We start from the raw sequence: 144,179 nt of genomic DNA, 5'->3' as shown, positions 1-144,179 counted from the left end.
TTCCTGTAATAAACAATAATAAACAACAATACACAGTAGTACTGTACATAAAACAACACACACCACATTTCAGTACAGCACGTGTGCTGCACTATACACCATAATAAATTTCCGTCTTTTTTTATAAAATGTATCTACCAGAAACAACAATAACTCTCATATTTCTCTATTATTTCCTTCTTTATTTCAATAGTGTTGTATTTTGTATGTGTAATTGCACGAAACAAAGAATATCAGCGATTTCCTTCTTCTCTCTTACTCACTGTCCCCTCTGTCTGATACACAGTGACAGCTACTGGCAGGAGTAATTATACAACACAACAAATGTAATAGTAGTTTTACATTTTCTCAACACTGCGCTTCCTCTGCACATTTTTTTTTTTTTTTTTTTACCCCTTTTTCTCCCCTTTTAGCGCATCCAATTGTTCAATTAGCATCGTGCTTCCTCTCTGTCTATGCCGAACCCTGCCCTGACGGAGGTGATTGAAGCTAACCCGTATCCCCTCCGAAACACGAGCAGCAGCCAGATGCATCTTTGCCACCCACACATTGACGAGTTTGGCGCCACCTAGCGTTGCATGAGGAGAGACACACCCTAAGGGCACCCTCTCCCATCTCTGTGTAAGCGCCTCCAATCAGCCGGCAGAGAACGCAATCGCATTCTGACAGAGAGAGACCCACATCCGGTTCTTTGTCCCACCCCCCACATGAGCAACCGGCCAATCGTTGCTCATATAGCCACTCAGCTTCGAACCGGTAAAGCAAGGCTGGATTCGATACCACGCTCTCAGAATTCAGCCCTGGTTGCAGCTCGTTTCTTTTTACCGCTGCGCCACCTGAGCGCAATTTTGTTCATACGTTAAGTTGAAAAAGATCGTTCGTAACCCGAAATGTTTGTATGGTAAACCGTTCATAACTCAAGGGTCTACTGTATACATCTAATTAAATAACAGAAAAAGGAACGCTATATAAACATTAAATATATGTTTTATATAATTTATATAAACATAAAATAAACATTACAGCAGTGACAAAAAACAGTACAGTATCAGACATTTCGGCATTTAGCGGGCGCTTTTATCCAAAGCGACTTACAGTTGTGACAGTATACAATCTAAGCAATTGAGGGTTAAGGGCCTTGCTCAAGGGCCCAACAAGGGCAATCTGGCAGTGGTGGGGCTTGAACCGACAACCTTCTGATTACTGGTCCAGTACCTTAACCACTAGGCTACAACTGACAAAGTGTGCAATGAAGATGTACAGTGCACTGACAGACTTCAAGTAAAAATAAATAGGTAGTAGATAAGGTGCATATGTTCCTTGACTGCATAAGTAAAAAATGTGGGAAGCACATGTGATGTGCAGCATGTATGTTAAAATCCATGTGCATTCTGTTAAAGAGGAGGGATGTGGGAATAGTCCTTGTTTAGTATGGTAATGACTTGGGGAAAGAAGCCTGTGCTGTGAGGTCTGTGCTAGCCAAAAATTATAATGTAATTTAAATTTAAAAATGGACATAAAATTAGTCAATATCCCTTTCATATATTGGTGGTCACTACAGTGGACAGCTGTTTAAAAGTCATTATTTTTATGTGCGCAGATCTTACTGTTAGTGATGCATGATAGCCTTTTAAGGGGACGTTACCAAAAAAGTCTGTATCGCGCCACCATGTGGCCAATAACTGCAAGTGCAACAAATCATATGGTAAACCAAAATGGCTGATGGAAGATCAGAAATTCCATCTGCTTTGGGGATTTCTGTAAAATTCTTCTACAAAAGGGCATTCTTTCTGGTAAATAAAATGTGAGCACAAAAAATAACATCTAAGGAGCAATGTTATTTTCTATAATCAGTAAATTAAATAAATAAAGTACCAAATGTATTTTTCTCTAAATTTATATTTTAGTGAAAATACGCAATCAGGTCAGTGCACTGAGAATGTGTGCAGATGTAGTTTTGTGTCTCTGTGATGACATACAGAATTGACAGTTTTTGTTTGTACTATTCCACTCCTTCAGACACTGCAACATGTATAATTAACAGGCTACTGGGAGCACAGCTGAAACTAAAGAGTGAAAAGCAGCTCAAAGAAGAAGGGAGAGATGCTTTCTCTGTTGTCAGCAACACTGAAAACATTACGGTCAAAAGATGGTTCAGTGATCCACATTGCTACATCCTGTGTTGGTCAGTCCCCACAGGATGTAGCCCAGAGATGGAAGACCATGTACTAGCCAACACTACACTGGTCCCCCTCAGTTCCTTTAGATTAGAAATGTATCTTGTATTTATTGTAGTTATTGTATTTGTTGTACTGTTTTACATCTGCACTGTGTATTTCATTGTTGCACTTGTGTTCTGTGTTGCACCCTGGTCCTGGATGAACGTTTCGTTTCAATATGTACTTGTATATGGCTGAAATGACAATAAAGCCTCCCCTCTCTATTTTTCATTGCCAGTCCAGGACATGTTAAAACATGATAGCATCTGTTGTACATCATTAAAAGTTTCTATTTTATTAACTATTAAAAAAATTGTTTCATTCATTGGGCTGTTAATTAAATAATAATCAGTAAATCTCCTGAATGGATACATGAATAACTCTTAATGGATTACATTTAAAATAAAATAAATTCAATCATTTTAAGTTCAACCATGTAGAAAAAAAATTATAATTAATGCATGAAAGGGTTAATAAAACATTTTTTTTTCTGCCTCAATTAAGCCTCTCTATCTGTATACTCTTACCACTTTTACTGGACTCCTTTTCAGCCTCTATGCCCTAAACTGGTGTATAGACACTTTCCAATGTTGCAAACCAGTTTGTAGAAAAGGCCATAAAGGGCAGATTAGTCAACACACTCCATAATTCCCACAACACATCTGTATATACAACTGATTTAGAAAGCACTTACCCCTTGGCATTTTGCACACTTTATTGAACTGTGGTTTTAATTTATGAATAGATATTACTGACATTTCACCCATTCATTTACCTTTAATTTTATTTGTAATGGCAAAAAGCTCCAGTAAGTAGTCCTATGCAAGATGAAACCTGTTGGACAATTATCTCTGCAGCATCTTCTAAATCAGGCCTTTACGAGGTACTTTTTAGCAGCTGGGACAAAGAAAATAACTTGTAAAAAGACAAAGAGACTAGGTATAAACAAGCATAATAAAAAATTGTGTGCTGATGGTCAACGGTTTCAAATAAAAAAAAAATAGCAGACAGAAAACAGAAAGCGGTGACTCCCCCTTCGAGGTACTTTGTTGAAAACAGCAATCCTATTTTAAATAGAATTTAAATGACGGCTACAAAGCTGAACAGAGTAAATAAAGAAAAACAGACAAACCTCTGCAATACACCCCATTTCAACAAGAAAATGATTTATTATTTTAACAAAATATGAAATTAACACAGGGTGATCATAGTCATTATGTGGCAACACAAATTTACATATACCAATGAAATCAAACCCAAAGGACCCTGCAACAGAGTATTGGCAATTTTTTCCCATGTAAAATATGGGGTGTAGGGAGGGGGTGTTCCAAACCAAAACATTAATGATTATAATAAAGTAAACCAGAAAAAAAATCCAAAACAAACAATAAAAAGACAAACAAGCAGGCCAATCTCTGAGTTTTAGTTTCAAACAATGGAACACTTAAAAGTTAACAAAAAAAAATGAACAGAGGTCAAATGTATTAAATTATAATTTTTGTTTTAAGAATTCCTAACCATTTTTCACAAATGAATTAATCCTTGCGTGCATTAACACTTAATGCATTCTTAGTTATCCCATGTACTATAAACTTTCATCAATATTCCTCCAATTTAAGATCATTCAAATGGGACTTAAGTGTACATCATCTCAGCCATGTGTGACATCTTTTTGGGGATGTATAAATAATACTCCATGTAGCCTGAAAGATCCTCTATAGTGACGTCGTCTACGTAGGCACGAGCCTGTTCAGAACAGGAGCGTGGTGAGTTGGATGTCGATGATGCATTTTCCGTTCTGGATGAATGAGCTACATCTGGATAACTGGGCAGCTTACTTTCACATTCAGAAATGACATCACGAAGGCCTGTAAACGAGTAGACCTCCACACCTCGCCAGCTGGCACAGTGGCACTCGTTACTGCCACACGGGCAGGCATCACTCTCCTTGGATTGCCACAGGGATTTAAAGTCAGCTGCTGGGGTCTCGGTGTTCTCTGAAGAAGTGTCAGACCGTTCGTTCTTTTTCTCCGAGTCATTCTCTCTGCTTAATGGTGCAATGTCTTGTTTTGGAGAAGTGATCTTGCTTTTTAAAGCCAAGCTGGAGTCATAACCACTGGCACCAAAGACAGGTGAATGTGCACTAGAGGACAAAAGCTCCTTCTTAGCAGGGACGAGTGATGAGGCTCCAGCATCCTCTGGCTCTGCAGGGCTTTTGTGTTTGAGTTTTGATTTGGAGCTACAGTAGGTGAATTTAGGGGGGTGCAGGATGGGGGACTTGGACCTCCTTCGTCTCCTTACTACACCCCTGGATGGCTTACGGGTGCACCTGTACAGAACAGTGAAACACAATGAAAGCCTGCACAAAATAAAAGCACAACAAATTTATTTTATCATTTCAAACATCATCAGCCACTGCAGTTTGCTGAGTCAGTAAAATACCACAAAGAGAATCACAAGATTTAGACTTAACATTAAAATTTCATAAAATCCTTATAAAAATTAATGGATGGGTAAAAGCTCTTCCTCTGTAACACCTGCAGCTTTTTGGCAAAGGTGGAAAGAAATAAGATCTCCAGTGGCATACCATTTGGCTTGACACACGGTCCCTTTAAGCATTTACATTTTCTGCATTTAGCAGTCGCTTTTATCCAAAGCGACTTACAGTTTACAGTCTAAGCAATTCAGTGTTAAGGGCCTTGCACAAGGGCCCAACAATGGTAACCTGGCAGTGGTGGAGTTTGAACCAGCAACCTTCTGCTTACTAGTCCAGTACCTTAACCACTAGGCTACAGCTGTCACAATGGCGAAGTAATGGATCAAGAGGTTGCTTAAAATTACTGACCCCAAGTACAAGCTTCCTGGCCATAAATACTTTACAAAGCAGGCTGCCTACACTGTACAATGAGGTTCAAAATAGAAATTCACATTAGTTCATTTCTATTTTGAACCTCATTGTACAGTGTAGGCAGCCTGCTTACACTAACACGCTACTTCAAATTTCCACCACCAAATTTGTAGTCGAGCAGGACATGCCAACCAGACATGAGCCTTTCTGTATATTTAATTGAGGCCAGGAATGTAAACTGTTATTGCCTGCAAGCTTGCTACTTTCCAAATTATCATACAGCTGAGATTATCACACAAGAACTGCGAGATGCTCTAAAATCTTGAAGACTACAGGAACAATAGCAAGTCTGTGTCAAATCAGACAACGCAAATAGAGTTCTTTCAGAGGTGGAGTCCCTTCTGGCTGGCCAGGGCAGCTCAGAGCTTGACATAGCACTGCCTACACTTGAGGAAGCAACAGGACCTCCTTATTCAGCATTAGGAATTCCAACACATCAAAAGGACCATCAGAATCAACAGTGGAGAAAAGGAAAAAGAAGACCAAACCTGGCAGTTTTTTAAAAGTACATCCTACACTACCGAATCACAGAGAGATGCCATTGAAATGGAACTGTCTACCTACTTACAGCTTGCTAAAGTAGATGGGGCAGAAAATACACTGTAATGGTGGAAGCATCATGAAGCAATGTTTCCAAAGCTCAGCCATTTCACAAAAAAATCTCTTTGTGTACCGACCACCCTTTCTGAAAGGGTGTTTCAGCTCTAGTTGTAATATTGTGACATGTCACATGGCATCTTTGAAACCAGACACCGTTGACATGCTCACATTCCTGTCCACCAACATGCGCTAAAGACTAGAGAGACACAATGCACATCTTTTCTTATACTGCACTGTTAATACTGTTTTTGTTCTGCTCGTTTTCATTTATGTACAAAAACTAGTTTTTATTTAGGTAGGACCTACAAAATAGTTTATGTTTGCAGCAATCAACCTTACTTACTTACAAAATGTATGCTGCAATTGTCTAGTGTTTATTATTATTATACAGTTTGATAATTACAATTATAAAACAGCATTTTAGTTTTACAAATAAATACTGATACTTTAACATTATACTGTGATAAGATTTTCATCGTATCGTATTGTATCATATACAGTATCACCATTTATTAAAAGCAGGTTGAGATATGAGGTTTTTTGTTGTTGTTTAACAGTATGGATCAGCAGGTTAGTAACTTGGCTAATTTAGTTTAAACTGCCAGATAAAGTTGCCAAATGTTGCTATAGTACATGATCATTTTATCAATGTTCAGTTACATCTTTGTTTATTAGGATTTTAACGTCATGTTTTACACTTTGGTTACATTCATGACAGGAAAGGTAGTTACTTGTTACACACAAGGTTCTTCAGTTCACAAGGTTATATAGAACACAGTCCAGGACAATTTAGTATCTCCAATTCACCTCACTTGCATGTCTTTGGACTGTGGGAGGAAACCGGAGCTCACGGAGCAAACCCACGCAGACACGGGCAGAACATGCAAACTCCACACAGAAAGGATCCGGACCGCCCCACCTGGGGATCAAACCCAGGACCTTCTTGCTGTGAGGCGACAGTGCTACCCACTGAGCCACCGTGCCGCAGTTACATCTTTGATGATTTCAGTTACAAGCTTTTTAAACAGATTTATTTATGCAATGTCTTTTCTTAGCACATACCAGTTCAATAGGAATACACACACCCACACACAGATCACAGATGAACAATAAAATGCATACTTTTCACTTCATTTTGGTTATTTATGTTGGTTATTTGGTGTAGCAAATTGGATAAAAATTTCTGAAACATTTTTCATTTTGAGTGCAGAGAGCATTTTTGAACATGTGTACCAGGTAAATAATCATAAGGGGGTCGTCAACATATTTGATTTGGCATGGTTTTTATGTCGGATGCCCTTTGACACAACCCTCCGCTTTAACTTGGCTCGGGACCAGCACTAAGGGTGCACTGACAACACACCGCTTTTTCACAAACGCAATGCTAGTGCCTGTGTCTGATTTTAAACTGGGCCTCGTTCTCACAGTGCAGAAGACCAGATTCACAGCCCTAAAACCTGGCTTTGCTCCTGCACCAAAAGGGCGCTGCTCTGGAACTGTAAATCTGTAAAGTTGTGGGCAAGTCAGACACTTAATTTATTATTTTTTTTAATTTTATAGTAGACTCTAACAGTTGTGGGCCCAACAATGGCAAGTTGGTAGTAAAAGGGCTTAAACCGGTGATTAATGGTTCAGTATCAGTACCTTAACCACTGAGCTACCATGGAAAGATGACAGTTTAAGTGGTAAAAGCCATAAGAACACTTTTTCCAGGCACAAACAGCACCATATTACTCAATGTCCAGCTGCATGGGGCTGCAGTGCTAAGTTGTGGTTAATCGTGCTGCAATCTGAAAATTCCAACAATTAATTTTTAATACTAAAGATTGTGTTTAAAAGGAGTACGCTAGCACGCTATGCTACTTTAAAATGCTGCTAAATGCTAATGCTAACACCCTAACTTAGATTTACTGTTCGGGAATCCCATTGTTTGCTGTTTTTTGGATGATTTTATAAACTAGTACTTGTTAATTATTGATCACACAGTCAGACTGTATGCAAATAAATACTGATGCCATATGTATGTATACAGTCAACTGTATGTACTGCTATCTTCTACTAGATAACAGTGACCTCCAAAAAAGTGGCTCACATCCTGTTACCTACAAGTGTGTCTCTCTCGCTTGGTGCCAAAGCCATTGTTGAGTCCAGGAAACCTGCATTTACCTTAAGAATCAGCTTATGTTCACACTAACACCAGCATTTTTTATTGTGGAAAATCACAAACTGTGACTATTACTATTTTGCTTACAAATATGGTGCATAAAATATCTTACCCATGCCAGTTCTCTTTGGGGGAAGTAATTTTGGGTTTGGCTCCTTCTGTGATGACTCGAACTCCCGCTCCGGATGCTAAGGCCTCACACACAGAAACTGCGGCCGCAGAGCTGGAATGACGCATTAAAACAATTAGCTTTCCATATATATTAGCACACTTTCTATTTGTACACACAACCACATGATTGTTCATAACAAATAGTAAACACTAAAAGCACAGCATTTTCTTTAGTTAGAGTTTGTAACTTAGTCTATAGTTATAAGATAAGATTCCTTTATTGATCCCAATGGGGGAAATTCGAGTGTTACAGCAGCTCTAGTACAGTGTAAGTACAGTAAATAGAGTAAATAAAATAGAGTAGAATCAAATAAAAATAATAAAAAATATATTAACAATGACAAAAATAGAGTAGAAAGAAAGAGCAAAAGAGCACAAAAAAGCAAAGTAGGTAAGAGCTGCTGCAACAGGCTGCTGATCACTCCATTTCTGGGACATCACTAGTATTAAAAGACTGTCAACAACAGTATTGAATGTTACCAAGCCTGTTTGTCTACATTCCCCATAAGATAAGCGATCATTGGAATACTTATTGTGACAAGCATGAAAAAATGAAATTTCGGCCACAATGAAATTTCCAATAAAACAAAACACAAATAATAATGAACCTTTCAGCATCCACCCGCAGCTTCTTAAAGGCAGTTTGTAGAGTCTCCTCCTCACACACTTTCTCGCCTGTCTTCACAGTGACCATGGTGGTGCCTTACAGGGCCTCAGAACTGGAAAAAAATTGTTATCGTAAGTTATTACAACCAAAGCTGATAAAATGCAATATAGTTTTCCAAACATAACACACTCATAAGTTGTAGCTTATGGTTTATAGCTTATAGCTCAGCGGTTAAGGTACTTGCCTAGTAATCAGATGGTTGCTGGTTCAAACCCCACTACTGCCAAGCAGCCACTGCTGGGCCCCTAAGCAAGGCCTTCAACCCTCAATTGCTTAAATTGTATTCAATAATAACTGTAAGTCGCATTGGATAAAAGCGTCTGCTAAATGCCAATAATGTAAAATAAGTTTAATAAAACTGATCAAACTGGTCAACAGTCAGTGCATTACAGAGCCATAAAGTGCTGCATTAATAATTAGTTCCCAAAAATAGATGTTGAACATCACATGGTGAACATCACCTAGACTAAAGAATTTTCTGGTGAAGGTGGTAGTTTTTAAAAGTAAAAAAAAATGCATATGAGGAATCAAACAGGAGTCAGAACTGTACTGATACTTGACTGTGACAATTTAGTATTTAAATTTCATCTCAGCATTTGGTTTTTTTTTCCCCAAACATGCATGAAGATCACTGTTCCATACACATACAGTGTACTGAACAATAAATGCTTTAAAAATGAATCCTTAGACCTGAACATGTGTAAAACACTTTAGGTGAATCTATGATCTGCTTTCGAAGATCCATACAGAAATTTTGGACCGTTTGCAATGCCTGTGGCTTAGTCTAATAAGTGCAGACAAACCATCTACACTTACAAGGTTATGAAGGAAAACACAGGACAATAATAAGCTTCTTTCTACAAAAAGTATGTTCAGTCACATAAAAGAACCACTGCAGAACTTGAAATCCAGAGAATCTCATGACATAGATGTGTCTAAATCTTTAAACTGTTTAATAAAAACAAAAAAACAAAACGTCACCTAAATGCATTCTCGTTTAGCATCTAGATTTATTTCAATTATATTTAAGGTAATAAATCAATTAAATACCACTGAAAAAATGCTTGTTTTTTATATTATAAGAAACATAATTAAACAAACTGCAATAATGATGCAAGGACCTGTAACATTGTGACAAACAGAAAAACAATGTCTCCACTCCAAGCAACTGTTGTATTGTTTTATGGTCGGTGTTTCCTGTTTAATATGACTTAAAATATTATCTCACACAACCTAAATCTCAACTCAATAATGTGCAACACTGGCTATTAAATTAAAACTAGTAACGTTAGCTAAATGCTAATCTAGCATGCTAAATGCTAAACTGAGCAGTAGCTCGTTCAGGGTAAGCTTTACGTCCCAAAAATTACTATTTACAATTAGACAGAAGGAAATGGAATAATTAATACTCACAGCTCGAGGACTCCAGGCTTAATGTTTTTAAAGCCTGACATCAAACTGCAGCAGGTTTCACGCTAGCTCGCTAGGCTACTTAAAATGCTAATGCTAACACACTAGCAAACTTGGTCTATTAGATTTACAGTTCGGAATCCCTTATATTACAGTGAAATTAACAAATATGTAAATACGACACTGACTATTGTAATAAGAATCTATTTGGTTCTAAAGTAATTGTATACGGTTACAATTTAGTGAAGAAATAACGCGCTGTAGTTTTAGACTCTTGTAATTGTTTACACTCGAGCTGCGCACAGTGACTCTGCAGCAGCGCATATTACTGTGACGTAGAACACACACAGATTCGTCACTTAAGAATTGCGTATTTGTTTGGTAATATAAGGAATTGTAGTCAATTTTGGAGTCCATGAGTGATACCGCAAGTGCTATTTATAGCAGTGTTTCTCAACCTTTTTTTATTTTGAATGTTTAAAAACATTCAAAATCTCAAGTCACCCCAGTTTAAAATGTATTAAAAAACTTACACTCTGCATCCCTCGGACTGCTAACACACAAAAACACTACAGGGAAGAGCAGGCACGTGCACAGACATTTTTGGGGGCAGGTGCTCAAGCCAAAAAAAAAGGAGGCACACCGCCAAAATTATTATCTAATCAAATAACTCAAACTATCAAATTGCATAAATAAATAAAAAACAGACAAAAACAAGGCCATATTGTGTGCGCTTTTTAATATCCAAACAACTGATACTGATACATCTCCCTAATTTGCTTTACTGGTAGATGGCCTAATCCAGGATAAAAGAGAGCTGCTACCCTGAGCTGCCTGCTGTAGCTCCTTTTCTTTCTGCTTTTGTAACTTTTCTTTTCTTGGCATTATGCTGCAAAATTTGTAAATTAGATGAATCAATGTTGTGCATAATAATCAAGAGTACCTTACTGAATCCCCATAAAGGGTATACATCATTTTACTGTTTTCTGACAGAGTTGAAACATTACACTAATAATATACCATTACTAGTATCAATTTACCTCACCAGACTGTCATGTAGCTCAACTTAAGACCTACCTTTGATTCCAAATCAGAAACCCACTTTGGGTACTTAATGTTAACAATGGGCCTATTATTATGCCAATAAAATCAAATAGACAGCTAAATAACATTTTCCTATTTATTCATCATTTTTTGTACGCTGTTCTATTTTATAGAGCATTATGTTTAGCCTTCTACATATATTAGTTTGTAATGTTAATTACCTAGCAAAATTATTCCTCATTTGTAAACCTCAACTGTTGAAGTATAAATGCTTGCATGAAAATAACTCCTTGACTAAAGGTGACTTTTCCTACACAGCGTTTTGGCCAGAATGCTGTAATTATAAAATATTGTATGTTTGTATCTATTTTCAACACTTTACTGTGAGAGCTACTTGACTTGAAATAAATAACAATTAATATTTATTTAATTACTAAATAAATATTTGTGTGGGACATTAATGAGTGTATATTAAAAATAGTTTGACATTATTATAATAAATTATATTAGAGTTTAATAGATTTATTTGTCTCCAATATAAAAATATTATGGATTTATTGATCTTAACTCTAAATAAAAATAAAATAAAAATAAAGGTATTATCTATAAAACAAGGTTTGTAGGTTGTGTGGAACATTAATATGTGTATATAAAAATAGTTTGGGTTTATTATAATAAATCATATCAGAGTTTAATAGATTATTTTAGTTACAATATACAAGTATTATGGATTTACCGATTTTAACTATAAATTAAAATAAAATTAAAATAAAAGCATTATCTATAAAACAAGGTTTGTAGGTTGTGAGGAATATTAATATGTGTATATTAAAAATAGTTTGACTTTATTATATTAAATTACATCAGAGTTTAATCGATTTATCCCTGATATACACTTGTTATGGATTCATTGATCTTAAGTATAAATTAAAATAAATTAAAAATAAAAGCATTAATTACAAAACAAGCTTTGTTGGTTGTGAGGAACATTAATATGTGTTTATAAAAAATAGTTTGACATGATTCCATTAATATATTAAATGATTTGAATGGATTTATTTCTCTGTAATAAGTGCACAGTAAATGTTTTCTACGTTTTTCTGTTAGTTTGATGGCGCTCCCTAACACGCCGTTAGCTGAAGTTCGCGCTTGATCAGCGGTTTCATTTTAATCTTTCTTTAAATAATTACATATAACCTTAAAATTATTATAAAATAGTTTTTGTAGTATGTAGCCTACTTTAATCTGTGTAAGAATTGTAAAATAAGTAGGTGTTGGGTGTTTTTTCAACCATTTATATAGATCGGAATAGCGAATGTTAAACGAATGTTGAATATTAAACTTAGCATTCTCCTGTAAAATGTTTATGCTTGTCCTTTTTTTTCTTCAGGCTTTCCTATCAAAATAAGTAAGATTTTAAACGAAACAAAACTAGTGAACTTGTCTAATTTGTAAAACAGTTAAGCTGTCTTTAAATTCTCTGCCTATCTGTCTGCTGCACTTTGTTACACTCCACCTTCATTAAATATGACAAACATCAGTAAACAGCTGGACAAGGCTTTGAAATCACGTATTTCATGACTCATGAGTACAGAACGTGTAGGCTGGAGGAGGAGGAGGGGAGGGGATCAGATCGGGGCAGAATTCTCACAAGAACTCCAATAAATGCCCCTCAGATATCAAAACACTTTTTGGGGGGGGGGGGGGGGGGGGGGTGCTTGACCACCACTAGGGGTCTATCTGTGCACGTGCCTGGGGAAGAGACGTACTGTGGTTGCATTGCATTAAGTTTCAGAAAAATCCTCTCTTGTGCAGAGATGTGCCTGTGTTTGTTTCTGCTTTAAAACATACGTGCCATGAACCAATCAGATTTAACATCATTAAACAAGTTCATAGTTTATTTCTCAATTATTTGTCATTATCCCACTAGCACTGCTCATTGTCTGCATGGTTTCTCTGTAGCTCGGTTACGGCTCTCAAACTTAAACTCAAAAGAAGCTTTATTGGCATGACAAATAAGGACATTCGTATTGCCAAAGCAAGTTACAGATAAATAATAAAAATAACAATAAAAAAGAACAAATATATACGAAACAGATACATGTGCAAAAATATAAAATAGAATAAAACATTAATAAAAAAGTGCAAAATTATAACAATAAAAATTATAATATTTACATTAATGAGGTAATTACCTCTCTCTCTCTCTTTCTCTGTGTGTGTGTGTGTGTGTGTGTGTGTGTGTGTCGCTTGCTCTCTCCGCGATACTGAAAGTGATTTGAATTTCGACAAAATAAACAGCTCTTATCATGACTGATTAATTCCCTCTACTGATGGAGGCGGAATGGTTGAATTACAGCCGATATATACTGTATATTATAACGGCTCCCAGGGGCGCGACTCGGTTCCTTTTGTTCATTTTAAAGAGCCGTTCAATAGAATCGGATCGTTTGCGAACGTCTCATCACTATAGGCAACGCACGCAACCCGCGTTGACGTTGTATCATGAAGAAAGGGGCGTGTGAGATGTTTGAGGCGGCTAATGGTCTACATTTTCATGATAAGTTGACTTTTTTGTATTTTAAATTTATTTCATTTTCAATATCAGTAACGTCAGAATATTTTTGACGGCACCCCTGACGAAGCCAGACGGCACCACAGGGTGCCACGGCACCCCGGTTGAGAAAGGCTGATTTATAGTCCCTAGCAAACACAACTATGTGGCTACGATATTTAATTTAATTTGTCTTTTTGGACATTTCAAACATTGTATGGGTTAAAAAGCTGAAATGAAATGAAAATGTAAGTGTTGCAACAGCGTTGTTCTGTAATGTCTTATAGTAACAATTTGAGTGAGAAATAAACTTAATAAAGCCTGTTAATACACTTTATGTACCATGTATGTCTTCTTTTCAATTGCCATTTAACTAATATGCACAAAATAAATAAATACTGAGTCTGTGTATATTTCACACTACACGACTAGATCTCTTGTAATCAGGAGTCGGTGTATATTTCACACTACACGACTGGATCTCTTGTAATCAGGAGTCTGTGTATATTTCACACTACACGACTGGATCTCTTGTAATCAGGAGTCGGTGTATATTTCACACTACACGACTGGATCTCTTGTAATCAGGAGTCTGTGTATATTTCACACTACACGACTGGATCTCTTGTAATCAGGAGTCGGTGTATATTTCACACTACACGACTGGATCTCTTGTAATCAGGAGTCTGTGTATATTTCACACTACACGACTGGATCTCTTGTAATCAGGAGTCGGTGTATATTTCACACTACACAACTGGATCTCTTGTAATCAGGAGTCGGTGTATATTTCACACTACACGACTGGATCTCTTGTAATCAGGAGTCGGTGTATATTTCACACTACACGACTGGATCTCTTGTAATCAGGAGTCGGTGTATATTTCACACTACACGACTGGATCTCTTGTAATCAGGAGTCGGTGTATATTTCACACTACACGACTGGATCTCTTGTAATCAGGAGTCGGTGTATATTTCACACTACACGACTGGATCTCTTGTAATCAGGAGTCGGTGTATATTTCACACTACACGACTGGATCTCTTGTAATCAGGAGTCGGTGTATATTTCACACTATACGACTGATCGGCGATAGGGGGTTTCACACTACACGATCTATCACCAACTGGAATCGCAGGCGAGCTTCTCTGGTCTCCCAAACTACGTTTTGTCACGAAAACAAACGCGAGAAGTGACGAGAGGTTTAATGATACCACGTCCAAAAATGCATGTCAACAAGTAGCGAGCGCTCAAAGTTTGTGCGGTAAAATCAAAGAGGAAAAATAAATGAATCCGAGTGGATTTGGCTTTGAGGTTAATAAATATTTTTTACAATGCAACGTTAGTGTTTTGTAGAGAACGATAAGGTCAGAAACACTGTAAAACTGTATTCCACCTATGTCCAACTTCTCCCATGCGTTTTCCCTCACCCCGTATCTTGCGTTCTCATTGGCTGTTCGTTTCATTCGGTTCAATCAAATATCACTCGTCCTCCGTGCACTCATCTTCTGTAAATAAATCCTTCTCTCTTAAATCTCTTGGCACCTCACACTTCTCTTGTCAGTGACAAGTTGACACTTTTTTCTAAGTGGAATCTTGATCATGCAGGAGAGGGGGTTGGACTCACCTACCAATCAGATGGGGGTAAATTAATGGGTCAAGGGTTTAAAATTACCATGGGGGCTACGATACTCCTTAAGTGGTACAGTACTAAAGTAGCCAGTAAGCATTTGCATTTTAATAATAATATAACTATATTTTGTTGTTGTTTTGCTTACAACAAAATATGCTGCATTACTAATCTATACCACTACTACTTATAATAATAATAGCATGTGCATAAAATCAGCCACATAACGAACACCAGTGTGTTTAACTGCTTGTTTACTGGAATATTTAACTTATTACTTAGATTCACGGACTGAAGTGAAGTCGGTTCAGCTAAATCATCTGAGCCCGTGGTGTTTCGATGAGTCTGCTAACTCGCCTTGTGTATAGTGGTGGGCGGATCGATCCGAATATCGATATTCTCATACCAACGTTGGTATTGGTATCGGATCGATACTAGTGTGATGGGATCGATACTGTAGTTTTACTTTTTCTCCGCTACATTCAGCACGTTTCTCCTGTTTCATTAGAAAGTAAAGACCATGTCTGTACAGACTCCTCCGCTCCTCTCACATCTTACATGCTTACCTCGCTCCTCCCCTCCTGCTCTGCTGTGTTTTGTTGTGGTACCGTCACGTTATGTTGTTAAAATCCAAAACAGACATCAGTACATTGGTAGGCATTGGAAGATTGTAAGTTTTTAAATACATTGCTTTGCAGATACAGAAATAGGGGCGATTTTATGGAAATAATAATGTAAACGAAACGTACGCACTTTGCGCACCCTACGCAAATGAATCGGAGCATGCGTAGTGAGGCTGTTATTCCGTGTTTTGGTTCATGAGAGCTCTTTTCTTTTGATTGTGTGCTTATAAATGTAAACAGAATAGCATTGATTTTTTTTATTTTAAATGAACATGGACACATATATTCGGTCACTATTAAAAATGTACAAATTTATTCACCCAGCAAACACAACTACGTGGTATGAGTTAGCCTCTTGGTGGTGATACGCCATGATGGTAATGTTGTGAGAAAGTAAAGCACCAAAAACAAGAAATCGGAGCACTTTGAACAACTGAATTTATTTACAACCCTACTGAGAGCAGCTACTTACAAAAAATGTATGTATTACAATAATACACTTAAAGGTCACCTTAATTATTAAAAACTATCAGTATCGGATTGATATCGGCGATACTGGCCCTGTATTTACTTGGTATCGGATCGATAGCAAATTTTGCAGTATCGCACACCACTACTTGTGTACTTGGCAGCAGCCAGTCAGAAAACTCATAGGATCCAGATTTCGGACTCGTGATTCCTGATTCAGTACAAAGATCCGAATCATTAACCCGGGTGATTCAGGAACCGCTCCATTCTCAATGGAGTGGCGATAAAAGGATTCACCGCGGATGCGAAGGAAAGTAAGAGTACCGCGTCATATTTTACACCAATACACCTGGAAACATTAATGTTTGCGTATGCAGATTATGAAAATATTTTAGACGTAAAAGTAATCCAGCAGCGTCCGTAAAAAAAGGATCTGAATCTGAATGTCCCTGGATCTTAACCTGATGTGTATGAATACTGTTGTTTGTACTTAAATCACTGGTGCAGGACAATAAAGAAACAATCTCCGCTGCCTCAGAGTAGGATGATTGAGATTCTTTCGGCTCATTCTCGGCTAACAAACATCCAAAAATTAATAAAACTGCACGAACTAATTCTGCAGTAAACAAGGAACAAACTACAATCAAATATGTTTAAAAAGTTTTTCTGTTCATTTTTATTTAACGTTAGTTCGTAAATGCGAGGTTCATCTGCGTTGAAACGCTAAGTAAATGCTAAGGGAGCGTCTAAAAAGTGCATGAAGCCAAGTTGTAGTAATTACCTAGAGGCATGTACCATTCAATACACCTGTATTAAGTCCTAGAGCAGGGATGTCAAACTCAAGGCCCGCCACATCATTTCATGTGGCCCACAAGAGCTTAAAAGACGTGTGATTGTTGTGATGGTTCGAGTAGTTACAGAGACGTACTTATGATTTAATGGGACACCTGTGAATAAAACCGAAATAACTGTATTTTGGAGGAAGCTGTCTGTCTGTCTGTCTGTCTGTCTGTCTGTCTGTCTGTCTGTCTGTCTGTCTGTCTGTCTGTCTGTCTAGCTGAGAAAGGGGGAAAAACTCTTAGCGAGGGCAGAACAATTGTCTTAAAATACAATATGTCGTAAAATCGTACATAAACTGCAATTCCCACAATGCATGCCGGTTTTGTGACCTGCAAAGTTACCACATCCCGCCACGAGATGGCGCTGTTTCTACATCAGTGTTTAACTGAGGCGGTTTTCCAAAAAGTGATGTTGAGAAATATTTACAAATAATCCCAAAATGTACAAGAAGAGAAAATTGAAGCAGAAAGAAGGAAATTTAATGATAGATGGGAAAGTGAAAACAAGTTTGTGCTTCAAGAAGAAAAACCGGTACGTCTCTTGTGTTATGAGGCAGTGTCTGTGGTAAAGGAGTACAATATAAATGTAGATATACAGTGAAGAAAATAATTATTTGATCCCCTGCTGATTTTGTAAGTTTACCCCCTTACAAAAACTTGAACAGTCTATAATTTTTATGGAAGGTTTATTTTAACAGAGAGAGAAAGAATATCAACAAAAAATCCAGAAAAAAAACATTAAATGAAGGTTATAAATTAATTTGTAATTGATTAGGTGAAATAAGTATTTGATCCCCTAGCAAAACGTGACTTAGTACTTGGTGGAGAAACCCTTGTTGGCAAGCACAGAGGTCAGACGTTTCTTGTAGTTGGTCACCAGGTTTGTGCACATCTCAGGGGGGATTTTGGCCCACTACTCTTTACAGAATCTCTCCAAATCCTGAAGGTTTCGAGGCTGTCGCTTGGAAACTCAAAGTTTGAGTTCCCGCCACAGATTTTGTAGGGGATTAAGGTCTGGAGACTTTTGGATCTTAATGTGCTTCTTCTTAAGCCAGTCCTTTGTTGCCTTGGCCGTATGTTTTGGGTCATTGTCAAGCTGGAAGACCCATCCACGACCCATCTTCAGTGTTCTGGCTGAGGCCAAGAGGTTCTCATTCAAGATTCTACGGTACATGGCCCCATTCATCAGCCCCTCAATGCGATGAAGTCTTCCTGTACCCTTAGCAGAGAAACAGCCCCAAAGCAGAATGTTTCCACCTCCATGTTTGACAGTGGGGATGGTGTTCTTGGGGTCATATCCAGCATTTCTCTGCCTCCAAACACGGCTAGTGGAGTTGATGCCAAAGAGCTCAATTTTGTTCTCATCTGACCATATCACATTCTCCCAAGCTTTCTCTGAATCATTCAGGTGTTCATTGGCAAACTTCAGACGGGCCTGTACATGAGCCTTCTTGAGCAAAGGGACTTTGCGGGCACTGCAGGATCTTAATCCATTACGGCGAAGTGTGTTACTAATGGTTTTCTTGGTGACTGTGCTCCCAGTTCCCTTGACATCATTGACAAGCTCCTCCCGTGTAATTCTGGCCTGACCTCACCTTTCTCAGAATCATTCTTACCCCACCAGGTGAGATCTTGCATGGAGCTCCAGAGCGAGGGCGATTGACTGTGATCTTGTATTTCTTCCATTTTCGAATTATCGCACCAACAGTGGTCTCTTTCTCACCAAGCATCTTGCTGATGGTCTTGTAGCCCATTCCAGCCTTGTGCAGGTCTACAATCTTGTCCCTGACGTCCTTTGATAGCTCTTTGGTCTTGCCCATGGTGGTCGAGAGATTTGAATGGAAGAAACTGATTCTGTGACAGGTGTCTTTAATACAGGGACAGGACTAATTTGTGTGCCTCATGGGCACATAACCGCTCTTTGGGGGTCAGAATTCTTGCTGGTTGCTAGGGGATCAAATACTTATTTCCCTTAATTAAATACAAATTAATTTATAACCTTTATTTAATGTTTTTTTTCTGGATTTTTTGTTGATATTCTGTCTCTCTCTGTTAAAATAAACCTTCCATAAAAATTATAGACTGTTCAAGTCTTTGTAAGGGGGTAAACTTACAAAATCAGCAGGGGATCAAATACTTATTTTCCCCACTCTACATTATAAATATACAGTATAAATTGACAATTTGACACCAAACACAGAATTTTGCCTCCAAGAAAAACAACAGATTGTCCAAGACACTGCAATCACAGCAGAGTACGTTACAATCGGCCCTTTGAGTGCCACCATAATACTGATGTGGCCCATGGTAAAAATTTGTTTGACACCCCTGTATGGGTACAGTAAAAATATAGTGTAAAAATATCTAAAAATAATAAAGGAAAATTTTATATAATAAACAATGCAATAGTTAGCTAGTGACATGTACCACCCACTATACTTAAATTACAGAAAAAAGCCCCACAATATGGGTACAGTAATAAAGAATTAAAAGTAAAAAAAAACAAAAATGAAGAAACATAATTTTTTTATATAACCAAGGATGTAGTAGTTAACTAGTCACTTGTACTAGTTTATAAAACATTATAAAAGTCATACAGCATGGGTAACAAATCATAAAATGTACTTTATAAAACGGATAGTTCCGGTCCTAAAATCTGATTGGCTAAGCCGCGTTCGAAAAATGCCCGATAAATGTAAAATCCCCGATATACGCACACCTACGACCACCTCACATCATTCCATATTAATACGCCACTGAAAAGAAAAAGTACAAACTTGGTTGAACACTATTTTAAGTCATGTACTACGCAAATTCTGATATGACGAGGGTTGTAGTACTTAAATAGTCACATGTAGTATTTACTACAACCACAAAGAAATTAAAATTCTCCAGTTGAATTGAAGCCCCGTGGACCTTCCTTCCTCATGAACAACTCAACTGTGCCTGTTCGCAAGCCCCTCCAGGTCAATAGTATCGGCTTGGATTTAAACTCAGCATCTTTGCAGTTGGTGGGCTAGTGCATTAGACCGCTGTGCCACTCAAGCGCCCAGCAACAGTGAATCAGTTTACCCCCTTTTATCAGTGTTCTCCAAAATATTCTACATTCTGACATGAATGACAGGCAAGGTAAATGCCTCTGTTTGCTAAACTATTAAGTTCATTTTATGTTAACTGAGGCTGGGACACATAAAAACCTATGCTATATCTCTATATCTAGCACTTCTCCCTTCTCCCATCAATAACATACTTGTACTCTAGGTGGACTGACTTTTCTAAATTGCCCCTGGGTGTAAGGTAGTGAATAAGTAAACACAAATCAGGATAAATCAGTAGAAAAAAATAATAAAATGAATTAATAATAAAGATACACAGTACATATACTGAGTGTATAGCTTTTGCAACACACTGTTGTACTTGCACCATTTAGGCCAAAGGCGGTGAATGCTAAAAGTAGAATGCCTTGTTTGGCCTCTTTTGTTAAAAACATTGCACTAAAAACATGAGGTTCATGAAAATGGTTTATTGCAATTCACATTATTACAACTTTCCATAAATAATGTAGAGAAACATTAAATGAAACTGGTCACAAAAAGCAGATTTTAGAAGAGCAGGTTCACCATGAGGGCCTTGGGGCAATTGTACAGTGAACCTGTATCTAAACACATTTGTGGCTGTCATGGCGAGGTGTCCAGTCAGGTCCACGGTGCTTTTTCCAGGTAAATTTCTTGCAGGCTCCAGTCTGGCCAGGTTTCTTCCTCTCTCTCACTCTGGGGTCAGACGTCAGCAGGCCAGCTACATGCAAACAAAGTATATATTAAACAGAAATTTAAGTTATATATTACCTCTACAAAAGTGATATGCCAATGTGAAACAGTGTAGGATAAAAGAGAAGAGAAATTAATCATCAACTACAAGTCAAAAGTACAGTGTATCACAAAAGTGAGTACACCCCTCACATTTCTGCAGATATTTAAGTATATCTTTTCATGGGACAACACTGACAAAATGACACTTTGACACAATGAAAAGTAGTCTGTGTGCAGCTTATATAACAGTGTAAATTTATTCTTCCCTCAAAATAACTCAATATACAGCCATTAATGTCTAAACCACCGGCAACAAAAGTGAGTACACCCCTAAGAGACTACACCCCTAAATGTCCAAATTGAACACTGCTTGTCATTTTCCCTCCAAAATGTCATGTGATTTGTTAGTGTTACTAGGTCTCAGGTGTGCATAGGGAGCAGGTGTGTTCAATTTAGTAGTACAGCTCTCACACTCTCTCATACTGGTCACTGAAAGTTCCAACATGGCACCTCATGGCAAAGAACTCTCTGAGGATCTTAAAAGACGAATTGTTGCGCTACATGAAGATGGCAAAGGCTACAAGAAGATTGCCAACACCCTGAAACTGAGCTGCAGCACAGTGGCCAAGATCATCCAGCGTTTTAAAAGAGCAGGGTCCACTCAGAACAGACCTTGCGTTGGTCGTCCAAAGAAGCTGAGTGCACGTGCTCAGCGTCACATCCAACTGCTGTCTTTGAAAGATAGGCGCAGGAGTGCTGTCAGCATTGCTGCAGAGATTGAAAAGGTGGGGGGTCAGCCTGTCAGTGCTCGGACCATACGCCGCACACTACATCAAATTGGTCTGCATGGCTGTCACCCCAGAATGAAGCCTCTTCTGAAGTCTCTACACAAGAAAGCCCGCAAACAGTTTGCTGAAGACATGTCAACAAAGGACATGGATTACTGGAACCATGTCCTATGGTCTGATGAGACCAAGATTAATTTGTTTAGTTCAGATGGTCTCAAGCATGTGTGGCGGCAATCAGGTGAGGAGTACAAAGATAAGTGTGTCATGCCTACAGTCAAGCATGGTGGTGGGAATGCCATGGTCTGGGGCTGCATGGGTGCAGCAGGTGTTGGGGAGTTACATTTCATTGAGGGACACATGAACTCCAATATGTACTGTGAAATACTGAAGCAGAGCATGATCCCCTCCCTCCGGAAACTGGGTCGCAGGGCAGTGTTCCAGCATGATAATGACCCCAAACACACCTCTTAGACGACCACTGCTTTATTGAAGAGGCTGAGGGTAAAGGTGATGGACTGGCCAAGCATGTCTCCAGACCTAAACCCAATAGAACATCTTTGGGGCATCCTCAAGCGGAAGGTGGAGGAGCGCAAAGTCTTGAATATCCGCCAGCTCCGTGATGTCGTCATGGAGGAGTGGAAAAGCATTCCAGTGGCAACCTGTGAAGCTCTGGTAAACTCCATGCCCAGGAGAGTTAAGGCAGTTCTGGGAAATAATGGTGGCCACACAAAATATTGACACTTCAGGAACTTTCACTAAGGGGTGTACTCACTTTTGTTGCCGGTGGTTTAGACATTAATGGCTGTATATTGAGTTATTTTGAGGGAAGAATAAATTTACACTGTTATATAAGCTGCACACAGACTACTTTTCATTGTGTCAAAGTGTCATTTTGTCAGTGTTGTCCCATGAAAAGATATACTTAAATATCTGCAGAAATGTGAGGGGTGTACTCACTTTTGTGATACACTGTATATACACTGATCAGCCATAACATTCTTACCACCTCCTTTTTCCTACACTCACTGTCCATTTTATCAGCTCCACTTACCATATAGAAGCACTTTGTAGTTCTACAATTACTGACTGTAGTCCATCTGTTTCTCTGCATACATTTTTAACCTGATGTCACCCTGTTCCTCATTGGTCAGGACCCCCACAGGACCACCACAGAACAGGTATTATTTAGGTGGTGGATCATGGACTGCAGTGACACTGACATGGTGGCGGTGTGTTAGTGTGTGTTGTGCTGGTATGAGTGGATCAGACACAGCAGCACTGCTGATTTTTAAATACTGTGTCCACTCACTGTCCACTCTATTAGACACTCCTACCTAGTTGGTCCACCTTGTAGACCTTGTCACAGGATGCTGCCCACGGGGCACTGTTGGCTGGATATTTTTGGTTGGTGGACTATTCTCAGTTCAGCAGTGACAGTGAGGTGTTTAAAAACTCCAGCAGTGCTGCTGTGTCTTATCCACTCATACCAGCACAACACACACTAACACACCACCACCATGTCAGTGTCACTGCAGTGCTGAGAATGATTCACTACCCAAATAATACCTACTCTGTAGTGGTCCTGGGAGAGTCCTAACCATTGAATAACAGCATGAAAGCAGGCTAAAAAAAGCATGCAGAGAAACAGATGGACTACAGTCAGTAATTGTAGAACTACAAAGTGCTTCTATATGGTAAGTGGAGCTGATAAAATGGACAGTGTGTGTAGAAACAAGGAGGTGGTTTTAATGTTATGACTGATCGGTGTATATTAGTGGATGCAAAGGCATGTACGTACTACTTATGTCAAACTCTATGCAGTTGCTCCAGTATGGCTGGCACCACGGGCATGGCAAACTTATTGGTGAACAGGGGAGCCAAGTAGTCAACCACCATCTTTATTTCCCCTGAAGAAAAATGTTAGAGACATAGGGGACTTGGAATGACTGATTAACTTCTGTCCAATGGCCTCCTAATAGTAATCATTCATGGCTAAGGTTTCTTTATCTGGAAGGAGGTAGACCTGTAATCAATAAAGAGTATCCCAAGGAAGGAGGTCAATCACACCATCCCAGGGCCAGCAGGCTTTGTGTTTCATGATGAGTCTTAAAGATGTGACTAAGATCAGGACTGTGGTGACTTTCAATGGCTGTGAAGCCACACTGGATCAGGTGACATTTGTCTGTTACTTGGCCATCCCATTGCCTTTTGACCAGATGATTTCAGGGTTGTGTTGCTCAAGCTAAGGAAGACCTAAGGCCACAGAATGTTTCACTATTCTCATCTGGGTATGGGTTTATATGTTGTGGCTCGACAAGAAGGGAATAGTTTGGAGATTTCTTTATTTTTACCCCAATGCTCTTCGATCCAAGGCCTGTATCTTTAGAAATGGAAGACAGGGCTAGCAGATGTGACTTACCAGCCCACTCTATAGTTTGGGTCTCTATATCCTTTACATATATAGGGCATTTTGTATTCTGTGGAATCTTTCCTCAAGTAACAACTGGGTTTGATTTATCTACATGGCTTTGGGTATGGTTACATTGGTACTAGAGACAGGGACCACTTGAGCATTAAAGTTGTGTCAAGCCCTCAGTAGATTATGAAGCCTGATCAAAAGGCCAATGAGACGGTCCAAGGTTTGGGCGTTATCTATCTATCTATCTATCTATCTATCTATCTATCTATCTATCTATCTATCTATCTATCTATCTATCTATCTATCTATCTATCTATCTATCTATCTATCTATCTATCTATCTATCTATCTATCTATCTAACTAATTTGTCATAGTAATAAAATGCTTCTTGAATTTTTAAATTAGTTTTGGAGTTTTGTTTAAGCGGATTGAGTTATTCATTCATTTCAACCCAAAAAGACTAGTCACAAGGTCAAGTCAAGTCAAGTCAACTTTATTTATATAGTCACAAGGTGTAAACACCTCTTAAATAATTTCAATCTATCACAGGGCATCAAACATTCACATATTAAGAAATTTTGAAAAGCCAATCCTGCATGTTTTTGAAAGGTGGGGGAAATGTATTAATGTGGTGACATTTACAGAAAACTGGCTCAGCAATATGAATTAAGGTAAAAAACAATGACTTACTAGAATCAAAGACAAAAGCAGAGAGGAAAGGTAGCCACATCCTCCCTTTGAACCTAATCCCGCTGACTCACATAACCCCGCTGTTAAGATCTCTACACTGGCTTCCTGTGCAGTTTAGGATCCAGTTTAAAATTTTAACTATGTATTACTTACAGAGCATTGCATGGTCAGGCTCCGATGTATATATCAGAGCTACTCCACCCATATGTATCGGGGCGCTCTCTTAGGTCTAGCAGGCTGAACCCACGCTCCCGCTTAAAGACTTGTGGGGATCGTGCGTTTGAGGTCAACGCTCCAAAATTATGGGACGCACTACCCAACTTTTTAAGATCTGCAGATTCAGTAGATATGATGTTGAATGTTTTTTTTTAATGTTTTTTATTATATATTATATATTTTATGTCATGTAATGTTTTTGTAAAGCACTTTGTGATTCTTATCTGTGAAAAGTGCTATATAAATAACTTTTACTTACTTACTTACTTACTAATCCTGTACCTTTCACTACCCAGAGCAGATAGCAACAACAAAAAAACTTTACCTACTCTGGAACAATACCATGTTTAGCAATACAAATGAGAACAGGTGACCAAGTTTAATTGAATGTCTGGAATGACCAGTCCTGAAGGAACATAGTCTTTTTAGTCAAATATCTCTTACAGAATCATCCAGACACCAACAATAATTTCCTTCAGGATAAATAAAGTATCTATCTATCTATCTATCTATCTATCTATCTATCTATCTATCTATCTATCTATCTATCTATCTATCTATCTATCTATCTATCTATCCATCCATCCATCCATCCATCCATCCATCCATCCATCCATCCATCCATCCATCCATCCATCCATCAAAAACTTTTCATTTCGAGAGAATGGTGCACTTTAGAGACTTTATCTTTGATTCATCTTTTTTGGTTACATTGATGGTTTTGTTGCACTATCAAAAAGCTACCAGCAAACGGAGCCATTGAGACTGTGTTAAGTCAACTGTAAGTCTCCACAGTGGATATGTCAGGTACAGAGATGTTACGCTTCACCTGTTGAAAAGCTTTTCTAATTCCCTTTAATAAATAGGTATTATATTCCCTTCCTACCACAGACATTATGCCATTCTTGCACATATTAAATAGACAAGAACAAGACCTGATGTGTTCTGGTGCAATTCAAACATAGGTCCTGCAGTTACTGTAGTTTAAAGAAACAGTTTGGAAATATTGCTTTCTGGAACTCAAATGGAACCACTAAACATGCAACAGCTGGTGCTGAACAGTTTGTTGGTCAGCTCTTGGCTGTTGTGTAGCAGCCCGTCCACTATGGCCATCCTGAACAGTCCTTGTTAAGTTCAGTAATATATATAGAGGGCAACATTTTCTCTAAAATTCGGTTTATAATAGTGCCTTGACATGGTGTAGACAATTGATTAATGTGACTGTGTTGTTACAAATAAATTAATATGTTTTAATTTTTTAATTTTTATAATTTTGTAGCTACTGGCAAAAGGTCACATTATGAATTCAGCCATCAGAAATTAAGAACAGAGCACACTTGTACAGAGTATGCTTGATCATTATATCAATCCAGTCAATCCAGTAATATCTGCATACATCTACATACATACACTAATATCATTGTGGGTATGTATTGTATTGTATGTATTGTTTTATTGTTATCTACAATCACAATGTATTACTTTTGGAATATTTTACTTACTGTTAAGTTTGATGCTAGTAGAGTGGTACCTTGTAACTCAACGTCCCCTAAACTCAAAATCTTTGAAACTCAATGCCATTTGTCGAGAAATTTGTACCCTTAAACTCAACATTTCCCTTAAACTCAACAAGTTCACCTTTAAAAAAAAAAATCATTTAATTTCAAATTAACATTGAACAGCTGCTTTGTTCAGTGCTTGGCTTGAGCGGTGCAGTAAGACGTCACCAAAGTGTGCATATAAGGCGAATCTGCATTTGTGTGGAATAACCTTCAAATCCACTCTAAAAGCTCCACATGTATCTGTGTTTAGCTGGATTTTCCTTCTGTTTTACTTTTAAACTTGTGTTACAGCTCGAGGTTCTGAGAAATTGTAAGAGTCAGCTTTTTTTTTAGAGTCTAAAATGTTTATCGTAAGAAAAAAACCTAACGTGACTTAATGTATTAAAATTATGACATAGAAACACCAAACCTCTTAATTATTACTGCTCATAAGTTCTCTCCACTTTTGAAATTCCTTGCTCGTTCTAGTACAATAAGTCACGTTAAGCTTTGTGCAACGGTTATTTATTTTTTAACTGTTTTCAATTTCAGTGTTTTTTTTTATTATATTTGTGTTATATTTAGTGTATAAGTGTAAAAAAGCAACCTCATTATTTAACATTAGCCTAAAATATATACAGTTCCACAGGACCATGGAACGCATTACAGGGTTTCCCATACATCATAATGGGAAAAAATACCTTGAAACTCAATGCCTTTTAAACGAAATCAATGCCACTTCCAGAACCTATTTACGTTGAGTTTTAAGGTACCACTGTAATCTGTTGAATATTCATGTAACACATCAAAATTCATGTAGGAATAAATGAATGAACATGATAAAATGTGATGCTATATTACAAATATGCAAAAATACATAAAACTGTTACAGTAGAAGCAAGGGTTCTTAATTCATGTTATAATCGAAGTGGTGTATTAGCAGTATGCATATCCATACATGTTGAAAACTAGCATATTGTTGATTTTGCCCTTTGTATATTTTAGTTTCACCTTTCCTTGCAACGTCAATAAACCTGTGGACAAGGATCAACTGTCTTAAGAGTCTTGAGGTTAGGAGAGCATTATCTGTCTGTCAAGTATACAGCACATATACCAAGGACAGAACAGTGACACATTATCCATGGAAATACAGTGGAAATACAGTGACACATTAAGCCATCTGTGGCTTGTAATACATTAAACTGCCTGCATTATAGCCTCTACATTATAACTCTACTATTACTCTGCATTTATGACTGACTGGTGCATGTATGACTAGACCATTGCATTTTGTGCTCTTTACAGAAATTAACAACAGTTTTGAATTTACAGATATTTTGCAGATTATTGTGGGTAATTTGATAGCCTTTAATTTAAAGAAATCATGAGAATGTTTAATCATTATTTGCATTTTTTGTTTGTCACTACCTAAACCAAACTGTGTTTGTCTATATTTGATATTGTCATTTAATGTTCTGAACCATTCACAATTATAGGCACCCCTAATAAAGATGAGTAAAAAAGATGATAAGAAATTCACTTTTTGATGAATTAGCTTATTCTCACACTGAAAATATGAGATGGCCGGTGCATGTATGCAGCCTGTGAGACATGCTTGACCATTCTAACACAGCAGATGAAAAGGTGAAGAACCACTGGTGCAGGTTACACAGCTGACTATTCATGAACACAATAAAAGCCTTTTCATAGCTTCACACAAGTCTACAGGGGCCACAGTTACAGGGTAAATTTCTGGCTTATTACGGAAAACTGACTGTGGAACGTTTATGTGCATAGTCTGTAATTACAGGCGTAGATACTGTATGTCTGCATTTTTCTCTTATTGAAAAACTTGACATACTCTCTTTTTTGTTTTTTAAAAGAATTTTTAGGTGAAGTTTTTTAGTGTTTACTTTTAAATGTCTTTTCAAAATGCATTAAATTTAAAATCACTGTATTGATTCTGTTATAATTTGATGAATAAATAAATAAATAAATAAATAAATAATGGTTGATATTCATAGAAATTTGGCATACAGGAGTCAGGAGACTTGTTTTTTTTTTATTTATTAGGATTTTAATGTCCTTTTAATTTTACACACCTTGGCTACATCCAAGACAGAAACAACAGTTCATCAGTTCACAAGTTTAATGTCAAATACAGTCATGGACAATTTGTATCTCCAATTAACCTGACTGCATGTCTTTTGGAGGCAGTTGTAGCCTAGCAGTTAAGGTACTGGACTAGTAATCAAAAGGTCACTGGTTCAAGACCCGCCACCGCCAGGTTGCCACTGTTGGGCCCATGAGCAAGGCCCTTAACCCACAATTGCTTAGACAATATATTGTCACAGTACTGTAAGTCGCTTTGGATAAAAGCATCTGCCTAAAGCCGAAAATGTAAAATGGACTGTGGGGGTGTTGCCACTGGTCCGCTGGGCACCATCTGGCGGGCATAACTGGCAGTGCCTGCAGCAGATACTAATTGGCCACCGTATCTGCAGGGTGGGGACCGGACTATATGTGGGTGGGTGGGTCTTCATACACTGTGTAAGGACCCTGATTGGCAGAAGAGACGCCCGTGAAGGAAGCATGGACGAGAAGAGGAGGGCTGTACATGTGTAAAGAAGGCGTGCTCTCCTTGGATGCAAAATCTGGTGTCTGTCAGCAGCGGAACACAAATTGGATGCGCTAAATTGGGAGGAAAACTGGGGGAAAAAATGCATAAAAAAAGGACTGTGGGAGGAAACCGGAGCTCCTGGAGGAAACCCACACAGACACGGGGAGAACATGCAAACTCCACACAGAAAGGACCTGGACCGCCCCACCTGAGGAGCGAACGCAGGACCTTCTTGCTGTAAGGCGACAGTGCTACCCACTGAGCCGCCATGCCACCCCAGGAGGCTTGGTGTTCAGCAGTGGAGTTTTATTAACCCTTTGATGCACAAGCTAAGCAAACCCCTTCTAATGCACAACATGGGTCAAAAATGACCCATATTCATCTATTCAAGAATATTTTCATATGCACATTTGTCAGTTATTCATGTATTTGCTGTCTTAGCTAATAAAAGCTATCTATACTAGAATATGTAAACAGCTAGCAAGCAAATAGTATTGGACATATTCAAGATTCAAGAGCCTAATCTTTGGTTGTCTTTCAAAAGATCAGTAAATATGTTTTTGACTACAAACACTTACAAATGTCAGTAGTTTCTGTCAAATTCCATAGTAAATACATAAGCGTCATTTTTGACCCATGTTGTGCATTAGAAGGGTAGTGATACAAAAATGATTTTTATTAAAAAAGCAAAAAATATAAAACTGAAATAAGGATTTGTGATGATCAAAAACAAGTTAATTGAAAAATTCATGGAAGCTTGAATGACGAAATTAATTTATTGCAAAGATATAGAAAATTAAAACTCAGTTGGGTCACTTTTGACCCAGGTTGTGCATAAAAGGGTTAACACAAACAGAAGTATGGGTGCAGCTTGGTTGACCAACAAATCTAAATAGACATGTTTTTGAAGAGGCTTTATCTACCCTAGGAATGAGGGGAGGAGGTAAAAAGAAGTGCATGACATGGGGGGTGTAAATGAAGAGGAGATTACAAAGAAGGTCTGCTGAACAAAAATTGGGAAGAGTGATAGAGACGAAAGGATTGTTGGTGGTTATAGATAGTAATTTTCCTACCCAAATGGTGTGTGGAGACATTGTGAGGGGTAACAGAGAATACAGAATGAAGGGATCAAACAGAATGGGTCATTTCAATACCAAAAAATGTGTAAGGAGACAGGATGAGCGGAACAATTAATTTTTAACATTTCTTGAATGGCCCTTATCCAGACTTACAACTCTTGCTGTTTAAAAGCATCTTTATAACATGGATATGCTTTTTTATGTAAACAGTGTTACATGAATGCTGTGCCTTAAAAGATTAACACTTCATAAGCTCTGGCCACTTCTTTTATTTTGGAAATTACCTTAAAATGTGTTTAGTGCAAAAAATGCTTTCTTTGGATTCAGGTGTTGGTGTACAGTGCATTTTGTCTTGTGATCATTGTGCACTTCTGGCAAAGTGAATTTGTCTCATGTTTTCACAGATCATTGGTCTATAAGAATTGTGGGTTGGTAGTCTTGGTTGCAAACCTGAGACAGCAGCAATGTTTTCTTTTTTTTTTTTTTGGATATTTTCTTTTTCTTCTCTCTCCTTTGGGTTTTTTAGACATGAGCTGCAAGTGCTGGAGTGTAGTGCAGGTACTTGCTGTTACTTTGTTACCAATAAATTTCACCTACTTTAGAATTGCAATGCAGACATTTGTGCAGAGGATAGCAAAAGAGACAAAAAAAATGACCAATGATTATTGTTGAAGAATTACAGACTTGTGTTACCACGTCTGAAAACTATCATTAGACACCACCTCCATGCCAGCAGATTATTTGGAAGGCTTGCCAGGAAAAGCCTTTGCTGTTATCCAACCACAAATGGCCTCAAATCCCATGCTATGTATTTTCCAACCTAGAAGAAAGGGCAAATTGTTCCATGTGGCTTTGCAGTTTTGGTTTGGCAGTTGACTATAGTCACCTTGTTCTGAGTGGGAGGTATTACAGAGGCATTGATAGTGACCACAAGTCAACAGTCTGACGTCTGACAGTAGAAACCAAAGATTGTTAACTATGTAAGTTCAACAAAAAATAATACAACCCCAAATCAGAAAAAGTTGGAACAGCATGGAAAATGCAACAAAAAACAAACAAAACAAAAAAAACATTTTTCTTACATTTACTTTGACTTTTATTTAATTGCAGACAGGATGAACCTGAGATATTTCATGTTTTTTCTGCTCAACTTCATTTCATTTATTAATCAACATCCATTCCTGCATTTCAGGCCTTCAACACATTCCAAAAAAAGTTGGGACAGTAACGCATTTACCACTTTGTAATGTTGTTATTCCTTTTCACCACACTTAAAATACGTTTTGGCATCGCTAATATTAATGATTTAGTGTTTCAGCTTTTATTTTGTCCTATTCTTCCTGCAAACACGTCTTAAGATGTGCAACAGCACGGGGTCATCGTTGTTTTTTTCGTTTCAAAACTCTGCACACATTCTTTATTGGGGACAGGTCAGGACTGCAGGCAGGTCCTGGAAAAGATGACGTCTTGAAGGCAGCACATGTTGCTCTAAGATCTCAATGAACTTTTCTGCATTAATGCTGCCATCACAGAAGTGTAAATTACCTTTGCCAAGGGCACTGACACGACCCCATACCATGACAGACCCTGGCTTTTGGACTTATTGCTGATAACAGTCTGGATGGTCCTTTTCGTCTTTGGTCCGGAGCACACAACGTCCATTTTTTCCAAAAAAGACCTGGAATGCTGATTCATCTGACCACAATACATGTTTTCACTGTGTGATGTTCCACTCTAGATGCCTCTGAGCCCAGAGAAGTTGACGCCGCTTCTGGACATGGATAACATAAAGAGTTTTTTTGCACAGTAAAGTTTTATGTGGTATTTGTGCATGTAACTCTGTATTGTAGTGCTTGACAAAGATTTGCCAAAATAATCCCTTGCCCATGTTCAGCTTAAGCTTGTGCCCTTGGCCTTTATGCACTGAAATTCCTCTCGATTTCTCGAATCGTTTAATGATATTATGAACTGTAGAGGGAGAAATATGCAAATCCCTTCCAATCTTTCTTTGAGGTACATTGTAAACATTTCAATCATTTTCTCACACATTTGTTGACAAACTGGAGATCCTCTGATCGTCTTTGCTCATCAAAGACTCAGCCTTTCCTGGATGCTGCTTTTGTACCAAACCATGATTACAATCACCTGTTGACATCACCTGTTTGGAATCACATCATTATTTAGTTTTTTCACCTCATTACTAGCTCTAAATTGCCCCCATCCCAACTTTTTTTGGAATGTGTTGCAGGCCTGAAATGCAGGAATGGAGGTATTTTAACAAATGAAATAAAGTTGAGCAGACAAAACATTAAATATCTTGGGTTCAAACTGTCTGCAATCAAATAAAAGTCAAAGTAAATGTAAGGAACACAGCATTTGTATTTTATTTGCATTTTCCATACTGTCCCAACTTTTTCAGATTTGGGGTTGTATATTTAAAAATACTTTTTGAAAAGCAGACATTTTGATAACTTAGCCTTAAGGCTTTACTACCTGTACTGTACTGATAATGTTGTTTTTGGACGTTTTTGTTGTCTCTCAAATCCCCCTGTTTGGTCGTTTAAGGATTGACCTAGCTATGTTCTCGGGATTTCTGAAAATGTATTTATACAACAATGGAAATGATGTTTAATAGAAATAACAACCATCATTACTGCACTACTGTTTGGAAGGTTAATGCCCCATCATCAGCAATGTACTAATGTGGGGCCTCTTAAATCTAAGTGCCTTGGGTTGGTATTCTCATTGCCCAAGAGCACATTACTTAGCCTTCATAAGTCCCTGTCTTAAACATGCATACAGCAAGCAGCTCTGACAAAGTAAAGGACATTTTTGTAAATCAGTGTCTGATTCTTCTTTTCATGATGAAATACATTTTCAATAGGAAAAATAAAAAACCAAAACCATGCTGTTGTAGCGCATACATAATCCTGAGTCCTGACATTGTCTTGCTGAAATAACCATGGACTTCAGTTGAAAAGACATCACCTTGATGGCAGCAATCCCAATATACGTCAATGGTACCTTCACACATATGCAAGTTACCCATGCCGCTGGAACTGATGCACCCACATTCCATGACAGCTGTTGGACTTCTGTACATCCTTTGTCCCCAAAGACAACTCCCTCCTGGCAGGTGCTCCCATGTCCACTATTAAACCCCTGCAGCTCATTCAAAATGCAGCTGCCCGTCTGGTTTTTAACCAACCTAAACGCTGCCACATCACCCCACTGCTGCATTCTCTTCACGTAGCTGCACACATTCAGTTTAAAACACTGATGCTCGCCTACAAAGCCAAAAATGGACCAGCTCCAAGCTACCTTCAAGGTCTAATCAAACCCTGCTCTGTACCACACAACCTCCGAGCCACTAGTCTCACTCTACTTGATCCTCACCCAGGACTTGAGGAACTAACTTTGGTTCTAACAGGGTTTCAGCAGATTTGTGTTCTTGGACTGTTGTCTACTTAAACTAGAGTAAGGTAATGCTTACTATGGAAGCACTTCTGTAAGACGCTCTGGATAAGAGCATCTGCTAAAATGTAAATGTAGAAAACCCTGTTGAAATGTCCAGACCTGCTAATGGAAGTACTATCATTCACAGGTATTTTGGTGTTATGATGCCTTTTTACTAATAATGAATCTTGCCTAAATGTATTGTAAAAATATAATAAATCAGGGTTTTATAAACCTATTTTCTTTGGGATGGGCAGAATTTTGGGGTTCACCAAGTCTTCAAATTTTTCCATGTTTACCAAGTGTTACTCGAGCTTAATTCTACTTTTTTCAGGAAAAAAACTACATAAGCTGAGATTCTAGGCTTACCAACAATGTGTCAATTTTGTGGAAAATGCTAGGAAGAAATGTAAAAAAAAGCTGCTATATGTTTTAAAGGGTTGTTTTTTAGACATGCATACAGTGAATATCTTAGTTAAGATAAAGATAAATAGTATTATTACAAACAACAACAAAAGTTCTTCAAATGGTGATCAAACAAGACCAAAAGTGGTGAAGGGCACTCATTTCAGAAGTAAATCCAACAATTGTAACAAAGCAAATATAGCAAATTTGTGATGCAAAAGTGGCAGCGAACATGCACTTTCTTCACTTAAACAGTCATTACCTAGCACAAAAGCTTTAGATGTAGCAGCTTTCTTGCCCTACCCTACAGACATGTACCTCCCAAGAGCTCTTGCATATAGTATAAGTGTGTGTGTGTGTGTGTGTGTGTGTGTGACTGACTCTTTATGCATGTGGGCTCATATGTGCAGCTCAGGAGGCAGCTTATTGACTTTTGACTTGAGGAAGGAGGAAGGGGTTCCTGTAGGAATAATTAAAAATCTGCAGTAAAATGAGAGGAGAGGAGTAGGCAGAAGCACAATCCAGGATTTAAACATTTTCTCTTAGAGTTCTATATACCTTTTTTGTTTTGCCACTGCTTATGCAGTTATGCAGCACACACTGTTATTTTCCTATTTAGTTATTTCCTATTTAGTTATTTGCGATAACCACAATGAATTGCTTGACTGTAATTATCTACAATTGTAAAGACATCTGATAAATGCCATAAATGTGCCGCCTTTCCTGCTTTTTAAATAATAATTGTAATGCTAGCAACCAGTCAGTATGGTGATGCTAATAAACAAGCATCAGTACTCTGCTTGTGTTATTCATTTTATCAATAGAGTTACACTGTTACACGTGGCTCACCTATTCAATGATTGTTTTCAATAAAATGTGGATGTTCATGTCTGTCATACTAAATCTTCAGTTAGGAACATACTATATCAACATTATTTTGCATTGGATATTTCAAAAGTGTTTGAAAAAATTTATTGTGTTTATATATACATATAGACATACAGTTTGTTAATGCATTCCCCCCCTTTTCTCCCTTTTAGCGTGTCCAATTGCCCGATTGCTTCACGCTTCCTCTCCACCAATGCCGAACCTCGCTCTGATTGAGGAGAACAAAACTAACCCACGCCCCCTCCGACACGTGGGCAGCATGTCGTATGCATCTTGTCACCTACACTTTGATGAGTGCAATGCGGATCTCTGTGCAGGTGCATGTATTCAAGATCCCAGCTCTGGTTCCAGCATGTGTTTTTACCGCTGCGCCACCTGAGCGGCTGAAAACATTGATTCTTAATATCAACATCAGAAGAATTTTCAGTGTCTTCCTCTTACTATAAAAGCTGAATTACACAAATTGCTTCCTGCACATATCATGGTCATTTCTACGCACTATTGAATTTAATACTAAATAAAACAATGTTGATTTAAAAACATTAACTGTTACACTTGCTTTTGGTAAAATTTTAATGTTAATATTTGTAAAAAATACATTAATAATAAATTATTATTATTAGTTATTATTATTATTATAGTAACTATTATTATTATTATAAGTTAATTTAAAGACATCAAACAAATTTTTAGAAAATACATTCCTGCCATTAACATCTTGAAGATTTTATACATTAATTCCTTTTAAGTAACATCAAGGTCAAGGTGGCTTTTTAAAACCCTGTGTTGGATTTAAGTCCTGTCCACAGTGTATTCATGCTTTATGCCTACGACCCTACTAAATTCACAGGAAAATTTGCTTAAAACCTTGTTAAAAGAACCCAAAACATTTCACGGCAGTCATTAAATAACATACATAAACTGAATGATAGAATCAAAGGAAGCTACAATGCACAGCCTACCTTAAAAGCTTCCTTTCAAAGATGAAAATACTCTTCCATGTACAAAATCAGTTGGGAGTTTTCCAAACTCAGTTACCTGAGTTGTGTTTTTAGCTGTTTTAGACTTCGACATCTTGGACATTTTGTCTAACCGAGCATCTTTAGAGTTTGCTGAGTTTATAAAGAAATAAATAATCTATACATAGACAAATTATCTGAAGCAAAATACTTTACTGGCTTGTTCTTTTGAGCCCAGACTACAGAGAGATGATCACGTGTGTAGAGAAGCACTCTTTTACAATGACTGAAAAGTCTGTTATACTAACTTAATTGCTGTATGATTGCTAGGACAACTTATATGGCATATTGCGCCTCATATTTCATATATGCGAATAAAAAAAATGTTAAATTGCCAAAAACAAACCTTAAATTTTGAATTTTATAGCAAATTGCATATTACACAGGAAACGGCTCATCTCACAGTCCGTGACTCGGTTTTCACGGCTGTGATTTAGTTCCTTATGCCCAATGATTTCAGATGGAACTGGACCCACCTCGACCCCGACCCGGATTAAGTGTCGATGAACAAAAGACAGCTAAATCTGAATTGTTTTTCCTCAAAAACTTTTGAAAATTTTAAAGGTGATTTGGGTGAAATTTGGTAACAAAGTTTACAATAAAAAAGAAGCACAGGCAGAACATGCTTACAAAATTAAAGTGTGTATACCTAGGAGACATAAGCGGTTTTATTTTTTATAGGAGACATGTAAGCCTTTTATTTTAGAATATTGCAGCAAATCAAAAATAACATGTCTCTACAGTTCAACACTAATTTACTAACTCACTTAAATAATCCAATACCTCCACCATGTTTACATATTACCATGGCAGTCCAGCACAGAAACTTTAACATTTAACACTCCAACTCTTACACAAATGCTTCAAGTGTTTGTCCACATTACCATGGTGTTGCATTTGAACTTGCACAAACTAATTAAGCAGGCTCATTTTGGCTCTTTAGTGACAAGCTCTGGTAAATAATGACTTGCCATTACTTTTCTACAAGCAGAACTTAGTTCAGAATTCTCTCTGACTGCCAGACTTTAGGAGTGCCCCATCAGTCATGAGATTAATTTACTCTTCTGTCAGTGGTTTAGGTACTACGATGGGAGAGTGGTGATGTATTAGAAAAGTACAGGGGTAGATAACGTGAATAAAGGCCCTTTATATGCAAGGTGTTCTAGTTCACAGAGCTGCAGGCTTAGGGGTAGAGATCACAGACATTCCAAGTGTATTCCTCCCCAACACTGCCCACATAAAACTATTCTAATTATGTAACCAAGGCAGTGGTCAGGGAGACTGTAACTTTGTAAAAATAAATGTTTAAAAAGGCTGAAGAAAACTTTTAACCCACTGGAAGTTAACATACAGTGTGTGTGTGTGTGTGTGTGTATTTTATGCATACAGGTACGTTTAATTATTTAACAAAAATACCAATATGTGTGTTCAAAATTCAAAAGCTGTTCACATTGCTAATATTACTAAAGATAATATTCCAGCTAAATGTTTTTGCAGATGAAGCATGAAGGAGCAGATGACTGATGTGTCAGTTGCTCTTAACTGACAGTCACCTACACCTTGTTGAGCATTAATTCATTCAAGAAGCCTGAAACACTGAAACACGGCAGTGATAAAGCACATGTGTTTACAGTAGTGCTGTTTCATGGTAGCAATCAGCCTTTACTAAATTTTATACCTCTCTGGTATTTATTTTATGACAGGTATGTATTTTCACATCGCCTTCACTGTGAAAGGTTGTACCAAATAGCAGTGTGTTTGTGAGTAGTATAGCAATTAAAACAAGAGTGTCTGATGATAATGTTAATTTGCTTGTAGCTTAACGAATGTAATCATTATTGGTTTATGCATAAATGGTTTGATGTACAATGTCATGCATGATATTTTTTTTGTTATGGGGTCTTAGTAATACTTAATTTAAAAAAAAGACAATTATATTATTCTACGCCTAAATTGTCCATTAAGCAAGAATTGTCCATCTGGTCTTCCATGAAAAAAATATATTTATATACAAACATTTATATATATGAAAGACCACATGGACAATCCTTGCTTAATGGACAATTTAGGCATGGAATAATTCCTACAATCTTCCTTTTCATTGAGGAATTTTTTGTTTTACATCAAAAGACACTAACTTCCAAGGACATTTGACACAGTCTATTGTTAAGAACGAGTTTTGGAGTGTTCCACTAATAATTCATTTCATAGTTTTAAGTTAAAAACTAAATAAAAATTATAAACAAAACATATCTGATATTGTTGATAGTTACTTTGTTAATATGTTGATTTCTATATATATACATTTTAACAAACTTTCAACTGTATTTGCTTTGTGAAATGAACTCCAGCTACCAGGTATGCTTTGAAAACAATGTTTTAAATATAATTAGTGAAGGTGAGTTAAACATTTCAAATTTTAACTATAAAACCAAATTTAACTAAATACCAAATAGCATGAAACATTAAAATCCTCGCTCAGCCACACACTCCTTAATCTGTTTGGTTTTATTGGATTGGAAGAAAAGCAACATTGTTCATACACAGGTAATTTTCTATGACCTATGAACACATCTAACTGTACTTAAGATAGAAGCAATTATACTTTTGTAGACATTCTTCTTGGTCTAATTAAACTTAATTTAAACGTTTTTAATTTAAGTCTTAGCTACACTATATGGCAAAATGTGCATTGACGCCTAACTATGAGCTTGGTGGACATTCTATTCTAAAACCAAGAGCGTTCATTTGGAGTTGCCCCCACCTCTTGTAGCTATAACAGTCTTCAGAAATTCAGAATTAGTGCTTACTTAAGTAAGGCATAAATGTTGAACAAAAAATTGTCATTGTTCCAGTTAATCTTAAAGATATTTAACAGGGTTGAGGTTAGGGCTTAGTGCAGGCCACCGGAGTTACTCCACATGTCAAGCCATGTCTTCATGGACCTCACTTTCTGAACAGAGGAACATTATTGCTGGAACAGAAAAAGTTGAAAACATAATTTATTTTATGTAGATTATTTTTTACACTTAAAAATAAGTGTGGACAATACACCTGAACTGAATAATTAGGGGTGATGTCTACATAATTTTAGTCATGTAGTGTATACAGTGGGGGAAATAAGTATTTGATCCCCTGCTGATTTTGTAAGTTTACCCCCTTACAAAGACTTGAACAGTCTATAATTTTTATGGAAGGTTTATTTTAACAGAGAGAGACAGAATATCAACAAAAAATCCAGAAAAAAAACATTAAATAAAAGTTATAAATTAATTTGTATTTAATTAAGGGAAATAAGTATTTGATCCCCTACCAACCAGCAAGAATTCTGACCCCCACAGACCGGTTATGTGCCCATGAGGCACACAAATTAGTCCTGTCCCTGTATAAAAGACTCCTGTCACAGAATCAGTTTCTTCCATTCAAATCTCTCGACCACCATGGGCAAGACCAAAGAGCTATCAAAGGACGTCAGGGACAAGATTGTAGACCTGCACAAGGCTGGAATGGGCTACAAGACCATCAGCAAGAAGCTTGGTGAGAAAGAGACCACTGTTGGTGCGATAATTCGAAAATGGAAGAAATACAAGATCACAGTCGATCGCCCTCGCTCTGGAGCTCCATGCAAGATCTCACCTGCTGGGGTAAGAATGATTCTGAGAAAAGTGAGGTCAGTCCAGAATTACATGGGAGGAGCTTGTCAATGATCTCAAGGGAGCTGGGAGCAGAGAAATGCTGGATATGACCCCAAGAACACCATCCCCACCGGGCATTTCTTTGCCTCCAAACACGGCGAGTGGAGTTGATGCCAAAGAGCTCAATTTTGGTCTCATCTGACCATATCACATTCTCCAAAGCTTTCTCTGAATCATTCAGGTGTTCATTGGCAAACTTCAGACGGGCCTGTACATGAGACTTCTTGAGCAAAAGGAACTTTGTGGGCACTGCAGGATCTCAATCCATTACGGCGAAGTGTGTTACTAATGGTTTTCTTGGTGACTGTGCTCCCAGCTCCCTTGAGATCATTGACAAGCTCCTCCCGTGTAATTCTGGACTGACCTCACCTTTCTCAGAATCATTCTTACCCCACCAGGTGAGATCTTGCATGGAGCTCCAGAGTGAGGGTGATTGTGATCTTGTATTTCTTCCATTTTCGAATTATCGCAGCAACAGTGGTCTCTTTCTCACCAAGCTTCTTGCTGATGGTCTTGTAGCCCATTCCAGCCTTGTGTAGGTCTACAATCTTGTCCCTGACGTCCTTTGATAGCTCTTTGGTCTTGCCCATGGTGGTCGAGAGATTTGAACGGAAGAAACTGATTCTGTGACAGGAGTCTTTTATACAGGGACAGGACTAATTTGTGTGTCTCATGGGCACATAACCGGTCTTTGGGGGTCAGAATTCTTGCTGGTTGGTAGGGGATCAAATACTTATTTCCCTTAATTAAATACAAATTAATTTATAACTTTTATTTAATGTTTTTTTCTGGAGTTTTTGTTGATATTCTGTCTTTCTCTGTTAAAATAAACCTTCCATAAAAATTATAGACTGTTCAAGTCTTTGTAAGGGGGTAAACTTACAAAATCAGCAGGGGATCAAATACTTATTTCCCCCACTGTATGTGTGTCACAACAAGCCATATATGATATGAGCTATATGATTTTAGTCGTTATTATAATAATAATGTGTCAGCTCTGCATGAACAGGTGGAAGTTGGTTCGGGTAAACTCTTGGTGTATGGTGTTGATGAGTGTATCTGAACTGGTGGTTTTCTCATCAGAGACAGGTTGAGTGAATGTGCTGTGCTCTGGGGTGTATGTGAAAGTGAATGAGTTTCGATAGATCATCCCATCCAGGCGGATCAGAGATAGAGGAACTGTGATGGGTTGCCTGAACCATTGCCAGTCACGACTGAACACTGAAATATCAGGGACTACACACAGCAAAGATCTGGGACTCCTAGAAAAACAGAGGAAAAGATGATAAATGTATTTAGCTTTATATATGGATATACATACTGGTGATAAATTATAGGAAAAGCCATAACACAAAGTGTCTTAGTAGGGTGTTGGGCCATTAACATAAAATCTACAGGTCTCTGGAACTATAGTACCGGAATAAAACACCATTTTAAAATGTTCCTGTCGAACTTCATTATGACAGAAAAGGGCCTGTTGCTAAAAAGTTAAACCATCAAATGAATCTAACATCTTTTATTTCATCCTGTTCTGTTAACTATGTGTGACTTTGGGTTGTCCACATACAGTATTTTGATCATATGTTGTATTGGTGTCCTCTAACAGATTTTACATTCTTCCAGTTTCCCCTCCAGCACTAAACCTAATAGATTACTCAGTCAATGTTTGCTGATTTTTCTAGCCATATTATACACCGATCAGGCATAACATTATGACCACCTTCCTAATATGGTGTTGGTCCCCCTTTTGCTGCCAAAACAGCCCTGCAACTGCGATGCACTGTGTTTTCTGACACCTTTCTATCAGAACCAGCATTAACTTCTTCAGCAATTTGAGCTACAGTAGCTCGTCTGTTGGATCGGTCCACACGGGCCAGCCTTCGCTCCTCACATTAATCAATGAGCCTTGGCTGCCCATGACCCTGTTGCCGGTTTACCACTGTTCTTTCCTTGGACCACTTTTAATAGATACTGACCACTGCAGACCGGGAAACACCCCACAAGAGCTGCAGTTTTGGAGATGCTCTGACCCAGTCGTCTAGCCATCACAATTTGGCCCTTGTCAAACTCGCTCAAATCCTTACGCTTGCCCATTCTTCCTGCTTCTAACACATCAACTTTGAGGATAAAATGTTCACTTGCTGCCTAATATATCCCACCTAACAGGTGCCGTGATGAAGAGATAATCAGTGTTATTCACTTCACCTGTCAGTGGTCATAATGTTGTGCCTTGTCGGTGTATATTAGCATACATTTGCATAATGATATCTAAGCCTTTCACATTTTTTGAACAGTTTTGGTAGGATATACAAACTGAGATTTAAAAAAACTAATGTTAATATTTTAAGCATTTTCTTACCTGAACATGGTTTCAGCTTCTATGTTTCCAAACCAGACCTTAAGATGAGGGCTAAAGTTTTCTCCATTAAGCTCTAACATAGCCACATGACCTCCTCCATTTAGCTAAATCACAAAATCAATCAAATAACACTCAGCAAAATATGTTGCAATTAATAGAAATGTTTACGTGCAAGTTATAAACTTGATAGTTTAGGTTATTTTTGTCTCCTAGTCATGAACATTCAAACAAATCTGTGTGCTTGTTTTATTTTACATAATTTGGAAGTGTACGACATCATGTGTTATACATGAATGCACACCTGAAGCTAAAAAAAAAAGATTATAGCAAGAGCATTAAAATCTGGTACAGTATGTTCTTAGCTAATTTATTTAACCTATGAAAAGAAATAGGACATTGTTAAAAAAAAAACATACCATACAAACCTGTCAAGTTCTGGCAATTTGTTTTTAAGTTTAATGTCTTGTAGTTAACATGTTGAGATTAAACATTTTTTAAATTTAAAATAAATAAAAGTGCCTTGGAATAAATGTGCCTGTGAAAAAGTATTAAATTGACACAACTCTGAGTTTGCTACCTTTTATTATAATTGTTTAGTTCATATACTTTACTAGCCTGCCTGTAATCCAGATGTTTCTTCAGTATTGTGAATCATGAAAAGGAGAATCAAACAACTGTGACCACAGACTGATGAAAGGCTAAAGTTTTGTATCAAACCAGAATTTGTTAAAACTAATTTTAAAAAATAAGAATTATGATGTAAACATACACAAAGTTTTACAAAATACAGGTTGTCAGTGGAAACACTGAAATTTTTTTCTGTATTTTTCCAAGTTTGTTTTGTTTGTTTATTAGGATTTTAACATCATGTTTTACACTTTTGGTTACATTCATGACAGGAACAGTAGTTAATCATTACACACAAGGTTCATCAGTTCACAAGGTTATATGGAACACAGCCATGGACAATTTTGTATTTCCAATTCATCTCACTTGCATGTCTTTGGACTGTGGGAGGAAACCGAAGTGGGAGGAAACCGAAGCACACAGAGGAAACCCACGCAGACACGTGGAGAACATGCAAACTCCACACAGAAAGGACCCAGACCACCCCACCTGGGGATCGAACCCAGGATCTTCTTGCTGTGAGGCGACCATGCTACCCACTTAGCCACCGTGCCGCCGTATTTTTCCAAGTTAAATTAATGTTGAAGAAAATTCATGAAGAGCATATATCTCAAACATTCATTTTATTTACTTTTAATTTCAAATTTGCCATTAAGTGTGTGGGTATTCAGAGATTGCTTGCACTTAGCAATACATTACATTTAAAAAATGTTATTTATGATATGACCTAAAATGTATTTAAATTGTTACCTCAAGTCCACTAATGACAGGGATGGGGCTGATGATAGTTGGGCTACACATCAAGCTTTCGCTGAAGGTGTATTCCATAACCTCTGTACCAATAATGGTCCAACATGAGCCATCATTTAGCAGTTCTCGACTGCTGTCCTTTGGACAAGGTGGGGTCTGGGAGAGAAACATGGACATAAATTTACTGTCACCCTTTACTATAGACATACTGTTTACAATAGTCTGGCTAGGTTATTGTGTTCAGTTCTCTGAATAATAATACAGTTGCAATAAAAATTAAAGGAACACTGGCTACAGTTCCTGGACATAGCAGAAAGAGGAAGCTATCACTGGCTGCCACCAGATTTCTAAGTAGGCAGGTGGTTGAAACCTCTCAATGACTGTACAAGACCTACAGTAAGATTTGCTGGCAGCAGGCACTGAGGTTTAAGTTTCCACAGTAAGACACATACTAAACGCTGAAGGTTTCCATACCGGAACTGCAAGACGTACACCTCTTCTGACCCAAAAGCACAAAGAAATCGACTCATATGCTCAAAACCATATAAATAAGCCACAGAATTTTTAAGATTCTGTTCTGTGTAGCAATGAACCAAAACTGGAACTTTCCGGGCCTATGGATCAGCAGTATGTCTGGAGCAGGAAGAACAGCCTACCTACAGTGAAACAGCGTGGCAGTGGCTCAGTGATGCTCTGAAGGCTGCTTTGCTTTCTCTGGCACTAGAAGTCTGCAGCTTGTGGAGGGCAAGATTTATTTAATCAACTATCAGGAAATACTAGGAGTAAAAGAACTTAAGCTTGGGTATTATTGGACCCTTCTACAGGACAGTGATCCCAAGCATACACTAAAGTCCACCAAGACTTGGTTTCAGTAGAATTAAATCTTCACTGGAAGATTCTATAGTGACTGTCACAGTCGCCTGTCTTGAACCCCACAGAAAACCTTTGATGGTATTTGAAAAAGGCAGTTGCAGTATGCAAAACCAAGAATATTAATAAACTTTAGGCTATTGCCCATGAGGAATGGGCAAAGATTCCTTTTGAAACACTGCCATAAGCTGGTGTCTGGCTATGAATCACATTTGCAGCTGGTCATAACAGCAAAAGGGTCACTACTAAGTACTAGAGATGCTTGTCATGAAGGGGTGGAATAATTCTAAGACTGAGGTAGTCATTTAATATGACATTTTGTGTTAAATTTTACTTGTGTTGAGCTATTTAAATTGTTCTTGTTTAATTGTTTTATTGCAAACAGCAGAGGGTTTGTATTTTTTTTTAAATTTAAAACCTAATTTTGATTGCAATTGTAAGAAACAAATGTTTGTGGATTATTTATTTTGAATATTTTATGTTTCCATACATTAAAGTTTACCCAAACCCCTATTTGGTTGTAACCAGCACTTTGTAAGAACTTATTCATTTTATTTTTCATGTTTTACCACCGCTTTATCCTGGTCAGAGTTGTGGTGGCTCTGGTTTCCCTGGAATCACTGGATGCAATGCATTAACACACCTCAGACAAGACACCGATTCATCACTTGGCCTTGGCCATTTCCCCATCATGGACATAGCCCATCATGTATGTTTGTAAATGCCTGACCAGTCAACCCCGAGCACCACTGGGGATTTAAACTCTGGATTCCAACAGTAGTGGACTAGCGTAATTTACAGCTGCACCACTCAAGTGGCCATTAAAAAACTTATATTCAATTTAAAAACATGTGCATGTGTTTGTTCCAGAAAGTATTTCCTACCTGGTACTGTAAGATCTTCTCATTGGAAAGGCAGAGGTACATGTGCTTACTTTCTCTGAACTGAAAGGCACACTTATGAAGCTGGGACACAGGCTCATCCACATCCAGACATGCATGCTGCTTATCCACTTTACGTATTACCTAACAGCAATAAATATATATAAAACAAAAATCTGTGTTAGTCATTTAATTTCAGATTGAAGTCATAGTTGAGAAGTTAGCTTGCTGTTAGTTTAACTTGTCTCACTAAACACAAGTAAACATACTGAACACAGCACACAATGAACACAAGTGTACACAAAACTAAACACAAGTGAACACAAAATAAGTAAAAAAAAAAATGTTTAACACAACTGCAAAGCAATTGAACACAACTGAACTTATGTGAACACCAACTGAACACAAGTGATAACAATATTAACATAAAGCCAGTCTTACCAAGTCATTTCACATGTTTGGCTTTTGGCATTGCTAAACTTCTTGATACTTTATTGCAATTTAATTACATTTTACAAATAAATCTTATTCTAAAAATAGGGAACTCCCCAAAAGCATTTTTATTCATTCATTCATTCATATTTAGTATGTGCTAAATATCCTCTAGGGGCAATTTAGAGTAGTTAATACAAATACTGGAAACTTTTTGCCTGGTATTGGGAATCCAGTGTATTCTAAAAAAGCCAGCTTGAGTCAGTGACCAGTGCTCAGGATCAACTGTTGCATTGCAAACTCCTTGTTAAGAAAACTGATAAACTTAAAATAAGCTGTCAAACTGTTTTTTCTGACAATTCCTGACAAGTAACTACATTAAAACTTAATAATTCCTCAGTTGACTTTGAAGGAAAACATTGTCTTATATCAATGCAGAAAGTGGCAATTCAGTTGGGATAGAACATGCATTATCTCTAGTTCACAAAACCAAAATGTTCTTAACAATCAGAGGATAAAACAATGATGGATTGGCAATCCTATTATGGTTTGACAATTATGGATTGGCAAATCTCCAGCTTTAGCATACCACCTTTTACACTCCAGCATCTAAGCCTGTTAATTCACATCAATACAAGGAATACTTTTCCTACTATTCTGTATCTCTTCTACCTTGCTTTTTCTGCAAGCACTAATATGGCCTAAGCGATTTTTCTCATCTGCTATCATAAGAGATGATTTGTTTTTTGTACTAAACAGTATATAACAGATACTGCATATACAGTATATCTGTTGTGGTCTGTTACTGGTTAATAATTATTAATGCAATCGAAATAGATTGATCAAAATGGATGGATGGATTGATGGCAGCACATAGCAAATGCTTTAGAAAAGAAACAAAGAAAATTATTCTATATAGCTGTGGGGGATTTTTGGGCTCACTCTTTTTTAACAGAATTGCTTTAATTCAGCCACATTAAAGGCTATTTGAGCATGAACTTTCTGTTTAAGGTCCTGCCACAGCATCTCAATATGATTTATGTCATAAATAACTAAGCCTAGTCAAAACCCTAACTTAAACTGCACCTGACTGTCAATTTGCAGGAGTAACAGGTAATCATTGCTATGTTTTTTTTTTCACATTCAAATTTAAAAGTTGTGTAGCAGCTGCATATATTTATAACGAGGTCTGTGGTAGCTGGTGAACGTGCCCCGGGTTCCCAGCGAAACAGACGTTACAGAGCTCAGCAAACAAAGGGTTCTTATACCAGACCTCCCAATTAGTGCTGATCACCCACAGCTGTGGGGCTGGCTATTTAAGCCAGCTCTACACAGCAGTGGGTGTCGCACCTTTGTTTGTTTTGTGGTCTCTTGTGGCAGCTCGTCCACACTGTTGTTTAGCTATAGGTGGTAGCCCTGGTGGCGCTAGGCCATTAGGGTAAGTAAAACCGCAAGGTTTGAGGTATGAGGGTTTTCTTTCGTCCTCTTAGAAATAGTGTGGTGCGACGCCGCGCAGTCCTCGAACTGCTGTTTGTTTCAGCGCTAGCTTTAGCTTAGCGGTCTCACTCAGTGCTCTAGTAGCGCTGGTTATATCCTAGGCATCAGTGCCTTCAGTCAAACAGAACATTGGATTCTCCAACCGCTGGGTGGCGACTCCGGAAAGTACTCGGTAGTCACGCCAACATCCCCGGTTCGAATCCACACTCTCTACAGCTGCCCAGCTCTCGTGCAGTTGCTGGGCAGACTCCTTATCGCTGTCTCTTTAAAACGCTAACGTTAGCATTAGCGGCTTTCACTCCGCGCTGTTTTAGCGTTGGTGGTAATTTCGGCATCAGTGCCTTTAGTTAAACGGAACATTGGATTCTGTAACCGCTGGGTGGCAACTCCGGAAAGTAATCGGCAGTCACGCCAGCATCCCCGGTTCGAATCCACGCCTTACCGTTGTGTAACCTTTCTCTTTTGTTTTTCTCCTTTTCAGATCGGTGTTTGTCAGCTTCCGTCGGAGTTTCCGATTGGGTTTTGTTTTATTTTATGTTAGCTGTTTACCTTTTCTGTTGTCCTTATTAATTAAATAAAATATCTTTTTATAATTTTACTTCTGCATTTGTGTCCCTTTCTTCCCACGTGACAGAAAGGTGCGACCATACCATGGACGCAGCAGAAGTTCCACCCCTTACGGACGTTCTACGTCATCAAGGGGTAGCGTTAGGCAGGCACGAGGTGGCCCTAAACGAGTTGGCGCAGCGGGTAGCTGCGCTCACCCTGCAGTCGCCAATTCTTAGGTCCGGTCCTGAACCCCCTGCCCACTCTCCTACCCACTCCGGAGGGTGCGGAAACCGCGACACCCCTATTTCGCCTCCCGAAAGGTATTCGGGAGAGGCTAAGAGGTGCCGTGGCTTCCTCCTCCAGTGTGCCCTTGCGTTTGAGCTGCAACCCTCTCGCTACCCTACGGAGCGATCGAAGGTTGCATACATAATTTCCCTGCTGACTGGCCGAGCTTTAGAATGGGCTACTGCCCTCTGGGAGCAAAATGCTCCAGAATGCTCTTCGGAAAGCTCCTTTAAGGAAGCTATAAAGGAGACCTTTTTTCACCCTTCGGGTGGCCGTGAGGTAGGCCCTCGTCTACTCGAGCTTACCCAAGGTGCTCGGTCAGTAGCCGATTATGTAATCGAGTTTCGAACGCTCGCGGCTGAGTGTGGTTGGGACGAGGGGGCCCTTACTGCCATATTCCATCGTGGTTTGTCTGGTAAGGTGAAGGACGAGCTAGCCACCAGGGACCCTCCTACCACTCTTAAGGACTTCTATGTCCTGGCCAACGCCATAGACACCCGCCTTCGCCAGCGAGCCCGGGAACGGGGCACCTGTTCCCCGTTCACCCGCTCGCAGGTCTCTCCCAATTCTCCTCCGCCTGTCCTGGATCCTGAGCCCATGCAGTTGGGGTCAGCTCGCGCTGGTGCCCCAACGGCTTCGGGTCCGTCTGCCAGACCCCGGCAGCCGTTAAACTAGCAGGCCGCTCTCGAGCTAGGGACTCGGGAGTGAGCCGAACTACCATCCCTGCCCAAGGACTATTTCTGCAGGCCCGGTTGCTTTGGGGTCTGGGAGACACAGACCTTCGGGTCTGTGTGGATTCAGGCGCGGTGGAGAGTTTCATAGACATCAACCTGGTACACAGGCTGGGGATTGAGGTCCAACCGCTAACAACTCCAGTGTCGGTCCATGCTGTGGATGGCCGACCTGTAGCGGGCAGCCCGATAACCCACCAGACGCGACCTCTCACGTTGCGCCTGGAAAACCACGAGGAACGGATCACCTTTCTTGTGACTCACGTTCCTCACCTCCAGGTGGTTTTGGGGTATTCGTGGCTGCAAAGACACAACCCCCAGATCGACTGGGCCACCGGATCGATCTTTATCTGGGGAACGCAGTGTCGGGACTCGTGCCTACTGCAAGGCGGCGCGAGCCCCGAGCCGTCCGAACCCAAGATGGCGATTCCGGATTTGGCAGCTGTTCCTCCTGTGTACCATGATTTACGGGAGGTTTTTAGCAAGTCCCGGGCGCAGGACTTGCCCCCCCACAGACCGTTCGATTGCGCCATCAACCTTTTGCCCGGCACTACTCCTCCTAGGGGGCGCCTTTTTTCGCTCTCCGGCCTAGAAAAGGTTGCTATGGAGGAGTATGTGCGTGAGGCGCTTAAACAGGGGTTCATCCGTCCTTCTTCCTCCCCAGCTGGGGCAGGGTTCTTTTTTGTGAACAAGAAGGACGGCACCCTGCGCCCCTGTATCGATTATCGCGGTCTGAATGCCATTACGATCAAGGATCGGTACCCGCTGCCGCTGATGGCCACGGCTTTCGAAGCCCTTCAGCGAGCATCGGTTTTTTCAAAGCTCGATCTTCGCAGCGCGTACAATTTGATCCGGATCAGGCAGGGGGATGAGTGGAAGACTGCGTTCATTACGCCCACTGGCCACTATGAGTACTCGGTGATGCCATTTGGGTTAATGAATGCCCCCGCAGTCTTCCAGAGATTTATCAATGAGGTCTTGCGGGAGACTCTTGGTAAATTCGTCTATGTTTACTTAGACGATATTCTTATCTTTAGTCAGTCCATCGACGAGCATATAGGGCATGTCCGACGAGTTCTCCAGCTCTTGCTCGACAACCATCTGTTTGTCAAGCTGGAGAAGTCGGTCTTTCACTCCCCCACGGTCTCGTTTCTGGGGTTTGTAGTGTCCAAGGGCACCCTGCGCATGGACTCGGCTAAAGTATCTGCGGTGGAGAAGTGGCCAACTCCAAGTTCTTTACGCCAACTGCAAAGGTTTTTGGGCTTTGCAAACTTTTTTCGGCGTTTCATTAAGAACTTTAGCTCAGTCGCCGCCCCGTTAACGGACCTCACAGGCAAAGGTCCGTTCCAATGGACGGTGCAGGCCCAGCAAGCTTTCGACAAGCTAAAAACACTCTTGACGACTGCTCCCGTCTTGCAGTTGCCCGACCCAGAGGAACCCTTCGTTGTCGAAGTGGATGCTTCCGAGGTCGGGGCTGGGGCAGTTTTGTCCCAAAGAGTGGGGCCGGGGAAGAAGCTACATCCATGTGCCTTCTTCTCGCACCGCCTGACTCCAGCCGAGCGGAACTACCCGGTTGGAGACAGGGAACTCTTGGCCATTAAGTTGGCGTTAGAGGAGTGGCGACACTGGCTCGAGGGGGCCAAACATCCTTTTCTTGTCTGGACGGATCACAAAAATCTGTCATTCATCCAGCAAGTCAAGAGGATGAACTCCCGTCAGGCCCGGTGGTCCTTATTTTTTGGAAGGTTCAATTTCACACTGTCTTATAGACCGGGGTCCGAAAACGTCAAACCGGACGCTCTGTCTAGACAGTGGGAACCGACCAGGCCGGAGACCGGACCTGATCCCGTGATCCCCTCGACCCAGATAGCGGCCCCAATCACATGGGGCATATCGAAGGTCATTCGGGATGCCCAACGGGCTGAACCCGACCCCGGTGGGGGACCTCCTGACAGACTGTACGTACCTTCATCCGTACGGCGTCAGGTCTTCGAGTGGGCTCATGCTTCCCCATTTGCGGCGCACCCAGGCGTGACTAAGTCCCTGGTCTTGCTGCGCCGAAGATTTTGGTGGCCGGGGATGGAGAATGAGGTACGTGACTTTGTCCGTGCCTGCTCGGTGTGTGCTCTTAACAAGAGTCCCAGAGAGCGCCCCAGGGGCCTTCTTCACCCGTTGCCAATACCGGCTAGACCGTGGTCCCACATTGCCCTGGACTTTGTGACAGGCTTGCCTAAGTCCAGAGGGTTCACGGCGGTATTGGTAATTGTCGACCGGTTTACCAAATCTTGCCTCTTTATCCCACTGCCCAAGCTACCATCCGCCATGGGCACTGCGCAGATCATTCTGAATCATGTGGTGAGAGCACATGGGGTCCCCTCAGACATTGTGTCAGATCGGGGCCCACAGTTTGTGAGCCAGTGCTGGCGGGCCTTTTGCCAAATTATTGGCGCGAAGGCCAGCTTATCCTCCGGTTACCACCCGGAGTCGAATGGGCAGTCGGAGAGGCTTATCCAGGATCTGAGCAAGATGCTCAGGTGCCTGACGGCAGGGAATCCGACCACGTGGTCGGATAAGCTGATGTAGGCAGAGTTTGCTCACAACACCCTGCATCATTCGGCGATCGGCATGTCACCGTTTGAAGCTCAGTTCGGGTACCCTCCTCCGCTCTTTCCTGAGCAAGAGCAGCAGGTAGCGGTCCCGTCTGTACAGCTTCAGGTCCGCCGCTGCCGCGCCGCCTGGCGCAAAGCTAGGCAGGCACTTGTGGCCACCCAGCGCTCTGTGAAGCGCAAAGCTGACCGCAGGCGGCAGCCGGCTCTTACCTTCCGGCCAGGCCAACGAGTACTTGTTTCAACGAGGGATCTCCCCGTTCGAGGTGTTCCACATAAGTTGGCACCCAAGTACATTGGCCCGTTCAAGGTGGTAAGGCGGATTAACCCGGTGACGTATAGGTTGGAGCTTCCTCCCCGCATGAAAGTGCATCCAACCTTCCATGTCTCCCATCTCCGACCATTTATGTGCGGGGGAGTTTTACCCCCTCCCCAACCTCCCGCCCCTCGTATCATCCAGGGTGCCCCTGCCTTCACGGTTCGCCGGTTACTTGACAGCAGGAAGGTTCAGGGTAGTACCCAATACTTGGTGGATTGGGAAGGTTACGGCCCTGAGGAACGTTCATGGGTACCGGCTCGTCAGATCCTGGACCCTGAACTGATCCGCGAGTTCCGACGGAACCGTGCTGCGGGTCTTGGGACCTCAGGAGCTGTCCCTAGAGGAGGGGGTTCTATAACGAGGTCTGTGGTAGCTGGTGAACGTGCCCCGGGTTCCCAGCGAAACAGACGTTACAGAGCTCAGCAAACAAAGGGTTCTTATACCAGACCTCCCAATTAGTGCTGATCACCCACAGCTGTGGGGCTGGCTATTTAAGCCAGCTCTACACAGCAGTGGGTGTCGCACCTTTGTTTGTTTTGTGGTCTCTTGTGGCAGCTCGTCCACACTGTTGTTTAGCTATAGGTGGTAGCCCTGGTGGCGCTAGGCCATTAGGGTAAGTAAAACCGCAAGGTTTGAGGTATGAGGGTTTTCTTTCGTCCTCTTAGAAATAGTGTGGTGCGACGCCGCGCAGTCCTCGAACTGCTGTTTGTTTCAGCGCTAGCTTTAGCTTAGCGGTCTCACTCAGTGCTCTAGTAGCGCTGGTTATATCCTAGGCATCAGTGCCTTCAGTCAAACAGAACATTGGATTCTCCAACCGCTGGGTGGCGACTCCGGAAAGTACTCGGTAGTCACGCCAACATCCCCGGTTCGAATCCACACTCTCTACAGCTGCCCAGCTCTCGTGCAGTTGCTGGGCAGACTCCTTATCGCTGTCTCTTTAAAACGCTAACATTAGCATTAGCGGCTTTCACTCCGCGCTGTTTTAGCGTTGGTGGTAATTTCGGCATCAGTGCCTTTAGTTAAACGGAACATTGGATTCTGTAACCGCTGGGTGGCAACTCCGGAAAGTAATCGGCAGTCACGCCAGCATCCCCGGTTCGAATCCACGCCTTACCGTTGTGTAACCTTTCTCTTTTGTTTTTCTCCTTTTCAGATCGGTGTTTGTCAGCTTCCGTCGGAGTTTCCGATTGGGTTTTGTTTTATTTTATGTTAGCTGTTTACCTTTTCTGTTGTCCTTATTAATTAAATAAAATATCTTTTTATAATTTTACTTCTGCATTTGTGTCCCTTTCTTCCCACGTGACAATATTAGCATTTTATGTTTAAACAAAGGGGAATAACACAAATGGGCAAAGAAATCAGCAAAGATATGTACCATGGGTGGCAGTGTGACCCCTGAGTCAGTGCACACTAGCTGAACCACACAGCCATAACAAATGTAATTCTCACATGCAGAGTAATCACTGTGACCCGACTGCTGCTCGTCCACTGAAAAGACATGGCAAAAGAGAGAGAGGGAAAGAGAGAGCATACATTAGGCTATAGAAATATTTGGGTGGCAGACATCACCTTCAAATGCATGCAGATCGGTCCTTTGCAGTTTTGGATTGGCATTTGAAAAATGAATTACACAGTATATGACTGACAGTTTTTATACCTAGAATAACAGTGAAGGCTGTCCACTGCTTGGCACTGGCCACAAAAGCACCACCTTCTACCGCAAGGTATCGTGTACTGACTGTCTGAGACCGCAGGCGATTAAACAACGACACTTTTGAACCAGATGAAATACATACTGCAAGCACAAAGAAAAAAAATTAAAACGTACTGGCATATAGATACAGCTCTAAAGCAATGACTAAAATGCCTTTGCCAGAATTTTATTGGGTGACAATCTTGGCTAATTGTATCTCTTTCCCACCAGAGAGTGAGGAATTCAACATCATGTCACCATTACTCAGACGTTTAAAGCACTTCTTTGTTTTGATGAGATGCTCTTTCAGGACAGAACTGTCAATGTCAACAGCAATTGCCCTTAACAGGATGGTTTGGGCCTAAATGGCCAAAGGTCAAATACCTTAGTGTTTTGGGTGCTGGATAATAGATAAAGGATCAAACTGTCCTGTACAGAACATGGTTTTATGCCACTGAAAACTATAATTAGCAAACTAAACATTGTGGGTAGTAATAATTATTATTATAGATAATATAATAGAATATATATAGATAATATTCTGTAATGTGTTTAGCAGTGGTGAAATATCAAAATAAAATGAAACAATATCAATAAATTAATTAATATATACACACGTTGACTTACAGTCTGCATTTTTCATCGACTGTCTCTTTTGTGATGGTTTGGAGATGACTTTAATAAGTCCACTTTGGAATGATCCGATCTCCTGGCCTCCAGTGTGGAACAGTTGAAGCAGCAAACGGAAGTGTTTTCGTTTATCTGTATCTGAGATATACAGAGTCTTAGCACAGGCAAACATCTGAAAGTAAGAGTAAAAATAAATAAATAAAAACAAAGTATTAAAAAAATATATAAAAACTGTTAAAAAATATTTAACAATTGGTTGCTCCAACCAGGTATGATTTTTCATTAACAATAAAGTAAATGTTTGGACATTGGCCTACAATTTCAAGTTATTTCTTTCTTTCTTTCTTTCTTTTTTTCAGGTATTGCAAAACAAATTTCTGAAGTGCTACTCTACTAAGTCTATTTGCTCTGGCACTCTTGGCAGGCCATGTCTGAGGGTGGAAAGTTAATAACACTACAACAGCGACTCCTAATGTCGTCCTCCTAATGAATCCGCTTGCCATGATCGACTGAGAAATATTTGGAGCATTGCATAGCATGCTTTTTCATTCAAGGTATGCCTCAATCTTTCAGAAAGAAACTGCGATGAATAGAAACAATTCCCCCCAGAGCAAATTAAAGCTCAATGAAGTGCAGATGACTGTGAGTTAAGAGGAATTGACATGTTAATCACTTGTGCCTCCATGCCCCATCTGTCAGCTGTATTTGGAAAGGCAACAGGACATGATTCTGTATGTACCACCGATCTCAACGGCAGGTGGCCTTGTTACAGATATGCAAAGAGAACGTCATATATCAATTCTATGTGGAAATGGCATCAGGTTCTCTAGGTCCAGGCTAATTTCAGATGGAGTTTTTTAAAAACTGTGATTTGTATGTAGAACTACTGACATTGTTTTTTTATTATTACTTCTATGAACTGTATAAAGTTTATGTCAACAGTTTACATTCACTGGTAGAAAATTTGTATTTTTTGTTTGTTTTTCTTCATGTGACTGAATAAGTAGAACACATACTTCTTTGTCAACAGGAGTCTAAAAACAAGCTCATATGTATATATGAAAATATATACATACAACTTAGATTACTAATTTAATGGTGTATAAAGCTTTATACTGTCACATGTATTATGATATGGCAAAGTCAGCACCTATAAGCTCAACCAAGGTTTAATGCAGGCCTTCATTTTGTGGTAAACCCCCCCTTTTTGTCCTTATTAGCCTCCACTCTTTTGGGATGGCTTCCCACAATATTTTATTTATTACTTTTTTATTTACTGGGATATAAATATGAGGTGATATAGGGCAAATCTACCTAGTTATTTATCAGAAAGAAAACTTTAATCAAGTATGGGGTCTGTCATAAAATGTCTTACCCTTCCTTCTGTTTGTTCCTCAAAGCTTAGCTTAAAGCTCTCTGCTTGTGGCCCAGAGAAGCCATCCAGACCCATATATCCACACACACAACAGTTTGACTCACCAAGACCTAATGCTTGTAGAAAAGAACAGAAGTAATTAACCTTAGGAAAATTATATCTTTATTAGTTTGTATAAATTAAAATCATTTTAACTATTATTTACATAATGCTTTGTACATAGTAAAATACTTTCCCACAAACCTTTGAGATGTTTTTTTCTTAGATTCCATCCTTCCCCACAAAGGTACACACAAGGAGGAGGACAAAAAAATCTGTTCCCATACACATAAACACATGTACATAATGCACCTTATATAAAATGGCAAAATGCATTTTAGGCTAAAACTGCACAATATAACCGAAATATGTGGAAATTGGACTGTAAGATTGTTGGACGCATCATTCCAAAATCATGAGGATGAATATGGAGTTGGCAACTCTTTGTGTTAAAAATAGCCTCCACTCTCTAGCAAAAGGTTTTTCAGTGAGAGTACTCATTCAATCAAAGGGTCATTCATGAGGTGAACATTCCAAATCTACCCAAAGGTTTTTAACAGGGTTGCGGTCTTCCACTCCAAACTCACAAAATTTTGTACACAGGGGCACAGTCATGCTGGAAAAGTAAGAGTCTTCCCAAATGGTTGGCACAAAGTTGGAATGTTATCATTTTATTGTATTTAATTGTGTACACCTAATTATTTTGGTTATATAGTTTATACATGAATTTCATATGTGGTTGTTAAACATCTCATTTAAAAACATGGGCATTAATATGCAATTGGTCACCTTCATTATTCTAATAAGCCTTATGAAGTGGATTTTAGAACACACCTGTGATGAAATTGGTGCTACTTGATCACAGCAGTACTTTAGGGTGGACGGAGAGACTAATGCCTAGTTCACACTACATGATTTGTGCCCTGATTTTCGCTTGCCGACTGGTCAGCGCTAGATTTGCCAGCTCGGGAGCAACTCGGTGTTCACTCGGCGATCGAAACTCGGCTCTCAGTCACTGTGTGAACTACTCAACAACTTGATCCGAGCGGCTCGCCGAGCGCTTGGCGACCGAAGCGAGATTTCTAGCATGTCAGATATCTGAATCTGAGTTGCCCGACTGGCAATGACTGCGGTATCGAAGAGCCAATAAGAACGCAAGATACTGTGTAAGGGGAAACGCAGGGGAGGAGGGTAAAAAGGTGGGACAGGGGCATAATATAGTTTATATCAGAATACATCAACACACACACACACGTTTTACAGTATTTCTGACCTGATCGTTCTCTACAAACCATAACAGCAACGTTGCATTGCAAAACATATTTATGAACCCACCAACTTACTTTAGAACAATCCAAGCTGTTCGCGTAGCCCAATTCACTCTGCTTTTACGCTGCACATCAGCGCACAAACTTTGATCGCTCGCATTTTTGGACGTGGTATCATTTAACCCCTCTTCACTTCTCGCGCGTGTTTTCGTGACAAAATGCAGTTTGGGAGACCAGAGAAGCTCACCTGCGATTCCAGTTGGTGATAGATCGTGTAGTGTGAAACCCCCTATCGCTGATCAGTCGTGTAGTGTGAAATACACACCAACTTGAAAGACTCCTGATTACAAGAGATCCAGTTGTGTAGTGTGAACTGTACAGCGACCTGACGACTTGGAAAGTCGTGTAGTGTGAACTTGGCATAACTCTGGCCCTGCAAGTGTTCCCATCTTTTGTCTACTAAAAGCTTGCTGATGCCCTGTTCTTTGGTAGTAAAATGAGTAAGAAACAGAGGTCAGGGAGCCAGGGTGGGGGAGGTGGGCAGGGGACTTCCAGAGAAAGCCTAAAGATGGTCCTTTTCACATTCAGATCATTCATTGGTAAGCTGGTGGTGGTTTATGATGAAGAATTTTTTCTCATATTATAGTTGGTGATATCTTGGAGGACTTTCCAAATTGAAGTTGGGTAGTTAGCAACTTGGCTTTTCAGATTTTCTAGGTATTCTAGCCTCACTGGTGAATGCTGCCGCATTTTCTTTCAGCTGTAAACCATGGTTTATCAGTTAAATTTTTCATCCATGCAGTAGCTGAAAGACAGCTGTCCTGGTGAAAACTAATGTTTAACATGTAATCATCTAGTCAATCTGTCACCTCCTCTAAAGCAGTCCCGTCTGCATATTCAAAACAGTCCTGTTTTACTGGTTTACCTCTTCAATGTTTGGTTGGTTTCAAGTTTTGGCCAGTATGTTGGAATGAGGTGAATGAGACTGTGGTTAAAACATGAGCTTCTAACTATGACAGCCATTTGTGGTGCCATCTTGGATATAAAGCATTTTTTTTGCATTAAATGCATTCATTTAACCCAGATTTGTTGTTACTACCAGATGACAAAACATAATAAATTGTGCCAGAGACCAGTGGCAGTGAGCTATGCAGTACTTTACAGTAATGCAATGAATGTCGCTGTTGTCTAAACAATTTTCTTGTTGGAAACTTGTTAAATAATAACACAGAAATTAAACACAAAAACAGAAAAAAAAACCTAATTGTATCTACTGATGAATGGGGAGTTCAGGAATAAATCTTGACTGACATGTAGCACATATTTGTAAGATCACACCAACTATAGATCTGGATTCTTTGTATGTTACAAAATAGTTCTGTGTCATAAAGCTATCTATGAGTATCAATCTTAGGAACACATGGAATTTAATGGATTAAGATTTAAATCCCACCAAACTGACATTTTAATTTCATACTTTATCAATTTAAACTGATTTAAAAACAAATGATAGTTTTTAAATAAACTAAAGACTTTCCCATTTACCTCTTTTCATTTCCATAAGACTTCTGAGCAACTTTGGCATGGAGGATAAGCACAGTTTGATCAGGTCTGAACTGCAGGTACTGTGTCACTGAGTCTCTGCTGATCCTTGGCAATGAAGGAAAGCCTTGATCGACCCTGTAGATGCACAAATTTTTACTTAAAATTAGCCAGAATTAAATAATTAAATACTAGTTTGTTTGGAGTTTCTTGCATATATTTCAAATGTAATTAAATTATTTATATTACTATGGTACGGCGGCACGGTGGCTCGGTGGGTAGCACTGTCACCTCACAGCAAGAAGGTCCTGGGCTCGATCCCCAGGCGGGGCAGTCCGGGTCCTTTCTGTGTGGAGTTTGCATGTTCTCCCCGTGTCTGTGTGGGTTTCCTCCGGGAGCTCCGGTTTCCTCCCACAGTCCAAAAATATGCAGTCAGGTTAATTAGAGACACTGAATTGCCCTATAGGTGAATGTGTGTCTGTATGTGTGTGTCTGTATGTGTGTGTGTGTGTGTGTGTGTGTCTGCCCTGCGATGGACTGGCGCCCAGAGTCTAGGGTGTTACTGTGTGCCCTAAGCCCTCTGAAAAGCTGGGACAGGCTCTAGCACTTTAACAGCACCAATTTCAAATGTGCAGTGCCAAACTTTTACCAACACATCACCTGCCCCATCAGGGGCAACAAAACACTGGATCACTGCTATGCACAGTTCAATGACAGTTATAAGGCACACTCTCATCCACCATCCGGAAAGTCAGACCATGCCGCCATCTTCCTCATGCCTAAATATTAACAAAGGCTAAAACAGGAGGTTCCGGTTCAGAAGTCATATGGTGGACAGACCAATCAGTGTCTGCCCTACAGGATGCTCTGGATGACGCAGACTGGGACATGTTCCGACAAAGCTCTGTTGAAACTGGTGGGCGATAGTGTAAAAAAAAAAACCTAGTGAAAACCAGAAGTCCTGGGTGGATAAAACCATCCACGATGCTCTGAATTTGCGCACCATTGCATACAATGTGCGGCTCATTAGAGACTTCATCACCTCCTGGCTTCTGGACTCCATGGACCCTTAACAATTTGCATACTGCCACATTCGCTCTACAAATGATGCCATCACCTATCTGCTCCACACAACATAAAATGCTGTTTGTTGACTACAGCTCAGTGTTTAACACTGCTATCCCCTCTAAACTAACTACCAGGTATCACTGGATCTCCAACTTCCTGACTGACAGACCACAAGTAGTATGGGTAGGCATTTATGTCTCACCCAAGAGAGAGAGAGTGTCAAGTACCTTGGAGTCCACATCTTGCAAGATCTGCCATAATTTTGCCACACCACCATTCTGGCAAAGAAGGCCCGTCAGCATCTATCTATCACCTTAGACGCTTTAGGGACTTTAAATTACCATCCAAGTTGCTGCATAACTACTACGTCTCTACAACTGAAAGCATCATCACAGGAAACATTACAGCCTGGTTTAGAAACAGCATCAAACAGAATAGGCAGGCTCTCCAGAGGGTGGTGAGTTCAGCTGAGCGCATTATCTGAATCAAGCTTCCTGACCTGCAGTCCATACATAGAAAATGGTGCTGGTCAAGGGCCAGGAGAATAGCAAAAGACCCCAGTCATCCCATTAACTTACTATTTTCTCTGTTGTGGTCTGGGAAGTGTTTTCGCTCCTTAAAAGGCCAAGACAGAGAGGATGAGAAGCTTTTTTCTGCAAGCTATTCGGACCCTCAAGCAGAATAGCAACCAGGAATATATATGTGTGTGTGCGTGTGTGTGTGTATGCATGTATACAGTTATAAATAAATAAATATATATACAGTCATGTGAAAAAGTTAGGACACCCCATGAAAACCTTTGTCTTTTTTAACATATTTAAACATATGAACATTTGAGCTTCATTTGAACAGTACTGAGAGAAGGAGCTTATATAACTAAACAAAAAAATGAAAAAAGTCACAGCCACATCAGCTGCAATGATTAGACCATCAGCAAAGGACATTGGAGTTTTATTTAAACCTCAGACATTAGTTTGGTTTGCTCTTGATTGTTGAAGTGAGTGGTATCACAAAAGCATTTCACTGCCAGTTGTACGACTATGTATGTGACAAATAAACTTTGATTTGATTTTTTAAACTACAAATTTGAAATCTCTAAGCTTTACACCATCTACATGAAGACTAAAGAAAATCAAGTTGGTTATGTCGGTTATGAACTTTCCTCCACAGTCACCTGACCTTAACCACATTAAGCAGTTATTAAAGACAGAGAAACTCAAGCATTCAGTAACATCACACATTGGGGCAATTACTCCACAGGACATCTGAAGGAGTCCTGTCATATCTGGTACTGAAAGATGAATAGCTTCAGTATATTCTGGTACCATCTCTTCCACAGGTAAACGATTCATACGTCTGGCTGTCCACACCCTGGGGAAAACATGATTCTTTGGACAAGTTGACCTTGTTTCATTGCTCCAATATATAATTTGAATGCTTTCAAACCCATTGATTAACCCAGTGATTTATCAGACCAGGGCACCTTCTTCCATTGCTCTGTGGTTCAGTTCCATTGTTGGCACTTTCGATGGTGGACAGGGGTCACCCTGACTGGTCTGCGGCTATGCAGCCCCATACGCAACAAACTGTGATGCACTGTGTATTCTGACACCTTTCTATCAGAACCAGCATTAACTTCTTCATCAATTTGAGCTACAGTAGCTTGTCTGTTAGATCGGACCACATGGGCCAGCCTTCGCTCCCCACGTGCATCAATGAGCCTTGGCCACCCATGACCTTGTTGCCGGTTCACCACTGTTCCTTTCTTGGACCACTTTTGATAGATACTGACCACTGCAGACTGGGAACACCCCACAAGAGCTGCAGTTTTGGAGATGCTCAGACCCAGTCGTCTAGCAATCACAGTTTGGCCCTTGTCAAACTCGCTCAAATGTTATGCCTGGTCGATGTATATGGAATCATGTCTAAAGCTGTTCAGGTAACAGATATCAGTAAAACATCAAGAGCTACTGAAAGTCTGTTAAAGATGCCACCCGAAAAAGTGTGTTAAAATGCAACCAAGGTCAATCTATATTTATGTGATATTCCTCATTATTTGCATCCAGCACCTGTAGTTAGAAAGTGTAAAACTGGCCTTCAATTTTTTACATGTTTTTAATACTATACTACAGTGTTAATAATAAATGCTCATACAAAGGCTAAATGCTGCCAATTCAGGCAGGTGACAAATCAAATAATAAACTGATTAAATAAATAGAGAAACATAAAGTGTGGATGTTTTTAAATACATGGGAGTGAAATCAGTTAATACGGCTGTTTAAACAGCATAATTGTATCTAATATTTAAATAACAGGAAAGTAAGTATGAAAATAAATGATGTAAATTACACACTTAGGCCTTTGCAGTTACCATTTACATTTTCAGAATTTAGCAGACGCTTTTATCCAAAGCGACTTACACAATGAGTGGAACACGATGAGCAATTGAGGGTTAAGGGCCTTGCTCAGGGACCCAACAGTGGCAACTTGGTGGTGGCGGGGCTTGAACCGGCAACCTTCTGCTTACTAGTCCAGTACCTTAACCACCAAGCTATCACTGGCCCTTAACTCGGTTTAACACTGCATTAAAACAACAACTGAGCAAATATCTTTTTTTAATAAAAGTGTTCACTTCAATTTAAATGCAATGTCAAGATGCTTTGCAGCTGTTTTGGTGACTTGTGGTGGTTTAACGTGGCCCATTTTTTAAATGTATTTGTTTATTTGAACCTGTAATTGTAATTATTTGAACCTGACTCGACTAAATGATCTTTTGAGTGTGCTCAATTCACTTCTTGTTATAAGAAATCTTGAATATACAGAGCTAAATACTAGACATGAGAGTGTATGAAGGAGGCAACTTTAAAAGGAAACTGTAAATGTTTTGGCATACAGATCTGGCACAAAAATATTTATAGTTATAAATCTCTAAAATACATCCGAATACCAATGACTAATACAGATAGAAGCAACGTTCAGATGAAAGGGAAAATTGTCAAAATGAAAAGTCAAAATGATTTGAAATTAAAGGGTGAGTGCTAGATGCAGTAGCTTTATGAATTATGATTATTTTTATTATTATGATTATATGACTTCTTTGAAAGTCTAGTAAAATCTGCTTATTTCTTTCTAAGGCATTTATTTGGTTAAGATATCCAACTGCACTGTTACTAAGACTTGCAATCTATTACACAGATGTGGAAAGTAAAAGATGCTGTATGTGGTAAATTCTGTAAATAAAAGGTCTCATTCTTTCTTCTCTTTCATGTTTAACAGCAGCCAAAAGGCTGAGCGGTTTCATTTAGAGGCCCTTGCAACATACATTTTCAAAGAAACCATTCAACAACTGGAGAGATTGAGATATCCTGTCAAAACATTGGAATTGAGTAGAATAAGACTTTTGTCAAAAGTCCTGTATATTTTATTATATATTATTGAAAGAAAACCTCTGACATCTGTGGTGCAGGAGGCTCTTAGGTGAAAAAGTCAAATAAAAGTCAAGATTAAATGACTTGGCAAAGCAAATTATAAAGTTTATGGTTAATATTTGTAATTTCTGCAAATCTACTTAGCTCTTTTTATCCAAAGTTACTACTGTTCCTTTTTAGATGTTTCAATAAATAGCTGCCTGATTAAGTTTCAAAATTTTTATATTAATCCTAGAAAAACGTTGTTGTATGATTGTACTTTTAATTCTAAGTTGGTTAAGAAGGTGATTTGTATTAATGAGAAGTGAGAAGTGACTGGCAAACATACTGTAGATTCACCACCAAGCTGGTGTATGGGCTAAAAACAAGTGCAGGGGCTACACAGAATCAGAAACCAAAGAACTGTCACACACACAAACAAATACACACACACAAAGCAAAAACTATTTCAACTGCCTGAGACGAGATACGATACTGCACTGTAAAACTCTACACCCTACAGAGTTTAGATGACCTAGCTGGTATCTCGGAAAATTGAAAAACAAACAGCAGTTTAAAGCCAGAAAACCAAATTAACCAATTTGGTTTATAAACTGAGTCAGCTGATAAAACACACTAACTGAATCTATGAGGAAAAGAACTAGTTGGAACCATGACCTCTGGTTGTGTGTTCTTTATGCCAGCTACTTCACCCACCAGTGCACCAACACATGACCATTGTCTAATGCCACTCTCGCAACCATAAAAAAATAAAATGATATAATTTTATTTTATAATTGTCCAAATGATCAAAAAAACAGGTAGTTCTGCTTTGAATTAAAACCTGCTGACAAGTAAACCTGTCCACAATCAAGCAAGGCTATTGAAACCATCGGCTTAAAGGTGGCAAGAAAGAAGCCCTTGCTTTAAAACTGGCACCTTGAAGCTTGACTAGAGTTTAAACATAAATTCTAATGTGTTGGTATGAATATTAATACTAAAACACATGTTTTTTTTTATTAAATAAATTCATGTAGGATGCCACACTGAAAAGCTTATTGACTTTTAAAGTGCCACTACTCCAAATTTCAAGTCAAAGTACTCTAAAGTCAGCTACTCCAAGTCAAATTTCTGCAAGCGCTGCCATGGTCAGTGTCATGTGTCTTACAAAATAAACCACTTATCTATGGTTTCAAAAGTCACTAGCAGGTCCCAAACTGCTATAGAAAGGACCTTCATGAATTTACTTTACATGGCCAAGCAGATTAGCACAATCCTAAAATAATTGTGAGCAATGGCAAGCACTGGCTGGAGTGATGTAAAGCACAACTTCATTGAAGTTGTTTTAGGTTGGGGTCATTGTGTGTCAGTATAAAAATATCATAGCAATACCATAAAAACTGACATTCTAAAGAACTGTACCTTCCAAATCATGGCACTAGTTTGGGGGAGGTCCTTTCCTATTTAGAAATGCAAAGCCCCCATGGACAAAACAAGCTTTCTTAAAAAGGTTGGTGTTCAATTCTAACGTCAGTGGCTGACCTGGCTGGTGCTTTTGTGACAAATTAAATTTAAAGTAAATTCTTGAGTCATGTCAAAGCCATCCCAAAGAAGTAGATGTAGTTACAACATTAAAGATGAACCAACTACATATTAAAGACCATGATTTTAAATTAAATGTTCAGTTACCACATATCATATGATTGTCCACAACCTTTTTTAAGACTTGACTACTATGTCTATGACTGTGACCCTTGAGGATTTAAAGTTATGGCAGTAGGCTAGTTTATGTTAAGTTCCTGTCTAGCTGCTATTTCTATACACTACCCATGCTATTTAAGTCATCAGCAACAAGAAACTGCAGAACCTAAGATGATGCACCTCACCCCTTACTGCTCAAAATAACTTCCATATATCTCACTAAAGGAGCTGATCTTTCTTACTCACTACAACACAAATATAATCGCTATAATAAACCTCCAATAACCTGCCGGTTTTTGAAGGATAGATTAAATCTATTCAGAACTTCTTGACTTTTTGGAATGGATATATTTGCCATTACAATCTACACTGACAAAAATGTTTTACAAATAAGAATAATTAATAATAATTCATTAAGAATTATTACAAATAAATTAAAAATAGTAAAATGAAATTGTTTATTCACACAAGTGACCCTTTATTCAATACCTAGCAGTCTTTTTTACAGCAATAACAGCTGCAAGTGTTCTTGGATACATCTCTGCAGCCTTGTACACCTAAATTTGGGCAGTTTATGCCATTCTTTATGGCAGATCCCCTTATTCTTCATCAGATTGTATGCCGTACATCTGTAAAATATAGCATCATCAGGTGTCTCTCAGATGTACAATAAAGTTTAAGTCTGGGCTTTGTCTGAGCCAGTCAGGGGCATTTAGAGACTTACAGTCATTCTCATGTTAAAATGTGAACTGTTACACTAGTTTGGGATAGTCCAACAAACTAACAGTCAAGTGTCCAGACTTTTGGAACAAACTACAACAACAATAACTAATCATAAAAGATTGATAGTTTAGCTGGTAATATTCATTCAGAAGGAACTGTCCCACACACAGACAGAAAAAAATCTTTGGAGTTGTAGGGGTGGATCCTTAAGAACCTTCTCCCCTCTCTTAACCCCACACCAGAGTCCTGCACATTCACTCTGCTCTTGTTTAACTCACTGACTACTTGAGCTTGTTAAATAAGTACTACAGTTTATTTTTTGGAAGTTTATCCAGTTTTGTAATTACTGTCGTGCTGTGTTACATATTTGTTTGCTGAGTATTTTTGAGGAGTAGATGCCAAACCCCATTAGGATCCTCAGGAGCGAGTGAATCGCACAAGCAGTAAGTAACTTAATTATGTTGTTTGTGTGTGTGTTTCTGTGTGTGTGTTTTACTTAACCTGTCCAAGCTCTCCAGTTGTATCTCATTTCGTAACTGTAATTCACTTCGAGGAGTAAAGGCTGAAGCTCTGTGCAGGTGCAATACGTTGGTGGACTCCTCGATATGCAAGCCTAAATAATAAGTAAATATATTGTAGTTTATAAGAAAACAGAGTAAACAGATTATTATTAGTAATGAAAAGTTGAAAATGTCTAGGACACTAATCCATTCAAAACTTTTTTTTTATTAGTAAGCTTGTGTGTGTGTTGCCCAACTCTGGCCAGTTAGACTTATATTAATTAATTAATGAATCAATTTATATTCACTAACTAAACTGGTCAGATCACTTGCATTTGTACACTAAACAGCTAAACAAACGTTTTGATGCTTTAAATTGCATATACATTAAATTGGTAGGAAAATATATGACCAAACAATTTTTTTTTACTTTAAGCCTTTATGTATTCACATAGGTGACCATGATTGCTAAAAGGACACATTAAAACTGTAGGCATGGTTAAGTGTATTCTTGCCATGTAATACAGTATCTTCTGCTTACATTACTTACATGTGTAAAGCATGGAGACAATCTGAATAATTCTTATACTAAATGCATTTCTACTCTATAAAGATTCAAATATTACAACCCCAAATCAGAAAAATTTGGGACAGCGTGGAAAATGCAAATAATAAAAAAAAAAAACACAGAATTTCTTACATTTACTTTGACTTTTATTTAATTGCAGACAGGATGAACCTGAGATATTACCTGTTTTGTCTGGTCAACTTCACTCATTTATTAATAAACATGCATGGAAGTCCTTGAAAAAGATGACGTCTTGAAGGCAACACGTTGCTCTAAGATCTCAATGTACTTTTCTGCATTAATGCTGCCATCACAGAAGTGTAAATGACCTTTGCCAAGGGCACTGACACGGCCCCATACCATGACAGACCCTGGCTTTTGGACTTGTTGCTGATAACAGCCTGGATGGTCCTTTCGGTCTTTGGTCCAGAGCAAACGGCGTCCATTTTTTCCAAAATTTCAGTTTCCATACTGTCCCAACTTTTTCTGATTTGGGGTTGTAGTATAAGACCAAAGCAATGATTAAAAACACACAGGTTGGAATAGTGAGAGTGTTTGGGGAAATATTTGGTGGAAGGACCTTTTTAATAAAGCGTGACTGAATACATAAAGGGTTTTACTGTTGGTGGTCTGTAATAAAATAACTTTTCTTATAAGACACATCTACATTTGGGCACACAGTGCTTGCTACGGCAGCACATATACTATACATTTGGGCACACAAATATCACAATATGGGCATTTGATATATGATTAAATTTCTTTTCATTGTCATTAACTGCTTTATCCTGGTCAGTGTCGCTTCCATGCCCACACACACACATAAACACACACACACACAAACACATAGCCGACCATATCTGTGTAGACGCCTGGCTGGTGGATACCACCTCTGAGATTTAAACCCGGATCTCAATGGTGGTGGGCTAGCTTAACAGACCGCTGCACCTTCCAAGCGCCTAAGATATATTATATTATCTGTACATCCACAAAAGATTTTGTAGACATTATGTATTAGTACTGTGAAATGTTAACATATTTGTTTATTTATTTATTATTTTTTTTAACTCTTTGGCCAGGATTTTTATGTGCTTCTTTAGAACAGTCTGCCTTTCGAAGCTGATCCTATCCAAAATTTTATGTGACCAAGCTAATGCAAATAATTTAAATCATTGTTAGATGATCCATCCATACTGGGAGCCCAGTCGGAAAGGCAGAGCTGAGATTCGATACGATGTGTTCGAAACCCCAACTCTGGTGCACTAGCGTACTTTACCGCTGCGCCACCTGAGCGGCACTATTCTGTACTTTTAACTGTGTTTTTATTAGCCAAAAATAAACATTGCAACAGGGTAGTAAAAGGATCAAATAGAGATGCTTGAACAAACTCTTAGTGGCTTTATTGGCAGACTGGAAACTCTTTGATAATGAGGACAGCAACACTCTGAAACCATGTATAATAACACATATGAAAAGCACCCACCTTATATAACATTGTAACGATTTTGAAAAGGGTAGGTTACCCATAATGCACAACTATTTAAATATTTAACAGTCTGGACCAATTGTAGCGCAGTGGGATAATTCCCACTGACTGTATCATGCAGGATACTCCAGTATAATTAATAAACCCTGCATCTTTTAGTTTATACTGCTATATACAAAGAGTGACTAAATTGGTACAGTTTTAATTTTAAAATGAGCAAAAACTGCATTTTTTCAGCTTTGGCTTATAGCCTTTTCTGTATGAAAAGCCAAATGGCACTTTAGCACATCTGTCAAATTCAAATACGCAGGTTAGTATATCGTATTTGGTAAGATGAAACTTTATCATCTAAGTATTACGTTTATATAAACAAGATATCTTAAACACATTTGTGGCCTTCTGCCCAGAAATACACTATATGGTTTATAAAAGTGTTTGGACACCTGACCATGAGCTTGTTGGACATCCCATTCAAGAAATAGTATTAAAATAGAGTGACCTCTATGTGATCTCTTCAGCTATAACAGCAGTCACTATTCTGTGAAGGCTTCTCACAAGATTTGAAGTATGTCTATGGGGATTTGTGCCCATTTAGTCAAAAAAGCTTTTGTATGGCTGGGCAGTGATGTTGGTCAAGAATGCCTCAATTGATATTCCACCTTGTTCAAAGTTGTAAACTGGGGGTCAGGGCTCTGTGCTGGCCACTGGAGTTTCTTTAAATCAAGGCTTTTTACTATTTTTATAGACCTTGCTATGTGCACATTGGCACAGTCATGCTGGAACAAGGAAAGGCCTTCCCTAAAGTCACTCACTCACTTTCTTAACCGCTTATCCAATTAGGGGGGTGGGGGGGGGCTTTGCTGGAGCCTATCCCAGCTTTTCAATGGGCGCAAGGCACACAGTAACACACTGGATGGGGTGCCAGTCCATCGCAGGGCAGACACACATACACACACACACCCATTCACATATAGGGCAATTCAGTGTCTCCAATTAACCTTGACTGCATGTTTTTGAACTGTGGGGCGGTCCGGGTCCTTTCTGTGTGGAGTTTGCATGTTCTCCCCGTGTCTGCATGGGTTTCCTCCGGGAGCTCCGGTTTCCTCCCACAGTCCAAAGACATGCAAGTGAGGTGAATTGGAGATAATAAATTGTCCAGGACAGTGTTCGATATAACCTTGTGAACTGATGAATCTTGAGTAATTACCGTTCCTGTCATGAATGTAACCAAAGTGTAAAACATGACGTTAAAATTCTAATAAACAAACAAACAAACAAACTAACTTTGGACTGTGAGAGGAAACCCATGCCGACACGGGGAGAACATGCAAACACTGCATAGAAAGGACCTGGACCGCCCTGCCTGGGGATGTTCCCTAAACTGTTGCAGCAAAATTGAAGGCATTATATTTATTACACCTGTTTAAATTTGTTACAACTCAACATCTGTCGATATTTTTGTCCATGTAGTGTATGTATTTATACTTTGTCTTCTTTTTTAAACAGCAGCCAGGGCTTGTCTCTGAACTTGTCAATAAAACCTTAATAATATTTATTTGAGGAAGCACATAATGTCTATCAATGCAGTGAAAAGAAATATATATATATATATATATACACAGTTAAAATCTGAAGTTTACATACACTACCTTTATAATGGCAGTCCTGGGATTTTTTTGGGGAGTTTTCCAAACTAAGTTACCCAAGTAGTGTTTTTAGCTGCTTTAGACTTAAACATCTAAGACATTTTGACTAAGCGATTGCTAACCGAATTGCTGTAGAATTGCTAGGATCATCTCATAGTGCAGATTAACCAGTAAACGTAAACGAAAATTCTTGTTTTACTGTCTGTGTTTCACTGTCACCACTTTGTTTGACATTAGGTACAGTGTTTTTGGGTTTAAATACAGTCTTTTCTTGATAGTGCGTAATGCTCATAACTCAAGGCCTTTTAACTCTTCATTACTAATACTAGCATAAAATGGATACTGTAACAATATGTAATGCATTTATGACCTAATTTATTAGAAACTTATATAAAAAGTCCCTGAGTTCTAGATCATTTGCTGTTAATAATTAATTCAAGTAGGTGAATGCTCTTTTTTTTTATCAATGACAAAGATAATGGTCTTTCCAATTGTCATGGCTTTTGTCTACTTCATATTGAACTAAAATCCTATTCTATTTTCTTTTTAAGGTTCTTCAGGTCTTCCTGATTTACTACTTATTACTTATTTACTACTAATACATATTGAAGGTTATTGATGTTTCTTATACCAATCTTGAATCCTTGATCATCTTCCTCCAGCCCTGTATCAGCGTACAGATTGGACAGGAATGGTGACAAAATGCAGCCTTGTTTAACTCCTTTGCCAGTGTGGAACTGCCTGATATTAGTGAGACCTGTCTTTATTTATATACAGTGTATCACAAAAGTGAGTACACCCCTCACATTTCTGCAGATATTTAAGTATATCTTTTCATGGGACAACACTGACAAAATGACACTTTGACACAATGAAAAGTAGTCTGTGTGCAGCTTATATAACAGTGTAAATTAATTCTTCCCTCAAAATAACTCAAAATACAGCCATTAATGTCTAAACCACCGGCAACAAAAGTGAGTACACCCCTAAGAGACTACACCCCTAAATGTCCAAATTGAGCACTGCTTGTCATTTTCCCTCCAAAATGTCATGTGATTTGTTAGTGTTACTAGGTCTCAGGTGTGCATAGGGAGCAGGTGTGTTCAATTTAGTAGTACAGCTCTCACACGCTCTCATACTGGTCACTGAAAGTTCCAACATGGCACCTCATGGCAAAGAACTCTCTGAGGATCTTAAAAGACGAATTGTTGTGCTACATGAAAATGGCCAAGGCTAAAAGAAGATTGCCAACACCCTGAAACTGAGCTGCAGCACAGTGGCCAAGATCATCCAGCGTTTTAAAAGAGCAGGGTCCACTCAGAACAGACCTCGCGTTGGTCGTCCAAAGAAGCTGAGTGCACGTGCTCAGCGTCACATCCAACTGCTGTCTTTGAAAGATAGGCGCAGGAGTGCTGTCAGCATTGCTGCAGAGATTGAAAAGGTGGGGGGTCAGCCTGTCAGTGCTCAGACCATACGCCACACACTACATCAAATTGGTCTGCATGGCTGTCACCCCAGAAGGAAGCCTCTTCTGAAGTCTCTACACAAGAAAGCCCGCAAACAGTTTGCTGAAGACATGTCAACAAAGGATATGGATTACTGGAACCATGTCCTATGGTCTGATGAGACCAAGATTAATTTGTTTGGTTCAGATGGTCTCAAGCATGTGTGGCGGCAATCAGGTGAGGAGTACAAAGATAAGTGTGTCATGCCTACAGTCAAGCATGGTGGTGGGAATGCCATGGTCTGGGGCTGCATGAGTGCAGCAGGTGTTGGGGAGTTACATTTCATTGAGGGACACATGAACTCCAATATGTACTGTGAAATACTGAAGCAGAGCATGATCCCCTCCCTCCGGAAACTGGGTCGCAGGGCAGTGTTCCAGCATGATAATGACCCCAAACACACCTCTAAGACGACCACTGCTTTATTGAAGAGGCTGAGGGTAAAGGTGTTGGACTGGCCAAGCATGTCTCCAGACCTAAACCCAATAGAACATCTTTGGGGCATCCTCAAGCGGAAGGTGGAGGAGCGCAAAGTCTCGAATATCCGCCAGCTCCGTGATGACGTCATGGAGGAGTGGAAAAGCATTCCAGTGGCAACCTGTGAAGCTCTGGTAAACTCCATGCCCAGGAGAGTTAAGGCAGTTCTGGGAAATAATGGTGGCCACACAAAATATTGACACTTCAGGAACTTTCACTAAGGGGTGTACTCACTTTTGTTGCCGGTGGTTTAGACATTAATGGCTGTATATTGAGTTATTTTGAGGGAAGAATAAATTTACACTGTTATATAAGCTGCACACAGACTACTTTTCATTGTGTCAAAGTGTCATTTTGTCAGTGTTGTCCCATGAAAAGATATACTTAAATATCTGCAGAAATGTGAGGGGTGTACTCACTTTTGTGATACACTGTATGTATTTCTTTGTATTAAAAAGTTGTGTATCTTTTTCCAGCTTCAGGTATATGTATGCTTTTTTTCTAAGATATTGGGTATGTTTCACATGAATTGACCTTTCTTGAGAAAAGCAGACTCAGATTTTGTTTGCCTTTTACAATCTCTCCAACCCTATTTAAATTTAAAATTGAAACAATACTTCCAATACAGTGAAATAAATACTAAATAATTCCAAAAATACGAATGCCCTGATTTCATTTTTGTAGCACAGAGTACAAGTACATGCTTTTAAAATGGGAGTTGAAACATCTGAAACTGTTAAAGCCAATGTGGGACAGCTTTGGGCTTTTATGCTTTTTCTTTTTCTTGTGGTTGTGTGGCCCACATATGGTACTGTGGTTCCTTAGCACTACTGATGAAATTCAGTTGCAGAAGTCAGTCCTTCACTGGCTCTATAGATCACTGCTGTATTAGACACTCAGTGAATGGAAGGAAACAAAGCCTCAGTGTAAGGGCCAACAGTAGCAACGCTTCACATCTGTTCCTAATAGACCTCTTAACAAGAAGTTGCTGTTGCCTGACCTGACAGTGTTATGAAGCTGTCAGTCAACTTCAAGTAATAGAAACATATCTCTGAAAAATTCCAAGTGCTTTTCACATCCATCTTTCATGTTTCTTCTACCTGTGCCCAAGAAGGCACAAGTAGGAACAATATTTCCTCTGTGAGAGTTTACATTGTGGAGATTCCTAAGTTCTTAAATACCTGGTAGCATGATAGCTGGTATTGTGGGTGTCACTAAGCACCAGTTGCATGGGGTTTTGGGTTTTAACCATGCCTTCCATTGTTATTTATGAGAACTTCAGCCTGTTTATCCCAGCCTAACAATAATGATTAAAATGTGATGGCAGTGTTTTATTAAACCTATTAAACTTGATAAAGTGTTTGATAATACTGTGAAAACTAGCAGTTAATTGAAAAAACATATGCATATAATACAATAAATAAATACAAAAACCCGCTCTTTACCTTTAGTTCTAAATTGTTTCCTAATCGTGGAGATGCCTGATCTTGGAATACCGTATTCCGTTTAGTAAAGGCACATTCACATGAGAAGCGGCAAAACCGCTTTTGCGCTGGCTATGCCGTTATTTCACATTCTTTAATTATCTTAAATAATTACAATTATGCAATTATAAATGTCATTGTACCTGGTCTTGGATTTTATACAAATAAAGGCACTGAAAAAGCTTGAGCCAGTTTGGCTGGGAAGAAAATACAAATATGTACAGTGGTACCTTGAAACTTGACATCAATTGGCTCTGGGAGTGGCGTTGAGTTTAAAAGGCGTTGAGTTTTAAGGTTTTTTTTTCATAAGGATGTATGGAAAACCTGTTAATGTGTTCCATGGTCCCGTGGAACTTCATATATTTTAGGCTAATGTAAAATAATGGGGTTGTTTTTGACACTTATACACTGAAAATAACATGTATAGTATAAAAATACAATTGAAAACAGTTACATATAATACAATAAATACAATAAAACCTGCTCTTTACCTTTACTTTTAAATTGTTTCCTTATACTTTTAATCGTCGAGATGCTTGATCTTGGAGTACCGAATTCCGGTTAGTAAAGGCGCATTCACACGAGAAGCGGCTGTGCTGTTATTTCCTATTGAGTGTGGGTAGCACAAAGCTTAACGTGACTTATTGTACTAAAACAACGAGCGAGGAATTTCATTAGTGTAGAGAACTTATGAGCAGTAATAAATAAGAGAGGTTTAGTGTTCCTGTGTCGTTCTTTTAGTACATTAAGTACTATTTTAACAATAAAAGTTTAGGGGAGGTTGAGTTACCTCCTAAACTTGACAGTCGGCGTACCTCTGTACTTAACAAACCATGCTGACCTTTTAAAATGTCTCATCTATTATCATTTATTCTGTCCTTTAGAAAAATCTCTATAAAAACTGTGAATAGTTTATGAAACACATCAGTTCAACTGAAAATGATTTCACTCACCACTTTCTCTTGGAATGTTGCTTTGATTATTTTGCATTCTGTCATCAGTAATATTTTCTCATCTTCAAGTATTCTTTCATACTGCTGCATACTCAGTTTTACTCACCTCTGAAACTCATCTCACCGGCCTTAATAAACTCACTGATACGTGTAGATGGTGCTTTAGTCAGACATTCACTGCTGTTCAATCAGCTTGTGGCATTGCTATTGAACTGGCAGTGCTGTGTGAGAGATAGCAACCTGTACTCAGGTGTGTGGTTCTCATGCCCCTGTTTACTTTGCAAACAGTTGCTTAAACAAGTAAATAGTAGGACTTACATCCAGGTAGACCTAAAAGGCTGTGAATATATTAGAAATAAATTTATTTTTGCATTAAGTACATAAAATTGTGTGTAATTATATGTGTAATTCTATATTACACACTCAAGATAAATAAATTAATGTAGAACAGTAGGAGTAAGTAAGACTGATTGATCTACAGTGTGAACTTTGGCACATGGATGTTCAGTATAGTAATAATGTTTAACTTTCTGTACAGATGATTATTATATTATACATCGATCAACCATAACATTAAAAACCACCTTGTTTCTACACTCACTGTCCATTTTATCAGCTCCACTTACCATATAGAAGCACTTTGTAGTTCTACAGTACAATTACTGACTATAGTCCATCTATTTCCATACGTACGTTTTTAGCCTGTTTTCACCCTGTTCTTCAATGGTCAGGACCCCTAAAGGACCACCACAGAGTAGGTATTATTTAGGTGGTGGATGATTCTCAGCACTGCAGTGACACTGACATGGTGATGGTGTGTTAGAATGTGTTGTGCTGGTATGAGTGGATCAGACACAGCATCGCTGCTGGAGTTTTTTAAAATACTTTTTAATACTCACTGTCAACTCTATTAGACACTCCTACCTAGTCGGTCCACCTTGTAGACGTAAAGTCAGAGACGTTCGTTCATCTATTGCTGCTGTTTCAGTTGGTCATCTTCTAGACCTTCATAAGTGGTCACAGGACGCTGCCCACAGGGCGCTGTTGGCTGGATATTTTTGGTTGGTGGACTATTCTCAGTCCAGCAGTGACATCAGTTCGTCAGTACATCAGTACTTTGCTTTTCTCCCATCTTTCAAAAACAGACACAGGGTACATTTTTTGCTCTAAAATGCTCCTAGCTAAGTCTGACTGGGAAATTAAGTTAGTAAATATGTGAGTGTGTACCCTGCAGTTACCAAGATAAAGCTGTTCATCAAACCAATAAATTAATAAACAATTTACAGTATTTAAGTGAGTTTCAACACACAGTGACACAATCATGCAGCAGATAGTTTGGGTGCCTCACAGAAACATGAGCCCTGGAGCTTTGCACTTGAACCTGTTTTTTCTGTCATCATCCAAAAACATTTCATAATTTAGTATGTGGTGGTATAACAGCTTATGTCAAGTGCTAATAGCCTATGTATTATAAAATGTGTCATAACAGTTACTTGTACTAGTAACATTGCTGTTATAACACTGACATTAACTGTTATGATTAAGGCCCTACCTAATTCACTGCTGTAAAAATTGCGTCACGGACCGTGAAATGAGCCGTTTCCTGTGTAATATGCAATATGAGGTGGTCCTAGCAATCATACAGCAATTAAGTTAGTGTAACAGACCTTTCTGTGGTGTAGTGTGCTGGCAATGTTTGGTGTATGTGTTTACATGTTGAGTGCATTTTGTCCCTTTGGGGATTCCACAATCAATGTAAAAGTGTGCTTCTCTACACGTGATCCTCCCTTTGTAGTCTGTGCTGCGCCTCAAAAGAACAGGTATTATGCTCCCAATAGTTTGTCTATGTACAGTTTATTTCTTTCTTTATAAACGTAGCAATCAGTTACACAAAATGTCCAAGATGTCAAAGTCTAAAGCAGCTGAAAACACAACTTGGGTAACTGAGTTTGGAAAACTCCCAACCAATTATGAGGGGGGGGGGGGGGGGGGGGGGGGGGGGGGGGGGTCACTATAATGACCCTTATAGTCAACAACTGTTTTGTACATTTTAATGTGTCTCTGTGAGAGCTGGCTTAAGTCAGTATTTCTATTGCCCATGCCACCCATACTATTGTTTTGACCATGTTTTGGACATTTTACCATTTTTGTTTCATTATGTCTTTGGTAATGCTTGATATTTTTCATTCTGAACACTTAATTGCAAACTTGTATTATCTAGCATTTAATTGCATTACATTTTACTAATTGACAGTGTTAGACATTGTATAGGACATTATATAGGACTTTATTAAGATACTAATAAAGACGATAATGCTGGTCACGTGTTGTTGTATAAATTGCATATTTTACTGAATCACACATTCATATTGTGCCACTACAGTATATACCAACCCATTTCTGATAAAGTTGGGACATTTTGTAAACTGGAATACAAACTAGCCCTGTGATGAACTGGTATGTTTAAGATGTTTTCTACCTTTCGCCCAGTGAATCAGACCCACCACAACCTTGAATGGAATAAATTGGTAATAAAACAGACAATGATAAAATGAATGAATAGATAAATGCATGCATGAATGAATGAAAGATTTTAAAATAAAAAAATAAAAACTAGATTTTGTGATTTGGCAATTGTATTGAACATACTAAGAAAATATATTTTTTACCTTTTCACTGTCCAACTTAATTGTATTTTAAAATAAAACAATTTTAGTATGTGTTTGAGTGTGTCTGATGCCTGCAAAACACTCTAAAAAGTTGGGACAGAGGCTTGTTTACCAAGGCTTGTGTTACATAACTTTTCTTATTAATTACACTTTTTAATCAATAAAACTAATTTTAGATTGTATTTAGAGGCAAGCGTTTTGTGAGGTGCTTCCGAACCAGTGTGCCTATATTTATCACAGTAGCATGAGAGTTTCTCAGGCAGTGCAGTCTGAGGGCTCAAAGGTCACACACATTCAACAGCAGTGTAAGGCCTCGCCCAACAAGAACTGGGATTTCAATGGATTCCAGGAATCCTTATTGCATAATGTATGGTAGATGGTGAAAAACCTAAATTAATAGCAATTCTGCACTAAGAAATAATAAAAAAAAATAATTGTACAAAATACTGTAAAAAGACTTACAGTAAGTAAAAACAATAAGTATCTATGGTAAAACTGTAAGTGACAATTAGGGGAGGTGATGCTTGAATACACAAAACGTTCAAAATCTGTAACATCTAAGAGCAGCTTTCATTAAAAATTACAAATCTTGACCTGGATTTAGTGTCAATAATTTTGCTGTCCTGAGGTTTTCTGTATGACTAATAATGCTATTAACACAAATAATATTCTGGCAGACGTTTGAACCCTGCAAAAAATGTGGCCTCATGAATAAAATGTGCCTTTATACGTCCATGTGTGCTTCATTTCATGTTATCTTGACAGCAAGACCTCGTTTACAGGGGCTCTTTGTATTAGCCAGACACAGGGGAATGAGGTCTGGTGATGGTGAAAACCAGAGGAAGTACAAAGCAAATAGTTACACAACCTTTCATCTTCAAACAATGTACCTATACAGCAGTAGTTCCCAACTTTTTATCAGCAGGGCCTTTTTATAATTGTGTACACACAACCATTAATGCATAAAAATAATAAGCCTAGTTATAATAGTTCAGACGTGCAGGCGGCACCTCCATGTATTGTAGGCTGGAAGAAACCCTGATATAAATAAGCCACAGCTGAAGGTCTACGACAGTGAGTTACTGATTTAGAAAGTTTAACAAGGTGAAATGTATACATCACACTTTCTATTTCTACATTGAGTTGTCTTACTCATTAGGTCTATTATTACTAGGGCTGGGTATCGCCACTAATTTCCTGGATCGATTCGATTTAATTCACAAGGTCCCGATTCGATTCGATTTCCGATTCGATTCGATTCGATTTCGATTCAACACAGTTAGGCATATTTGAGTTACATTAACAGGTTTTGTTTAAATATGTAAAGATGTTCAGAGAACGAATGTGATAATTGTACAAAGAACACTCATTATTAAAAATATTTGTGTATTTTGTTTACATAAATAATTAATCCAAAACAGAAAACAGTAACATTCATTTTTTATTATTATTTTATATGTCTGACACGCTACAACATTGTAAATGTAATGTAAACATACACCTGGCTGTTGAACAGCTTATGCCAAGTTTACACTACACAACACTCTGATTAACACCTGGTCGCTGTAATGTTCACACTACACGACTGATCGGCGATGGGGGGTTTTACACTACACCATCTATCACCAGGGGGAATCACAGGCGAGCTTCTCTGGTCTCCAAAACCACGTTTTGTCACGAAAACACACGTGAGAAGTGATGAAAGGTTTAATGATACCACGTCCAAACATGCACATCAACAAGTAGCGAGAGATTAAAGTTTGTGCGCTGATGAAATAAATGAATCTGAGTGGATTTGGCAACACAAGCAGCATGGCTTGTTCTATAGTGAGTTGGAGGTTAATAAATATTTTGTTTTGTAGAGAACGATCAGGTCAGAAATACTGTAAAACTCGCGTGTGCTGATGTATTCTGATAGAAACTATATTGCGCTCCACCACCTGTTTACAACCTCTCCCCTGTGTTTCCCCTCGCTGTTTCTCACATTGATTGAGAGCCGAGTTTTGATCGCAGAGCGAACACCGAGTTCCTCCTGAATCCAGCACCGACCCGTCGCCGAGCGAAAATCAGTGCAAAAAGTTGTGTAGTGGTCATAACTTGAGCTTCTGCCATGCTAAACTGATGTGCAGGTCAGATCTCGTTGCATGAAAAAACACTGGCTGGTCACGCGAAATTAAAGGGGGTAACAGATTTCCGTGTGCACCGTAAAAAGAGGCGTATTTAAAAGATCGATCTCGCGTTTATATGAATCGATATCGGATCGTTCAAATAAAGATCGATTCCAATCGAAAAATCGATTTTATAAACCCACCCCTAATTATTACATCTTGACTTTAGCCTTTAAAGTTCTGGCAGACATATGTTATATTTAAGTCCTACAGACAATTGAGTTCATGCCAATATCTTACACAGACCATAATTTTTAGACCACATTCCGCAACACCTTTTCCACACCTGAAACAAGAACCAGTACTCTGTATATACTCTTGTTTTGGTGAACAGCATGCTTTTAGCAACACAACCCAGACATTGTTATTGACCTGTAATAACCTCGTACACCATTTGAACTAGCAGTCTGCTGACATGTTAGCAATATTAAAGTAAATAATTTTTCTTTATAAACTTCTATTTGGAAGTGCCACAGACTGCAGCATGCCATATGTTTACCATTGTCATTCCATGATGAGATCAGGTTGGAATGTAAGGCTGCCCCAAAAATACATGCTTTGGCATTGACACAAAATTCTTACATATATTTATTTATTTATTTTTGCTTTCCAACAGATACAAGACCAGATTGATTACAAGTCTGAGCATGAAGTGTCCAACAATATGGGGGTTGTTTGTGTGTGTCGGCTTTCTGCTGGCTTTGATGGATGTCACAGAAGCAAGGCCCAAAGCAGGTCATCCCAAATGCATTTATATTAATGTGTGTGTGTGTGTGTGCATAAAACTTTTTACAGTTGATATTCTGCATTTACATTTTTATATGACATCAAATTCTCAACTTAAAACCATGCTAGTCAGCCTAGGTAAATTTTTCAAATTTTTTGTCATGCATCATTACAGATTGATGACCAATCAGGCATAACATTATGACCTTCTTCTAATGTTGTGTTGGTCCCCCTTTTGCTGCCAAAACAGCCCTGACCTGTCGAGGCATGGACTCCACTAGACCACTATAACCAATATGTTAGCAGCAGATCCTATCGATTGGATTGAGATCTGGGGAATTTGGAGGCCAAGTCAACACCTCAAACTCGTTGTTGTGATCCTCAAACCATTTGTGAACCATTTTTTCTTTTTGAAAGGGGGGGGGGATTATCCTGCTGAAACAGGCCACAGCCATCAGGGAATACAGTTTCCATGAAAGGGTGTACATGGTCTGCAACAATGCTTAGGTTGGTGGTACGTGTCAAAGTAACATCCACATGGATGGTAGGACCCAAGGTTTCCCAGCAGAACATTGCCTTCTTCCCATAGTGCATCCTGGTGCCATGTGTTCTCCAGGTAAGCTACACACATGCACCCGGCCATCCACGTGATGTAAAAGTAAACGTGATTCATCAGACCAGGCCACCTTCTTCCATTGCTCCATGTTCCAGTTCCGATGCTCACGTGCCCATTGTTGGCATTTTGTGCGGTAGACATGGGTCAGCATGGGCACCCTGACTGGTCTGCGGCTATGCAGCCCCATACGCAGCAAACTGTGATGCACTGTGTATTCTGAGACCTTTCTATCAGAACCAGCATTAACTTCTTCAGCAATTTGAGCTACAGTAGCTCATCTGTTGGATCGGACCACACGGGCCAGCCTTCGCTCCCCACGTGCATCAATGAGCCCTGGCCACCCATGATCCTGTCAGCGGTTTACCACTGTTCCTTCCTTAGACCACTTTTGATAGATACTGACCACTGCAGACCGGGAACACCCCACAAGAGCTGCAGTTTTGGAGATGCTCTGACCCAGTCGTCTAGCCATCACAATTTAGCCCTTGTCAAACTCGCTTAGATCCTTACTCTTGCCCATTTTTCCTGCTTCTAACACATCAACTTTGAGGATAAAATGTTCACTTGCTGCCTAATATGTCCCACCCACTAACAGGTGCCGTGATGAAGAGATAATCAGTGTTATTCAGTTCACCTGTCAGTGGTCATAATGTTATGCCTAGTCGGTGTATAAATATTAATGGAAAATTCATCTGTTTAATTTAGTAGGATATTAATAGAAGTGTATGAGAGTGTATGAGAGACTTCCATATCTGCCGCTGTATTTGCTGCTGTAGCAATAGCTTTGTTAGAGCACTCACCTATCTAAGTCATCTTGTTTACTAAATGTTTTTTTTTGTCTTCTATTTACACAGCTGGAAATACAAGATGCAAATCTGGCCCAGTCGATCTGGTCTTCATCATTGATGGTTCACGCAGTGTTCGGCCACATGAGTTCGAGACGATGCTCAAATTCATGATTGACATCATCAAAGATCTGGATGTTGGGCCTAATGCTACCCATGTTGGTGTTGTTCAGTATTCCAGCCAAGTGCAAAACGTATTCTCCCTTAAACAGTTTACTGAGCACCAGCAGATGATTAAAGCCATTAGTGAGATCATCCCACTAGCACAGGGCACCATGACTGGACTGGCTATCCGTTATACAATGAATGTTGCATTCTCTATTGAGGAAGGAGCTCGGCCCAATGTGCCCCACGTGGCTGTAATTGTCACAGATGGCCGTCCACAGGACCGCGTGGCTGAGGTAGCTGCAGCTGCTCGAGATGCTGGAATCGAGATCTATGCCGTGGGTGTAGCCAGAGCTGACATGACGTCTCTGAGGGCCATGGCATCACCACCTTATGAGGATCATGTCTTCCATGTGGAGACCTTTGATCTCATTCACCAGTTTGGACTCAAGTTCCAAGACAAGCTTTGCAGTAAATCTCAGATTCTTTGCCATATTAAACAAATCTAGACTCTTGCCCAGGAAAACAGATTATTTTAGCTGGTTTTACTGCAACACAGTGGTAAAAGATGGGTTTCAACATCAAGTCATGCATTGCTTCATGTAGGTTAGAGTTAGCCAGGTACAGCCTTAAAGTGCTTCTGAACTCAATAGATCTTCAAAACCTCTAATTATTCTAATTATGTGAGTATTTTTCAGTCAGAAAAGACATTAAAGGGCAGAAAACACATTTCTTGGTTTAAAACAGGGACCTACCTAGTATAACATTTTATTTACATTCTTACTCAGTGAAATTTTACTATCTAAACTTCCCAATCATGTCTGATATTTATATAATTATTTAAGAATGACATGGTAAATAGCTTTGTGCTAACATCACCTAAAGTACATAAAACCACTGAATATTTTACAATTTGGCTATAATTAAATAAATAAACATACACTGTATTGCCAAAAGTATTCGCTCGTCTGCCTTTACACTCATATGAACTTGAGTGACATCCCATTCTTAATCCATAGGGTTTAATATAATGTCGGCCCACCCTTTGCAGCTCTAACAGCTTCAACTCTTCTGGGAAGGCTTTTCACAAGATTTAGGAGTGTGTTTCTGGGAATTTTTGACAATCCCTCCAGAAGCGAATTTGTGAGGTCAGACACTGATATTGGACGACAAGGCCTGGCTGGCAGTCTCCGCTCTAATTCATCCCAAAGGTGTTCTATTGGATTGAGGTCATAACTCAGTGCAGGCCAGTCAAGTTCTTCCACACCATCTTGTTCATCCATGTCTTTATGGACCTAGCTTTGTGCACTGGTGCGCAGTCATGTTGGAACAGGAAGGGGGCATCCCCAAACTGTTCCCACAAAGTTGGGCGCATGAAATTGTCCAAAATCTCTTGGTATGCTGAAGCATTAAGTGTTCCTTTCACTGGAACTAAGGGGCTGAGCCCAAATCCTGAAAAACAACTCCACACTATAATAACCCCTCCATCAAACTTTACACTTGGCACAATGCAGTCAGACAAGTACCTTTCTCCTGGCAACCACCAAACCCAGACTCGTCCACCGGATTGCCAGACAGAGAAGCATAATTTGTCACTCCAGAGAACAAGTCTCCACTGCTCTAGAGTCCAGTGGCATCGTGCTTCACACCACTGCATCCGACGCTTTGCATTGCGCTTGGTGATATAAGGCTTGGATGCAGCTGCTCAGCCATGGAAACCCATTCCATGAGGCTCTCTACGCACTGTTCTTAAGCTAATCCGAAGGCCACATGAAGTTTGGAGGTCTGTAGCGATTGACTCTGCAGAAAGTTGGCGACCTCTGCGCACTATGTGCCTCAGCATCCGCTGACCCCGCTCTGTCATTTTACGTGGCCTACCACTTTGTGGCTGAGTTGCTGTTCCCAATTGCTTCCACTTTGTTATAATACCGCTGACAGTTGACTGTGAAATATTTAGTAGCGAGGAAATTTCTCGACTGGCATTGTTGCACAGGTGGCATCCTATCACGGTACCACGCTGGAATTCACTGAGCTCCTGAGAGTGACCCATTCTTTCACAAATGTTTGTAGAAGCAGTCTGCATGCCTAGGTGTTTGGTTTTATACACCTGTGGCCATGGAAGTGATTGGAACACCTAAATTCAATTATTTGGATGGGTGAGTGAATATTTTGGCAATATAGTGTAGATATGATTGATTGGCACCCAGATTGATGCCTATGATGGATTGACGCCCAGTCCAGTGTATTCCGGCAAAGTATTTCTTGATAGATCTGGACCCAGCGTGACCCTGACCAGGGTAAAGCAGTTGATGAAATAAAAAAAATGGTTGATTATTCACAATAGATTGGCACCCTGTCCCTGACCCTGATATGGACAAAAGTATTGGGACACCACCTATAACTTTTTAATTTATGTGTTTCATTCACAATAATTGCTAACAGGTGTAATCAATTGTATAAAAGATATCTTATGTTTTTAACTTTGCATAAACTGTTTAAGGAATTACTGTTCCTGTTCCAGCATGACTGTGCCCATGTGCACAATGTAATGTCTATAAAGACATGAAGAAAATCTTGGCTTAAAGAAAATCCAGTGGTCTGCTCAGACCCCTGATCTCAGCCCCACTGTTTAGCTTGAACTGGAATATCTGGAATAATGAACTGAGGCTTTCTTGACCAACATCAGTGTCCAGCCATACAAGTGCTTTTTTGACTGAATGGGCACAAATTCCTACAGACACTTCAAAGTCTTGTGAGAAGCATTCTCAAAAGACTGGCTGTTGTTATAGCTAAAAGATCACATAGAGTTCATTTTATTTTTAAAAAAATGTTTTTGAAACGGGATGTCCAACAAACATGGTCAGGTGACAACTTTAGTCTATGTAGTGCATTTGTTAAATTTATATATCTAATAATATTTATAGACCCTGGTATTTTTAGCTAGGATTCTTTGTTAGCTGTGTTTTCTTAAACATCAAATATACAGGCTATTAATTTCTATAAATTATTTTATTGACTTTAAATAGTGAATTCAGAGACACTTTAATGTGTTATATTTACCACCTGCGTACATCAATATTTGTAGCTATGAACCAAACATAAGTTGTGATTGATTATAATTTCAAATACAGTGTTTTATATAATCTATATGATAGAAGGAAATGTCCACCCAAAACTAATTTAAATGGTCTTTACTAAAGTATTTATTATTCTTATTTCTGACCTCATGAAACCAAAAACACTAATTTTAAAGAGAAAAAATGAGGCCATTTAAACATGGAGGTGGCTTGGTGGGTAGCACTGTCACCTCACAGCAAGAAGGTCCTGTTTTTGATTCCTAGGTGGAGCAGTCTGGGTCATTGCATGTTACATGCAGTCAGGTTAATTGGAGCTGTTAAAATTGCCGTGTGTGTTTGCCCTGTGAAAGACCATTTTTTCCTACCTTTCATCCAGTGAATCGGACCCACCGCAACCCTGAAGGGAACAATGTGGTGGTAAATCAGACAATGAGTGAATGAATGAATTTAAACATGGCTTTAGACACCTTACATTACAGTGGCACAGAAGGTCGCTGCTGCTACAGCTACAGACTGTTCTAAAATGTTTTCTTGCTATTTAAAAATTACTTTTGAAATATTTTGCTAAAAGAAATCTATTGTTGAAACAGCAGAGATAAAAATTCTGAACAAGGGTGGCTTTAGTAAAGTTAAATAAGGGTGTAGTTTAATGTCGGTGTGAAGTCACTCAGTGTGGGTGCTAATGGTAAACTGTGCTGGCCCACATACTGAAGGGATGCAGGGTTTGAATCCTTAGAGGTGGGTGTCTGTATACAGACATGATTTTGACCAAATATTAGCCATTCTTTGTACAGGTAAAATAAGTTAACAAGTTTTAACCACTTTTGTTTTTGTAATTTAAAGTACTTTTAGTGCATATATCCACTTAAAATTACACGTTTTTGTACCAAAAATACTAACAGAAATGGTTATTATATATTTTTTTTATAAAACTGTTATTATTGGTACCTTCCTGCAAAGCTGCTGCTGGCAGTTGGCTGACAGCTGTGCTAATAATCAATTCCTTTTCATAGCTCTGAGCTTTAACCTTGATGCAAGTCTTAAAGGCAGACTTTAACAGACTTATAATGTCCTTCATGTGTAATGGGTCAATTACTTTCATCCAGTTCCTGGAAGTGTAGATCGACCCATTCTACTCTTAAACAAACTACAGTTACCAGAAGCTGGAGCGCTAATCAGCGCTAGCACTCAGCATCTGTAATCAGGAGTACTGAACTCTCCTTCGGTGCTGGTCCATTCTTAGTCAGTAGGGTAGTCTATTGGTGTGTGTTATTTCCTTGCCTTTTCCCATGCAAGATCACTTACCTCCAAACGCTCCTAAAGCTTTGTTTGGTTGTGCATGCTTCTGTGTTACAGAAAACATTGCTTGAGCAGTGAATCCTTTTCCTGAGTCGATTCCCTGAATCAGCTGTTGAATTTGATTTATCCCAGAGCTGGCTCACTATTCTGACTACCTCTCCTTTTTAGCTACTTTTTGACTGTTGTTGGTAGACTGTTGGACAGGCTTCAAAACATAAGGCTCTGGACGAGAACATCAGGGACTTAGGTCACATCCACCCCTTCTCATCTCCAGCCAGGGCTGTTTTTTTCTTTATTGAGCTGAAAGACAGTTTCCTGCATTCCTACATTGACTACCAGTGTCTAAACAAAATAACTGTTAAGGATTGTGATCCCCTGCCCCTCATTCGGTATTCAGGTCATTGCAGCAGGCATCCATCTTTAACAAGCTGGACCTGCACAAAGCATATAACCTTTTATGAATTCGGCAAGGGATAGAGTGGAGGGCTGCCTTTATTATGCCCACCAGCCACTGTGAGTACCAAGTGATGCCCTTCAGGCTCTTATTGTCATTCAACTATACACTGAAAGAGTACACAGAAAAACAAAATTACGTTGCATATGGCTTACTAGATTAAAAACACAGGAGCAAGAAAGAACACAAAGAGCTAAATAATTAAATAAGAATTTTAAGAGTAGAATATAGAATAACATTATAGAAATAAAACTTATATAAATAAAATCCGAAACAACTAAAACACTTAGGTATTGCACATGGATTCAGTATTGAACTGTATAGAATTCATGTATTTCCAGATATTGCACACAAATTCAGTTATAAAACTGTTGAATTAAACTGTCAAATTATGAATAGAATTGTACTTATTACAGTGACACACAGAATCAGTTTTGAAACTGTATAGAATTTATTACAGATACTGTACATTGATTAAATACAGGGGAACATGTGCAATATCTAAAATACAATTTTAAACTACAATTCTACTGTATACAGTCCGAACTTAAGAGTCTAATGGCAGAAGCTCTTAAGGATCATGGCAGTACTGCACCACACACTGCGATAAGCCGGTGGGCTTTCTTAACAGGTTTGCAGGGAACAGGTCAAATTATTAGCAACAAGCACCCTAAGGAACTTTTGTTTGCTGGACAATCTCTACAGCCATGCCACTTATGATGATTGGGGTATAAGTGGGCTGTTGCTTCTGAAGTGTATTACTATCTGCTTTTTTATGTTCAGGGCTAGATTCTTATTTTTACTTCAGCCCATAAAAGGTTCATCTCCTGTCTGTATGCCCCCTCCTTATCATCCTGACTAAGACCCACAATAGTTGTGTCATCTGCATACTTTATGATATGGTTTGTACTGAACCTGGCACAGCTGTCATGTGTCATCAGGGAAAATAAGAGGGGACTCACAGCACATCCCTGTGGAGAACCAGTGCTCAATGACTTGGTGGCTGATGTGTTACTGCCTATCCATACAAATTGAGGCCTTTTTGTAAGAAAGTCTAGTATACATTTACAAAATGGAATACTCAGACCCAGCGAGTCCAGTTGCAAGCTGCATTCAACGAACAGCATCCATACAAATGTGTTCCTTTTCTCCAGATGTTCCAGACTCAGGTGGAGTGCTATGGATAAGGCATCCTCAGAGGAGCGATTCGGGCAGCAAGCAAACTGCAGCGAGAGTGGTAGAACAGATGTAATATGATCTTCAATGAGCTTTTCAAATCACTTCATTATAAGTGAAGTAGGTGCTACTGGGCAATAGTCATTTAAACTGGTAACTGGATTTTGTAGGTACAGGGATGAGGATCAAGGTTTTGAAGCAGGATGGTACAACAGCTAGACATAGAGAACTCTTGAATATGTCTGTAAGAAAATGAGTCAGCTGTTCTGCACACTCCTTAAGCATTGGTCGGATGGTATCAGGTCGGGTCCTGCAGCCTTCTGTGAGATGATTTTCCTCAGGGTCTGATGTACATTAGCTGGGTCAACACTTAGTATGTGGTACTCATGGTGTGGAGTGGCTTTCGTTGCTGGTATGGTATTTAATGCCTCAAACCGGCCAAAGAAATGTAGGTTATTTTGGGTTATTATTGAAGTCAATGTTGTCCTTACATGAATAGAGAAGAGGCCTATATTTTCTGCCACATCCTCTTGATGTCTCTGTTATCCTGAAAGTTGTTCTGAATTTTTGTCTATGGGCTGTCTTTGCAACCCTGATGGCCAATTGTTTAACTTAGACCTAAGGGTCGTTGTGTCACCAGAATTAAAAGCAGTGTGCCCTGCTGTCACTAGGGACCGGACCTCAGTGGTCATCCACTTTTTTTTTGTTTGCCCTGACTGTAATATTCTTACTGGCACAGACATCATGCACACATTTGTAAATGTAGCCCGCTACAGCATTAGGTGTCTGGATGATGAGATGGGGGCGGGGGATGGCCTAGAATGCCCCTTTAATGTTTGTATAGGCATGGTCCAAAATGTTGGCTCCTCTGTTAGCAAAATCCATATGTTGGTAAAAGTGCGGGAGGACTTTCTTCATGTTTACCTGGTTAAAATCCCCAGTAACAATGAATACCCCTTCAGGACATGTGCATAAAGGTCAACGCCTCCGATGTAGGGGTCAGGGCAGTTATCTCCCAATATGGGGGCCCCAACAACACTCTACATTGATCTGCATACTTGTCTCGTAGACTAACACAGTCTGAGATAAACTACTATGTTGGGTACAGAAAGCTGCTAGCTGTGAAGCTTGCCTTGGAGGAGTGGAGACATTGGCTTCTTGGTTTGGACAGACCACAAGGACCTGGCCTAAATCCAACAGGCCAAACAGTTTAACTCACATCAGACTAGGTGGTTCTTGCTCTTCGGCCTCTATGACTTTTTCCTGTCCTATCGGCCTAGCTCAAAATACACCAAACCAGAGTCTTCAACCCTCTTCCCCTTAAGCAAGCCTATCACTGCGGGAGACTTCTAGGAATCATCCCCTTACCATCCAATCTTGCCCCTGGCCCCACCCACGCACTAGACTTTGTAACAGGGTTGCCAACCTCCAAGGGCAACACATTATTTTAGTCATAGCAGACAGGTTCTCGAAGACTTGCAAATTCATAATTCACCAAGCCTATCATTTCGGGAAGCTTCTGAGAATCATCTTTTTCCTATCCCATCTTGCCCTTGGTCCCACCTAGCACTAGACTTCATAACAGGGTTGCCCCCTTTCCAGGGAAACACCATTATTCTAGTCATAGCAGACAGATTCTCGAAGACTTGCAAATCCATTGGCCAAAGGGACTGCCAAAATAATGATCTGCTCTCTGACTGACAAGTCAGCCTTAACAAGCCCCTATTCCTTGGCAAACCAGCTCCTTTTGGTATAGTATGCCAACAACACCTTATGGCACTCCTCTATTGGCATGTCCCCTTCTAAGTAACAAATTGGATTCAAACTGCTCATGTTTCTGGAGGAGGCAGATATCAGTGTCCCCTCAGTGCACTATCAGAAAAGCTACCACTACCAGAAAAGCTGTTGCCAGTTGTAAGACACACTTGTCCACTAATGACCTTCTTCTCTCTGGAGTCAAATAAACTGGGCCCTAGATACGTGGGATCATTTAAGGTGCTTAGGAGGGTAAATCCAGTGGTCTACCAAGCACCAACTACCACGCACCATAAGGATCAATCCAACAGTTCATGTATCGTGTTTTTTTTGCAGCTCCTTGAAACCCCCTCTAAACCCAAATCCTCCACCACCCTGACTGGTTGCTGGCGCCCCTGCCTATTTAGTAAAGTGCATCCTTGACATCCGTTGAGTGAAGCAACCAGTGTCTAGTAGATTGGGAAGGCTATGGCTACAGCCTTAAACGAACTACAGTTCGAAGGAGCTGCAGAGCGCAAACTCACAGCACCTGTGGTCAGGGGTACTTAAGGAAACCCTAAACGCCCATTTGGTGCTGAATCATCCTCAGTCGGTAAGGTAGTTGGCTGGTGTGCTTTGCTTTTCCCACTTTTTTCCTGTGACATTGCTTTTCTCTAAACACTCTCAAAGCGCTGTTTGGTTGCCCTTGCTTCTGTGTTGCGGAAGACATTACTTTCAGCAGAGAATACTTTTCCTGAGTCGGTTCTCTAAATGAACTGCTCTATTTAATGTGTCCTGGAGTCGGATCGCTATTTTTACTCCCTCTCTGTTTTAGCTCCTTTTTGCCTTTTTCCTTTGTTCAGCTCTGGGAAAGAAGCATTGGGACCTTGGCTGTGTGTCAGACGACTGCTGGACTGAATAACTGGTTGACTGACCAGAGTCGTAGTTCCACCTAGCGCTGTCTCCCATTGAGCATTAGTTAGCCATCAGAGGATTTTAGAATTTCCCCCTGTCTTATCCTTATTAAACTAATCAGACTGTCGGAGGTTCATTCCTTTTACCCCCACAGCCGAACTTCTTGTCCTACCATACAGAATCCCCTTTTTTCACTTTTTTTACTTCTCTGTAGTTCCACAACCATGCTTTCCTTTACCTTTTCATGAATATTGGGTCCAGACACCCCCTGCTGGTTATCCAAGTTAATTTGACGGTTACCAGGCAATTTACATCGTGATTGTTAAATGAGATTTTCTTTGTCAAGCACTTCCAACTTCTTCTGAGTCAAGTTATTTGGCTGTTTGTTTATGGTTGTTGTATTGCTGAAATCAAATAGCTTTCTTATATTCGCTTGTACATGTTCTCTTCTTTAAGTGAAATGCCTTGGTACCATTTGCAAAAAAGAAGCCCCACTTTATACATCACTGTGGTTAGGGTGTTCTTATGTTCATATGCACAACCCTTCTTTCTTCAAACAAGCCTGACAATTATTATAATTTTTTTTTTAATGCATTTTCTCCCCACTTTCCTCCCGATTTAGTGCAATCAATTTATCTTCCACTGCTGAGGGATACCCGATTGCATCCGAGGAGAGCACGTCACTGTACACGCCTCTTCCAACACGTGCACAGCCCTCCTCTTCTCGCCCATTCATGCAGCACAGGCGTCTCTTCTGCCAATCAGGGTCATAAAGGGTCCCACAGCGTATAAAGATCCCACCCACATATAGTCCAGTCATCCCCCCTGTAGATATGGTGGCCAATTAGTATCTGCTGCAGGCACTGCCAATTATGCCCGCCAGATGGCGCCCAGCTGACCGGTGGCAACGCCGAGTACCGAACCGAGGAGTTCAGATCTCGGTGCTGGTGTGCTAGCGGAATATCCCGCTGTGCCATCTGGGCGCCCCATGACAATTATTTTAATAATTTTTTGAGACATTTATTTTTGTTTAATCTGTCCATTGTTCTAATTTTTTTATTGCTTAATAAGTTTATTGCTTATTGCTCTCCATGTAACTGTTGTTCCTGCAGTTGTCCTGTCATCATGCAGCTCTTTTTCATGAAATGCTGGCTTATCTCTTTTCTATCAGGGGAAGATTGATTCAGTAAATGTTTCTTTTTTTGGATTATTGATTATTATTCTGACATATACAAGACACACAGGAAGTATAATGAACACAGAAAAGTATAAGGAAGGTGCAAAGAGCCCATGAAAATTTTTTTTTTTTACTTTAATCTAGAACTGAAGTAAAAAAAAAAAAAAAAAAGGTCAGAACACATTGTTTGTGTGGATTTAAAGTGGATATATGCACTGGAAGCAAAAACAAAACTGGTTGAATACTTGTTTTCCCCCACTGTACACAAAACGCTTTTATGTATTGCCTTATGTGTCTGTCTTAAAAAGCTATATTTTTTTCAGAAATGGATCTTTGTATTTCGTCTGACCATGGCTGTGATCATATCTGTGAGAGTTCTCCTGGCTCATACCACTGTCTTTGCCTGCCTGGTTACACACTCGGCAGTGATGGAAAGACCTGCAATGGTGTGTATTGTACAAACAGGAAAACTCAAAACTAGGTTTTTGCAGATGCTGTAGTAATTATATGTATATAATTGCTTGTATTCTTGTACCTTGTAGCTATCGATCTGTGTGTGGAGGGGAAGCATAACTGTGAGCAGATTTGTATCAGCTCTCCTGGCTTTTTCACCTGTGACTGCAATACTGGCTACACACTCAACGAAGACAAGAGGACCTGCAAAAGTCAGTGACCTACAGATTCCACTGATAACCATTACTAAACACATACCTAATTACAATTACATTATAATTATACAACATTTAACTAAAATTCTTACAGAATATACTACCTGTTTACTCATAAATATATATACAATAGTGTTTATGTAGACCCAGGTGTGTACATTTACAAATTATGTCCAAAGGTCAGAATAATTTTTATTTAATTAAATTAATTAAAATGAAAAAACTCCACAACACAACAAACTGTGCAAAAAGTCAGGAGATCTCAGTATTTTCTAAATTCACTGTATGTGATCCACAGTGATCGACTACTGCTCAATTTGGAAATGATAGCTGTGTGTGTGAGTGTGCTTCAAAGGTTTTATTGATGCTGCTATGAAGGACACACTCTTAACAAGGATAAAACAAGTTGTACAAATTAGTGAGGGCAATCAGGCCACACACACTTAAAACATCTACATTTCACTTCAAACCTCAATTGAAAACATGCACTAGCAATTGCAGCTGAAGGATTGCAGTTGAAGTCAGCATTTTTACATTATTAATTGTTAGCGAAATACCGTATATAACGACAGGTTTGGGATTTCAAAATCTTTTCGAGTGAGTAAAGGATTGGAACACATATTTTCTTTCTATTTTTTACATTTTATCATGCACAGTTTCCCATTGCACTTGTAACAACACCCATGGCCAAGCAGAGACACAGGTTAGGACACTCCTCATTGGGTATATGTGCAGCCAGTTCGTATTCTTTTACTGTGCAGCAGCGGGAAACTGACTAGAACAAAGTAGAAAGTTCTATTTTGTCACTATGCTTTGATAGTATCTATATTGATTTCTGTGCCACATAAATAGAGCTAGTGTATTGAACCCATTAAAATAACAGTGAACAATGGCCCTTGGCCATAAGTGAAAATAAGAATCAAATTTTCACATCATCCAAAGATAGCAGTTGTCTGAAATGGTCAGATGTAATTCAAGAATCACCAAAAGCTATTTGGCATTAATTAGTACTTCCTGGAACATGGATAGCAATGTCCACATTCAAATAAGCTTTATATCTCCATGGGCTTAGATGTTGCTGAGAAAGAAAATTTTTTTCTCAAATCTCAAGACTGCTTTGACACCTCAAACTCCTTGTTGTGCTCCTCAAACCATTCCTGAACCATTTTTGCTTTGTGGCAGGGGTACATGGTCTGCAACAATGCTTAGGTAGGTGGTTCATGTCAAAGTAACATCCACATGGATGGCAAGAAACAAGGTTTTCCAGCTAAACATTGCCCAAAGCATCACAATGCCTTCGCCTGCTTGCCTTCTATGACTGGTCTGCGGCTATGCAGCCCCATACGCAACAAACTGAGATGCACTGTGTATTCTGACACCTTTCTATCAGAACCAGCATTAACTTCTTCAGCAATTTGAGCTACAGTAGCTGGTCTGTTGGATCAGACCACACGGGACAGCCTTCTTTCCCCACATACATCAATGAGCCTTGGCTGCCCATGACCCTGTTGCCGGTTTACTACTGTTCCTTCTCTGGACCACTTTTGATAGATACAAGAGCTGCAGTTTTGGAGATGCTCTGACCCAGTCGTCTAGCCATCACAATTTGGCTCTTGTCAAACTGCTCAAATACTTATGCTTGCTCATTTTCCTGCTTCTAACATCAACTTTGAGGATAAAATGTTCACTTGCTGCCTAATATATCCCACCCACTAACAGGTGCTGTGTTGAAGAGATAATCCGTGTTATTCACTTCACCTGTCAGTGGTCATAATGTTATGCCTGATCGGTGTATATATATAATGTATTAATCGCCCATCATTGTATTTTTCCACTGTTACAGCATTATTGCAGAAAACTATGACGGTATGTGATTACTTTTTTTTTTTTTGTACTTAAATACTTTTTCCTAATTTGCCAAACACATGCTCTATCTGTTTCAGTGATCAACTACTGCTCATTTAGGAATGATAGCTGTGAGCACGAGTGTGAGAGTGTCCTCAATGGCTTTAACTGTCGCTGTAGGGAGGGATACACACTTAATGAAGATAGAAAGACTTGCACAAGTAAGTGATTGCATTCAGCCATTCACTTTTTTCCTTTAAGATTAATATGTTGCTTATTTAACTCTGTCACTCTGTCACTGTTTCTTATGTCTTTCAGTGATTGACTACTGCTCATTTGGAAATGATGGTTGTGAGCATAAGTGTGTGAGCATCCTAAATGGCTTTAATTGTCACTGTAATGAAGGATACTTACTAAATGAAGATAAAAGAACTTGTACAAGTTAGTAATTTAATTCAGCCATTTATGTCCTTCTCTTACCAAATAATAGCTTTGTTTGCTTGTTTAGCTTTTTCACATGTGCACAATCTTTTACTCTTCTCTACCTTTTTTAGTGATTGACTACTGCTCATTTGGAAATGATAGTTGTGATCATGAGTGCGTGAGCATCCTAAAAGGCTTTAATTGTCGCTGTAATGAAGGATACTCACTCAATGAAGATAAAAGAACCTGTACAAGTTAGTAAAGGCAACCAACCAAATATACTTTCTCTGTTTCACACACTGCATTGATTGCTTATTTTGATCTTGCTTACTTTGTATTTTATAGTATATAGTTTAGTATTCAGCTATTTATGCCATTCATGTCTTTCTCTTACCAAATAATTGCTTTGTTTGCTTGTTTAGCTTTTCCACATGTGCACAATCCTTCACTCTTCTCTACCTTTTTTTTTAGTGATTGACTACTGCTCATTCGGAAATGATAGCTGTGAGCATGAGTGCGTAAGCATCCTAAAAGGCTTTTACTGTCGCTGTAATGAAGGATACTCACTCAATAAAGATAAAAGAACATGCACAAGTTAGTGAAGGCAACCAACCAAATATACTTTCTTTCACACATTGCATTGATTGCTCTTATCTTGCTTAATTAATATTTTATAGTACAGTAGACCCTTGACTATGGATTTAATTGGTTCTGAAATGCTGTTCTTAAGTCAAAATGTTCGAATGTTAAACCTATTTTTCCCATAAGAAATAATGTAAATAGAATTAATCCGTGCCAGACCTCCCAAACCCCCCCTTATCTAACCTCTCTAATGTCTTAAATGGTATTTTTGTTATAAATACAACTATATTTTTCCTTAAATCTTAAATTATAGAATAGACATTACTGTAATTAACAATAATAAACAACAATACACAGTAGTACTGTACATAAAAACACATCACATTTCAGTACAGTACGTGTGCTGTACCATACACCACAATTAATTTCTTTCTTTTTTTTTAATAAAATGTATTTACCCTGCCATCTATCACCATCTATGGCATTTGTCTTTCATTAAGCCACACTAAAAGTAACCTTTCCACTTCATCTAACACTGATGGTGGTAATTTTGTTATTTGCGTTATACCTTTAGCAACACTAACTTCCTTGTACTCGTCTTTTCTACTCAAAATCGTACATATTGTCGATTTCACCATTCTAATTATAGAATATTTCTCGATAATTTCCTTCTTTTTTTCCAATAGTAATAGTTTTTTATTTTCTTATCACTACACTTTCTCTGCACCTTATTTGGGGCCATTTTGATATTGCATTTTACAAAATATAAAGAAAACACCGGAAAAACACCGCCTGCTGTCCGGATTTTTGCTCACTGTATATATATACAGTGTATCACAAAAGTGAGTACACCCCTCACATTTCTGCAAATATTTTATTATATCTTTTCATGGGACAACACTATAGACATGAAACTTGAATATAACTTAGAGTAGTCAGTGTACAACTTGTAAAGCAGTGTAGATTTACTGTCTTCTAAAAATAACTGAACACACAGCCATTAATGTATAAATGGCTGGCAACATAAGTGAGTACACCCCACAGTGAACATGTCCAGTTTTCGAAGGGAGGGGATCATGCTCTGTTTCAGAATGTCACAGTACATGTTGGAATTCATGTTTCCCTCAATGAACTGCAGCTCCCCAGTGCCAGCAACACTCATGCAGCCCAAGACCATGATGCTACCACCACCATGCTTGACTGTAGGCAAGATACAGTTTTCTTGGTACTTCTCACCAGGGCGCCGCCACACATGCTGGACACCATCTGAGCCAAACAAGCTTATCTTGGTCTCGTCAGACCACAGGGCATTCCAGTAATCCATGTTCTTGGACTGCTTGTCTTCAGCAAACTGTTTGCGGGCTTTCTTGTGCGTCAGCTTCCTTCTGGGATGACGACCATGCAGACCAAGTTGATGCAGTGTGCGGCGTATGGTCTGAGCACTGACAGGCTGACCTCCCACGTCTTCAACCTCTGCAGCAATGCTGGCAGCACTCGTGTCTATTTTTTAAAGCCAACCTCTGGATATGATGCCGAACACGTGGACTCAACTTCTTTGGTCGACCCTGGCGAAGCCTGTTCCGAGTGGAACCTGTCCTGGAAAACCGCTGTATGACCTTGGCCACCATGCTGTAGCTCAGTTTCAGGGTGTTAGCAATCTTCTTATAGCCCAGGCCATCTTTGTGGAGAGCAACAATTCTATTTCTCACATCCTCAGAGAGTTCTTTGCCATGAGGTGCCATGTTGAATATCCAGTGGCCAGTATGAGAGAATTGTACCCAAAACACCAAATTTAACAGCCCTGCTCCCCATTTACACCTGGGACCTTGACACATGACACCAGGGAGGGACAACGACACATTTGGGCACAATTTGGACATGTTCACTGTGGGGTGTACTCACTTATGTTGCCAGCTATTTAGACATTAATGGCTGTGTGTTGAGTTATTTTCAGAAGACAGTAAATCTACACTGCTATACAAGCTGTACACTGACTACTCTAAGTTATATCCAAGTTTCATGTCTATAGTGTTGTCCCATGAAAAGATATAATGAAATATTTGCAGAAATGTGAGGGGTGTACTCACTTTTGTGATACACTGTATATATATATATATATATATATATATATATATATATAGAGAGAGAGAGAGAGAGAGAGAGACGGTCGGAGTCAACTTGTTTGTGATGTCACGTATTTCGTTCGCATGCGAATTTTGGTTCGTAATCCGAAATTTGTTCGGACGTTAAGTGGAAAAAAATTGCTCGTAACCCAAAATGTTCGTATGGTAAACGGTTCGTAAGTCAAAGGTCTACTGTATATAGTTTATTATTTAGCCATTTATGCCATTTATGTCCTTCTCTTACCAAACAATTGCTTTGTTTGCTTGTTTAGCCTTTCCACATGTGCACAATCTTTCACTCTTCTCTACCATTTTTAGTGATTGACTACTGTTCATTTGGAAATGATAGCTGTGAGCAAGAATGTGTGAGTGTCCTTAATGGCTTTTACTGTCACTGTAATGAAGGATACTCACTCAATGAAGATAAAACAACCTGCACAAGTTAGTAAAGGCAACCAAACCACAGAACTTTCTCTCTTTTACACATTGCATTGATTGCTCTTTTTGATCTCGCTTATTTAATATTTTATAGTATATAGTATAATATTTAACCATTTATTTCCTTCTCTTACCAAGTAATTGCTTTGTTTGCTTGTTTAGCTTTTCCACATGTGCACAATCTTTCATTCTTCTCTACCTTTTTTAGTGATTGACTACTGCTCATTTGGAAATGATAGTTGTGAGCATGAGTGTGTGGGTATCCTTAATGGCTTTTACTGTCACTGTAATGAAGGATACTCACTCAATGAAGATAAAACAACCTGCACAAGTTAGTAAAGGCAACCAAACCACAGATACTTTCTCTCTTTTACACATTGCATTGATTGCTCTTTTTTTTTATCTTGCTTACTTAATCTGTTTGTTTTCTCATTTGATAATGATAGATGTGAGGATAAGTGTGGTAATTAGAAAATTACAGAGATATTTTGATAGTGTGAAAGTGTGGACCTAATGTCTGAGACCACTAGTGAAGATGCTTCTATTTTCTTTCTTTCTCAGATGTAATTTTTTGGTTTTTACAAGAAATCATATAATCAGCATAATAATTTAAGTGTAAAGTTGAATCTTTCAAATTCAGAATTTCTTTTGGAACATTTGACACTACCAAAAAGTAACCATGTCTGTTCTTTTGTACATAAGATCTTTTTTTTTTCTTGAGTCTCATCCTTTCTAATAAAGCCCAAGCTCAGACGACTTTTAGCATGTGGATTTGATCTACTTATCTGAAGCTACTTCAAATTTGCAGTCATTGTTTATTAAAATGGACATACCAAATACAAAGACACTCTGAAAATTATGTATTTTTTATAAGATGTATTTATTTATTCGCTTTGTTGTGTGGATTATATGATTTGTAATAAAAACATTGTTGCAAATTAGAATAATTTTAACTTGTATTTACAGATTTTTGGTATCTAAATTGCGTAACAAGTGAATACAAGGGATCTTCAAAAAGTTTCTGCTGGAAACGGTGAGGGTGGGAGGAGCAGTAATTGGTCGTGTCTGAGAGACTGAGAGAGCTTATAGTCCAGGTTTAACATCATCTGATTTCCACCTTTTTGGACCGCTCAAACAAGCTTTAAGGGGAAGAAGATTTTCATGTGATGATGATGTGAAAGCAGCGGTGCATCAGTGGCTACACACTGAACCAAAAAAATTTTTTGTTGATGGCATTAAAAAATTGGTACAACGCTGGGAAAAATTTATCGGAAGGTGACTGTGTAGAAAAGTGATGTCATTTGTTTTTGAAATTCTTGATAAATAGAGTTAACAAAAAAGTGTGGAAACTTTTTGAAGAACCCTCATACAAACAGGTGTAAATACAGAGGAATTGCTTTTAAAAATACTACTATTACACAATTTAATTTATATAACCCAAGTTATACAACACATGTTTTGTGTTCAATGTTTGCTACTTAGTTTTGTATATATATATATATATATATATATATATATATATATATATATATATACAGTGTATCACAAAAGTGAGTACACCCCTCACATTTCTGCAGATATTGAAGTATATCTTTTCATGGGACAACACTGACAAAATGACACTTTGACACAATGAAAAGTAGTCTGTGTGCAGCTTATATAACAGTGTACATTTATTCTTCCCTCAAAATAACTCAATATACAGCCATTAATGTCTAAACCACCGGCAACAAAAGTGAGTACACCCCTAAGTGAAAGTTCCTGAAGTGTCAATATTTTGTGTGGCCACCATTATTTCCCAGAACTGCCTTAACTCTCCTGGGCATGGAGTTTACCAGAGCTTCACAGGTTGCCACTGGAATGCTTTTCCACTCCTCCATGACGACATCACGGAGCTGGCGGATATTCGAGACTTTGCGCTCCTCCACCTTCCGCTTGAGGATGCCCCAAAGATGTTCTATTGGGTTTAGGTCTGGAGACATGCTTGGCCAGTCCATCACCTTTACCCTCAGCCTCTTCAAGAAAGCAGTGGTCGTCTTAGAGGTGTGTTTGGGGTCATTATCATGCTGGAACACTGCCCTGCGACCCAGTTTCCGGAGGGAGGGGATCATGCTCTGCTTCAGTATTTCACAGTACATATTGGAGTTCATGTGTCCCTCAATGAAATGTAACTCCCCAACACCTGCTGCACTCATGCAGCCCCAGACCATGGCATTCCCACCACCATGCTTGACTGTAGGCATGACACACTTATCTTTGTACTCCTCACCTGATTGCCGCCACACATGCTTGAGACCATCTGAACCAAACAAATTAATCTTGGTCTCATCAGACCATAGGACATGGTTCCAGTAATCCATGTCCTTTGTTGACATGTCTTCAGCAAACTGTTTGCGGGCTTTCTTGTGTAGAGACTTCAGAAGAGGCTTCCTTCTGGGGTGACAGCCATGCAGACCAATTTGATGTAGTGTGCGGCGTATGGTCTGAGCACTGATAGGCTGACCCCCCACCTTTTCAATCTCTGCAGCAATGCTGACAGCACTCCTGCGCCTATCTTTCAAAGACAGCAGTTGGATGTGACGCTGAGCACGTGCACTCAGCTTCTTTGGACGACCAACGCGAGGTCTGTTCTGAGTGGACCCTGCTCTTTTAAAACGCTGGATGATCTTGGCCACTGTGCTGCAGCTCAGTTTCAGGGTGTTGGCAATCTTTTTGTAGCCTTGGCCATCTTCATGTAGCGCAACAATTCGTCTTTTAAGATCCTCAGAGAGTTCTTTGCCATGAGGTGCCATGTTGGAACTTTCAGTGACCAGTATGAGAGAGTGTGAGAGCTGTACTACTAAATTAAACACACCTGCTCCCTATGCACACCTGAGACCTAGTAACACTAACAAATCACATGACATTTTGGAGGGAAAATGACAAGCAGTGCTCAATTTGGACATTTAAGGGTGTAGTCTCTTAGGGGTGTACTCACTTTTGTTGCCGGTGGTTTAGACATTAATGGCTGTATATTGAGTTATTTTGAGGGAAGAATAAATGTACACTGTTATATAAGCTGCACACAGACTACTTTTCATTGTGTCAAAGTGTCATTTTGTCAGTGTTGTCCCATGAAAAGATATACTTAAATATCTGCAGAAATGTGAGGGGTGTACTCACTTTTGTGATACACTGTACATATAATCATGCAAGTGTGGTTTAAAGAAAGTGTATGTACTTGTTTTCACCTGAAATTGTCTCTCCTCTGCTTGTTTTAGTGATTGACTACTGTTTGTTTGGGAATGACAGCTGCGAGCACGAGTGTGTGAGCATCCTTCATGGCTTTTACTGTCGCTGTAATGAAGGATACTCACTCAATGAAGATAAAAGAACCTGTAAAAGTTAGTAAAGATTTGTTCTTCTATCACACATTGCTTTTTTTGGATCTTGGAAAGTGATCAAAAACAGCAATATAATATGTAATCTTGTTTATTTGGAATAGTATGTACTATTGCTTATTTGGAAATTATCTCTATGAACATGAGTTCATCAGCATGTAAAATAGCCCTATTATTAAAAAACTATTTGGTTAAATAGAACAGAAACAATTTTATTTATTTGGAAATAATTTGATTAAGTAGCTGGCATGTCATGCTTAAAAGCAGTTCTGCCTAGTGCTCTAGTCTCCTTTAGTATTTAGTTTATTTATTTATTTATTTTGTATTTTACCCCTTTTTCTCCCACTTTAGCGCATCCAATTTCTGCCCGTCAATCATCCTCTCACTAATGCTGGTCCCTGCTCCTGATTGGGGAGGACGAGGCTGCTCCACGCCCCCTCCGACACGTGCACAGCAATCGAACATCTTATCACCTACACTTAACGAGTGCAGTGCAGTACAGCGCTGTGTACGGAGAGCCACACCCTCTACCCCACTCCTTTCCTATCTCCGTGCAGGCGCCACCAACCAGCCAGCAGAGGTCGTAATCCCACTAGTCTGAGAGAGTCTGGCTTAGTCCCCCCCCGATCTGAACAACACGCCAATTGTTGTCCATGTAGCCGCTCAGCCTCAGCCGGAAGGCAGAGCCGAGATTCGATCTGATGTATTCGAGATCTCAGCTTTGGTGAACAGCATGTGTTTTACCGCTGCGCCACCTGAGCGGCGTATTTAGTTTATTGATTTATTTGTATCCTTTACCTTACAGAGCAGTCAGCGTGACAGTCTGATCTCATTCTCTCACTTGCTTTGCTGGCTTTAACTCCTTTTCTTTCAGCTTGTGTAACTGTTCTTGTTTCTGTTGGCACTTGGGTCCAGAATCATTGTGGTGATGAGTCACTAATTCGGTCTTTCCTCACCACCTATTACAGAAAGACTCAGCTAAATATGGACCCAGCAGAACTGGACTGAGTTGATGAGATGAAACAGCCTTTTATTTGCGTTGTTTTTTTTGCATTGTTACAGTAGCAAGAATGGCAATAGTTTAGAAATTTAAATCAAAGTGGTCCATCCCAGGACTTCCCATCCTGCTCCTTGGTAGAGGGAGCCTTAGTAGAGAACATGATCCTCACAGTGCTTCCTGTCTTCTCAAAATGAGAAAGGGGTCTTTGCAGAAGATAGATGATTGTGTCATCCACCCCAATACCTGTCTGGTAGGCAAATTGAAGCAGATCCATTGCTGGTTTTTACCATTGGGTAAAAATAAGTAAAACAAGCCTTTCAATAGCCTTCATCAGGGGGAAGGTCAATGCCACTGGTCTGTATCCATTTAAGCCAATAGGGGGTGCAGAGTTTGGAATAGAAACTACACATAATGTCTTCCAGAGGACTGGCACTCTCTCATGTTTTAAGCTTAGGTTGAACATGTCCTGAACTATCCCACACAGGTGGTCTGCACAGTGTTTTAGATTCCCAGGGTTGATGCTGTCCGGACCTGCAGCCTTTCTCACTTTCATCTTCCTCAGTTCCCTCCTCACTTGTTCTGTGGTAAAGGACAGATGAGATCAGTACTGGATGCTGGTTTGCCCATCCAGAAACCACTCCTGAGATTGTTCTGCTGCAGCTGGTCCTCCATCCTCTTTCTGTAGCGAACACTGCTTTCCCCAATGTTCTTTTTTAACTCCTTTTGTACACTCCTCATTTACTTCTTGTTTTATGATTTAAAGGTCCTCTTCTTCTTACCTAAACTATGAGATCTGGAATAATCCAGGTCTTGTATTTGGAAAAAGCACTGTACTGTTTTTTTTTAGATGTTACATGTTCTTCACAAATATATTAATATAGTCTGTTACACAGTTTGTGAGGCTGTCGACATCCTTACCATGCGTTTCAGGAAAAACACTTAGTCTGTTGTATTAAGCAGTCTTTCAGAGTCTCGTAAGCCTCATCAGACCAGCTCCTCTATTTTGGCTGGGTGCCTATGAACAACTGGTTTGTAAACAGGCAGAAGATGCACCAAGTTAAGTTATGGTCAGACTTGCCCAGTGGGAGCAGGGGTGATGTGTTATATGCCTCCTTGTTGTTGGCATAAAACAACTCCAGTGTTTTATTGTCTTTTGTATGGCATGTTACATATTGCTTGAAACTCGGAAGCATGGAGGACAACGAAGCATGATGATCTCCAGAGATTAGGATGAGAGACTGGGAATGCTGTGTCTGCAGTCTTCTTGTGACTGTGTGAGTGGATGACGTCACAGGCTGTGTTTGTGTCAGCAGAGTGTGGAACGTAGGCAGTTATAATGATAGCATGCAATGATTCTGTAGGTCATTGATTCTCAATGATTCTCAATAATTCTCTATCTTTTGTCGAATCTGGAGCCCTAGAGCACAACCCCCAATGGCCCAACATCCCGAGGACCATCCTGACTAACAACACCACCAACCCCCCATCCCCCATTCAGGGATGGTCATTCCCTCTTTTTATGGTGAACTAATTTCTGGAATAGTGTGTTTTGGGATTTAAAAGGAACTGATACGTGATGTTTGGAAAATATGCGTCTCAATTGTTCTGCTACTCCGGCCAGCTATGGAATCACCACTGGTTTGTGCTTAGACAGCAGCATTTACCCAGGGCCTTCTTGATATGAGATTTCTCTCTTTCCTTGGCTGTTAGGTTAGTGGGGATGCTGTTAGCTCGGTGGTGCAGCATTCTGATGACTCCTGGTTTGTGCTTCAATAGATGAGAGTCAAACCTTAAATACTAGTCCGTATGTGTCAATTTGCTATACATATCTACTTTCAAATGTCCCCATCTCAGATTGTAATTTCACAATCTGAGAAGGCTAAACTGTTGTTCTTGCATCTTCTTATTGAACTTGATATGTTTGTCCACTGAGTTGATGTGGTCCTGTATGGTAGGTGTAGCTTATATGAATGTACATATCAGATCAATTTACCTATTGCTTTTTGAGTGTATACACCAAGTAAAACAGAAGGTAAATGATTGCAGCCTAGAATTCACTTAGGTAAAAAGGTTACATTTAATGGTAACATGCTTTAATTGTATTTTGTATGAGTATTTGCAGTGTGGCAATACTTGAGAAAATTGTGTTTTTTAAGAAATTAAATTCGAACTCTTAATTCTTTTGAGCCTATATTTAACTGACAAATTATCAAGTTGGTTTCACAGACAAACTTACTGGTATTTTGAAAATCTAAACACATTTGCCTGCAACAAGGTTAAACAGTTAGAACAAGTGCCATGTTTACCACTGTGCTACATCACCTTTCTTATTAAAACATTTTTATTGTTTGGGAACTAAGGATTGTTGCAAGAGACAGATCTGGACAGCAGGCAGGCTAGTCAAGTAACACACTATATGTCTACAAAGCCACACTGTTGTAGCATATGTAGAATGAGGCCTGGCATTGTCTTGCTAAAATGGTCCCTAGCTCAGTGCTCTTAACTAGTGTTCTTAGCTTAGTCTGTAGCTTAGTCAATTGAATGATGAGCAATCATGCATAGTGACCAGTAGCCCTCACTTCAATAATCATTAAGATTTTCAGAGGCTTATTAAAACACTATATGCTACCTCCGTACCACCACTGACTCACTCCAATTTATAAACCATCCAAAAAGGTTTACCAAGGACCCTGTCTCTCACCCACAGTGACAGAAACAAAGGGAAATGTGAAACTGCTGATTATAGACTGCAGCTCAGCTTTCAATACCATAGCCCCACATACACTGGCCTCTAAGTTCAGGAACCTCAGACTGAATGCCCCCCTCTGTGACTGGATTTTAGACATTCTCACAGGCAGATCCCATGTAATGAGAGTGGGCCAATTCACCCCCAACACCATCATGCAACACAAGGCACATGTTGTCTCCCAAACCCCTGTTCAATCCCTTTCTACACAGAAATATGTGTGTCCTCGCATAGCTCCACTATTGGGATATTTAGGGAAAATGCAGTAATGATGTGATCTTAAACAGGCTGAGTCTTTGAGGAGCAAAGATGGGAAGAGGATCTCCAGTTTGTCAACAAATGCCGGAGAAAATTATTGAAATGTTCTAAGAAAGATTGGAAGGGATTTACAAATGTCTTTGCAGAAATTTCAGTGCATAAAGGGCAAGGGTGCAAGCCTAAGCTGAACACCCATGATCTCTAATTCCTCAGATAGCACTGCATCAAGAACCATCATTCATTAATAGCTGATATAACCAAATGGACAAGGGATTACTTTGGCAAACTTTTGTCAGTCACTACAATTTAGAGGTACATTTACAAATACCACCTAAAACTTTACTGTGCAAAAAAGAAGCTTTGTGTTAACTATGTCCAGAGGCAGCATCAAGTTCTCTGGGCTTGGAGTCATCTGTGATGGACCATTACACAGTGGAAACATGTATTGTGGTCAGATAAATCAGTATTTCAGATCTTTAAAAAAAAAAAAAAAAAAATTAAAGCTGTATGCTCTGAACCAAAGACGAATGTAACCACCATGTAACCAACCATCACCTGGGTCTGTCATGGTACAGGGTTGTGTCAGTGCCCTTGGCAGAGGTATTTTACATTTCTCTGGTCGCAGCATTTAATGCAGAAAAATTAATATTGTGAAATGATTCAGGAAATCTAGAGAAATCACAGTTCATGTAGTGCAAGGCCTGAATCCACCATCATGGTACTGTCCTAAATATAACGACATGGGCCTACGAGTACTTGCTGTCATTTAAAACAGTAAATAAATGTATTCTTTTATTGTCTGTTTTACCACTGCTTTATTAAATTCACTGAGCAATGGGTAAGAAAACACCAAGGACAGATCACCAGTCCATTACAGGGCAAACACACACCTAGGGCAATCTTAGTAGCTCCATGCAACCTGACTGTATGTCTTTGGACTGTGGGAGAAAACCAAAGCTCCTGGAGGAAACTGCAGTCCAGATCTGTCACCTATTGAAAATGTATGGTACATCATAAAGAGGAGAATCAGACAATGGCAACCATGTATTAAGCCTTTTATTAAGCAAGGATGGGCTCTTGCAAAACTGCAACAATAATATCCTCAATTCCCAAATTATTAAAAAGTGTAATTAATAGGAAATATGATGTATGATGTTGACTGTGATTTAAGTAATATTGTTTAATAACTCTGAAGTGCAGTTCATTAGTGAACAACTTGTCCTTTTTTAGTATGCTATGTCCTAAAGGTCTAAATTTTTTCTTTCAGTGATTGACTATTGCTCACTTGGAAACCATGGCTGTGATCAAGAATGTGTGGGTGTATTAAATGGATTCTACTGCCGCTGCAACAAGGGATACACACTTCAGAAAGATGAAAAGACTTGCCAGAGTATGTTTTTGTCTTTAGTTTTTGGTTAAGCAATTTCTCATATTGGTTGCAATCGTGTCAGATAGGGATTCTAACAGCGTCTTGACATTCTCAGGACTTGAGAGTCCTGACAGTTTTAGCCTACTCTTGTAACGAGTATTGAGGCGAGAGGTGAAGCCCTGTACCTGCAAGTATTGAAAGGGAACACAAGTGTAGGTGCTTAAACAAGGTAGAATAATTCTGTGGTAAAATGAGGAAAACTGATCTCTGTGTAGGAGGAAGAAAACCAAACTACTCCACAGGTGGGGAGTCTAGCCGACCAAACCTAGATCAGGCTCTTTGTTGGAGATAAACTTTTCCCCCTATAGGAAGAAACCTGAGTCGGCGTCGTAGTAAATCTGCTAGGACTAAAACCCTAGACTTGCTTTATAAAATGCTGATTTATAGTGTATTATAACAGTTTAAAAAGCATGAATATAGCAATTCAACTAAAAGAATAAAAAGGTAAGAATCGAATTAAAAAGCTAATACTTAAGAGAATGAATAAATGTATAACATTACAGTACTTGTCACTTAAAACAGTAAATACATTTTATACACAATAAATACATTACATTCATTGTCTGTTTTACCACCACTTTATCAAATTCACCGAGCTAATGGTAGGAAACACCCAGGACAGGTCACCAATCCATCACAGGGTAAACACACACACACACACACACACACACATACACACACACCTAGGGCAATCTTAGTAGCCAATTAACCTGACTGTATGTCTTTGGGCTGTGGGTAGAAAACCAGAGCTCCTGGAGGAAACCCATGCGGACATTGGGAAAACATGCAAAATCAACACAGAAATGACCTAGATCACTCTATCTGGAAATCGAACCCAGGACCTTCTTGCTGTGAGGTGACAGTGCTAAGCACCGGGCCACCATGCCAACCACACAGTCAAGCAAAGGAATCTTGTAAGCAAAGAGAAAGCCATACAGCAATTCTGTGCAGAAAGGGTTTTAGCTCTTCTTAGATCGACCGAAAGACAGTGGAACCATGTGCTTTTGTCCAATGTTTGTTTGTTTATTAGGATTTTAATGTCATGTTCTACACTTTTAGCTACATTCATTACACAAGATTCATCAGTTCACAAGGTTATATCAAACACAATCAGGGACAATTTTGTATCTCCAATTCACCTCGCTTGCATGTCTTTGGACTGTGGGAGAAAACCAGAGCTCCCGGAGGAAACCCATGTGGACATGGGGAGAACATGCAAAATCCACACAGAAATGACCTAGATCACTTCACTTGGAAATCGAACCCAGGACCTTCTTGCTGTGAGGTGACAGTGCTAAGCCACCATGGCACCATGCCACCCACACAGTCAAGCAATGAATCCTTGTAAGCAAAGAGAAAGCCATACAGCAATTCTATGCAGAAAGGGTCCTAGCTCTTCTTAGATCAACCAAAAGACAGTGGAAACTGTTTATGCTATTGTGCTATCGTCCAATGAATCTACATTCAGCTTGCATTTTGGAAAGACAATCATTATGCTCTCCGTGCCAAAATAAAACTGTCAAGCTGTCTTCAGTGCAAGCTTCAAAAGCCATCAACATAAAAATGCATATTGATGTTTATGATGTTTTTTTTTTTCCTGGAAAGACCATGATTATTTTATGAAGACAATGCCAGGCCTCATTTTGCAAGCATGATAACAGAGTGGCTCCAGAGAGTGTGTGTGCTTGACTGGCCTGGCTGCAGTCCAGATCTGTCACCTATTGAAATATATGGTGCATCATGAAGAGGAGAATCAGATAATAGCAACATTGTATTAAGCCTTTTATTAAGCAAGAATGGGCACTTTCAAGAAAGTCAACTTGAAAAACTGCATCAATTAGTATCCTCATTTCTTGAATGATTAAAAAATGTAATTAATAGGAAATATGATGTGTGATGTTTACTGTGATTAAAGTAATAGTGTTTGATAACTTTGAAGTGCAGTTCATTATTGTGTAACTAGTACAATGTCCTAAAGGTCTACATTTTTTGTTTTAGTGATTGACTATTGCTCATTTGGAAATCATGGCTGTGATCAAGTATGTGTGGGCATATTAAATGGATTCTACTGCCGCTGCAATGAGGGATACACACTTCAGAAAGATGAAAAGACTTGTCAGAGTATGTATTTTTTTTTCTTCAGTTTTTGGTTAAGCAACTTCTCATATTGTTTCACTCAAGTCAGATAAGGATTTTACCAGTGCCTTTCTCTTCACATCACATCATGTGAAGGCGAGGCTTCATTAAGAACTATAGCACCATTACTATCAGGCCATGACTCTGTCTGGAAAAGAAGGTCAATACTGTATTGTTTGATTAACTGTGCAATAATAAAAGATTTGTTAGTCAGTGAGTGGACATTCAGTACAGCTGCTTTAAGAACCTGATGGTATGGTGTGGCAGCTATTTATGATTATCTACTAACAACTATTTGAACACTTTAATTAAATTTTGGTGATCAGAACCCCCCCATTTATTTCCTATGGCCATGCCACTGGGTGCCAATGATGACAGGAATGTTTTGTATAGCAGCATAGTTTTTTAGCATGTCTGATCTGCAATGCCCTAAGTTTACACTACACAACTTTTAAAGTGGCCAGATCGCTGTACAGTCGCACTACACAACTTGATCTCTTGTAATCCAGAGTCTGTTAAGTTGTTGTGGTTTTCACACTACATGATCTATCACCAGGAGGAGTCTGTCTGGTCTCCCAAACTAGGTTTTGTCATAAAAACACATGCGAAGATTGACAAGGGTATAGTTATGCCATATGTTAGACATGTTTTTTTCCTTTCAGAAATGGTTGTCAGCAAAAAGTGAGCAATCCAAGTTGTGTATGCATGGATATGTAGTGAAAAATTAAGGAGGAAAAAGAAGTTTTTGGGTGAATCGCAGCAATGCAATGTTGGTATAATGCTTTGGCATTGATGAGTTACAAATACTGTAAAGCTTGTGTGTATGCTGTTGTATTCTGATAGAAACTGTATTTTTTCTGTAACCATGGTTGTTGACATTTACAACTTCTTCCCCGGGTTTCCCCTTACCCTGTATCTTGCATTCTCATTGGCTGTAGTTTGACACACTTTTCACACTAAAGGATTTTGAGTCATTGACAGGTCCAGATCTTTAGCATGCTAGATATTTAGCAAGCCGCTCAGATCAAGACATTCACACATAGTGATCGAGGACCAATTTTCGAGCCACGAGCAAATGCCTACTTGCAGACTAACTGGCGATCTGTCTGGGAGCAAAAATTAGGGCAAAATTGTGTAGTGTGAACTTGGCATTAGATGCACTTGGGATAACAATTTCTCTATAAAGCACCGACAGTCCAGTTTTCTCAACAGCTTAACATTCTAATTGTTTACTGCATCCAAAAGCTTCAATCTTCAAGCCTTCATGCTTATTCCATAAAGCAAATTAGTTCCAGTTGTGTGTGAGTGAAGATCATCAGCTTTTAACAGTTCTCCACTATTCACTATATACACTAGGTCCAGAAAATCCAGCATTAAAAACCTGCTTCGGTATTTCTGACTGTTGTCTGTAAACGTCACTAGATCCGACATACACAATTATTTTCTCCACGGATGGATGGCCACGGAATTGCTGATTTTTTCCAGATGGTTGGGCCCTCGATGTACATTGTTAGAGCGCTGACAGTTAAAATGGCGAGTATCATTTTGTCTGTTCACGGTGGACCGACTATATGAACTACGAGGCTGCACATAATTAATAACTATATCACAGGGCACAGTAGGCCACGCTGCGGAAGTTGGCTGTTCAGCTTGCAGTGATTTTTAGCGAATACATTGTCTCATATTTGTCTAGTAGTAAAATAGACTGCTTAGGTGGGAAGAGCTTGCACCTATTATTCTTCTTTCCATGAACACGGTCATGATCATTTCTCACCAGCCCACGGGTCAAGGATAGAATTAGCTTTGGTTTGGCCCCCAATGTATCCCAGTCGCTAAACAGTGTGATGTCTTTGCTGAATCATTTCAATGGGACAGTTTTGTCAACATTGCCACTGGGTACTAATGATGACAGGAATGTTTTGTATAGCAGCATAGTTTTCAGTATGTCAGATCTGCACTGTGTTTTATCCACAGTAGTGTAGTGTTCCATGTAGTAGTCATTGTGGTTTTCACACAACATGATCTATCACCAGGAGGATTTGCACAAGAGTCTGTCTGGTCTCCCAAATCACGTTTTGTCATGAAAACACATGCGAAGATTGACAAGGGGTATAGTGATACCATGTGTGAGACGAATTTTTTTCTTCCAAAAATGGTCATCAGCAAAAAGTGAGCAATCCAAGTTGTTTGTGCTTTAATATGTAGAGAAAAAGCAAGGAGGGAAAAGAAACGATTCTGGGTAAATCGCAGCAAGCAGGGATAATCTCTTTTGCAGAGAGAGTTGGAAGTATACCTGTGGCTAAACAGCATGATGTCTTCACTGAATCCATTCCATGGGATCCCAATATTTGCTGTTGTCTCTGTTGTCTGTAGTCAGTTGTATAGCGTCAGTTGTAAATCCTGTCCTGAAGTTTGGCTACTCTTTGAGATAGTTTCTGGTATTTCAAACAGCAGGCAGTGTGGGAGAGACATTATAATAAAAGTCGATTATTGTATAAAATTACTTCCCCAGTACTTTGAGTCACTGAAGCCAATCCAGCTGGCTCCTCTTTGATAAAAAATAAAAAAACTGATTTTGAATTCTTGTATCTTCTTCCTTGTGTTGTGAGAGTGTAGTAAGGTGAGTGAGGTTGTGTAGTGAGGTATAACTATGCATGCACAAATGTATTACCAGTTCAATGTACAGAAAACTAGACAACATTTACCTCAGGAAGTACTGACAAAAATCAATAAGTAAGAAAATCTAAAAATCCAGAAGAAAAGAAAGCAATTAAAAGATAAAACAAATAGAAATAGATTAGAGCAAAGCAGAGAGATTTGCTTATCCAGACTGGTACAATTGTAATTCTGGCACCACACGCCAGCAGAAAACTGGAATGGAGCCTTACATCACAGTTTTCACAGAAAACCACATTTGTCAACTGAGGAGCTGACAAATTAGTGAGAGAGAAATTTGGTCTTGTGTATCCCACTGTTATCTTAAAACGTGGGAGTGTCAGGTCTGACATAAAGTACAAAAAGTAAAGTGTAGTCATGTAACATTTATTCATATATATATATATATATATATATATATATATATATATATATATACTGTATATATATATATTGATTTATAATTGTATTACTTAACCAATAACCAATAGAGCAAATGCTTTAAATGGTCTAGACCATAATACATTTTAATTAAACACTAATCTAAATTAAATGATTCATAAGTAGACCTGTCACTTTCTGCAACATTTGACCAGCAACCAGTTTTTTAATCATCTATGGTCCACTAACAAAATAGTCTAGCACACTATAATCAACAGGTAAGTTAATGCAACTAAGTAGTAATTAGGGTAGTATAAGCACATAGATACAAGGTTTAATACAGTCAGGTTACAATATGCAACTAAGTAAAGAAGTTGGCCAAATGCTGACAATTTAACTCAAATCCAAACTTGCTGTTAGTTCAATGCTTTAAACTTGACCAGGTGCTATGAGTGTGAATAACAACATAACTTGGAAATCTTCCAGAACTGGAAAACTTCCAAGCTCTGTCTGAGTGCAATATGAACCGCGAACGTAACCGACTTGTGAATCAGCAAGCTGCACAGAACTGGCATTACCAAATATTAAACAATGAAAATCAATATAAAAATACAATAAAACCCACACTCTACTGTTACTTCTTTATTGTTTTCTTATGCTTCTTAATTGTGGAGGTGCTTGATCTTGGAATACCATATTCCTTAGCAAGTTCAGTAAGGGTGCATTCACATGAGAAGTGGCAAAATCACTTCTGCACTGGCCGTGACGTTATTTCCTATTGAGTGTAGCGATAAACATTTTAGACTCTCACGGAAAAACTGATTCTCACAATTTCTCAAGAGCTATAACACAAGTTTAAAAGTGAAACAGGAGGAAAATCCAGCTAAACACAGATACATGTAGATGCTTTCAGAATGGATTTCACAGATATTCCACACAAATGCAGATTTGTCTCATATTTGTACTTTGATGACGTTTAACCTCACCACTCAAGCCAGACGCTGAACAAAGCAGCAGTCACACACACGTCGAGTTTAAGGGTACAAAGGGACGAAGGGCGTCAAGTTTAAAAGATTTCGAGTTCAGGGGACGTCGAGTTACAAGGTACCACTGTACATATTACAGTTACTCTGCTGCTTGCAACATCCCCATGCTGGCTGTGGAGGGCTGCATATCAGCAGCCAATTGCTCTGACACATGTGAAGTGAAATCTCAGAGAGAGAGAAATGCTTAATATGTTTCTTCACTATTTGTGCCAGTGCCACAACAAAAGTTGCTGTTGCAGTAACAGTAAGGAGAAACCTTATCTGACCTTCCATGTCTCACAGTCATCTCTGTCTGTTAAGACCCAGCCAGGCCAGTAGCACCGCTGGAACTCAGAAGCTTAAACTATCTACAGTGGTTGTTTGGCATATTGGACTACTTTACCACCAGACTTGATAAACACCTGACCTGGCTCTGTGTTTTTCAAATGCTGTTTTCTGAATCTTATATTATAAATGTCATTTGATGTAATTGTTTTAACAATTCTTTTCTCCATATATTTAAACCTTATTTGCAAAATAAGAACAATTAAACATGAACTATTGCTTGTTTAAATCAGTTGTATCTTTGTGTTTTTGCAGCAGATAACCTGTGTAATGTAATAGAGCATGGCTGTGAGTACCAGTGTGTGAGTACACCAGGATCATACCATTGTATCTGCCCTGAAGGTCATCTTCTACAGGAAGATGAGAAGAGCTGTGGAAGTATGCATTTTTATTTGAATAACATTGTGTTTAAGGTGGTTTAAATAGACACTTCTAGAGTAATAAAAATTAATATAAATACACCATAATACACCACTGTTTATCTTATTAAATACACCCTCACTTTTAGGCTGCAGATCATCCAACATAGATTTGGTCCTTCTGATCGATGGCTCCAAGAGTGTCCGGCCACAGAACTTTGAACTTGTCAAGCAATTTGTTAACCAAATTGTGGACCAGTTAGATATCTCGGCTCATGGTACACGCGTGGGTCTTGTTCAGTACTCCAGCCGGGTGAGGGCTGAGTTTCCACTCAACATGTATAAGAGCAAAGATGAGATCAAGGCAGCTGTGATGAAAGTATCATACATGGAAAAGGGAACCATGACAGGGCTGGCAATGAAGCACATGGTGGAGAACAGTTTCTCAGAGGCAGAGGGTGCACGTGCTGCCTCAAAAAACATCCCCAGGATCGGGTTGGTTTTTACTGATGGACGTTCTCAGGATGGCATAACAGAGTGGGCCAAGAAGGCTAAGGATGCAGGTAAGCTCAGACAAAGAACTGACTAACACTCAGGTGTGTGAATTATCATTGATTTGTGGCGGGGAGGTTACTTACTTTTTATAAAAATCAAACTGAATAAAATGAAATTTTAAGCATGTAAATTCTGTTAAGCTGATTAAAGATTATATACATAATACTATGTATTCAATTCAAAATGCGAAACAGAAGCATTTTCACTTGTACCCTTAGGCTTAGGCTTTATTTATTTATTAGGATTTTAACATGTTTTGCACACTTTGGTTACTTTCATAACAGAAATGGTAGTTACTCGTTACACAAGGTTCATGAGTTCACAAGTTTAATGTCAAACACAGTCATTGACAATTTTGTATCTCCAATTCACCTCACTTGCATGTCTTTGGCCTGTGGGAGGAAACCGGAGCTCCCGGAGGAAGCCCATGCAGACACGGGGAGAACATGTAAACTCCACACAGAAAGGATCCAGAAAGAACCCAGGACCTTCTTGCTGTGAGGCAACAGTGTTACCCACTGAGCCACCGTGCCGCCCCTTTAGGCTTCAACAATGGTTTCTCTAAATATTACTTTCAGAATCTTTTATTTTTATCAATCTTGGCAACAGACCACTGTTTCATTTACTATGTTCTGGGTGAAGTCCAACTGACACTTTGTTTTCACAAACAAGAAATTAGGAGGCCATGCCACACATGTATATGGCATTAAAATTCACCACAAATTCAAAATCTAAGTTGCTTAATAACAATTTTTGTCCCAGCAAACCGACAATAAATTTAAATTAATGGCAAAAAACAACATTTTGGTTAGAGCAAAAAGCATTAAAGAAATTCTGTAAAATACATTAATACAGAAATGAGGTTAATGGGTGACAAGTTGGTTCAGAAGGCAGTATTGGTGCCACACAGATCCAGAATCCTGGGGACCTGGGTATGATTTGTCTTTTGTTTTTCCTCTACTGTTCTTCTATTACCTACCAAAATGCTAGTGGGTAACCACTAGCTAGTGGGTTGTTTCCTTTAGCTCATTTATTGGCATAAATGAGTCAATAGGTGAATGTAAAATAACCTGTAATGAATTAGCACTAGACTTAAATTCTTCACCCAGTCTAGACTCACAGAAAACCTGATCAGAGTTAAGTGGTTAAAAGATGACTGATAAACAACAATCCCAAAAGTAAAAATACATGATTACAATTTACATTTATGGCATTTAGCAGACACTTTTATCCAAAGCAACTTGCAGTTGTTAAGTCACTTGCTCAAGGGCCTAACAGTGGCAACCAGTGGCTTGAACCGGCAACCTCCAGATTACTGGTCTAGTAGACCAGTATACTGTACTGTAGTAGACCAGTATACTGTGTACATGGTATACTGTGTCTAGTACCTTAACCACTAGACTACAGCTGCCATTTATCAAAAAGGTATATAAATACCTTTTACCTTTATTTTTTATTTTGTAAATATTCTTCACAAAGCAGACACTGTGTTAGTATGAAAATCATGTAGTGGTTTGGAAAGAAATCAGTTTTTACCTAAATAGAGAAAAATCTACCCTGGATATGTTCTTCACTAAGAAACATTCAGATATCTTTACTTACCTGCTACATGTTGCTTCAGATAATAGAAATGTGGTCGTCCACATAATGTTTTGGTCTGTGTTGAGTGTTAAAGAGCTTCTGTGCATATGTGCTGTGTAACAGGCATCACTATGTATGCTGTTGGTGTGGGCAAAGCTGTGGAGGATGAGCTGAGAGAGATCGCCTCTGAACCAGTGGACAAGCACTTCTTCTACACTTCTGACTTTACTGCCATCAATCAGATTGCAGAGAACCTTAAACTCAATGTCTGTCCTGGTATGAAAATAAACATATTAATATACGTATAACAATATAAACTAAGCATGGTATACTGTGTAAAGTAAAGAGCACTGCAGGATGGTAAATGTCCTGATACTTTTTAGCATGTAGATTCATCAGTTCAACTGGGCACTAGGGTGGGGCATCAGTAAATTGTGCTAGCCCACCATCACTGCAATTCAAGGTTTAAATCCCCAGTAGTTCTTTAGGCCGACCAGGCATTGACATACAGATATAATTGGCTATCTCGCACACAGGGGAATGGCCAAGGCCCCATGAGAGACTGGTACTGTATTACTTCCAGTAATTCCAAGGAAATTAGACCCACCATGACCCTGACCAGGATTCAACGGTAGTAAAACAGTATCTGAAAATGAAATTAGTTCTGCTAATAAATTGTTTTGTAGCACCATCTGGAGGACACTGGGGGAATATTTTATGTGAGCTAGGTCAAGCAGGTTTCAGTTTAATATTTTATATTTTTTTCTTCTCTTTATTTATCTTTTAATTCCTTTTTTTTTATCTTTTCTTCACTCTTTCCTTCTTTCCTTTTTTCCCCTTTCCCCCTTTTTCTTTTTTTTTTTTTGGATTTTTTTTATTCATATAATCATCTATTCTTTCCTGTATTTGTTTATAATGTTTTATTTTCCTTTTTTCTTCTTTTTTGGCCTTTTATTTCTTGCCTGTGTGTTTGCAGAGGAGAGTCAGGGGAAAACTGAGGTGAAGGATCCTTGTGTATGTGAAAGCCTGGTGGAGTTTCAACAGGCTACCATGAGCAGTCTGAACAAGCTTAACCAAAAATATATCCTTTACAACTCTATTTTTTTTACTTTTGATTCAAACTCTAACCAGGTAACTCATTAGAATACATATTTTTATTGACATTCTGGTAAGCTGTAAGGCACCCTAGAAACCACAGAAATTAAAATACTCAGTAATAATTCTGTTAGAATTACAATACATTTATTATTATAACCAATTTGATTCAACCTTGGACTCGAATATTGTGATGAAAGGCTTTTATCAGACATTATTTTAAGAATAGAGAAATGGCTCAGTGATGGATTGGCTTCCTGCCTGGGGTGTGTTACTGTATTGTGATTCTGGGGAAACTGGACCCACTACGACCCTGATCAGGATAAAGTGGTGGTAAAACATAAAAAAAAAAAAAATATCGATTACAGTCGACCCTTGACTTATGAACTTAATTGGTTTCAAAGGGCTGTTCTTAAGTCAAAATGTTTGTATGTTTAAACCTATTTTTCCCATAAGAAATAATGTAAATAGAATTAATCTGTGCCAGACCTCCCAAACCCCCCCTTATCTAACCTTTCTAATGTCTTAAAGGGTCTTTTTTGTTATAAATACAAGTATATTTTCCCTTAAATCTTAAATTATAGAATAGACATTACTGTAATAAACAATAATTAACAACAATACACAGTAGTACTGTACTGTACATAAAAAAACACACATCACATTTCAGTACAGTACATGTGCTGTATCATACACCATAATACATTTTCTTCTCTTTTATAAAATGTATCTTACCAGAAACAACAATAACTCATATTTCTCCTTTATTTCAATAGTGTTGTATTTTGTAGGTGTAATTGCACGAAAGAAAGAATAGTTTACTGAGCCGAATTCCTTCTTCTCTCTCTCACTCACTGTCCCTTCTGTCTGATACACAGTGACAGCTACTGGCAGGAGTAATTATACAACAACAAATGTAATGTTTCTCAGCTCTGCACTCTCTGTGCACCTTATTTGGGGACATTTTAATATTGAAAACACCAGAAAACACTGTCCACTGTCCGAATGTTCGCTCACTGTATATATATATAGAGAGAGAGAGATGCTCAGAGTCAACTTGTTCGTGACGTCACGTGTTTCGCGAATTTCGGTTCGCAATCCGAAATTTGTTTGTACGTTAAGTTGAAAAAGATCGTTCGTAACCTGAAATGTTCATATGGTAAACCGATCGTAACTCAAGGGTCCACTGTATATGATTTTTTAAGTTGATTATTTATGTGAGAAGTAGACATTATTTACAGTTTTTACATGTATAATTCTTAGTTAATTTGCAGGAAAAAAAATTTATTTTTTATTTTAAATACTGCTTTCCAATCATTTTACTTTAGCAAACAATTGAGGATGTGTTGTTTTCACTATAAAAATCAACAAAACATGATTTGACCAAATGACCATGATACTGGTAAAATCACAAAATTGGAACTCATGAATCTCTTATATGGAAAGGGAGTTGTTTTTTTTGCAGTTACATTATTGTTTTTTTAGTGTTAGACAAAAGCTGTAGGAATGTTTGAAGAAAGAAAAGCAACTAGGACTGTTGTTTGCTGTTTGCTTTTTAATTCCAAAAAGCTGGGACAGAAAGTGAAATGCAAATTTAAATTGCAAAACAAAGCATTGACCTCTATGTTTACTTTGACCTTTAAATATGCGGTTTACAAATTATTACAAATACAAGATAATTACCATGATGCCTGTAACATGTTGGGATGAAACAAATTAAAATTATGAATGTTGGAAGCTGTTAAAATTCTGGAAAAAGCCAGAATCAGGAAAAGCCCAAAACTATTACAGAACGCCTCTAACCTTCAGTCTCTAAGATATCACTGCATTAAAAACAGGCATGTTTCTGTGACTGCTAATAACAAATGGGCTAAGGATAATTTGAAAAACCTTTGTCAATAAACACAGTACGTCACTTCACTATACAGCCAGGAGCCCTATGTGAACACCTAAAAACTCTGTCCACATTTATGACTCAAGCTCAGCTTGCAATTTCCATTTGCATAACTGCAATAATAACAACCCCAAATCTGTAAAAAAGTTGGGACAGTATAATAAATTCCTGGTATGGAGTTGTATCAATGCCCTTGGCAAAGGTAATTTACACTTAATTTACACAAACGGGTACTAGACTGACCTGCCTGCAGCCCTAAAACTGTACTGTTTTACACTCTAAGACAGGGGTGCCCAATATGTCGATCTTGATCGACCAGTGCAACCTTCTGACATTTATATGAAGTCAGGGGCCTCTGCTGGACACTTTTGGAACTTGCTGGCTGAGGAAAAATATCTAAACATAAGAAAATGTACCACATATTTGACAGAATTTTTGGATCAACCTACGTGTGTGAATCACATGAAAATAATTAAGTCTAAATATTGGTCCACCCTTACTGGTGAACACTTGGAAGCTGCTTAAGAATTGGCATCAGCTGCTACCGTCCAGACTGCATTAACCTGTCTGACACCATTTAGTGCAAATCATCAGAATAAGGTTAGTGGGATTTTTCAGTTGCTTGCCCTGTAGTGCTAAATATCAATATAGGCAGCTTAAGTGCATTTGAAAGAGATTCAAAGCTTTTTCGAAAAATGATGAGGCCAACCTTTTTAATGAGTAGATCATGATGACCTGTTGAATGAAATAGTAGATCTCAAGCCCCGACAGTATGGGCACCCCTGCTTTAAGACATGTTTGCAGGAAGAATGGGACAACACCTGAAACAATTTGCTTGCCATTCTTCGTGTCAAAACATCTTTTAAGAGTTGAGAAAGTAAATGCTTTACTGTCCCCAAATTTTTGTAGAATGTTTTGCAGGTCTGAAATACAGGAATAGATGTATATTAACAAATTAAATGAAGGTGACCTGACAAAACATGAAATATCTTGGGTTTTTACTGTCTTCATGTCAAAGTAAATAGTGATGTAAACGGAGTGTGTTGTATTTACAAAATATAATTTAGTTTGTCAGTAAACAGAAAATATTTCTTTGGACTTTTGTCAGTTAAATAAAGGTTTAAGATAATTAACTGCAATGGCTATTCTGAATCCTTAACTGTCTTACTATCAGCAATGACTGCACGATTGGAGCATCTGGAGGAGCAGCTACTTGCAAAGAAATAAAATTGTTTAATGGTCTTAAAGGGTTGAGTTTTTTTTTTTTTTTTAAAGCAGGACTGGACCTGAAAAGATCTCAAAATTGTTTTGCAAGTATAAGAGATGGAAATAAATCATATCTACATCTGCAAGTATAAAATATAACAATGCATTGTGTTTACATTAACCTGGCATTGCATCCGATTGAAATAAGTAAACTGCCATGTTAGATACAATATTTATTGTACCTTGTTTATACTTTATCTCATTCATATGAAAACAAGTGCATTATATTGGCACAGCTGTACAGTGTACCGTATATCTGGTCAGCTCAATTTCAGCTCAAAGTTCTTATATGTGTTATATGTTATACGTTATAAAGAAAGCATAGACAAAATAAATGGATAAGAAGTGATATCTACATTATATTAATGTTTTGCTCACATGTTATGAAGTATATGTTTAATTATTCTTGGTTTGTATCTGAATGTTGAAGTTAATGACTGATGGTTTGCTGTTTGGTTTTAAACAATAAAGGTAATGTTTATATGACTACAGTCTGTTTATTACAATATACATAGATCTGCAAAATGTTTGTATAGGCTTATTCCAAAAGCCATCAGCTCTCTTAAAGATTCATCTTGTTGATTAATAAGTGAAAGTTGTGTTTTATCACAGGGTCAACATTTGTTTCTTTTCTCCTTTTTAATAGTTTATGATAAAATACAATGAATTACAATGATATTATACAAAGTGTAATATTCTAATACACCACTGTTGGAGTCCCAGCAGTGGCTCTGGCCTGGCCAGGTGCTTAACAGCCACGACTTTGTCTAAGGGAGAGCAAGGTAGATGAAGAACAGGAATAAAAGGGCTTAGTGTGTTCCTACATATTTTCTGAGGCTCTGTCTATTCTCTATCTATTGCTGGTCAGTGTAAAGATGCAACCGACAGCTGTATATGTGTCATATGAGGCACATGCTAGCTTGCATCCCTCCTCACAACCGACCTCAACCAGCAAGGGCTTCATGCAATATGCAAAAAAGGCCAATTATGGCAGCATACAAAACAAATTTAGTTTTTTGCTCTAATTTGTGTGCATGATACCATTTGTATAGCTTATAGTGTAACGCCTATGAATTTAAAATGGGCTAAAGAATTCCAGGACTGATTCCTCGACCAAGCATTGGGTTCTTGGAAGAGTTCTTAGAATCATTGCCTTGCTGCAAACGCCTTGGTATTTCTGTGAATTCATGATGCCAGTTACACTGACAGTTTGAGAGAAAGCTGAGAGAAACATCCACACGTTATTACTGACCCATATTCAAGCTTGATCGTGGGTATAGTATTCTTCTGGTTGAAAGCCTCATATTTTAGTCCAGAGAAATATGTCCCAGAACTGAGCAGGCCTATCAAAATTCATTCTGGCAAATTCCAGTTAAATCTTACTGTGCTTCTTGGTCAAAAGAGGTGTGTGTCATGGACTCTCGCCATAAAGTTGGCTTTTGGTTTGTAAGTAATTTTCTTATGGTTGCCACTGACATGATTGTCCCAGACTTTTTTAAGTTGTCCTGTAATTCGTTTACAGTTACATGAGGGGTTTCTTTGTTAATAGGATTGCTAAGTTCTCAGGAAATTTAAATCTTATTGCTCTTTTGATTAATCTTTCTCCTTTCTTAGCTTCTGTGACAGCTACTTAGTTTTCACCATGGTTGCAACACACCTCGATCACGTCTCTGGGTGGTGTTTATAAAACACATCATTTCAGAAGCGCTAAAGGGTAGTTTTTAAGTTCTGAATGGTTTAATCATGTTGTAACCCAACTTTAGGTCATGCTGACTAGCAGGTTAAGATCAGCAATATTATGTAGGGATTGTGTAGATTTAATAATTATGACATGGTAGCATCAACAAAAAATGATACTACATAATACATAATTTTTTTCACTTGCTGTATTATTGCTGTTATAGCCAAAAAAGTGTGTGTGTGTGTGTGTGTGTGTGTGTGTGTGTGTGCGTGCGTGCGTGTGTGTGTGTGTGTGTGTGTGTCTGAAGAGTGAATGATAGATGAGTAGTGACACTTTATTTTCTTCTAAACAGACTCATATCTTACCTTATGTGTATATGCAAAGGTGTGAGTGAAATGAGGATGTGATCATCATTTTTATATTAGTCAAGAGCAATCAACATTGGGATGTTCATGTACTGTGATGGCTCAGCAGTGAAGGTTCCGGACTATTGATCTGAAGGGTTCAAGTCTCACCACAATCAAGTTATCATTGTTGGTAACTTACTTGAGAAAGGCCCTTAACCCTTATTTATTCAGATTGTATTTTGGCTCAAATGTAAGTAATTTTAGATAAAATAGCTGACGAATGCCTTGTTCCACTTTTAAGAGAACCTTTGAGCCATAATGGTTCATAAGGGTTAAGAGAAAATTCTGCATTGTTTTTAAACAGATTTATTTTTTATTTATTTGCCCTCATTCTGACCTTTCCTGTGGTAAACTGGCAGATACTGGCACACACAATGAAAAGGTTATGTGTCTAGAGGTTAAGTTAAACATGTCCAAACAAAACATTAATTAATAATAATTGCATTTAAATGGTCATAGAGAGAATGTTTTCTTTTACGTGAACTTTTCTAAGTATCTCTAAAGACATATTAATTAGTCCCAATGATGGATTGTGTGTTTTTAAAAACAAGATTACCTGACTGGCTTGACCTTTACCTGCTTCTCATAATGAGAGCTTAGGGCCCTAGGCTCCACCGCCTCCTCCTGTGCTATTCACCTGTTCCCTAGGGTGGAGTGCTGTATTCGTCAGCAAGTCCCATTAGCTTTAGGTAATCATCACAGAAGCCCTACAGTATGCATTCAATGACTTTATCCCAATTAAACATTTATACAGAGTTTCCATAATTCTGGAGGGTGGTGAAAAAAGTGAGTGTGTACTCTGAGCATGTGCTGTCTTGTGATGGATTGATGCTCTGTTCAGGGTGCATTCTGGCCTTAAGGCAGTGTTTCTAATGAAATTAGTTATGAGTAAATAATAAGATGAGTGTTTAAAAAAATAATAATGATGATAATAATAATTTTAGGTTTTTAAAAGTAATTAAATCTAAATGTGATATAGATTATAAATATCAAGGCAAATACTAGCCAAAAAGTCTGAATGTGTATTGGATTTGATTGGATTGGATTTAATACATTTTTAATTTGATCTACTATGGTTTAGTTTATGCCATGAATAAGTACTGCGGCTCTTGGCACAACACAGATAGTTCACCTGAACATAAGATGCAAACTCTTGAAAAACAAAACATGTCATGAGTAGTCGAATCAGGTACTGTGAGCACACTAGTATACACAGCAGAAGTATTAGGAATTGCATTAGACTTAAAGCTTTACAATTGCCATTGTTGACAGAAATAGAAAAATTCAAGACATCTCAATATTTGTTTTCTTTTTCAAGCCATGAAAGTATCTAGGATCAGATTTACAAGTTACCTTACTTTTATAAGGCGTATAATATATGGATTAAGAGACCAGATGTTGAACATATTTAAAAAAAAACTGTAATGTTCAAAGGTAGCAAATAGAATAAACTTTGTCATGTACACTATGACAAAGTACAGTATGTCAACACACACACTAAAGATTCAGTTTAAATGCTCCTCCAACTTTGTAAAAACAGCTTGTTTCAAGGTTTATAAAGACATGGTTTGACAAGTTTGCTGTTAATGAACTCCAGTGGCCTGCTTACATTTGTCCATCTACTGTATATGTCACTAAAGGCTATGAATATGTCCACACATTATTAATACATATTGTTACATATTAATAATTTTAAATCTTAAGTCAGCATGCTATGTCACATTGTAATCATCCTCTTGAGCATGTGTTCCATTTCTATTGTATAGTAATAAAAGCTTAATTAATATAATTATAGACATATTACTGTGCATTAGCCACTCCAGCTACGCCATCATATCACCCATCACTGGAAAAATGTACCAGAGACTTAAAACTGGAATATATTACCATGATTATAGTATAACAATTGGCACAATTTGGAAATTGTCTTTGATCTGTAGTAAATTAAATGAGATTTGATCATTTATAAATGTTATAAGTAAATAGGAAAGAAGGCTGTTTTACATTGTCTTTCCATTGAACAAAAATAATTTGAACAATAGTATCTTAAAAACAATTAAAAATTGACTAATTAGAGCACAGCACGTTTACACCCTGCCTCAGGTCAACTTATAAGGGTTCAAGTCCATAGAAGTCAGCAATGTCTCTGAATATTGTTTATATGGCTTCAGCTTTGCATCTTAACTTTGATTAGTAGATGCTGCCTTTACTGACAAGGAGTTTCCAAAGTGTTCCTGAGCCCATGTGGTTATATTTATTACAGAAGAAAGTCAGTTTTTAATGCAATTACAATCTGAACGATAGGCAGATTGTCTGTGAAGGACATGTTTTACTTCTTCATTGATTAGTGATTTCACATGAGGGTGGATACTCAGCATATATAAAAGCCAGAGTTTACTACGCATTACACCAAATACTGGTTAAAGGGATTGTGGTGAGTGTTGGTACTTTATGATACTTGCTGTGTAAGAGGATTATCATTGAATCTAGAGTACATTTCTGGTAATACTGAAGCAAACTAGACTACCTGGATACCTGAACACATATTTGCTAGAAATTTGCTAGGCAGTGTTAGACAGAATACTGTCACGGTACTGTAAGTTGCTTTTGATAAAAAGAGTCTGCTAAATGCTGAAAATGTAAACAGCTAAGCCTTTTATTAATGCTTGCTTGGGTGTTGCAGGGGTAAATTATGCTAACCAACTACTGTTGGGATCCAGGGTTTAAATCTCTAGCAGGGCTATTGACCGGTCAGCTATCTACATACAGATATGATTGGCAGTTTGTTTTTCCCGGGAAAGGCATTCCCTCTGCGACTCTGACCAGGGTAAAGTAGTGGTAGAACCTGAAAATCAAATGAAATTATGTGTAGCAAGGTTAAAACTGGCCTACTGGATAACATATCGTATTACATTTTACCTTATTGATTGAATGTGGTCCAGTTTAATGCATTGAACAGGTCAGACCCATCTTGCCTGGCACAATGCATAAACATAGGACAAAAACCACCAAAAAAAACCCAACAACAAATAACTCAAATCAGGTAATGTGAACATGCTAGTATTGGATCAGTTGGTTATTAAATTATACTTAAAGCTTTAAATAAGGTTTTAAAATCATGGATCTGGATCATGTACAGAAATCAATAAAGACGATTCAATATTTTAATTACAGCCTTTTTACTATCATAGGACCATTTTTTATTTAGCAGGGAGTGGATAAAGAAGAATTGTTTATGAATAAACTTCTGCTTTAAATTAAGCACAGTCTTAAATTTTTTTTTAATACGAGCGTTCTTCAAAACTCTATTTATTAAGAATTTAAAACCAAATTACATCACTTTTCTACATAGTCACCTTCTGATGCATTTTCCCAGTGTCGTACCAATTTTTTAATGCCATCAGCAAAAAGTGTTTTTGGTTGGGTGTGTAGCCACTGATGCACCGCTGCTTTCACATTATCATCACATGAAAATCTTCTTCCCCTTAAAGCTTCTTTAAGTGGTCCAAAAAATCCGGCTATATGCTTACTCACAGTTTCTCAGACACGACCGATTACTACTCCTCCCATTCTCACCACTTCCAACCAAAATATAAAAGTGTGGAAACCTTTTGAAGATCCCTTGTAAAAGCTTTTTTAAAATAAACTAAAAAAGAAAAACGTCATCTAAAGAATTTAGATGCAGGAGCAAATTTCGCTGGCTTTAATTTTCACTGTTAACCCCAGCATTTTGCTTAGTGTGGTCAAAAGCACAGTAGTAATCAGCAATTGGGGATGGATTTGCTGAGCCAAGTGTCAGTAAAGCAGAGGACAGCAGAGTGTGCAACATTCTTGTTTGTTACAATGAGGAGTAAGAAAGGTGGCCAGTAACATTTGGAATTCCCTCTGTCTGGGCCTTACATCCAGGCACACATGCTCACCTTTCCTGCGTCTTTATATAAAAATTGTGCATATTTATTGAGAGAGAAAAAAACAATCAAGTTGATTTGGAAAAACAATATTTTTCTCTTATTTCTACTTATTTGAATTATACAGCATTTTATGTACATTAGACATCTTGTCATTTTGTGAATAAATAAAACAACAACAAATATAGCGCTGTTTTCTGAAGACAATGTAGTTCATCAGAGATTTAAACACGCCAGTTTCTGTGAAGGACATGTTTTACTTCTTCATTGGTTAGTGATTTCACATGAGGGTGGATACTCAGCATATATAAAAGCCAGAGTTTACTACGCATTACACCAAATACTGGTTGAAGGGATAGTGGTGAGTGTTGGTACTTTATGATACTTGCTGTGTAAGAGGATTATCATTGAATCTAGAGTACATTTCTGGTAATACTGCAGCAAACTAGACTATATGAACGAAAGTATTTGGATACCTGAACAGATATTTGCTAGAAATTTCATTTCAAAAACAAATTAAAATATAAAAATATTAAAAAAATGTGAACTTTTGAAATAGTGTGATCTTTTCAGCTAAAACAGCCACTGTTCAGAACAGGCTTCTCACAAGACTTTAAAATATGTCTGATTTGTGCCCATTTAGTCAAAAGAACTTTTGTGTTGCTGGTTACTTAAGCTGGTCAAGAAAGCCTCCACTGATTTTCCAATTCAATCGAAAGCTTTTTAAATTGGCTGAGGTCAGAGACCTAAACAGGTCACTGGAGTTTTTTTATGGCTTTATAGACTCTGCCTTGTACTCAGGCACAAAGTTATAATGTTTATATAATTAATTTATTAAACTTTTCAGCAATTGTTGTGGCTTAATTGAATAAGAAAAAGGGGTGTCACAATACTTTTTCCATATAGGGTATAATGGAACAATAATATAACATTATAAGCATTTCTATTTATTGCATAACAAAATAAGGTAACACAAATTGGGGGCTTATTAATATTGAACACTTCGTGCTTTATTAGTGACTTAGTGATCTTAAAAACTAAAAACCTAGAACCTGCATGAATCAAAATGCTGCCAATTACACACTAATTAAATGTATATTTAGGTACTTTATGCTTAATAATTTGCATAACCGGGTATAAAGTATTTGTTGTGGATGATTACATCTAATAACGCTATCATTAGCAATTTGCACACAACAGACCCCCAATTATGTACTAATAAAGGTCATACTGAATAAAGCTTAATGCATAGTGAATACATTATTTATAAATGTCTAATTTATGCTTTATTAAGCAAAGAACTAGACCCTTAACTAGCCCGTAATTTGCATGTAAATATTTGAAAGAGGATTACTGCATTTTAAATGCAGTGGCATTTGATTACACATTCTAAATGACAAACTATAAAACTGCTTTTTCTTTAAGAGTGTAATAATTCATTTCCTTTAAATGCTTTGTTTACATGCAATAAAAATGAAGGTAAAAATATATTTTAATGTAGTACTATTCAGCAGTCTTTGGCATCCTGTTTTTATTTATTTTTCCACTTAGCTTATTTACAACAGAAAAAAACCTTTTAATAAAATACCTTTGATAAATAAATAATGTGGGCATACAGGCTGTGTAAAAAGGTTACAGTATAATAGCACCAGATTATGCAACTCACTATAAGGCACATTTAAATATTAACAAAAGATTCGCTTAGTTGGAGCACCAGACTAATACACTATCCCACAACCAGCCTGGTTAAGTGCTCAACTGACTAAACTGTCTATGTCTGAGACAGGATATACAGTGCTATAAAAAAGCATTTGCCCCTCACCTGATGTCTCCTCTTTTTGCTTATTTGTCACATTTAAATGTTTCAGATCTTCCAACTAATTTTAATGTGAATTATCCTTCCATATAATTAAAATAAAGATCTATTTGTTACATATATTACTAATGTAAAAAAGCAATCACTCTCCCCAAACCTAATAACTAGTTGTGTCACCTTTGCCAGTAACAACTGCTATCAAATGCTTAAGTCTTACATCGTCCTTTAGCTACATTGGACGATTTCGAGCATGAATTGCCTGCCTCATAAAATGTCTTGCCACAGCATTTTAACAGAATTCAAGTAAGCCTTCAAAGGCTTATCTGTGTTTCTTTTGAGCTGTTTAGAGGCAGCTTACGTGCTTTTAATTGTTGTCTTGCTGCATAACCCAACTGTGCTTGAGCTTTAGGTCACAAACTAACAGACAGTCTCTTTCAGGATTTTCTAATACAGAGCAAAATTCATGGTTCCTTCAATTATAAGTCATCCAGGTCCTGCAAAAGCAAAGCAGCTCCAGGCCATCACACTAAAACCACCATGCATGACTGTTGGTATGATGTTCTTATAGTGGTATGCAGTATTAATGCCATATGTAAGAATCTCTCTCACCAGTCCAATTTATTATCCCTTTCTTTTTGGACACCAATGGTTTGCACCTTGAAGCTCTCCTAAGGATGCCATTTTTGTCCAGTGTCTTTCTTATTGCAGAATTAACTGAGCCAAGTACAGCCTGAAGTTCTTTAGTTGTTTTTCTGGGTTCTTTTGTAACCTCCTGGATAAGTTTATGTGTGTGTTATTGATGAATTTTTGGTAGATCTGCCACTCCTGGGAAGATTTACCACTGTTTCATTTTTTCTCCATTCGTAGATAATGACCCTCACTGTGGTTAATCATAATTAAAAAAGTGTTTATTTTTATATTTAAAGTTTGATGAACTAAAACATGATGAACTAAAACATGTAAGTGTGACACATTTGCAGAATAGAAGAAATTGGGAAGGGGACAAATACTTTTCATAGTACTGTATTTAATCTGGAATACTAAATACATCAACAGCTATAATAATAATAACAACAACAACAATAATAATAACAATAATAACAGTAATAATAAAGCTTTGACTAATTAACCATTGTTCTGTTCTAGGGCAAAAGACTTGAGTTATGAACTCGACTGTATCCCAAGTTTTGGTACGAGACTCATTCAGCACAGCATTTGCAAAGAACTTTATTTTAGTTGGGGTGTGGCTCAGCATAAGCTTCATCAATATCAGTGTGGTGGCCACCTTCTTCAGCAACCAGGTCTTTTATGAAGATCCACGCTATATTCTCTTCATCCACATGGTCTTTAGTGATGCCGTGCAGCTGACTGTGACAGTTGGCCTGTTCATTGTAAGCTACATCTCTTACACTATTAATGTATCAGTTTGCTGTGTTTTTATCCTTGTGGCTGTCTTTACAACACGTAACACACCTGTTAACCTGGCTGCCATGGCTGTTGAACGCTACATTGCCATTTGCCACCCTCTGCGTCATGCCCAGATCTGCACTGTACATCGCACCTATCTCCTCATTATCTTAATATGGCTTATCTGTGTAGTCCCTGATACCTCTGACCTCTTTGTTACTCTGGCTACAGAACCCATTAGCTTCTTTCAAAGTTCTGTATTGTGTATACGCCAAAATGTTTTTAAAGACCCGGTGCTTTTATACAAGAGGCAGGCCTTTGATGGAATCTACTTCTCCTTAGTCTTCCTCACACTGGTTTACACATACATAAAGGTCCTGTTTGCCGCACAGGCTGCCTCTTCTGAGAAAACATCAGCCCAGAAGGTGAGAAACACTATTCTACTTCATGGAGCTCAACTTTTCATGTGTATGCTTTCTTATATTTCTCCAAGTGTTGATGTCATCCTAAATCTCATCTTCCCTGGACAAGTCTCGGGGATCCGATATGCCAACTATCTTACTGTTTACATTATGCCACGTTTTTTAAGTCCAATCATATATGGTGTTAGAGATAAAAAATTCTTCAGCCATCTAAAAAGATATTTCATATATTCTCAGTGTAAAGTCAGCAAAAAAGTCAATCACCAAGAGGAAGAACATTAAGCACACCTTGTTATGAGTTTTATTAATTAATTTACGTCTAATTGCTGTGCATATAAATAGTATATAGCAGTTTTGGTGACAAGCACCATTAGCATTCTTTTTTATAATGTAGGTAATACCTGCTTTTTAATTCATTAAGATTTTAGTATTTGTGGTTTGTCTGTAAGTATGTAAAACAAATGTGAATGGAGTTGTCAAAAACACAAATGTATCTGCTACAATATGTTGTAAAGAAGTAGTACATTGTAATCGTTTCTAGAACACCAATTATAAGGAATAACCACGACTGTTATTGTTAGATTTTAATGCTGTTTTATATTTATGGCTCAAATATTATACACAATATGAGTGTTACAGATGTTTTCTTCTTTATGAATAAGCAGGCATTCATTTGTTTTAAGTGCATTATAGGGTAAGAATTAAACAACTTCTGAACTCCTCTGTTCGAAACTCGGTGTTGCCACCGGTCGGCTGGGCACCATCTGGCGGGCATAATTGGCACTGCCTGCAGCAGAAACTAATTGGCCACCATATCTGCAGGGTGGGGACCAGACTATGTGTGGGAGAGTGGGTCTTCATACGCTTTGTAAGGACCCTGATTGGCGGAAGAGACACCTGTGCAGAAAGCACCGGCGAGAAGAGGAGGGCTGTACACGTGTCGGAAGAGGCATGTACTGCGACGTGCTCTCCTCGGATGCAATCTGGTATCTCTAAGCAGCGGAAGACAAAATTGAGTGTGCTAAATCGGGAGGAAAATGGGGAAAAAATTAAACAACTTAAATCCATTAATAAACATAGCAAGTATCTTGTGTATTCACCACTTATATCGACAATTAGTAATTATTAAATACAAGTACTTACTAATATGTGTTACACAATTTAAAGTGTTACAGATAATGGTCCCATTTTACCCTATTATGCATTTGTTACCCTTTAGAAGAATATGATGTGTAACCCTTAGTTATGAAATTATGTATCTGTGTGAAATTATGTATCTGTATCATATAAAATAAATAAATAAATAAACTACAGGCTTTCAACTGGCAACTCTTTGGGAAAGGCCCTGTCCTGTTTTAGAGAGACTGTTCTTCAATGCACAAAGCTAGGTCCATAAAGACATGGCTTGAATTCGGTGTGAGGTACTCCAGAGCCCTAAACACATCCTTCACCTTAACTTCATTGAACACCTTTGACATGAATAGGATCACTGACTGGGAGCCAGACCTTTGGGTCTGATTTTACAAATGATGTTTTAACTGAATCTCACAGACAAACTTCAAAAGTCTGACAAACTTCAAGAGACTGTTACAGCTAGTGGAGAAGTTTTATAATAATGCCTCTGGTAAATGCTGAAATGTTTGAAATCGACAGAAAATAGCAGATGTGTCCAACAGTGAAACTGCTCTGTGTCAATGTTTTACTGTATTATGTTTAATAAAATAAACATTTGCATACACTCCATGTTACTTTGTAACTTTGTCATGTCAGTTAATGCTACATTTACATATAAAAACAGATAAGCCATAACATGATTTCAAACAGATCTGAGGCTGAATTGTACCCAGAAGTTTATTATTGACAAGACTCACAAAGTCTACAGGTTTAACAGTGTAATGGAGTTAAAACCATGTAATTTTTCTCTTTCATGAAAAACTTCTGATTACTGTTACCCTTGTTAAAGATGAGTGAAAACAGTGATTAAAATTAGCTAAATATTAAATTGCTTAATTAAGCTGGGTAAAAAGTTTAACATTTATTCTATATTTTCACATTTATTATAAGAATATAAAGATTCTCTTTAAATAATCACATCTATTGGCACACCAGCATTTGGTATTTTGTTAGTCTCCACCTGTAATGCTATACAGTGCAAAAAAAAATCAAGAACTTTCTCACTACCTGCTCCTTTTTTTCATTCTTGTTGTCAGCTTGAGCCACAACTTTTTAAAGGTAAGTAGAAAGGTGCAAAAAAAAATTATAATAACAAATAGATAAATAAACCAGTGTGCATATCCAAAAGCTGTATACAAGCATTTGTATCATCAATGGGCTGAACATTTTAAAGTTAAAACAGTGCTAATATCTCAAAAATTATGGAAGATGAAAGTCGACCAAAAACTAATAATAATAATAAAATTATTGGACAACAATACTACTGCAAACACACTAATAATAAGAAAAATAATAAGACTATTGGATAACTAATAATAAATTGAGAGGTGCATATCATAAAAACAATGTGAGTGTGATTGTAGCTTAGCAGTGGTGAGGGGTTAAATGGTTTTTGATGAGATAGTGATATTTCATTTTTAAATGTATTTGTTGGGATCAAGGTAATTTTTTCCCATAAAGATGTATGGGAAACCTGTCATGGAACTGCATATATTTTAGGCTAATGTAAAAGAATGGTGTTGTTTTTGACACTTACAACACAAATTTGAAAAACACTGAAATACAATTGAAAACAGTTAAAAATCAATAAAAAATACAATAAACCTGCACTTTATCTTTACTTCTTTATTGTTTTCTTATGTTTTTTAATTGTGGAGATGCTTGATCTTGGACTACCGTATTCCGTTCAGTAAAGGCGCATTCACATGAGAAGCAACAAAATAGCTTTTGTGCTGGCTATGCCGTTGTTTCCATGGAGTGTGACAGCGCACAAAACTTAACGTGTCTTATTGTACTAAAACAACGAGTGAGGAATTTCAGTAGTGGAGAGAACTGATGACCAGTAATAATTAAGAGAACTTTAGTGTTCCTGTGTCATTCTTTTAATACATTAAGTCACATTAAGCTTTTTTTAAATGATAAGGGTTTTAGACTCTCTAGAAAAAAAAAAAAAAAAAAAAAAAAAAACAGCACCCCGAGCTATAACACAGGTTTAAAAGTGAAACAGGAGAAAAATGCAGCTAAACACAGACACATATGGACGCTTTCAGAGTGAATTTGACAGTTATTCCACACAAATGCAGATACATCTCATACGCGCACTTGATGACATTTTACTGCACAGCTTATGCCAAGCGCTAAACAAAAAGGAAAGTGCCTCATAAAGGAAAGTGGGCTAATATTTTTTTACATCAATATGAAGAACTAAAAGCATTAAGTTACAATCATAAAAGGGGTGAAATTTTGCATTAATAAGCAAAAGGGGCAGATTTGAGTGCTGGATACGTTTCTTCCTTAATTCAAGAAAGTGATGTTTTACAAAATGTGTTGTGATTTTTATTATCATTTTATCTTTTTTATCATGGTTTTGTAAAATAAAAACAAAACATAAAAATAAAAAATAAATGAATATATGTAAATATAAAAAAATAAATGAAAAATAAATAAAATATGTAAATGAAAAAAAAGTTTTGTGTGATAAATATGCAATAACAGGCAAATTATATGGAATCAATAGTAATCATGAGTAAAAGAAATGAAGTGTAAAAATAAAACAACAATTATGTTAGCTTGACAAAGTCATCATGCTCTTTTTCTTCTTTTTCTTCTATTATTATTATTATTATTAGTAGTAGTAGTAGTAGTAGTAGGAATAGTAGTAGTAGTAGTAGGAATAGTAGTAGTAGTATTTTATTAATTTATTTGCAAATTTCACTATTTTCACAGCTCTCAGTTTTCATTTCATTGAAGTCAGTTAATCGATGTAACACTTTGAGGTAAAAAACTGTATCTAAAGTTTTTCTTTGGGCACATTTATAATATTGCCAGTAATGTATCAAATATACTAAAATAGACACGCTTCTTCTGAGAAGATTAAACATACATGCTTAGAGTCATCTGAACATGTGGTGCAATGAAAAAATAAGACTAATAAAAAGCTGACCTTTTGTACAAGGTTATTACAATGGTCATTCCACTATGTGTGTGTGTTTTAATGTGTGAACTTGCTTTTCAGTAGTGTCAAATACTAAGAAATTCTGATTCAACTGTTTCAAATTCTGATCCCTATATGATTTGTAATTTACAAATGTATTACATCATGTGGGCATTTCACTAGTCTAAGACACCCACTATTTATATAAGCAATAAATGTATTTGTAAAAAATAAATTTACATGGTCATTTATATAACTACCATAATAAATCCCCAATCTGCACTCTTTAAATGTTAGTCTATGAGCACACTGGTTGAAATTAGTAACTTAGTTACTTTATTTTCTTTGTCCCAGGGATATGATGTTGAGATGATGAACAACAGAAGCTCCTTAGGGGTTCCTACACTTTTTACTTAATTGATGTTCTCAAGGTATATAAGCGCCAGCATGGATCTTTTCACAGGCAGGCCAAAAAAAAAGAAATGTAAGAGGTTACAACATATGCGGATGGATATAATTAACTACTATTTAGGGTCTTATACATGTCTTAATCATCAATTGAATGTTGATTATGTGTTATGGTTTGGTCTTTGTTACTTTATTTCACTTTTATTTATGTTTTTATGCAGCTGTATATCAAGCAAAATTACTTTTTACAATTGTTTGATAGCAGCTTGCAGTATTAAGGAATTATATTGTACTGTTATGTGAGAATATTGTTTTTATTTTGTTATAGAACTTTTAGATCATGAATTCTTCTGCTGGCTCGGTGTATGAGAACTTCAATGTCACCCTGCCTATTCAGAATGTTACTCCTAAGGACAGCTTCAGCTCTGCTCTTACCAAAAACATAGTAGCCATGCTAGTGTGGTTAGCCCTCAGTGTCCTCAACGGTAGCATGGTGTCCACTTTCCTTAGACACAGCTTTTTCTATGAAGACCCACGCTACATCATGTTTATTTGCATGGTTGTTAATGATGCGGTTCAGCTGACATTGGTAACAGGTTTGTACATGGTAAGTTTTGAAACCAGGTTCTTTTGTTTTGGGTAAATGTAGGTTGTGAGTTCTTTTGTTAACAAGAGCAAATTATAACACATCATTTACCTCACCAGCATTAAATTTGAGATTAACATATGTGTCTTGAATGTGCTTTTTAATTTAACCATGTCATACACAGCCACTGCTAGGGACTTGATTTAACATTTTGAAGGACACTGGATCTTAAATATCAATATTATATATATATAAATATAGTTTAAAATAAAATAAAATTGCAAATACTGCAAGTTGAGACCATGTTAATCTCAAATTAAATGTTGTTGGGGTGCTTAGAATTGTCTCAGTTTATAAAATCTAAAAACATATATGGAAAAGACCATTTTGGTCTGTTGGTCCTGGATTCTGTAAAGTTGCTTTGAGACTGTTTATTGTTAAAAGTGCTAAACACATACAATTGACTTGACTTTATTTATTTACCTCACTGTGTATATCCTCTGTCTAGGTGAGCTATGTATTCTCTAGGATCCTGGCATCTGCCTGCTGTCCTCTTATCATGACAGCTGTGCTGACGACCCGCTCTACTCCTCTCATTCTTGCTGGGATGGCCATTGAGCGCTATATTTCCATCTGCTTCCCCCTTCACTATGGTCATATGTGCACAGTGCAGCGCACCCTCTGGCTGATAGGGATCATCCTGGTCCTAAGTGCTGCTCCTCCCCTCACTGACCTCTTTGTAACTCTAAACAAAGAGCCTGCTTCCTTCTTTTATACCTTGATATTTTGTGACCATACACAGCTATTCCGTGACCGCTCCATCTACTACAAGAACTGTGCCTTTGACAGTGTGTATTTTTCCTTCGTCTTTCTGGCCTTGCTTTATACATATTGTAAGATAATGCTGACAGCACGAGCAGCCTCCACTGACCTGGTGTCAGTGAAGAAGGCCCGGAACACAGTGCTGCTTCATGGTGTACAGCTGCTGCTCTGTATGCTGGCTTTTGTGGTGCCATCCATGCAGGCACCGCTTATCCAGCTGTTTCCACAGTATGGTCTAGAGATACGCTATGTCAATTTTCTGCTGGTATACATCATTCCACGATTTCTTAGTCCTATGATCTACGGGTTTAGAGATGAGAAATTCCGGAAATACTGGGTTAGGTACCTGTCTAGGGTCAATAGGGTTAAGCCGGCTGATCAATTTTCACAGAAACCAAGATGAATCTGAGGAGTTTCATACATCCATTGCATATATTTTTTTTATTTTCATATACCGCTGTATATTTATTCCCAATTGCTTAAGCTCAGAACTTCAAGTAAAATGATATTTCTACACTGTGAAGCACAGCACTACTGTTCACCTGTAAACTACCTCAAACTGTTAAACTGTTTAAAATATCTTTTTTTTTCCTTGCTTTTTTTATGTAAACCAAGCTAGTAAAATGTTAAATATTTTTTATCACAACAGTATATTGGCAATTGGTTAAAAAAAAAGTTCTATAATCACCACATATTTCCTTTGTGGACAAGAGATTAGCAATGTTTAATATTTATGGCATACATCAGTTCTCCTAAGCGTTACTTGACAGGTGGGCTGCAGCGTTGTACAGCTGGTAGAGTGTGTGCCAAATTGCAACATTGTTCTTGAGAACCTGAATTTGATGCTTGTCTCCAATCACTGTCTGTGAGGGCATTGGAATATTCTGTTGATGTCCATATGAATTTTTCCCCAAATACTATGGGTTTCTCCACACAAAAACAGCAGAACTAGTGAGCTGACTATTCTAAAAAGTGACTATTCTAAATTTGTAAATATTTGTGACATATTGCACATTTACTCTAATTGTGATATGGATGTCTGGATTCTTGATGATATTTTGGACCAAATGTTGACCAATCTCCAGATTACATGTTCAATAACCTTTATTTCACCTAAAACATCCTTCCCTGTACCCAAGCATCACACATTCTAGCGATAAATGACTAGCTTTTTTTTAAATTATTTCGAAATTACGGTAGCCAAAAATCAGTTTCAATCCGTAGTAAAATGGGACATTGTTAATACAGTAACTGTTATTAGAAATTATCATTGATATGTGGTCAGTGTGCTAAAGCACTAAAGAAAAACTGTAATGTTTTACAATTATATACTGTATAATGTGTATGATTTTATATTTATATGATATAATAAAATTATTGTGACAATTCCTTATTATCTATGAGCTTTTTACGTTAAAAAAATCAAGATAAAGTTACAATTATCACTTTTACATATTCCATGTCAAAAAACTAGTTTTAGCAAGTTTTCTGCTTATCTATTTTGTACATGACACAAGCAATTTGTCCAACAAATGTTTACAAACCAATCATTTACTTGTAATTTACTACATCCAAATAGTGGGTCAGAAGTTTACATTCAGTCTCTTTAAATAGCTTGGAAATACCATGGCTTCATAACAGTCTGATTTAGAATGATCTAAATCTGTTTGACATCATTTGAATTAACTGGAGGTGTACCTGTGGCAGTTTTGACATCATGGGGAAATTAACAGACATCAGAAAAATTATTCTGAACCTGGTACATCTTTGGGACCAATTTTCAAACCACCAAAAGTGCCAAATTCATTTGTTCAGACAATTATTTGCAACAGGACCATGCAGTCATCATATTAAAGGAAGAACACACAGTCTTTATCCTAGAGATAAATGAACTTTGCTCAACAAGGAAGAAGTCACTGCTCCTAAACCACCATAAAAAGTCAGGTTACATTTTGCAACAGCACATGGGGACAGAAATGTCAAATGGTCTGATGAAACAAAAATGGAACTGTTTAGCCATAATAATCATCATTATGTATGGATTATGTATAGAGGAAAAAGCAAACGATCCCAACCATGGAGCAAGGGGTGGCAGCATCATGTTGTAGGGGTGCTGTGCTGGAGGAGGGACTGGTGCACTTCACAAAATAGATCACATTGAGAGGAAAGGAAATTATGTTGCGATATAAAAGCAACATCTCAATTAGCAAGAAAAAGTTCAAGCTTGGGCTCAAAAGTAATGGAACAATGGCTTATGGACAACAAGGGCAATTAATTGGTCCTCACAAAGCCCTGACCTCAATCCCATAGAACATTTATGGGCAGAACTGAAAATGCATTTAAAAGTGAAGAGGCCTATAAACCTGACTCAGTTACAACAGTTCTTGTGGAAGGCTACCCTGAAATATCTGACACAAGTTAATAAAATGTATGTCAAAGCTACAAAAACTAACCAGTTGTATGTAAACTTCAAAGTCACTGGAAATGTGATGAATTAAATAAAATCTAAAATTAATCATAAATCATCTCCAGTATTATTCTGACATTTCACATTAATAAAATGTAGTAGTGATCCTAATTAGTTTCACAGAGGGAATGTATACTACAATTAAATGCCAGGAAATGATGGTCCTTTTTATCTTTGGCACAGAGCAAATGACGTTCGTTTTTCCAGAAAACAAGCTGAACTGTGGACTCGTCTGACCAAAGCACATGTTTTTACACAGTCTTTCAGACCATATGAGATGAGCTCAGTCTCTTTGAGGCGTTTCTGCATAGAATTGATAGAATAGAATTTTCTCTTTGTGTAAGAGTTTCAGGTTTCATTTCTTGATGCAACAGAAGTGATAGTGTTAAGTAGCAGCCAAGAAACCATTTTATGGAAGACCAACAGGGTGAAAAGTCTAAGATATGCATAAGTTAACATACATTGGAATAAAGATTAGTGAAAAATTTTATTATGGAGTGACAAATCCAAGTTTTAAATATTTGGGTCTAATCGTCACTGATATGCAAGAAGAAAAGTTGAAGAGAGACAGAAGAATAAGTTCTTGGTGGAAAGTCTGTCCTGGTTTGGGGTATTTTGAGGTCTGTCCAGTTTATTTATTTATTGCCCCATGGTCCAGGGAATGATTTCCACCTTGTGCCCTGTGTTTCCTGGGAGTGTGTAATGTTTATACCACAATTTTCACCAAAATAAAATGGTTAAAAATAAATAAATGGATAATGATGCCTATGTTTAGTTAGAGAAGTGCAATACACTGAACTTAAAAAGTATTTAAATTAGGGCTGTCGAAGTTAACGCGATAATAACGCATTAACGCAATCTCAATTTAACGAGATTAAAAAAAATAGTGCCGTTAATGCACTAATTACATTACGATATTTTTTTACTTCTAAAACTAAAGCAATTCATTTTTCACCCACGGGAGACAGATTGAATTATTCTCACTGACCACACTCACACGCACGTTTAATGTTCTTTAGTTCCGTTTGACAAAAAAAACCCTTAAAAATAGAGCTAACAGCGAAGATAAACCGGTTACAAAAGCAGCGACCGCTGTTTGTGTTCAATTCTCTGTTCACAGTGTCGATACAAGTGATTCAAGAATCGATTCATTGTAAGCGCAGCGTAAGTTTCTTTTCTCAGTCATCTCTCCGTGTTTACTGTTATGATGAATGATGCGGTTGTAAATAAACACCAAATACTACAGAACATTTTGTGTGACTCGCTTACATTATAAAGTTCAGGCTTAATTATACTGGTTATTACCACAAAGCGGGAGTCGACTCAGAGTCGTTTACGATTTACCGAGGTGAACCACGAACGTGCTGATAGAATCGGCTCAGATGGGATCGGACTGTATTATCTTTTTAAAGTAAATATTTCAATCAGCAGAATCGCATCGCATGTATGATGTGCACAACGTTAATTACGTGCGTTTATTAATGAACGTTAACGTTAGCTTGTCAGAAGCTTTCTCAATGATGTCTGTGCGGTGTTTTTTTTTTTTACAATTAGTGATGGCAAGCAACTGTTCCACTGCACTATTTTACACTAAAAACTAAACAATTCCATAATGCTCCAGATTGCATCATTCTAAATAGGTATCGGCGAGTACAAAAATACATGTACTTGTACTCGGTTGGGAAAAAATGGTATCGATGCATCCCTAGTGAAAACACACTCACTTCGTGTAGAAACGTCCATCAAACCATCGTCACGATACAACCACAGAAAAGTCTGTTACAATAACTACGCATCTGACATATATACGAAGTCAAGGTTCTCTGCTAGATAGTATTACTGCCTAGTATGTGAGTGAATAAAACTCCCTTACAGTTTTCTCTTGTCCCAGCAGTTTTTAACATAAGTACATTTAGCATAAATATGTTCACCATTTTAATTGTAACATTTCACTTAAAATCCTTGTTTTCTATAACATTTACACAGATTTTTTTTAATGCGATTAATCGCGATTAACTATGTAAAATTCTGAGATTAATCGCGATTAAAAATTTTAATCGTTTGACAGCCCTAATTTAAATACTTGCATCTTTGCACAATTTGTGGTGTGGATATGAATTTTAATATTTAAAATTTTACTTTAATTTAAAATAATTGATCATTACTGTATTTGGAAAGTCACACACCTGGGTCTATAAGGGCCTGTGATTTTTACTACAATGTCAGGACAAAAAAACAAGCTTTGGGGCATGTTTTTAAACGTCCTTTTTTACTTATTATTGGCAGTTATTATTATAATTATTATCATTATCATTATTAACATTATTATTATTATTATTATTATTATTATTATTATTATTATTATTATGGGCAGTTAATTGTGACTTGATAATTAAAAAGTGTGTAAAAAAGCAAAGCGTCTGAATATTGTCTGAATCCACCATATGTTGGTGATCTGATGTCAGATTCTGTGTGGTGACCCAAACTGTCTAAAGATGTTCGTGCAACATGGTTTAGTATTGATTTGTATATATTCTTAACCGAATTACAAAAATTATAGAAGAAAATGATGACTACATTATGAAAAATGAAAGTATGGCATGCAAGGTGACAAAAATCCACACTTTTTGACTTGCAGATGATAAATTATGTGCAATAGAATGAAACACCAGAGTATTTTTATATAAGTTGTGAGTGATGTTAAATATACACCCTTGTGCAAGGTTAAAAAATTCCTGGAATGATTAATCACACTTCACTTTCTGACAGTTTCACAGATAATGGGTTTGATAGAGATGCAAATTATACTCTTGATACTATTTCTGCTACATCATCACAAGCCTGGTGCACAATCTATGTTGTATCAGAGCTGAGAGTTGAAGGAACTACACAGTCAAGAGACCTGACCTTATTCCATTAAATACATTTGGGATGAACTAGTGGAATAAACAAGATCTAATTGTCCCAGAAAAGCATTTGAACTTTTGGTGGCTAAAGGGAATTAAATCCCTGTAGGATCCTTTCAGTGTTTGAATCAGACTTCCCAACAGAAATGAGCAAAGTTCATTCAAACTCATTAGCTATACCCTTGATGCTAAAGTATATTGGGATAGAACCTTTTCAGATGTTTTGGATCTAAATCATTAATTACCCATAACATGTTGATTGATAACAAATGTATTCAACATACACTATTAATAAACAATTTGCTTTAATCTCATTGAATAATCATTTACAGGCCAGGCTGGTTACACTTTGATTTAACTGCTAGAACTTCAAATTGAGCCTTTGGGGCATGTGAACAACAAAAAGAAACTTTAACGCACAAAAATACTTGCTGATAAATCAACATCACATTCCTAATATTATTGGTAATATTATTGTTTTCATTATTGATACTTACAAACCTCTGCTTGCATAATCGAGTAATTGAGTTGGTGGGATTTTAGAGAATTGCTTTAAGATATTTTTAAAGGATATTCAGAATGTCATGTAACAGTTATTGTTAACTTGGTCCAGGTACACGTGACTTCTAATTATAGTCAATCGAGGGTAAATTACTTACAATCTGCACTCTAGTCTACTGCTAATCCCCACCCCTTACAAACACCCACAACATATATACACATATATATAAACCTTATATGGCTCCAAAGCCAGCCACTTCATCTATAACATGGGTTTTTCTTTTTCTTAAAGGAATTACTAATGAACCAAGGACTTTCTTCTTCTGCCTACTTAAGTACTTAAGAACATTTTGGGTGAAGTATTACCACTTCTTTAAAAAAATCTTTCTTAAGATTTCATAATTACTGTAGAGTATTTTTCAGCTATGAACACATCAGTAAATCAAAACTTTCAGGAAATCTTCACCCAAAATTTTATTACTGTTTTTCTTGGACTTGTAATCATTTGTATTAATTCAATATTTGTTTCGACGTTTTTTAAAAGTAAAATTTTTTTAAACAATCCAAGGTACATTTTATACATCCACTTGGTTATTAATGACATAATTATGGTTTGGATTTCAGTCACTCTCTTTGTAATGGCATATGCATGGCAGAATGTTATTTTTTCATTTTGTTGTCCATTATTAATCACAGCCTCAACTACTCAGAAGAACACTCCACTAAATTTGGCTATGGCACTTGAGCGGTACATTGCCATCTGTAAACCTCTGCATCATCCTCAGATTTGTACAGTGCGCAGAACCTATTTTCTTATTTTTTTGATATGGATAGCTGGAATTATCCCTCCACTGATAGACTTGGTTATTTCTGCTATACTCTTTCCTTTATTTATTCTTAAAACTGTAAAAGTCTGCTCTTCAGCAATTGTATATAACACAGATTACCACGATAAGAAGAACATGGCTACTAATGTCATTTACACATCTTTTGTGTGGATAGTTCTTGTCTATACCTATTGTAGGGTGCTGTTTACAGCCAAAAAGATGTCCTCTGACAAGGTTTCGGCAAAAAAAGCTCAGAGCACAATCTTGTTGCATGGGGTGCAGCAATTGCTTTGTATGCTGTCTTATACCACTCCCGTAATTGACTTATTTTTTGCTCGTATTTTGCCTGATCAACTGAAAAAAATAAGCTCTAATGCTTATCTGTTAACAAACATCGTACCACGGCTGCTCAGCCCACTCATTTATGGTGTGCGAGATCAGGCTTTTGCCAAACACTTGCGCAAAAATGTATCATGCAGACTATGTGTTGTAAAAATTGAATCAGCTGAAAAGTAACAACAAGGTCATTGTTTAATGGTGTACTTTTTGCTCTGTACACATCTTTAGCTCTGTACACTTTGTTAACCTCAGAACACTATTTTTCTTCTGGTATGTATATAGTGTTCACCAGTAATGATTACACTGCTGTGACACACTCACAAACACAGCATTTACATTTATCACATTTGGCAGACAGTTTTATTCAAAGCAACTTACAATTACAAGCAAATAACAGTAAAGCACCTTGCTCAGGGGCCAGCAGTGGCATCTTGGCACAATACACACTTTTAAGGCATAATTACTATGCTTGTGTCATAGCTGGGGTGAGAATCGCCCACCTAAATAACATCTGGTCAGTGGGACTAAATGGTGTCCCTTTAGATTGAGAAATGGTTACAGGATGATAAGGTGTACAGAGCAATAGATGGACCATAGTAAGTAATTGTAAATCCACAAAGTTCATCTGTATGGTAGGTTTAGCTTTTAAAAGAATAAATAAATGTACACACCAGATAGGTGTACCTATAAAGGACTCAGAGAGTGTAAATATTTTAACAATGGGAAATGGTGGCCTCTTTTTGCCTAATTAAACAGTAGAACACATCTGTTTATTTACATATGAATACTCAACCAAAATAATTTTTATGTAATAATGGTCATCACTACTTTGATGTTTGAATGTTGTGTATGTAATGTAATAATGTACTATAAAGTATTTGACACATACTTAGCCATATTTAGCAAGTAACTTATTGATATTTTGTGGACACCCCTAATGATTTGTTTTTTAGCTGCATCTGTTGCTAACAGATGTATACAAGTGGTTATTAAAAAAAATACATATATATTTACACAACTGTTTAGGGAAAGCTTCTTTTGTCCAAGCATTACCATGCTCCTTTTTCTACAAAGTAATTTCTATTAAGACATGAGTCTGGTGTGGCGAAACTTAAGTGGCCTGTACAGAGCCCTGACCCTAACCCCATTAAACATTTTTGGAACTAATTATAATGTCAATTGTGAACTATGTCATTGTTTAATGGTGTATTTGTGCCGATCTTTAGCTCTGTACACTTTGTCAACCTCAGAACACTATTTTTCTTCTGGTATGTATAAAGTGTTTAACAGTAATGATAACACTGCTGTGACACCCATACAAACACAGCATTTACATTTATCACATTTGGCAGACATTTTTATCCAAAGCAACTTACAATTACAAGCAATTAAGAGTTAAGCACCTTGCTCAGGGGCTCAACAGTGGCAACTTTGCGACAATGGGGCTTGGACCAGCAATCTTTTGATCAGTAAACCAGTAACTTAACTACTTATTTAGCAGTGGCACAATACAAACTTAGGCATAATTACTATGCTGAGAATCACTCACCACCCAAATAACATCTGGTCAGTGGGACTAGGTGGGGTCCCTTTAGATTGAAAAATGGGTTCAGGGTGGTTACAAAGTGTACAGAGCAATAGTTGGGCTATATTAAGTAATTGTGGCAACAATCTTTTGATCAGTAGTCCAGTAACTGAACTGCTGTGCTAACACTGCCCAACACTTAGCAGTGGCACAATACACACTTTTAAGGCATAATGACTATGCTTGTGTCATAGCTGGGGTGAGTATCGCCCACCTAAATAACATTTAGTCAGTGGGACTAAGTGGTGTCTCTTTAGATTCAGGGTTCAGGATGGTTACAAAGTGTACAGAGCAATATTATGTATGAATAATATGAAATAAATAAATAAATAAATAAATAAGTAAATAAAAGTCAATTAAGTAAATGAAGATAAAATAAATACTAAATTACAACAAAGAGTGGGAAAAAATTCTTTATTATTTAAAACCATAAGAGAGAAGATTTACCTCTCATCCTAAGTTTAGTTTCTTTATTTAGTTTAACATAGACCTGTGTTTGAGTTCATCGCCATAGACGACTCCTTAGTTTGCCCTTACCCGTTCTCTCGTTTATTTCGGGGGCACCTTTTACACCCTCTCACACTCTCTTCCCTTGTGATGAAGTTTTAATTACTGCAAGGATTATAAAAACTGATCCTGTCAGCCTGGTTCGTGCATTTGGGTCCAATCTCACTCCCCCACGTAACAGAAAGGTGCGACCAGACATGGACCCAGCCGAGATCCCTTCAGACAGGGAGGCCTTGCAGGCCCAGGGGAGAGCTATAGGTAGACATGAGCAGATGCTGCAGGAAATTACACAACAGCTGGCAATGCTGATCGCAGTGCAGGCCAGAACCCCGCCATCTGAATCACCATCCTCCGGAGTGTCAGAGGATAGGGCAGCTCAACCAGACGCCCTAATAGCCACTCCCGAGAGGTATATGGGTGACCCCGAGTGGTGCAGGGG

The 144,179-nt window shown here is 38.4% G+C and overlaps 6 protein-coding genes across 6 annotated transcripts; 4 read left to right on the top strand and 2 right to left on the bottom strand.

The window, feature by feature from the left end:
• Positions 1 to 3,368: 3,368 nt before the first annotated feature.
• Positions 3,369 to 10,444, bottom strand: oser1 (oxidative stress responsive serine-rich 1). The gene is made up of 4 exons (XM_062996730.1): positions 10,143 to 10,444; positions 8,671 to 8,781; positions 8,004 to 8,114; positions 3,369 to 4,548 (listed from the first exon to the last, which is right to left on the bottom strand). The coding sequence occupies exons 2-4, from the start codon at positions 8,754 to 8,756 to the stop codon at positions 3,855 to 3,857; spliced, it is 891 nt and encodes a 296-aa protein (XP_062852800.1). The 5' UTR covers positions 8,757 to 8,781; positions 10,143 to 10,444; the 3' UTR covers positions 3,369 to 3,854.
• Positions 10,445 to 40,918: 30,474 nt separating this feature from the next.
• rbpjl (recombination signal binding protein for immunoglobulin kappa J region-like) lies at positions 40,919 to 59,443 on the bottom strand. The gene is made up of 11 exons (XM_062997179.1): positions 59,394 to 59,443; positions 58,384 to 58,518; positions 55,775 to 55,845; positions 55,532 to 55,641; positions 54,154 to 54,328; positions 53,491 to 53,628; positions 53,209 to 53,321; positions 45,418 to 45,558; positions 43,664 to 43,819; positions 42,287 to 42,390; positions 40,919 to 41,189 (listed from the first exon to the last, which is right to left on the bottom strand). Exons 1-11 carry the CDS (start codon positions 59,441 to 59,443, stop codon positions 40,919 to 40,921), a joined length of 1,464 nt encoding a protein of 487 aa, XP_062853249.1.
• A 19,939-nt stretch (positions 59,444 to 79,382) lies between these two features.
• On the top strand, positions 79,383 to 119,184 carry matn4 (matrilin 4). Its single transcript, XM_062997178.1, is given in 21 exon segments — positions 79,383 to 79,470; positions 80,932 to 81,498; positions 91,183 to 91,305; positions 91,402 to 91,524; positions 91,826 to 91,842; positions 91,844 to 91,860; positions 91,862 to 91,941; positions 93,471 to 93,593; positions 93,691 to 93,813; positions 93,927 to 94,049; positions 94,267 to 94,389; positions 96,819 to 96,941; positions 97,147 to 97,269; positions 100,199 to 100,321; positions 105,590 to 105,712; positions 107,750 to 107,872; positions 112,549 to 112,671; positions 112,802 to 113,215; positions 114,912 to 115,064; positions 115,765 to 115,869; positions 118,946 to 119,184. Coding segments are annotated over 21 exon segments (2,976 nt in total). The 3' UTR covers positions 119,005 to 119,184.
• Positions 119,185 to 128,018: 8,834 nt separating this feature from the next.
• or90a1 (odorant receptor, family 90, subfamily A, member 1) lies at positions 128,019 to 128,966 on the top strand. The gene has a single exon (XM_062996729.1). The coding sequence runs from the start codon at positions 128,019 to 128,021 to the stop codon at positions 128,964 to 128,966; it is 948 nt and encodes a 315-aa protein (XP_062852799.1).
• A 4,574-nt stretch (positions 128,967 to 133,540) lies between these two features.
• Positions 133,541 to 135,011, top strand: LOC134316747 (odorant receptor 131-2-like). The gene is made up of 2 exons (XM_062997176.1): positions 133,541 to 133,807; positions 134,295 to 135,011. Exons 1-2 carry the CDS (start codon positions 133,541 to 133,543, stop codon positions 135,009 to 135,011), a joined length of 984 nt encoding a protein of 327 aa, XP_062853246.1.
• A 5,896-nt stretch (positions 135,012 to 140,907) lies between these two features.
• On the top strand, positions 140,908 to 141,825 carry LOC134316370 (odorant receptor 131-2-like). Its single transcript, XM_062996728.1, has one exon. The coding sequence runs from the start codon at positions 140,908 to 140,910 to the stop codon at positions 141,823 to 141,825; it is 918 nt and encodes a 305-aa protein (XP_062852798.1).
• Positions 141,826 to 144,179: the final 2,354 nt, after the last annotated feature.

The sequence above is a fragment of the Trichomycterus rosablanca genome, chromosome 6, assembly GCF_030014385.1.
Source record: "Trichomycterus rosablanca isolate fTriRos1 chromosome 6, fTriRos1.hap1, whole genome shotgun sequence".
NCBI lineage: Eukaryota > Metazoa > Chordata > Actinopteri > Siluriformes > Trichomycteridae > Trichomycterus > Trichomycterus rosablanca.
This window is presented reverse-complemented; position numbering and strand designations above follow the sequence as displayed.

Excerpts from the sequence above, each read along its gene's own strand:
- oser1 (XM_062996730.1), bottom strand. The coding sequence starts at position 8,756 with ATGGTCACTGTGAAGACAGGCGAGAAAGTGTGTGAGGAGGAGACTCTA. Across the intron at positions 8,115-8,670 it reads CTGCGGGTGGATGCTGAAAG|CTCTGCGGCCGCAGTTTCTG; the intron begins GTTCATTATTAT and ends GCGTCATTCCAG. Across the intron at positions 4,549-8,003 it reads CCCAAAGAGAACTGGCATGG|GTGCACCCGTAAGCCATCCA; the intron begins GTAAGATATTTT and ends TGTTCTGTACAG.
- LOC134316747 (XM_062997176.1), top strand. The coding sequence starts at position 133,541 with ATGAATTCTTCTGCTGGCTCGGTGTATGAGAACTTCAATGTCACCCTG. Across the intron at positions 133,808-134,294 it reads TGGTAACAGGTTTGTACATG|GTGAGCTATGTATTCTCTAG; the intron begins GTAAGTTTTGAA and ends TCCTCTGTCTAG.
- or90a1 (XM_062996729.1), top strand. The coding sequence starts at position 128,019 with ATGAACTCGACTGTATCCCAAGTTTTGGTACGAGACTCATTCAGCACA.
- LOC134316370 (XM_062996728.1), top strand. The coding sequence starts at position 140,908 with ATGAACACATCAGTAAATCAAAACTTTCAGGAAATCTTCACCCAAAAT.
- rbpjl (XM_062997179.1), bottom strand. The coding sequence starts at position 59,443 with ATGGAGTCCAGAAGCCAGGAGGTGATGAAGTCTCTAATGAGCCGCACA. Across the intron at positions 53,322-53,490 it reads AGCCTTCACTGTTATTCTAG|TGGACGAGCAGCAGTCGGGT; the intron begins GTATAAAAACTG and ends ATGTCTTTTCAG. Across the intron at positions 42,391-43,663 it reads CTGTCATTAGTGGACTTGAG|CTAAATGGAGGAGGTCATGT; the intron begins GTAACAATTTAA and ends TTTGTGATTTAG.